Source organism: Pipistrellus kuhlii, unplaced genomic scaffold (genome assembly GCF_014108245.1).
Source record: "Pipistrellus kuhlii isolate mPipKuh1 unplaced genomic scaffold, mPipKuh1.p scaffold_m20_p_1, whole genome shotgun sequence".
Taxonomy (NCBI): domain Eukaryota; kingdom Metazoa; phylum Chordata; class Mammalia; order Chiroptera; family Vespertilionidae; genus Pipistrellus; species Pipistrellus kuhlii.
The window spans coordinates 117,082,246-117,226,424 of NW_023425404.1; the positions used below are offsets into that span (position 1 = coordinate 117,082,246).

Sequence of the window (144,179 nt, forward strand, 5' to 3'; positions counted from 1 at the left end):
TGCTCATCTTTAAGACGTACTGCTGTCCATTCCCAAAGCCACTGCCCTAGTTAAGACTCTCATTACCTCTCATGAGTTTCTTGTGGTGTTTTGCTAATGGATCTCACTGCTTTCACATTCCTGTTCTCTAGTCCCAGTCATCTTCTTAAAGCACAGCCATGCCCACACCACAAAACCCACTCCTCTGCTTATTAATATCTCCTACATTGTACACTCCTCAGATACCATTAAAAAAAAAACAGCCTCAAAGAAATGTTCTAAAGTTTTTTTGTTTTTAGCCTTATCATCACACCACTACACATCCCAACACGCCAGTAAAAACATACTATGCTGTTCCCTGAATGAACACCCTGGGCTTGTGATTATATTCTTCCCTCTGCTGAGACTATTTCCCACATCCCACATTCATAATCTCTGTCTTTCAAAATTTTGCCTAGATGCAAAAACACCCTCCACTAGGAATCATTTGATATCTTCTTATTCAAATGTGGTGTTTCCTCCTTCAACCCTCATATCACTTTGGAATTCTTCTGTGATCCTTTTCTTATTAGTTTTGTGAACTTGGGAAATGCATTTAACCAGAGAGAATAATAACTACCTTACATGGTTGTTGAGAGGATTAGATGAGATTAAAATAACTGAGTAGTTATCCTGAGAAAATGTCCAATTCATAGTAGCTTTTCTGGTGATTATTTTTCATCCCTAATATCATAAACACACACACACACACACACACACACACACACACACACACCTATATATTGTACTTATAAGAATAGTGCCAAGTCCTGTTAATCTTTAAATGCCTTGCAAAACCTCTCATAAAACAAGTAGTAAATCCACAAAAAAATGATTGGAAAAGCCAATATCCCATGCAAAGACACCAATTCTTAATGTCCAGAGGGGGGAAGTTTTGAGAAAAGGAATAACTCACCTACCTATTTGATATACCTAGCCTTTGTAAATAGATTTCTCCTTTTCCTTCTTACATAGTTCGTTGGTGATGACAGAGGTATTGTCTTTTCCTAATAAAAACACCGGCATACACCCAACTGATATAATAATTGCTCAATTTTTATAGCATTTAAAAACCTTAATATATTTCTTGTGGGCTAAATGATATGATTTCTATTTTCTCCATTTGTCTGTGGAGCATGGAGGACAATGGAGTGGTCCTATCATATTTGCTTTGATTCCTAGACCCTAAAACAGACCCTGGTACAAATGTGTGTTCCAGAAAAAATTTTCTGAACATTGCTGGCCCAAATTCTCACTCATGTGTCTTAGTCAGGCTCCTAAGGGAGGGTCAGCCAGCAATGACAGTGTTCCTCCCACCTCAACCTTGTCATTTCCTTATTGCTCTCAGGACAGTTTGCTCAGGTTTATTTCTGCCCAGGCCAATTAGGGCAAAGATTGTTGGACATCCTAATTGTGTCAGGGCTGTATCAAGATTTGTCACTGAGGTTCAACAAAACATATTTAGAGACAGTTATATAAGTCTGGAGTTCACAGAATCCTGCTTTGCAGGTCAATGTATCAGAAACTGATGCTTAGATGGATATTAAATCATTCATCACAGGTATTTGTTTGAGGAGAAACCCAATCATAATTAATGTATTTATTAAAAATGCTTTCTTTGAAGTGAATGATAAAGAAACAAAAAGAAAACAATGACTATTTATGGAAAGATGGAAAATCTTATTTTTGTCTGGGATCTGGATGGGGGGGGGCGAATGATAGTCTCCATGAGCCCATATTAAGTGTATGCTTCAATGTCTAAGAATCTTTCTGTGACCCCCAACAAGGGACTCCTCATGATGTCCTCACAGCTCCCTGGGCTTTCCTCCTTGTAGCAGTCAGTTTGCTTTCTGTCCTGCCACTGACTTTTTATGCATCTTCAGCCCATACCAGCTCACCCAGCAGGTGATTCAAAATCAGTGGATACTAACCCATTTTCTTATATATTGCTGTTAAGTGTATAAGCTGGTACAATCACTACAGAAGGTCAATGGGCAATAATTTTCAAATATTATATCTTTAAAAATGATAGAACTGCAAAGGTCCTTTGATCCAACAGTTATTAGATATCTAGCCTAACACTTAATCTGAGAATTAAAAAATGAATAGGAATTATCCACTCTCAGCAGGAAATGAGTCCACCATTTATTATGAAAAACGCTTCTTTGAGAGATGTTCTGAGAGCAAGAATCATGACTGTCCCACTCCAATTTCAATCTCCAGCAGTCAAGACTGTCCTTCTGACTCATAGGCATTCAATAAATATTTAAATGAGTAAGTGACTTTATAAAAAATTCAGTTTTTCTTCAGGATGCAATGTCTATTTTTTAAAAACCCAGCCTGTTCCTCCTCCAAATGGGACAATCAACCAGTCCTATAATTTTGAAATGACAAAACAGGGTGTCTCTGAAGCACTTCCTTTGTTGAAAACTGAAACATATTTATTGCTGACATTTAAGGTTTTCTTCCACCTACTCACCCTTGCAAATATCTCTGAAGAAAATCTATTTCTGAAGGAATTTATCCTTATTTGCTTCTAATTCTCAGATTATACTCAGTAGAGGAGTGTCAGAAAGGTTAGGGCACTGGAGAAATGTGACAACCAAAGAACCAAGCATATGCAAAGTATTAATTGACTATTAGTCAGAATGGATAAAGAGACAAAGGAACCAGATTGTTCTAACACATGGCAAAGAACTATCCATTATGGCTGATAGTTGCAAAAAATACAGAAAAAATGTCTTCTTATCTGGATTCCAGATCTCTGGGCGCACACCCAGCCAGAAAAGAGTCTTAAGTTAAACCTGAACAGATGAGCACAACAGGATGACACTCATCAAATATGGTCAGAACCAGAGCATTCCCAACTTATCTGGGAAAATACATCTTCCTTTCACTTAGCAATAAAAGCATAATATGCAAATTAGACCAGCCAGCTGAACAAACTTTTGGACTTCCTTCTGGGCAAAGTCTCAGTGGTTAGAGGAGATCAGGCAGGCAGGCAAACAGATAGGGGCGATCAGGCAGGCAGGCAAGCAGTTAGGGGCAATCAGGTAGGTAGGTGAATGATTAGGAGCCAGCATCCTGGATGGCGAGAACGGTGTCCTACTGCTAGTTTAGCTAGCTAGAGGTTTATCAATTGTGTCGATCTTTTAAAAGTACCAGCTTTTGCTTTTATTGATTCTCTCTATTCTCAATTTTATTTACATATGCTCCTATCTTTACTACCTAATTCCTTTTGCTTGCTTTGGGTACTTTAAAGTGGAGAACTCTAGCAAAACTATCTTAACTAAGTCATCAAAATTAAAATGACTAGTAATGGTGGAATAAACTGTTAAATACTTCTTGATGTGATGTAAGAAGGACATAACATTACATATGTGGTAATCCTGCCAAAAATGTTTAACCTGAATCTAAACATGAAGAACCAAAAAAATCCAGAATCTGATGTTTTTTATAAGATACCTGGTCTGGATTCTTCACACACACACACACACACACACACACACACACACACACACACGTCAACAGTTAGTTAACTTAGGTACCAGTAAAAGTACACCAGTGTTCATTATATTCTTATTTCTACTTTTGTGGAGATTAGAAAAGTTTCCAAATAAAAAAGTTGAGGTGAAAAAAAGTGTGCATAGGGAGTTTTTTGGGAAACTTGCTTACTTTACAAAGGGGAAAGTGGAGTTACCTTCAAGATAGAGCCCTGACAAGCCAACCATCTTTTCAATAACAACATTTGGGTGTTTGAAAATAAGCCTGGTGAAGAAGGATCAGCCAGTTGGGAATGAACAATGAATTATTGTTTGGGGAAAATCTCATTTTCACTTTTGAGCTGCAGCAGAATGACTCTAGAGAGCAGTGCTATTCTCATTAGCAGCTCAGGATCAGCCCAGAGTGTTCTTCATTCTATATGTATGGTGTTAACAATATGTTCTGCAAACACTGGGATCTGAGTGCCTGCCTGATAATCAAGATGATTGCTCCAACCTCCCTTTCCCACAGGGGAACTTGAGGAACCCAGTGAGGCTCAGTGAGCCATCCCACAATATACAGAGTGTGAAATGGAAATGGTAAAGTTATTATCCTCATAGGGAAAAACACTTCCACAGTCATTCAGAGTCAGGCACCTTTGCAGAGTTGTGAAAATTTAAATCACTCAAAAACATACTCTTACCTACAATTGAACAAAGCAATGCTCTGTCTTCTGGTTTTAGCTCAAACTGTAAAAGGAGTCCTTTTTGCAGTTATTTTTTTGCCACTTTTTCCGCATTTTTATGGTTTTTGTTGGTAATTTCACTGTTTAAAAGTGGACGCCGGCATAGTACTGAAGTAGTGCCTACTGTTCCTAAGTTTGAGAATTCCGTAATGTGCATTATAGATAAAATATGTGTGTTAGATGAGCTTTGTTCAAGTATGCATTACAGAACTGTCAGCTGTGAGTTCAGTGTTAATTAATCAATAATAGATATTATGTAAGGTGTCTAGACAGAATACACATAAAACAAGGTTCTGCATTGATATATTTTTGCTGATATATTTCCTTGGGCAAGAAAGCAAAGGAAACAATAAACAAATGGACTACACCAAACTAAAAAGCTTTTGCACAACAAAAGAAATCACCAACAAAATTAAAAAGGAACTTATTGAATGGGAAAATATATTTGCCAATAAGACATCTGAGAAGGGGTTAATATCCAAAATATATAAACAACTTATACAACTCAACACCAAGAAGACAATCCAATAAAAATAATGGACAAAGGACCCAAATAGACACTTTTGCAAAGAGGACACACAGATAACCAATAGGCATATCAGAAAATGTTCAACATCCCTAATCTTCAGAGAGATGCAAATTAAAACCACAATGAGATACCACATCATGCCTGTTAGAATAGCTACATCAATAAATCAACAAACAAGTGTTAGTTAGGATGTGTAGAAAAGAAAATCCTGCTGAAACCAGTTTGGCTCAGTGGAGAGAGCGTCAGCTTGGGGGCTGAAAGGTCCCGGGTTTGATTCCAGTCAAGGGCATGTACCTTGGTTGCAGGCACATCCCCAGTAAGGAGTGTGCAAGAGGCAGCTGATCGATGATTCTCTCCCATCGATGTTTTTAGCTCTCTATCCCTCTCTCTTCCTTTCTGTATAAAATCAATAAAATATATTTTTTTAAAAGAAAAAAGAAAATCCTTATGCACTGTTGGTGGGAATGCAGACTGGTACAGCCACTGTAGAAAACAGTATGGAGTTTCCTCAAAAAATCAAAAATGGAACACCTTTTGACCTAACAATCCCATTTCTGGGAATGTATCTGAAGAAAACTTAAACACTAATTTGGAAAGAATATATACACCCCTAGGATCATTGCAGCATTATTCACAATTGCCAAGATCTGGAGACAGCTCGAGTACCCATCTGTGATGAGTAAGGGGAAAAAGCTGTGGTACATTTATATAGTGGAATACTGCACAGTCAAAAGAAAAAGAAAAAGGACATTTTATGGATGGACCTGGAGATCATTAATCTAAGTGAAATAATCTAGTAAGAGTAAGACAAATACCATATGATCTCACTTATATGTAGAATCTAATGAACAAAATAAACAGACAAATAAAATGGAAACAGAGGCATTGATACATGGAACGGACTGACAGCTGTCAGAAAGGAGGGGCTTGGCTGACTGGATGAAAGGAGGTGAAAAGATTAAGCAAAATCATATGTGTAACACATAGACATAGACAACAGGATGGTGATAGTCAGAGGGAAAAGGTGGGGGGATATGTAGTGGTGGGCAAAGGGGGATAAATGGGCACAGAATGAGACTTTGCTTTGGATAATGGGCATGCAAGGCAGTGTGCAGATGATGGTTTGTTGAATTGTACACTTGGAATCTCTATGGTTTTGTGAACAAATTTCATCCCAATAAATTCAATTTAAAAAAATTAATCAATCCAACAGAATACAGGGGGGTGGGGAAACAAGAATAAATAGGAAAAAACTGGGGCAAATAGAAAGCACGATGTAATTCAGCAGAAAATAATGCAAATACATTAGTAATCACTATTAGTATAAATTTATTAAAGGCCTTGTTAAAATGGAGATTGTTGGAGTAGATTTTTTTTTAATGTAAATAAATACCACTCCAGAGAATTTTGACACAAAAATGACTGGTAAAAATGCACCCAGAAAAATGTTAACCAACAAAAACTGAAATAGCTGTTTTAATATCAGGCAAAGCAAACTTTAAGACCACAAAAGATGTTGTTTTGCAGTAAAATGATAAAAAAAAGGGCGGTTTATATGTACCTAGCATATACTGGACAGGTTTTAAAGAAGAAATTTACAAACCCACAACACAGTGGGAGATTAGCACATACTTTTCAACAACTGAGGAGTCAAACTAAAAATAAGTAAGGGAAAATAAGGGAAGAATTGAAAAACAATAATATTCTATGCCCATATAAAATTTTATCAATTTCTTACAAATACCATCTTGACATCACCCTTGTTAGAAAAATAGAGAAGGTACACTAGTCTACCTTTCCTAAAACCAGAAACAGGAGCAAAGAATGTGACAATCCCAATCAAACAAACAAGTTATCAACAAAGGAGGAAGTGCAAACACTCCTTTCTGACACCAAGGCAAAACCTCTTTCCTATAAATCAAGCATTCTATAGCTCCCTAACTGTTTTTTCCTATTTTTGCTTTTACTGCCTAGGTCAAACATTGAGAAAATAAACTATGTTATTATGTATAAGTACTTTAAGCAGTGTAGATAAATGGGTTTTATAAAAATACTAATGGCCTGGAGCATGAAATTCATGCACGGTGGGGGGAGGAGTCCTCAGCTCAGCCTGCACCACCTCCAATCTGGGACCCCTCGAGGGAAGTCACAGGGATCGGGCCTAAACCAGCAGTCAGACATCTCCCTCACAATCTGGGACACCTGCCTGCATGCCTGATCGTCCCTAACCATTCTGCCTGCCAACCTGCTCACCCCCAACTACCCCTCTCACTAGCCTGATCACCCCAACTGCCCCCATGCTTGCCTGCTTGCACCAAACTGCCCCCCCCCCCCAGGGCCTGATCACCTTCAACTTCCCTCCCTTCTGTCCTGATTGCCCCTAACCACTTCTATCTTGGCCTCGCCACCATGGCTTTGTCAGGAGGTATGGCCAGGTCTCCTGGAAGGTCTCCTGGTCTTAATTAGCGTATTACTCTTTTATTAATATAGATAGAGGCCTGGTGCACAGGGCGGGGCAGCTGGTCTGCCCTGAAGGGAGTCCCGGATCAGGGTGGGGGTTCCTTTGGGGGGCGTGGCCAGCCTGGTCAAGGGGCTGATGGCCATTGCAGGCTGGCCAGAACCCCATAACCCCAATGGGGTGAGGATTCCTGCAGGGCGAGGGGCTGAGAGCCATTTTGGAGTGGTTTGCAGGCCAGCCAAGCCACTGGCTTTGTCCGGAAGGTCTCTGGAAGGTCTCTGGAAGGTCTCCTGGTCTAATTAGCATATTACTCTTTTATTAAAATAGTCTAGAGGCCCAGTGCATGAAATTTGTGCAAGGGAAGGGAGGGTGTCCCTCAACCCAGCCTGCACCCTCTATAATCTGGGACCCCTCGAGGGTCATACACACACTTTAGTGAGAATGTTAAGAGAAATCATCATTTACTGGAGATGACACTCTGGTAGTTTTTGTTCACTAATCACTCTCTTTGCAAGACTCTGTCTAATCCTCCATTAGATGGAGCCAGTTTCAAGATACAAAGCAAATAGACTGCTTTTTATGGTTTTAATCCCATGTACATTTAGGATGGCATCCTTAACCACTGGCCAGGTTTGCAAGTGTACCAGGGGGGCACCCTGCCTACTTACATGCATGAGTTCCTGGGAGTATCATCCAATCCCAAGGCCACCCCAAGAGGGTATAGTGGGAACCCATGGGTCTGCCTGTCTGGAAAAGGAGACAGTAGACTCAGAGGACAGCCACCAGCTACCGACACCAAGATATTATTTAGTCTGATGAACAAAATAGATCCAGAGACATAGAAGCATGGAACAGACTGTTGAACTTCGAAGGGAAGGTGTGGATGGGAAGTGATCAACCAAAGACCTTGTATACATATATGCAAAACCCATGAACACAGACAATAGGGTGGTGAAGGCCTGAGGTAGGGGGTATGGTAGGCTAGAAGAGGTCAATGGGGGAAAAGAGCACATATGTAATACTTTCAACAATGAAATTAGGACTAAACTTCAAACTGCCTTCTTTTTTTATTTATTTTTTATTGATTGATTAAGGTATTACATATGTGTCCTTATCCCGCCCCCCCATTGCTCTCACACTCACACTCATTCCCTCACCATTACTTCCCACTGGTGTCTGTATCCATTGGTTACACTTATATGAATGCATACAAGTCCTTTGGTTGATCTCTCCTCCTTACCCCTGCCCTCCCCTACCTTCCCTCTGAGGTTTGATGGTCTGATCATCCTTCTCTGTCTCTGGATCTGTTTTTTTTCATCAGTTTATGTTATTCATTATATTCCACAAATGAGTGAGATCATATTATATTTATCTTTCTCTGACTGGCTTATTTTGCTTAGCATAATGCTCTTCAGGTCCATCTATGCTGTTGCAAATGGTAAGAGTTCCTTCATTTTTACCATAGCATAGTATTCCATTGTATAGATGTACCACAGTTTTTTAATCCACTCATCTGCTGATGGGTACTTAGGCTGTTTCCAAGTCTTAGCTATGGTAAATTGTACTGCTATGAACATGTGGGGGAGGGGCATATATCGTTTTTGATTGGTGTTTATAGTTTCTCATAAGATGGGAAATCATAAAAATATTATATGAATCCACAGGCAGCAAAATCTCAGACATATACCAAAGCAATATCTTCACTGATATCGCTCTTAGGGCAATGGAAACTAAACAAATGGGACTATATCAAAATAAAAGCTTCTGCAGAGCAAAAGAAACCATCAATAAAACAACAAGAAAGCCAACTGCATGGGAGAACATATTTGCCAATGTTATCACCAATAAGGGTTTAATCTCCAACATTTACAAAAAATTCATACAACTTAACAAAAGGAAGATAAATAACCCAATCAAAAATGGCAATGGACCTAGATCGGTACTTTTCAAAAGAAGACAAAAGGAAGGCCAAGAGATAATGGAAACATGCTCAAAGTCACTAATCATCCAAGAGATACAAATCAAAACAACAATGAGGCACCATCTCACAGCTGTCAGAATAGCTATCATCAACAAATCAACAAATGACAAGTGCTGGCCAGGACACAGAGAAAAAGGAACCCTCGTGCCCTACTGGTGGGAATGTAGATCGGTGCAGCCACTGTGGAGAACAGTATAGAGTTTCATCAAAGAACTAAAATGAACTCCCATTTGACCCTGTGATCTCACTTCTACCATAGGAATATATCCCCATGCAACCTTCTTTACTTTCAAAGCAGGTTCTAGTTCTAGATTTCCAAAAGGCAGGTTAGGATGATGGAGATGTAGAAAGCCTGAAATTATTAAGAACTAAGGTTAGTAATAAAACTCTTTTAAGAAACTGCCTCTCAGTTTAACAGTGTTTTGTTTTGTTTTGTTTTGTTCCTTTTTAATCAATGAAGCAAGCTGCTAGGGCAGGATGGGAAGTGAGAGGTGGGGAGGGTGAGAGGAAAGGCAGGTAGGAGGGGTCAAGGATAGAGACTGCCTGCTGTATCCATGATAGCCACTTCTGGTTGTATTTTAAATGAAATCGCATCCCTGTGTAGACACCACGTCTGGAATTAGGACTCACCCTGTGATCTGTCACTTTTAAATACACACAGAGGGAGTGGAGCGTCTCAATAGAGAGGAAACAATTCAAGAAAAGGAGCCGGCAACCCCAGAAGAGACAGAAGTTCAGGGGGATATTCCCTGGGCAGATCTGGTCCTGAAGCTGCACCTGCCTCACTGAGCATCTCCACTCCAGAGGAAAGTCCACTCTCGGGTAAGATTTTGGACAGAGGTTTTTCTATGAAGGATAAATGTATTTGCCCTAAATTAGGCAGGAGGTCCTGGGGACTGGACAAGGGTAAGACATGAAAGTTGAAAGACAGTGAGTGCTGCATGCCACGGTGTTTTAAATATGAGACCATGGGGAAGTTTCTAAGGAGGGTGGAGAGGGACGGGCAAAATGATCCTTTTGTTGATACAGACAGGCATGCTTTGCAAAAGGTAATAGATTGGAGGCACAATGGGTTCATACAAATCTATTTCTTCAGAATGGAACTCAGTCATGAACATGAAAAATGTCCCTCAGTAATAGTTTACCAATGGGGATAGGAAGTCAGAACCACAGAGTATTCCCTATTGTCGGCAGAAGCAGGAGGATGCTTGCAATTATGGTTTATCATGTGCCAGCATATTTAACCTTTGTCACCTTTCATTCTCTCAAAACATCTGTGAGGCAGGTAATGTGGACTAAGAGATTCACCCAAGATAATTAAGAAAGTGAGGGAAGTTTTAAACTCAGGCCCTTTGCCTTCAAAACCTAGAGTCCTTTCCCCCTTGCTACACAGGTGCTTTGGAGGGAAGGGACAGATCTATCCAAGGACTTGGTGCTACCTGTGAAAGGGAGAAACCATAAAGATGGATGTTTGGTGCCTCCACTTGATGCCCAAATTTTCTGAGAAATCCTGTTTGCAATTTTCTCAAGCATAGCAATCTAGCAAACACACACACACACACACACACACACACACAGCTTCCAATAATGAATTAAATAATACGACAGTGTTATAAATTCTGCCAATGACCAGTTATATGTAACATGTCAACTTTCCTCCAGCTTTGGAGGAAGAGCCTTTCACATAGAAACCTTCAGTGCTCACTTTGGGAGTGAACTGCTTAGAGCTCTCTCTCTCTCTCTCTCTCTCTCTCTCTCTCTCTCTCTCTCTCTCTCTCTGTGTCTGTGTGTGTGTGTGTGTGTGTGTGTGTGATCACACAACACTAACACGAGTCTACAAGTAGAAAACAGCTTACTGCTATACTCACTACTATCCCATTTAAAATGATTAAAGCTCTCCCTAGGTTCTGCAGCCACTATTTTCTAAAATGTTTTTAAATTTTTTAAAAAATATTTTATTGATTTTAGAGAGGAAGGGAGAGGGAAACAGAGATAGAAACATCAATGATAATCATTGATTGGCTGCCTCCGGTACACCCCAACTGGGGATCGAGCCCACAATCCAGATATGTGCCCAACCAGAAATTGAACTGTGACCTCCAGTTCATAGATCGACCCTCAATGACCAAGCCACAATAGCTGAGCTAAATTCTTCAGTTTTTTTAACTCAGCTTCTTAACGGTATCTGCATATAAACTGTATAAAATAGGGAAAAACACTGTCATCCTTCCCACCCCCTCCCTGATGGAAAATGGAGCTAGCAGGGGGCACAGTATATAACTGAACTCTTTCCCTTCCAGTACCCTCTCCCTCAGAGATGCTCTGAATTTCAGGCTGGCCCAGGTTCCTAGGACTGAACTCAGATTTCAGAATTATGTGTGTATCTTTAAATAACCCAGAGAATGTACTGTTGTAACAACCTTAAAGAATGGTTGAGTTTCAGATAAACAAACAAGAAAAATATAGATGTAGAGTTTTACCCCTCTACTTTAAATCTAAGTAGATGGGGCTTGCTTATTTTCATAGCAGGTAGCAGTGTTTCACTAGAGATGATGGCAAAAGCACCTGAAGAATGGAAGAGGGGAAACTTGCTTAAGAATTAGTCTTCAGTAGGGAAGCAAAGGATGACGGATGACTTTTCCCTGTGGAGAGTTTGTTTTCCTTTACCCTGCAAACCCTAGACAGAGGTAAATGAGGGGTAGGGAAGAGAGAGAGAAAGACAGAGAGAGAGAGAGAGAGAGAGAGAGAGAGAGAGAGAGAGAGAGAGAGAGAGAGAGAGAGAGAGAGAGAGAGAGAGAAATCTGCAACTCAGTTCCCTGAAACAAATGTCCAGATGTTCTGTGGGTGGCGAGAACCATTGTAGTAAGCAGGCATAGACAAAACCCCAGGTCGTCTGAGCCTTAAGCCCCTCTCATGCCCCTTCCTATTTCCCTCATTTCTACCACAGGGAGAGATGCTTGTGCCAGCCCACTTCCTGCTGCTGCTACTGCTGCTCCAAGGGGCCCCCAGGATGAGTCTGTCCCATAAGTTCTCCAAAGCCGAGTCCATCTTCTGCTGCATCAACATGGCCCTGTCTGAAGCCAAGAAAAGCCAGCTGGAGGAGATACCCCTGCTGAGCAAGAGAGGCTTCCCCTACCTACCCAGGCAGGACCCATCCTCAGATGAGGACAAAGAGAATGAGGAGAAGGGAGAAGACAAGAAGAAAAGGACCTTCTCTGGCCCCAGGAGTAGTGGTGGAGCTGGAAGCTCTCGTTACAAGTACTTATCCAAAGCACAGCTCAAAGGGAAACTACACCAGAACAAGGCCAAGACTAATCGGAGCACCAAGTTCACTCTGTCCCTTGATGTTCCCACTACCATCATGAATGTCCTCTTAAACATTGCCAAGGCCAAGAACTTGAGAGCCAAGGCAGCTGCCAATGCCCATCTGATGGCACAGATTGGACGGAAGTAGGCTCGAGGACAGCAGGGCAGCCTATGAAGGACAAGGATAAAGGTCAGGTGGAGGGTAAGAGTTTGCCCACCCAACTGGTTTTTATTTTGTGGACAATCCAGTTTTACAGGCTGCCTCATTGCTCGACCCCTCTACCCTTTCCTATCTCCAGCCCAGCTTTCTCTGTACAATACACAGGCATGCAGAATTGTCCCAACTTCACAGATATGAATCTATTAAGGCCTCTTCCTATGTTCTGTGTCTCATTTTATCTTTCCCCATACTTCTCCCTGAAGATCCCGTGCCTGGGAAGAGAGCACCTAGGGTTCCTCTCTTCACCCAGCAACCCCAGCCAACACTGGGAGATAAAGAGACGCACTGATTACCATCCTGCCATCAGATCCTACCCTCTTGCTTCCATTAAAACAAGTGACTTCTTGAACCCCTGGTTTGTGTCAGTTCCTCTTTCATCAGCCAGCTGCCTCCAAACTTCTGAACTTGGAGAGAAAAGGCAAATGAGGGAGGATATAGATAAGTCAATTCCCCATCTCTCCCAGGATGGGAATGGTTCTTGGGTGTCATAGGTAGAGTAAAGAAGAGCTTAGGGAAGATCAAACTGACAGGATTGTGTCAGCTGTCATTCAAACTAGAGCCATCTCCATGGCTTGATCCTACCCAAAAGGCACAGCCTGGGCTAGACAGGAGAGGGAGCTTTCAGTATCCCCTATGGGACACCCCACATCCTCATGGCCTTCTGGTGCATAGGCCCTGGAAGCCTTTAATAGGTGCTCACTGAGCCCACAGTAACTGCCCAGCATGGTGCTGAGCACCTGGGAGATGCCAATGTGTGTGAGACAAGGCCACTGCTCTCCATGAGTGAACATCTAAGCAGATAGACAAAATGAAAATGGAAATAAAAGCAAATATCACCAGAGAAGAGGTAAGTGATGAATTGCAAAGTGATAGCAATTGGTGTAAAGAATATATGAGGAATTCAAGATGAGAGGTTTAATATGAGTAAAAGTTCACTAACAACAGACATCAGGAAGAACTCTGATAGCCTCTGGCAGCAGAGCCTAAGGGCCAGTTCCCCAGAGAGGGACTGCGGTCCCACTCACTTCTTCATGGTGATGAATCATAAATATATAAAATGAATTTCTACATAGTAAAGCAGCATTACCACACACCAGCAGTTAATATTTCCACCACCAGCAGCAGCAAAAACAAACCACAAATGAATGACAAATTTGGGAAAATGTTTGCCACCCATATAAAAGACAAATGGCTTATTGATCAAATTTATAAAGAGCTACTAAAAATTGAGAAGAAAAGAGTAAAAAACAGCCAAAACGTGTTTGGCTCAGTGGATAGAGCATCGGCTTGTGGACTGAAAGGTCCCAGGTTCAATTCTGGTCAAGGGCATGTACCTTGGTTGCAAGCACATTCCCAGTAGGGGGTGTGCAAGAGGCAGCTGATTGATGTTTCTCTTTCATCAATGTTCCTAACTCTCTATCCCTCTCCCTTCCTCTCTGTAAAAAAACAATAAAATATATATTTTAAAAAAAGAAAAGAAAAAAAAAACGAAAGAGAAATAAGCAAGGATCTATTGTAAATAGGGCACTTGAGAAAATTTGTCAGACAATTAGTCTTTAAAATAAAAGAAAATATATCAAATTCATAAAAAAAATATAAAATATATAAGAATGTTTATCTAAAAATGCAAAAGGGACCAAAAAGTCATGTCTATTCCCTCTAAAAGTGATTATTTTAGTAGATTTTTAAATTTTTAAGACAATAGAAAAACCTGTAATGGTCTTTTCTGTATATGAGAATGCACACAAACGCATGCACACACATACAAATGTCGACTAGAATATCAACACTCATTTGAGCTTCTGAGCAGTTATTTTAAGCATTTCATCAGTGCCCTCCAGTGTCTGAAGGGAGAAATAATACATATGTATTAAAAAAAATTTAGGTACTTAGTAAGAGCCTAATAAAAGTTCAAAGCAGGATATGCACATGGAAAAAAGTTTCATCACTGAGTACTTACTACAATTCACTGTGTGGCATACTTTCATAGGTTTACAGCTATCCATATGGAAAATAATACAATAATTAATAAATAATAAAATAAACTGTGTACCCATAACCGTACACCTAATTTTGCCTCGCCCTATATAGTGAGATTTTGTAATGTATCCTAACCCTCCCTGAATCTTGAGGTGGAAGTAAGCGGATACTACGGATCAATCCTGTAGCTGGAAGGGGCACAAGGAAGAAGAGTTCCGAGCAGCTACATAGAACAGGTGACATCTGAACTGGATTTGTAATAGGAATTACATTCCATGGTCACAGAGGAAGGAAGAGAGACAGCAAGGAGAAGGAGCAAAGGTATAGGAGAGAGAAAAGAGAATCTGTCCTGAGAAGGAGTGAGAGTCTGGTTTGAATGTATGACAGCAAAGAAGAGGTTGGAATTGTAAATTTTAGCTGAAACTAGTGGTAACAAGCTCTGCATATAACATGCAGGAGTTTACACTTTATGCCTAAAACAATGGGGAATTATCAGAGCTTTGTATAGGGAGCAGAATAATCTATGCTGTGCAGCAGAATAGTCACAGAGTCGTGAGTAAGATGGATTCAGAAGACCAAGTTAGAGGTCGAAAGCATTTCTTTTTTTTAACATATTTTTATTGATTTCATAGAGGGAGAGGGAGAGAGAGATAGAAACATCAATGATGAGAGAGTATCATTGATATGACTCATGCACACAGCACACTGGGGATCAAGCCTGCAACCTAGGCATGTGCCCTGACTGGGAATCAAACTGAGACCTATAGTTTCAATAAATCGATGTTCAACCACTGAGCCATGCCGGCTGGGCTGGAGCAGAAAAGCATGTGCTAGGGACAGGAAGAGGATTTGATGACCTGAGCTAGGATAGCATTAACAGGAAAAAAAGACAAGGGATTCTGAAAACATTATAGAAGCAGAATCGATAGTACTTAATTCTAGTATATGGGAAGGAAGAGGGAGCAGTCAAAAATGACTGCTTACGCTCTGCCTAAGTGGAGAGATGATGACATGAATAAACAATACAGAACACCAAAGGAAGAGCAGATTTCTTTGGAGGAAATTTATGTTTTTCTTGGAAGAAGTTAAATTTAAGTGTAGGCATAATATCTGGGAGGATATGTCCAGCACATCTGGCGAGAATTCTACTCTGAGACTCAAGAGAGGCCCTAGCCTAGCCTATTTTGCTCAGTGGATAGAGTGTTGGTCTGCAGACTGAAGGGTCCTGGGCTCGATTCCGGTCAAGGGCATGGGCCTGGGTTGCAGGCTTAATCACTGGCCCTAATTGGGCTTGTGTTGGAGGCAACCAATCGAAGTATCTCTCTCACATTGATGTTTCTCTCTCTGTCTCTCCCCCTCCCTTTCACTCTCTCTTTAAAAAATTTTTTTAAAAATATCCTCAAGTGAGGATTAGAAAAAAAAAAAATCTCAAGAGAGAATGGAAACATAAAGTTTCACAGTAACCCACATAGACCTGATATGGTTGTGAATAAAATAAAGACCAGAGAAAAGGACCGAGGGTATCTCCATTAGGGACAGACAATGAAAGAAAAGAAATCTGAGGAGGAGAACCAAGTAGTGCCACAGGAAGTGAAAGAAAAAGTTTCAAGGAAAAAAAAAAGTTACCAAATCCTTAAAGTTAAGAAATCTGAAGACTGAGAAAGTCAGAGTTGTTTGGTTGGGTTTGTTTGTTTTTTTTTCTAATTTTTTTATTGATTATGTGTCCATATCCCCCCATTGCTGCTCTATCCCAGAAGATCATGGTTTTGATAAATCTAGTAATATCAATGATCTTCAAGACAATAGTTTTAGTAGAATAATGGGGTTCACCAAATCATAAATGTTGTTAGCCATCAGAGTTGAGACAAGCAACTCCCACTTAAGAAAATACAACTCCATCTTAGAATTAAGTTCCTTCTAGCAGAAGTTATGCGCTGCCCTGCGGGTTTGGCCAGAAGCTAAAGATTAACCTGCTGCTTAGCACATCTTGCTCCAGAGGATCTCTGCAACATCCCCTTCCTGATCCTCCCCCATAGCTAGCCCAGGCCTTGGAATGTTACACCTTGGAATGTTACACCGCCCTGGCAGTCAGCCAATCCTGTGTTGCCAGGTACCTTACCACCTTGTCACTCAGTACATAAACCAATTATACACTGTCAAAGACCCCACTGCGTAGGCAACCCTGCCCCCCTTTGTTCCTGCTGTGTATATACTGCCATTCCAAAAATAAAGTTTGAGGCTTGATCAGAACTTTGTCTTGCCTCCATTTCTCCGTGTCCCTTTCCCTTCTTTTCATCCTCCACAGGTCCTCCCTCTCCCCACGTTGTTGTGCCCCGTGGGCCAGGGCAATAAAGGCTAAGGAGTGAGCAGAATATTAGGTATGGGCATCAAATGTATATTCCTTTGAAAAGTTTGATAGAGGGCAAACATGTGACAGTATATTTTAAAAGTAATAGAATCCAGAAAAAGGTGTTGATTGTTGAAATGAGGAGACCTCCACATATAAGTAGAAAGAAGAAAAAAAGTCAATGGAGAGAGACAGACTATGCAGGGGGTTGAAGAAACAAGGTGTCCTAGAGCAGTCGAGGGGAGGAAGCACACAAATCATAAGTGACCTTGGAAAGAAGTCTTTCCTCTGGGATAGTAGAGGATATGTGAAGATTCAAAATAATATTTAAGGGAGATCAAAGAGGAACATAAAAAAATTCGAATAGATATGACTTATATAAAGTAGGAAATAAAGTGACCTCCTGGTGTTTTTCAACCTAATAATTATTGAGTACCGACTATATGCCGGTCACTGTAGAGAGTTAGATAAATTAAGGCAGAGCCTGCCTCAAGATTACATTTAATTAGTGCTTATACTCCTCAGAGCTATTTCAATCATTAGTTCAGGAGATCTCACTCTCTGAGGAAGAAAGGGAAAATATGCCCTCTCAACCCTAGATACACATTTAAAAAGAGTAAAGGGAGTTATTTTGTCAAAAGGAAAATGATGCCAGGTGGAAGTATGGTTATAACAAGACAGAACAAAGAGTAAGATTGAGGGAAAATTTAAGCAAATATCTACTTTTAAAACAGCAACACTAATAATCAATGACTTGTGGGCTTTAAAATATGTATGGTGGCAGGACAGTAAATGAAGTGGAAGTGTCCTAAGTTCTTATTATTGTCTGGCAATGGTAAAAACACTAATGCATGCCAATAAGTCAAGTATGAATGTTGTAATTTCTAGAGTACACACTAAAATACATAAATAATTTCAGAGAGGGAAGGGATATGGAGAGAGGTAGAAATATCAATGATGAGAGAGAATCTTTGATCAGCCACCTCCTGCATGCCCCCCACTGGTGATCAACCCCTCAACCTGGGCGTGTGCCCTGACTGGGAATTGAATCGTGACCTCATGGTTCATGGGTCAACACTCAACCACTGAGCCATATTGGCTAGGCTACACTAAAATATTTTAATAAATATTTAATAAGCTAATAGAGAGGCAATATGAATAATAAAGAAAAACGTGGCAAATCTAATATTTGCGTATGGCATTGTACAAGTAGCATCACAAGTTAATCAGTTCTTAGACTCACAAAATCTTGGAACTGGAAAGGGTCTTAGAAATAACATTATCCAAGATAAGGATTTTAAAATATGGAGAATTTATGTATATATTTCAAGAATAGATCATTGTAACAATGCCATGAACTGGATTCATCTTTCCTAATATCTAATTAAATAGTTCTTCCATGTTATCTCTTCCCTTTTACAGACAAACTTAATTCAAAAAAACAGCCTTTAAAAAAGTATGTGATTCTTGATGACTAACCTCTAGGATACCTTACCCTACAGCTCACAAGTATGTAAAGTGTCCATAGTACTTAAGTTATCAAACAGCTTTATTTATAACCATAAAAGATAGATATGATTTTAAAAGGCAAACATGAGAGGCATAAGTTAATTGAAAAATAGAACCCCCTATCCCAGTAATTTGGACATTAGCATAGACTCCTTCAAACATTGAAGGTTTTCTTCCACACTTAAAGAGCCAGACAGTCCACTGTTAGTCTATGTTGGATTTGGAGAAAGTGATAGTCAGGTTCACCAAATCACTCCTTTTATTTGGAGGGAAAAAATACTTTTTAACTTTCCTCCAAATGTTTGATTGCAGCAAGTCAGAAGATAAGAATGAGAATCATTTTCATTACTCTGTTACTATAATGGAAGTCCTAGTGAATCTTAGGATTAACTATCCCAAAGAGAACTCTGGGATGACATTGTTTTGCTATCAGCATAAACTGAGGCCTTGGCACAGGGCCTTGGAAGTCAAGGCCAGAGATTTATCCAAATACTCAGAGACCTAAGGACTGAGCAAAAACTCACTAATAGTTGTGTGGACTGGTAAACCATATCTTCACAAGAATTGACAAATATCTATCATTTCCACCAAACTGTGGTCATTGGCCTCCATGGTGACAATGGTTTGAGTTGAAATAGTGGAAATGGTTTGAGGCAAAATAGTCCATTGTTCAAATGGAGCTCTTAAAGTCCACATCTCAGGGCAGTGATTTCTATTAGGAATATGTTAAGGATACAGCAGAAGTCCTGGGATCCAAGTGACACATGTAAAAAGGTGGCAGCATTGCAGTTTGTTAAGTCTCACAATAAGACCCACAACTTTACACCTTCAGCCAAGACTATAGGGCCTACTAGACCAAAATCACCATGAGGCTAAAAGAGAGTACAACCAGAGGACTAAGGATGAAAGGTAAATACTACAGATGAGGAGGCACCTGAAAGCCACCTACCATCAGTTCAAGAGCAACACCAACCAACTAGAACCTTTGCAGTATCTAGTTCACCTTAATTTTAACTATTAAGCTAAACAATATGGCTTCTAAAAATCTAGCTAGTGAATTTAATGCATTTATAGCTATTTTGTTCATTTTAAATTATAACTCATTTGAAAATGGGTTACTACTATACAGTAACACTGTTTAAATACAAAAAAATAAGTCAATTCTATTAAGTGGTTTTTTAACTTCAAATCCTCAAATCACATTCTTTCCAATCCCCAGGACTTTTCATTTAGCAATTCTGTAGTAATGGTCAAGAATCTGTCTTTTCTTTTTTCTTTTCTTTTTTTTTTTTTTTTTTCTAAACCTGTTAAATGGTTCTGATGCAGGGTTCTATGGCTACACTTTGAGAACACCTCCTCAGGGAAGGAAAATGGAAAGGAGATCACTTTCACCCTCTGGCCTATAGGACACAGATTCAAATTTGTGAAAGACCCAAGAATATTCTTGTTTGTTTATTTGTATAAAAAGTAAATTGAGACTTTAAGGCCACATTTGGAAGAAAATGAATTATACTGAAAACACTCATAATTTAATCAAAGTATAAAATATAGATAAGGAGGAAATAACATTAATAATCAAAATTGTGCTGTTTTTCAACTCAAGTAGAGGATAGGGAAAGCATTAATTTTAGTGCTTCATAGTATCATGGTTGAAAAGCAAAGAATATACTAGTATAGCCAGGTTTCCATTCTGACAAAACACACAGACACACACACACACACAGACACACACACAAATGACATGACCCAGAAAGAACTCCAAAGCTTAGAAGGTCCACAGGTAGCAGTGCTGAATTATACTAACAGACAAGAAAAGATGTTCTCATTGTTAATATTGGCTGATTTAATTTAGTGTGGAACTTACGTTCTTGCTTCATTTAATTTCTTCTTCTAATCAAAGGAACTCTACCCACTAACTGTAAAATGTCTTTAAAAAGTAAGCATGGTATTTAACATTATTTTCACTTCAGAAACTTTGCCCCACCTCCTCATAATCCTTCTCCAGAGATGCCAGATCTCTCCTGGCCTCTGAAAATTCTTCTTCTTCCATGCCTTCTCTGATGTACCAATGTAGAAATGCCTTCTTGGCATACATGAGATCAAACTTGTGGTTCAGGCGGGCCCAGGCCTCTACAACTGCTGTGGTGTTGCTCAGCATGCAGACAGCCTGCTGGACCTTGGCCATTTCCCCCCCAGGCATCATCATGGGTGGTTGGCTGTTGATGCCCACCTTGAAACCAGTTGGACACCAATCCACAAACTGAACAGAGTTCCTTGACTTCATGGCTGCAATTGCTGCATTGACATCCTTAGGGACCACATCCCCTCTATAGAGTAGGCAGCAGGCCATGTACTTCCCCAGTTGAGGATCACACTTGACCAGCTGGTTGGAGACCTCAAAGCAAGCAGTGGTGATATCTGACACAGAGAAGTCCTTGTGGTAGGCATTGTCAGCAGAAATGATGGGGGCTAAGGCTGTCATAGGGAAATGTATTCTCGGATAAGGTACCAGGTTGGTCTGGAATTCATTTAGGTCCACATTCAAGGGCCCTTCAAACCGGAGGGAAGCAGTAATGGAAGATACTGCCTGACCTATCAGTCTATTAATGATGGTGTAAGAGGGGCGATCAACACCAAGTTTGTGATGGCATATGTCATAGAGGGCCTCATTGTCCATCATGAAGGTACAGTCCGAGTGCTCTAATGTGTAATGGGTGGTGAGGATGGAGTTGTAGGGTTCTACTACAGCAGTTGAGATCCTGGGAGCTGGATATACAGAAAACTCCAATTTAGTCTTCTTGCCATATTGCATTGAGAGATGCTCCATTAAGAGAGATGTAAATCCCGATCCAGTGCCTCCTCCAAGGCTTCGGAAAATCAAAAATCCCTGTAGTCCACTGCACTGTTCTACCTGGAAAAGAAAGCAAGATGTAGGAACTCAGCCAAATACTGGTAAAGCCAGAAGCAGTGGTGATGGTGGGACACAAGTTCCCAAAACAAACCAAAACTTTCAGAAAGAACTGATTTGCCATTATCAACTCCACAACAAACTTTACTTTGGAACATATTTGAGTGGTTACTTCTGGGATGGCAAAGCACTTTGGAGATTTACTATAGAAAAGCATAAATATTCTACTGTTCTGCATTGCCCTCCATGAATATATCTGTATGTGATCTAAAGCAAGGTCTTTATCAATAACAATAAAAATGATTAGCAAAACATTGAAGCAATATACTTCCCCCCATATTAGATGAAGTGCCTATAATTTCTACCGTGTTTCCCAAAAAATAAGACATCCTCCAAAAATAAGACCTAGCGCATGGAAAGATAAGACATCCTCTGAAAATAAGACCTAGCACAACTTTGGGAGAAAAAATTAATATAAGACACTGTCTTATTTTTGGGGAAACAGGGTATGTCCAGACTACTGGGCTGGTGTAAAGGCACCATTTTACCTAAGGAGTATGGCAAATGCCAAAATATTTCCTCAACCAAGATTCTCCAGACACAGGTCCTTAAATAATTAACTGTCAGTAAATAGAATAACTAATCTTCAGGAAGAATGTGCCTCTGTTAACTTTACAAATAGTGATTACTAAGTTTTGGGATGCTTTGGGAGTCTCTAGTAACAAGATAAACCACGAGTTAGCAAAAGCAAGAGTCGATAGTGACTATTCATTAAAAAGAAGGAAATCCTGGTATTTGCCACATGGATGGACTTTGAGGGCATTATGCTAAAGTAAGATAAGTCAATCAGAGAAACACAAATACTGTATCATCTCACTCATATATGGAATCTAAAAAAGTCAAACTTGTAGAAACAGAGAGTAGAATAGTGGTTGCCAAGCACTAGGAGGTGGGGGAAGTGGGGAGATTTTGATTAAAGGGTAGAAATTTTCAGTTATAAGATAAATTCAAGATCTGGGACTCTAATGTCCAGCATGGTGACAATAGTTATTGTTTACTTGAAAGTTGCTAAGAGAGTAGATCTTAAATGTTGTCATGACAAAATTTTAGCAAAGTTAATTATGTGAGGGGATGGAGGTATTAACCTATTGTGGTAATCATTTTGCAATGTATATGTGTATCGTATCTGTCATATGTGCACCTTAAATTTACACAATGTTATGTGTTATAATATGTCAACCTGGGGCACAGATTCATGCACCGTTGAGGTCCCTTGGGCTGGCCTGAGGATGTGATAGTGCCAAAGTGGCAGGCTGCTGGGGGAAGAGCCCAAGCCCTGGCCCGGTGCCATGCCAGGCCCACTCATCCAGGCCCCACTGCATCTGGCACTGCTGCCACCACTCGGTAGGCCCACTGCCACTCCACTGTGGTCTCCATGCACTGTCCTAGGGCAATACCGGCATCCTATGACCAAGAAGCAGCCTTGGGCTTGCATTCAGTCAGGCCCAATGCCAGTCCCAATCCTGGCCTAGTCTGGTTGCAGGAATGGGGTACAGAGGGGGTGTCCACAGAAGAGATTCACACCATGGCAGCTGCACTCACCAGCCATAAGCCCAGTATCTGGCTCCACTAAGGGAGCACACTGACCACCAGGGGGCAGCTCCTGCATTGAGTGGCTTCCCCCTGGTGGTCAGTGCACATCATAGCTACTGGTCAACCAGTTAACGGGTCACTTAGGCTTTTATATATATAGTAGTGGCCTGGTACACAAAATTCATGAACGGGGGGGAGAGGGAGAAGGTGTTCCTCAGCTCAGCCTGCACTCTCTGCAATCTGGGACCCCTCGGGGGGATGTCTGACTGCCCCTCTGTGGGATTGGGCCTAAACTGGCAGTCGACATCTCTCTCACAATCCAGGACTGCTGGCTCCTAACTGCACACCTGTCTGCCTGCCTGCCTGCCTGATCGCCCCTAACCACTTTGCCTGCTGGCCTACTTGCTCCCAACTGGCCCCCTCCCCCTGCCAGCCTGATCACCCACAACTGCACTCTCCTCCTGGTCTGATCTTCCCTAAGCACCTCTGCCTCAGCCCTGACACTATGGTTTTGTCCAGAAGGACGTCCAGAAGGTCTCCCAGTCTAATTAGTAAATTACCTTTTTATTAGTATAGATAGGTTATATTTCAATAAAGCAGCAAGAAAATAAAATAAAACATTTCCTCAATAAATTTAAACAAAAAAGAAGAAAATGGGGCTGTACAGAAAGTGTGAAGGCATCTGTGGCCTTTCCTACTTAACAAAGTGTAATCAGGAACTTCCCAGCTCTGAGCATGGCAAGAGACTCAGAGGAGAGAGGTTGGGTGGTGATGGTGTTGAGGGTAGAACTGCTGTTGATGCTTGGGAGGTGTTTCACAGAATCCCAGGCACTCGGGCACACTTCCCCCAACCTCACTGAGAAGAGAGCCACTTGCCAGCTTTCGGATTCTCTCTAGCACAAGGTTGATGATCTCTGACCCCAGAGAGTAGTGTCCTCGGGCGTAGTTGTTTGCAGCATCCTCCTTCCCACTAACAAACTGCTCTGGGTGAAAGAGAGAGCGGTGCTTGCCTGTTCGAATCCCATCTGCAGAGGGAAAAGCAGGTCAGTCATTCCACTTATCAACTGCTAGCCCTCTGCTAATTCTCATACAACCCTGGACCATGAACCTCCCTTCTTCCCCAATGTTGTGGTAAAGCAATGACTTTAAACTGCTGACTGGCCTTCCTTAGTCTTGGAAAAGGTATAACTATGTCCATACCAGTTGAAATTTTGCTTTTCCATCATATATTCTCTATTCATTTCTTAGTGCTAACATGACAACTTACTGTGTGGCTTAAACAATAGAAATTTATTCAGGCTGCCAGGAGACTAAAATCAAGGTGTTAGCGAAGTTGATTCATTTGGGAGGTTCTGAGGGAGAATCTGTTCTGCATTGTCTCCTGGTTCTGATGACTGCTAACAATTTCTGGAGTTCCTTGGCTGGCCACTGCATCACTCCACTATCTGCCTCCATGTGCATGCCCTTTTCCCTGGGGGTCCACTCTTCTTATAGGGACATGGGTCATTGGACTTAGGGCCTCTCCTAATCCAGTATGAACTCATCTGAACAAAGTACATCTGCATGGTCCCTATTTCTAAACAAAGTCATATTCTGTGATTCTGAGTGGACATAGACTTTTAGGAGATACTATTCAACCCATCCCATACCCTGTGGCACTTTGGCATTTTAAAACAAGTATTTCTATCCACAGAGAGCCAACAATGTCCTGGAAAAGCATGGAAGAGGATACCAATCTAAGTTTTTATTAGTATACTTTAAAGAGGCTTGAACAAAGAGGTGTGGCATGCTTAAATACCCATATGACTCAAATGCAGTTAATATAAATGCCTGAGTCAGGGAAATCAATGTTAAGATGTTGGCAGTACTCAATAAAACCAGCTGCAACCTTTGCTTGGTTTCATTGCCTTTAAAAACCCTGGGCAGCATGAGAAACACAACATGTTGGAGAGCCATATCCCACACCCCTACCTTACAATTACCCAAATAGTGTTACTCCTAAAGAATTATACAGTAATGTTTGAGGGTTACTTAGGATTTTGGGATGTTTCCCTGGATACAGTTGGGTGCTGCATTCCATAGTAGTAAAGAACATGCGTCAAGAATCAATTTCCTATGTTCCTATCTTGCCTTCCTCCCTTAGCTATAGAGCAGGTACTTTTGTCTCTAGGCCTCAGTTATTATTTCACCTCACAAATAAGGATAATAACAAGACCTACCTACTGAGTTATTATGAGTATTAAATGAGATCATAGAGTATGATGCATGGACCATAAAATAAGAATTATAAATAATAATGATAAAATTGGCTTTATGACATGCATTTATTCAGATTTATCTTATTATACATCATTGGCCTCAGCACCAAATATTACAAAAGCTCACTGCCTACAAAGAAAGGCACTAATTTTCTAAGAGCAAAATTACTCTCTCAAATCATCTTGCTCTCCTATATATGATATGACCATGAATTTTGTACACCCCCAAATGTTCAAATTTACTAATATTGAGTTTAAATGACTTTTAATTAACATACACACACAAAAAAATAAACCTATCCAAGTTTTTTTTTTTAAGTTATATTTATAAATAAGATATAAGCAGGAAACTAATTCTGGATAGACTCATTGCTTCTCATATGAAGCTCTAAGGCTGAGTTCAGTCTAAGGAGGGAGTTTATGGAATTTAGGAAAGCCTGCTTCTTCATGATAATTTCCAGTTGAGATATTGAGAGTATTAGTTCCATAAATTCTTTCAGTGAAGTCAACTTTCTTGTAAATCAGTGATTATAGTAATATTAATACTGTCCACTCAACTTCCTGGAACTTTTCCACATTGATCAGAGCTTTCAGTACCTGGCCCAGAATCCTCAGTGATTTCCATGGTTTTAAAACACAATTATTTGATGATCCCTTGGCTTCCTTACCCCCAATGCCATTCAGCTCCACTCCACTTAAATCACCATCACTCACAACTGCCTCCCCCTAAATCCTCAACTTGAAAAATATTTTCCATGATCATAGCTCCTTACTTCCCCCTACCTGCACCAAAGACCTAGCCCCAGCTATCTTCCTAGTCTTCTCTTCTACCATTTTCCTACTCATACTGGGAGTTCCAGCCACACTGAACTCCTGTTAAACTTGCATGTTCCTCCATGCCTTGGTGAATTTGCAAATGCTATTCCCCGGGAGGAGAGCTTTGATGACTACCCAGTTACTCATTCTGCTTCAGTAATATCACTGTACCTTGCAGAAATTTCTATTATGAGGTTATATCATATTAAACTGACATTTTTTAGGTAAAAAAAATCATCCATTGGCAATTTTGTATGGCTTAATACATTTATTTATTAGTGTTGTGTTTATTATTTATATTTTCTTCTGCACTCAATTATGCTGGTTTTCTTTTAAAGCATAATGGCTTTTATAAGAAGGCAGACCTGGAAACAAAGACAGTTATTCTCAGTGATCTAAGGCAAGTTCTATAACCTTCCCAAGACACAGTTTCCTCATGTATAAATCAAGGATGACAACCGTGTTTCCTAATGGAGTTGTTGAAAGTTTGTTTGAGCCTTCCTGTTCAAATAGACTGTATAATCTACCAGTCCTACCCACTGATACTTGATTTGTTTGCTTTGGTTGTGACCCTGGTTAAGTACACTAGAATGTAAAACCTTACCTATAACAGTTGGCTCTAGGTCAATGAAAAGTGCTCTGGGCACATGCTTTCCAGCTCTTGTCTCCCAAAAGAAGGTATTGAAAGAGGCATCCATATGCTCTGTTTTAGCAATTTCCAACTGATCCTTTCTATTGTCAAGAATAAAACCATCTGGATGAATTCCGTGTTCCAGGCAATACAGTTCCCAGCAAGCATCCCCAATCTGGATGCCAGCTTGGCCCACGTGAATGGAAAGGCATTCCCTCTGAAATAAACCACAATGAGTTAGAACCGAGTAGTCCTCCTTAGATCTCATGATCCATGTCACTCAGCTCTTCTGCTTACAACTGACAGAAACCAAGCTAGCTTGTGTCAATAAGAGAAATCTATTATAAGGCAAAATGAAAATATCCCATGGAAACCAAATGGCAGGATACAGTTAAGTATTAGGAACAACTGAACCAAGGACTCTAGTTTCATTAAGAGATTTCTTTTGACAACATAAATTAAGCACCTATTGTGTAATTGGTTAAGAATGAACTAAGACCATCTATATAATTTCATATATAATATATGTACAAAATCAAAGTTATCTTACCAAGAAAAAAAATTAGCTGGTTTTTGGAAAGGAATAAAACCAAAGTCAATGTATAGCTTTGAAAGCCATGTCAGATAAATTAATATTGTTATTTTTTTATATCTTTTGTTTGTTTGTTTGTTTGTTTTCTTAATCCTCACCCAAGGATATTTTTCCCATTGATTTTTATTTTTTAAATATTTTTTATTGATTTCAGAGAGGAAGGGAGAGGGAGAGAAAGATAGAAACATCAATGATGAGAGAGAATAATTGCTTGGCTGCCTCTTGCACATATCCTACTGGGGATTGAAACCAGGGCATGTGCCCTTGATAAGTATCAAACACAGGACCCTTCAGTCTCCAGGCCAACATTCTATGCACTGAGCCAAACCAGCTAGGGTTTCCCATTGATTTTTAGAGAGAGTGGAAGGGAGAGAGGGAGGGAGGAAAGAGAGGAAAGAAACAGAGAGACAGAGAAAGAAGCATTAATGTGAGAGAGATAGATTGATTAGTTGTCTCCCAGATGTGTCTGGATCTGGGCCAGGAATCAAACCTGTAATGCTCTAACCACTTAACAACACCAACCAGGGTGCCTTTATATAGCTTGAGATTTTACACTTATTATTCTTATGGGTTCTAAATAAGAAAAGGGTGTTCTAAGATTAAAAGTAGTTAAAAACTTACCAAGGGAACATGCAATAGATTTAACAACCCAGCTATACAGTATATATAGCAATTTTTATATACATCAATCCTATATAATAAAGAGGTAGTATGCAAATTGACCATCATGCCCTCGCACAAGATAGCTTCCTCCATGTGATCACAAGATGCCCACCCCATGTGGTCACAGATGGCCACCACAAGATGGTGGAGAGGGCAGTTGTGGGCAATCAGGCCAGCAGGGGAGGGCAGTTGGGGGCAATCAGGCCTGCAGGGGAGGGCAGTTAGGAGTGACCAGGTTGGCAGGGGAGTGCAGTTTGGGGTGACCAGGCTGGCAGGGTAGGACAGTTGAGGGTGACCAGGACTGCAGGGGAGGGCAGGGCAGGGTGACCAGGCTGGCAGGCAAGGACAGTTGGGGGTGATTGGGCCAGCAGGGGAGGGCAGCTAAGCATTGATCAGGCTGGCAGGAGAGTGCTTAGGGCAGTGGTTGGCAAACCGTGGCTCACGAGCCACATGCAACTCTTTGGCCCCTTGAGTGTGGCTCTTCCACAAAATATCACATGTGGGCATGCACGTACAATGTGACTGAAACTTTGTGGCCCATGTGCAGAAGCCAGTTTTCGGCCCGAGCAAGTCTATTTTGAAGAAGTTATGTTAGAACACCAAAGAACCGCATGTGCCTCAAGAGTCATGGTTTGCCAACCACTGGGTTAAGGGGTGATCAGGCTGGCAGGCAGAAGTGGTTAGGGGCAATCAGGCAGGCAGGCGAGCGGTTGGGAGCCAACAGTCCTGGATTGTGAGAGGGATGTCCCAGAATGGAGAGGGTGCAGGCTGGACTGAGGGACACTGCCCCCAACCCCAGTGCACAAGTTTTGTGCACCATGCCTCTAGTTTTTCTATAACACCCTTGAGATATCTACAATATAAATAGGCAAATGGCATCAAAAAATAATTACAAAAGAAAGAAGTAATCTAAAATGTAAAGATTTATGCACAATGGCATTCACAGTATCCTATCTAATGAAGAGGGAATATGCTAATTGAATGTCATGCCCTCACAAGATGGCAGTGCCCACAGCCACAAGATGGCAGTACTCAGTCCCCTCAGCCCCACCTCATTCAGCTGGAGTCCTCCAGTCCCCTCAGTCCTGCTGGAGGGTGGCAGGCACTGTTCACCTCATCCAGCCAGAGTTCCCCAGCCCCCTCAGCCCTGCCTCATCCAGCCTCAGTCCCCCAGTCTCCTCAGCCATGAAGGAAGGCAGTTGGAGGTGATTGGGCCAGCAGGGGAGGGCAATTGGGGATGATTATGCTGGTAGAGGAGCAGTTAGGCATCAATCAGGCCAGCAGGGGAGCGGTTGGGGCCTATCAGGCTGGCAGGCAGAGTGGTTAGGGACAATCAGGCAGGCAGGCAGGCAGGCAGGCAGGCAGGGACAATCAGGCAGGCAGGCAGGCAGGCAGGCAGGCAGGCGAGTAGTTAGGAGCCAGTAGTCCTGGAATATGAAAGGGATCCCAGATTGGAGAGGGTACAGGCTGGGTTGAGGGACACCCCCCCCCCCCATGCATGAATTTTGTACACCAGGCCTCTAGTTAAAATATAAAAAAGTGAAAACTAAGAACCAATCTACTTAAGTATTTACCTATTGTTAGGCATTTCAAGGAAGATACATCATCACAATGGTATGTTATCCAACCCTTAAATATTTATACACAAAAAAGTATGGCATAGGAAATGATATAATTTTTACTTTATATTTTATACTAGAGGCCTGGTGCATGGATTCACCAGTGGGGTCCGTTGGTCTGGCCTGTGGGGATTGGGCCAAAACTGGCTCTCCAACATCCCCCGAAGAGTCCTGGATTGAAAGAGGGTACAGGCCAGGCTGAGGAACCCAACCAATGCACGACTGGGTCTGGGAAGAGACCGCAGGAGGACTCCAGAGCATATTCAGCCCTTCTCGCCCAGTCCTGATCAGCAGAACCCCAGCAGCAAGCTAACCTACTACTCAGAGCATCTGCCTACTGCTGGTCAGTGCATATCATAGCGACTGGTTGAACAGTTGAATAGTCTGACACTTAGCACATTAAGCTTTTATTATATAGAATAAAGTAAAGACATGATATATAATGGCAAGTACATTTAAAAATAAGTTAGAAAAAGTGTTTTTAAAATGTATCAAAATATAACTGTCATTATATCTGGGTAGTGATTTTATTTTCCTGTTTAAATTTTACTGTTTTCTTCATTAGCCTCTAATCTTCTATCCCGCTGTTAAATTACCATTCACATTATTTAAAAAGCCAAACAACCTTTTTATCTGTAATTAAATAGATAAATATCTATTCATCTAAGAGAGGGAAAGAAAAACTTAATCCTAAAAATCTGAAGTGATAGCAATTGCTGATTTTAATATAGTTTAGTTTTGATTGCCAGGGGTCATGGGACAAGTCTAAGCAGTGGGCAGAAGCCTGTCTTTTGTACCAAAGGGGCCCTTCAAGTTGTTTGCCTGGTAGGCTGATAGGCAACCTTCCCCTGTCCAGGGTTGTACTTTCCCAAGGTCTGAGGTTCAACCACAAAAAGACCTCTAGTCGGAGGGCGGGAGGTCACATCCCCTCAATCTAACTTGTACTCTGTTCTCACTCAGCACATCAAACTTTGCCCTTTGTCTCCTTGACTCACAAGACATAACACAGACCTTTTTTGCTTTATGAGGAATTCAAGCTCACCACTTGAGTACTTCCCTCTTGTTTCTTCTCTCAACAAAGGCTGTGAACTCAATTTAGAAAACACTTCACTTAGTATCAAACAATATTCCAATCTCTTGGGCACATAAAAATCAAAACAACACTTTCCACCATAAACAACCTCTTCATACCCATATGTCTCCTCCTGTTCAACTAAAAATGATCTCAGTCCAATAGCTACTGTAATCAGATCAATATTCATCTAAATTCCTATATTTAGGTAAAAATTTAAGGGGGGTGGGGCTCACACTTCTACATCATGAAAACCACTTACATATAGATTTCTCTCATGGCATCCTTCCTCAGCTATTGATCGCCCAGTCCCCATGGGATGCACACCTGATATTTGCTCACAATATTTAGATCCCCAAAAATCACCAATAAAAAAAAAAGAAAAACACAATTGCTGCTCTGTGTCTGGTATGCTAGTGGTTCAGATATAGGAGTGATACAGTCTTTTTTTTTTTTTTAACTTAGCAGGAATATTTGACCCAACAAGGTCCAATCTTGTCTTTACTGGTTGAGAAGCAGCTAAGTCTATAACATAACTGTGTCCCAGGGTACAGAATGCTATTTTCACTTTATTCTTCTCTTGGCCTTCCCCGCCTTTCCAAGCCATCTGTTAAAATATTAACCAAACTATAAAATAATAAAAGATTGCAAAATGCCCACTAAATATCAATATTGGTAAGTCATAGGATATTATTATGTGGTTGTAAGAAATAATACAGAGATCTCCTGTGCTTTATCCATTTCCCCAATGGAAATATTTTTGCAAGATTATGGTAAATATCATACCCAGAATATGAATTGATATAGTCAAGACACAACATTTCCATTACCATGAGAATCCTTCATATAGGAAGGCATAATTTTTAAGAGAAAAACAATCTAAACATCCTAGAAATGTTAGAGTCCCATGGGGTGAGAAGATCAAAGATGAAAAAGCAATTTGAAAGGTTGCTTCCATTTAAGAATTAAAAATACTGAGTTACTAAAAATTACTGAGACTGGCACATAGAGATGAAAGGGAAAGGGAATCTTAAAAGAGTGGTCTTTAAAGAACTAAACTCAAGAGAAAACAAAGATTTCCGTGCACTTTACCTATCAATTTATGAGCTTAACAATGGTTACCTGGGTCTGACTGAGGTCACCAGAAACTCAAAAACCATAATTGAAAGTAAAGCAATTGATTTATATAGAAAAAAAGAATCAGCACACCAGGTATAAAACCAATGCAAAAACTAAAGGAAGGAGAGGTTCTTGCTACAGCACTTCAGTTAAAGGCAATACATACCTGAAAATCAACTATGCTTTTGCTAAAAGCAGCAAAACTAGAGCTTGAATAGAGGAAAGCTTATTCAAATCATCCTCAAACATGGCTGTTAAAAGAAACAATCGTTATTTTAAAATTTCTTCTCTCATTTCAAGAATTTATTAAAAATGTCTTGGAGGTAAAGAGGGCCAAATTCGACGAGTAAAATTTTCTACAACACCAAAGCAACACTGTCACCAATGTACAAGCACTGTAGTCACTTACCATGCTGAGTTGAAGGTGCCCCCTGGTAATGAGTGACAGAGTATGCCCAGGTGAGCTTTATCACAAGGCAGGAAGTGACTCCGCCTGAGAGCTAGGCTGCTGCCTTCACTTAAAGCAGCCCCGCCACTTTTCAGATCTTCCGTCTCAATGTGTCTGTGGTGGCTTGAACACCCTGAGATAATGCTGTGATTACTTGAGATTTGCAAAGGAATTGGAAGAAAATGAGAAAACCTCTTTTGTAATATAATTTTTAAAATGCACCATTTCCTTAGTAATTCCTTTTTTCCTTGAAAAACTAAGTCTTAAAGGGAAAAGTTTTCTCAAGTAATAATAACTGGAACTTGAAGTCCGGAGAAGTTTTCCGATGTGGTAGTTTTATGTGTCAAGGTGGCTAGCCTTTAGTGCTCAGTTATTCAATCAAACACTCATCTAGGTATTGCTGTGAAAGCTTTGTGTAAATGTGGTTTTACACTGACAGTCACTTAAATTTAAGTAAAGATTGCCCTTGATATTGTGGGTGGGCCTCATTTAATCACTTAAAAGGCTTTAAGAAGAGAAGCAGCTTTAGCTTCAGCTCCTAAGCAAGTTGCCTGTCTGCTCCCCCAATTTTAGACGTTGTGTCCATGATAGTATTCCATTAAATATATATATCCACATACATACATATACACACACATAAAGAAGTCTTAAAAGAAAAAGTATGTGTGTATAATATAATGCAAGTATATAAATGTGATCTTTAGTTATGATTTCCTTTTTTTAAAAGTTCCTTTCTTAGATATTTTTAAATATAGACCAGGCAATTCATTGCTAAGTAATGAGAAAAGAAAAATCTTAGCAAGAAATTCTTCTTTAAAAAAATTAGTTCTGAGAAATAATTCTGATGGATGTTCTGACATTTCTGAAGTTATCTTTGCTAATTATCTGTTGGCAGCCCTGGCTGTCCCAATCCAAATAGCTTTCCATTGTCATTCCCACACCCACAATGTCCATATTTCTCCCTTTTGCCTCCCCCACTCTCCTTCCTTGTTACTAACATAATTCAGTATTTTAAAGTTTCAATAGTCTCTTTGTAAGACAGTATAAGCATAAAAAAATTAGTCTCAATCTACTTCTAATTAATAGAGCTTTTTCTAGCTACACATTTTCTTCTAAAGTTTAATTCTCCCTCTTAAACCCTACAGCTAATACTCCAGTTTCTATTTTTTTTCTGTTTTTTATTTACTTCAATATCTGAAAACAATCCTATATAATAAATAGATAACTGATAGATAGAAGCACACACTAGATTTTAAGAAACAAATCTGATTTTAGCCTAAGGGTGGATTCCATGCACAAACAGGCCAATAGAAATCAAGACTTCATAACCCACATAAGGGACATTCCTGGAGCACCCAGTTCTGGTGCTCAAGAAGGTTGCACCACTGGGTCCCACAGGACACCTAGAATATAAGGACACCCTACCGTAATTTACAGAAACAAACACAAAGAGGCAGCCAAAATGGGAAGACAAAGAAAAAATAGGTGAAATCTCCAGAAAAGGAGCTAAAAGAATTGAAGCCAAATAATTTACCAGACATAGTGTTCAAAAAATGGTAATAAGGATGCTCAAGAAACTTAGTGAGAACTTCAACAAAGAGAAGCAAGCATAAAAAAGATCATAGGAACCATAAAAAAGAACCAGTCAGAAATGAAGAATATAATACCTGAAATAAAGTATAGATTAGTAGTAATAAACAGTAGATTGGATGAAGCAGAGGAAGAAAGGCAAGGTAGCAGAAAACACTCAAACTATCCTAAAAAATTAAAGAGGAGGAAAAATTCCCAAATCCATTTTCCTAATTTCAAAACCAGGTAAAATCACTACAAAAAATAATTGTAGGCCAATATCCCTGATGAACATACTTGCTAAAATCCTCAAAAAGTATTACCAAACCAGATCCAACAATACATTAAAAAGGTGATACATGATAATCAAGTGAAATTTATTAAGGAGATACAAGGTTAATATAACATCCACAAATCAATAAATGTGATATACGACATAAATAAAATAAAGGATAAAAATTGCATCATTATATCAATACATTCAAGGAAAGCTTTTAATAAAATCCAACATCCACTTATGATAAAAACTCTCAGAAAATTGGGGATAGAAGGAATATACCTCAACATAATAAAGGCCATATGTGACAAACCCACAGCCAACATCATACTCAATGGGCAAAAACCAAGAGTGTTTCCCTTAAGATTGGGAATAAGACAAAGATATCCACTTTTGCCATTCTTATTCAACATTAGAGGCCTGATGCATGAAATTCATGCAAGAGTAGGATTTTCTTCCCCCAGCTGTTGGCACCGGCTTCCCTCTGGCACCCGGGACCCGGGCTCCCCTGGAGCCCCGGCTTTTTCCGAAAGGTCATCTGGAAGGATATCCAGTCTAATTAGCATATTATGCTTTTATTATTATAGATAGGACTGGAAGTCCTAGTCATAGCAATAACACAAGAAGAAGAAATAAAAGGCATCCAAATTGGAAAGGAAGAAGCAAAACTGTCATTATTTGAAAATAACGTGATAAGGTATATAGAAAATTCTAAAGATTCCACCAAATAACTACTAGAACTGATAAATGAATTCAGTAAAGTAACAAGGTATAAAATAAATATCCAGAAATCAGTTGCATTTTACACAGCAATAATGAACTTACAGAAAGGGAAATTAAGAAATTTATAATTGTATAAAAAATATAAAATAAAATATCTTGGACTAAATTTAACTAAGGATGTAAAAACCTGTAATCAGAAAATTATAAGATACTGAAGAAAGAAGTTAAAGAAGATACAAATAAGTGGAAGTATATAGTATGTTCATGGATAGGAAGAATTAACATCATTAAAATGTCCATACCCGAAAGCAATCTATAGATTCAACACAATTCCTATCAAGATACCAATGGCATATTTCACAGAACTATAACAAATATTCCAAAAATTTATATGGAACCACAAAAGACCTTGCATAGCCACAAAAATCTTGAGGAACAAGAACAAAGTTGGAGGAATAATACTACCTGATATCAAACTACACTACAAGGCCATAGTAATCAAAACAGCACAGCACTGGCATAAAAACAGACATATAGATTAATGCAACAGTATATAGAGAGAAAAAAACAACCATGCCTTTATGGTCACTTAATATTCTACAAAAGAGGCAAGAACATACAATTGGGTAAAAATAGTCAATTCAATAATGATGTTGGGAAAAATGGACAGATAACAGACCAAAAAAAAAGTGAAATTAGACCACCTTCATTACCTTATACAAGACTAAACTCAAAATGAATTAAAGATTTAAATGTAAGACTTATAATCATAAAATCTTAGAAAAAAACATAGGCAGTAAAATGTCAGATATTTCTCATAGCAATATTTTTCTGATGTCTCCTTGGACAAGAGAAACAAAGAAAAAATAAACAAGTGGGATTACAGCAAACTAAAATGTTTTTTCACAGCAAAGAAAACCATCAACAAAATGAAAAGACTGACTGAATGGGAAAAAAAATATTAGCCAATGATGCATCTAATAATGGTAAGTAGGTTAATATCCAAAATTTATAAAGAACTTATAACATTCAACTCCAAAAAAATATCCAATTAACAATGGCCAAAGGACCTCCAAAGAGAACATACAGATGGCCAATAGACATATTAAAATAGGTTCAAATCATTAATCATCAGAAAAATGATGATTTTGCCCCACATATGTCAGATGGCTATCATCAATAGATGACCAAACAAGTGTTGGTAAGGAGGTGGAAAAAGGGAAACCTTGTGCACTGTTTGTGGGAGTACACCTTGATACAGCCACTATGGAAAGCAGTATGGAGTTACCTCAAAAAAGTATAAATGGAACTGCCTTATGACCCACTGATTTCTCTTCTGGGAATATATCTGAAGAAACTGAAACACTAATTCAAGAATATATGCACCCCTATGTTCACTGCAGCATTATTTACAACAGCCAAGATTTGGAAGTAGTCCAAGTGTCCATCAGTAGATGAGTGGATAAAAAAGTTGTGATATATTTACACAAGGGAATACGATGAGACCATACAAAAGAAGGAAATCTTGCCCTGGTTGGGTTGCTCAGTTGGTTGAAGCATTGCTTCACACACTAAAAGGTTGTGGGTCTGATTCTTGGTCAGGGTACATACCTAAGTTTCAAGTTTTATCTCCAGTCAGAGGCATATGGAAGTTTCTCTCTCTCTCTCTCTCTCTCTCTCTCTCTCTCTCTCTCTCTCTCTCTCTCTCTCTCTCTCTCTCTCTCTCTTCTCCTTTCCTCTCTCTCTAAAACCAGTAAACATATGCTTGGGTGCTAGAGGCAAAGACCAACAAGTAGTTAACATACAAATGGAAGAAGTTGATCAGAAGGCTAATGGACTTGGATATTCAGCAAGGGCTGAGAAACAGCATAGTATTACCCTGCTTCTGGCTGATCGGCTAAAGGCAATCCCCTAACCTGATAATCCTTTATTGTTTACCAAACCTTACCATTGATATGTCTGTTTGGTTTGCTAAAGGGCAAATGTATATTCTAGTAAATAAAAAGCTATGGGTCCGGACATTCAGAGATCCACTCCACTAGAGAGCAGGTCTCCGCCTGGCTCTCCCAATAACTTCTAAATTTATATTTCTTGTCTAGCATATCCGTTTGTGCGTGGCCCCTTCTCCAGATCCTGAATCCTTGCTGCAAAAGGTTGCGGCACTTGGGTAAAGATTTTTTTTTAAAGGAAGAAAATCTTATTTTGTTATAGCATGAATGGACCTGGAGAGTATTATACTAAGTGAAGTAAGCTGGTCAGAGAAAGGCAAGTACTATATGATTTCACTTACCGTATATTTCGGACCATAAGACGCACTTTTTTTCCCCCAGAAGTGGGGGGGGGGGGGGGGGAGGGGGAAGTCCCTGCGTCTTATGGTCCAAATATAGCCTACACATATACTTTTAAAAAAAAGTTTTTTTACTTGCCCGGCTCTGTGTGGTCTCTGTGTGCTTGCCCGGCTCTAAAATGGTTCTAAATGCTGCTGTTTACTTTACAGGGTTGATTACATGTGTTTATGACTGTGATGTTGGATTTTAATGCACATAAAATATTTTAGGACACTATTTGTTTCAGAATCTTTTTTTCTTCATTTCCCTTCTCTAAAAACTGGTGCGTCTTATGGTCCGGAGCGTCTTATGGTCCGAAAAATACGGTATATGTAGAATCTAATGAACAAAATAGAAATAGGCTCATAGATACAGAGAACAGACTGACAGAGAGAAAAGGGGGTAGGAGGAGGTAGAAAAGGGTAAATGTGGGATAAATGGTAATAGAAGGAGACTTGACTTGGGGTGGTGAGCACACAATACAGTATACAGATGACGTCTCATAGAATTGTACACCTGAAGCCAATATAATTTTATTAACCAATGTCAGCCACAATAAATTCAATTAAAAATTTTTTAAAAAGAAAGTTTTCATTCTGGTTAGTATGCTCAGTGGTTAGTGTGTCAGCCCTTGAATACAAGGGTCTCATGTTCAATTCACGGTCAAGGGCAGGTACCTGGATTGTGGGTTCCTCCCCACCCCCAGTTGGGACTCATATGGAAGGCAACCAGTTGATGTGTCTCTCTCATATGGATGTTTTTCTCTCTCTCCTCTTCCTTCTTCTCCATCCCTCCTCCCCTTCCTCTCTTCCACTCTCTCTGAAAAGCAATGGGAAAAAAAAGTATCCTCAGATGAGAATTTTTTAAAAAGGAAGTTTTCTTCTTAAAATAAATTTACCATAAGAAAAATCTTCTCTTTGACAGCTTAAGAAATCTTAGCTACCATATCTTTAAGTCATTTTTCCAATTCTGGTTTTTCTGCAAAACATTAATCTGAGGGTTTGATGAAAGAACTGAAATGTCTGTGATGCAGAGTGGTAAATCAGATTGTTGGAAGTGGCAGGGGAAAAAAAAAGAAAGAAAGAAAAAAGAACATGAAGCTGGCAAGAACTACCCATCCCCAGCATTTTTCCTCTATAACCTAAGTTATATACAGCTGGTACATACCATGTGACTTTACTGGTTGCTGAAACCAGCTTATGTATCACTTAGTAAGCAGTTTTACAAACATAGAGTTTAATTTATTTAGATAGTGTAAGAAAATAGATTTTAGGATTATTGGTTTACATATTAATTGATATTAGTATACAAGTTGTTGAATATCAACCTACTTGATGAGTGGTGTCATTGCATACAGTCAAAGGTTTTAAAAATAATCTTTGAGGAAGTCCCCCAAGAGAACATTTGCAAATCTATGGCTGTAAATCTGTGGATGAAAAACTTGGAACATATTTAGGTCTAACTAAAATAATGAGAATATCTTCTTAGGAAGGGAAATTTATACTCTAAATATCTATATCTATATATCTATATATCTATATATCTATATATCTATATATCTATATATCTATATCTATATCTATATCTATCTATCTATCTATCTATCTATCTATCTATCTATCTATCTATCTATATAAAAGCCTAAGTGACCAGTCCACTAGCCCACTGGCTGGTAGCTATGACACACACCACCAGGGGGCAGATGCTCAACACAGGAGTGGAAACCACAGGCATGGAAACATGGAACAGACTCATGAATCTCAGAGGGTACAGGGGACGGAGGAGGGTGGGAAAAGATAAACCAAAGATCTTATTTCATACTAGAGGCCCAGTGCATGGTGGGTCCCTCATTCTGGCCTGCAGGGATCAGGCCAAAATTGGCTCTCTGACATCACCGAAGGGGTCCCGGATTGCTAGAGGGTGCAAGTCAGACCGAGGGACCCCACCAGTGCATGAATCCATGTACCAGGCCTCTAGTATACAATAAAAGCTGAAGTTTAATCAGTTCACTCAAGCTCTGCTCTGAAGAATTTGTTAATGGAGATGGCAGTTTACAAAGAGCTGAGAAAAAGAGAATTCAGGGAACATTTCTCATGTATTCAACACTGTTCTAAGGCAGAGTAAGGCATTGCCTTTGGGGGTAGGGGCATTCAGACACCAGAAAGTTTATATCTTATAAGATCAAGACTATTCACATGGCTTTTTTTCATGTCTTGAATGACCAACCCTCAGAATAGTCCACTTTCTTTCACTCTCTTTCTAGGGTACCCAGCTATTTTGTTATTAAAATTTATCTTCTACTCATTGTTTCCCTAGTGTATCTAGTACAGGGCCTGGCATAATATGTAAAAATTCAATAAATATTGTAAATAATTACAATAAACAAAATAGTAAGTTCCCAAGTATCTGAAAATTGAAAGAAGTGCTCTGCATAAAACAATAGTATTCTGACCATTGGAAAGAAATCTCTCCCCTCTGAGAATCCCCACATCAACATCCATTCTACTTTGCAAACTGATTATTATAGACTGCCTATCTCCAATTACACTATCAAAACCAGTTTAAGAATTGCAGAACTGACAGACTTTAACTTCTGAAGATCTTGCCAAAGTACTGGGTTGGAATGATGAAACTGCTGTTTTAAAAGGTCAAATTTCAGCAATTTCACATGGTATGATCTAAATGTGAGCATCCTATGAAGCTCTGTCTGGGAGGAGATGAACTCCCTAGACTCTATGTCTGTGTTGTTTTACTCTAGCTGTTAAAAAGCAATACTTTCTTCTTTAATTTTGGGGGTGAAGGTAGGATTAGGTAGAACAGAGGTGTTTTTAACTATAGGCATCTTACTCTCTTAACTTCTTAACCTTTTTTTAAAGCTAAAAATGTTTTCCCTTGTGTTATCAATGTAATATAAGTTCAGTGCCACATGATTAAAAATAATTATAAATACAAGAAGAAAATTGTAATACCAGTTACAGACATTTTAACATTGATTTCATTATTTCCTGGTACTTCATAACTTAAATTCCTGGTACTTCATAACTCTGAATATATTAATATGCCTTTATATACCAAGTTTTTATCTAAAAATTACAATATGCTATTCTGTTACACAATTCACAGTTAATTTTTATTGTTCAAAAATATTCTTTCCAATGGATCAACCATAATTAACAATTTCCCTATCATTGTTTATTTAGATAATCTTTACTTTTTCCGATGCCATTAAATAACAGTGCCATTAACATCATATTGTAGGGGAAACAAAACTTTACTTCTGTCCCACTAGAATATTTGGTTCAGTATTTTAGTTAAAATGACAGAGGACAGATTAATAGGAGAAAAGCAAACAGATTTTCACATGTACATGGGAGCCCCCATAAGAAAATGGAAACCCAAAGAAGAGGCAAAATCTTAGTGCTTATATGCTAGGTCAAAGAAAAAGAGGCAACTGGGGAAAAGTAACCAAATATTTAGAAAAAGAATATATATATATATATATATATATATATATATATATATATATATATATATTATAGAAAGAGAGAGAGAGAGAGAGAGAGAGAGAGAGAGAGAGAGAGACTAAAGAACAAGATAAGAGTTATTTTATTGAGATAATAAAGTCTGTACAGAATTCACTGTATCACATCTCTGGTGACAATGTTTCTCTCCTCCTAGTATAGGGAAGGCAGCTTTCACCTGGAAGTTTTATCTCCCACTTTCAGGAAGAAAGGGGAAGGAGAGAGTACTCTTCTTGCTTGTACTTGGTGTTCTTCAAGTGCCTGTAGCTCAAAATTAATCCTAATGTCCAAGTAGCATATTTTGGATGACATATTTGGCCACCCTTCAATGTATATGTAGTTTTATTTCCTAGGATAGATTCCCCAGAAACCGAATCAAAGGAGAGGTTAATTTAAAGCATTGGACAATTAAAAAAACAATATTTAAAATAGGAAACAATGTGCTACTTAACAATTGTCTTTTTTATTTGAAAAAAGGTCCTTATTTTGATGTTCTGCCTTTTGCTGCCTCCTTCACTCTCTTGCTGAACAGAGATTGTCTCTTCCACACTGGGAGACAGGAGGGTTCATAATTTGATTTTAATGATTTCCTAGAGACAGCCCTAAGAATACTTCCCATTATCTTTGGTTAATTGGGGTGTTATTTTATCATACATGAATAATTTAGCGTACCTGACCCCCCCCCCCCCCAAAAAAAAAAAAAAATCAACTTAGGTCACTATTTTCAACCTTTCTTGTGCCTTAGCCTTCGGTGAAAGTCCTAAGAAACACTGAAATAGGTATTGGGCCTTGGAATTCAGGAATAGAATATAATCCAAGACCACCCAACTAGTCTGCAGGGCTGTTCCTTCCAACCATCTTCCCTTTCCCGCTTCTAAGGCGCCCGGAAGGGAGCGAAAGGGAGCGGGCGAGGGGCGGGATTCACGTTTCCTAGCAACGGCCAGCTGTCCCACGATTGGCTGGCGCCGGGCGGTCACCATTTTCAAACCCCGGAACATGGCGGCGGCGGCGGCTGCGGCTCATTCCTGACGGAAACTTCTCTCAGGACCGAAGCGGTTGGGCACGGCGCCCGTCCCGGCGGACTTCCCGGGCACCCGGCCACTGCCCCATCCCCCTGCGCGCCATGGAGCCCGCGCTGGCGGCCCAGAAGCCACCCCAGCCGCGGAGACGAAGCCGCCGGACTTCCGAGCTCTGCGCGGGCGGCGCCGCGGGGCCTTCGCCTGACACCCCCAGGCCGGAGCCGGACCGCAGGTGAGCGCGGGGGCCGGGCAGCTGGTCGGAGGCCCGGGAGGGTGGTAGGTGGTAGGTGGCCGGCATGGTATTCCATGCTATAAATGTACCACAGCTTTTTTCTAATCCACTCTGATGGGTTATTTCCAGATCTTAAGCTATTGTAAATGGTGCTGCTACAAGCATAGGGCTACATACATTTTTTTCTGATTGGTGTTTCGAGATTCTTAGAATATATTCCTAGAAGTGGGATCACTGGGTCAAATGGCAGATCCATATTTAATTTTTTGAGGAAATGCCATACTGTTTTCCATAATGGCTGTACCAGTCTGCATTCCCACCAGCAGTGAGTGTACGAGGGTTCCCTTTTCTCCACATCCTTGCCAGCCCTTGTCATTTATTGATTTGTTGCTGGTAGCCACTCTGTCAGGTGTGAGGTGATATCTCATTGTTAATTTGCATCTCTCTGATAATCAGTGACTTTGAGCATGTTTTCTTTCTTCATTTTTTAAAATATATTTTATTGATTTTTTACAGAGAGGAAGAGAGAGGAATAGAGAGTCAGAAACATCGATGAGAGAGAGACAGACATCGATCAGCCTCTTGCACACCCCCAACTCAGCACTGGGGATGCACCTTGCAGTCCTCCATCAAGCCCCACTGGGTGGGGGTCATGGCCTGAGGTCCCTGTCAAGCCCTGGGGTGGGGGTGCACAGCCTCATGTCCCCTGGCCCAGCACCGGGAAGGGGGCACAGCCTCAGGTTCCCTGTCAAGCCCCACTGGCAGGAGGGCACAGCCTCAGGTCTCCCATTAAGCCCCCGTAGGTGGGGAATGTGGCCTGAGTTCCCCCAACCCAGCACTGGGGGTGCGCCTGGAGATCCCCCATCAAGCCCTTCTGGGTGGAGAGCACGACCTGAGGTCTCTGGGCCTGGTGCCGGGGTTGGGGGTGTGGCCTGAAATTCCCTGTCTAGTCCCATCTGGTGAGTGGCACAGCCTGAGGTCCCTGTCAAGTCCCGCAGGATAGGGACCATGGCCTGAGGTCCCCTGGCCTGGTGCCAAGACAGGAGGTGCAGCCTGAAGGCCCCCAGCCTGACCCAGGGCGGGGGGGACATGCCTGCGGTCCCCTGTCAATTCCCACAAGGGTGAGAGAAGGAATAGCCTCTGGTCCCTGCTGATTGCTTGTTAAGGCTCCTTGAGGAAACTTGGCCTCAGCTGTGGGTGCAGCCATCTTTGTGATGGAGTGATGGTCAATTAGCATATTCCCTCTTTATTAGATAGGATATGTGTAACTCCGTCTATTTAAAAAAAATCCGCATAATTAACTGGTACACCTAGTAAATGGACAACAGCTTTTTTTGTCCACTCATCTACTGATGGGCACTTGCTGCTGATTCCAGATCTTAGCTATCCTAAATAATAATAAATTAATATGCAAATTAACTATCACTTCATGACGAAATGGCAGCCCCCATAGCCATAAGATGGTGGCGCACAGTCCCCCTAGCTCGTTGCTGGAGTGTCTGGCCTGTCCACTGCTGCTTCAGTGTCTGGGCTGTCAGCCCCACTGGGGTTTGTAGGGACCAAGCAGCGAGCTGGATCTGCCCCCAGACATGGCAGACAGAGCCCCAACAGCAGGGCTTGGGGGCTTCCTTAGCGAGGTGGCAGTGGGGAAGACACAGGCCTGGCAAACAGAACCCGGACATCAGGGAATGGGGGCTTCCTTAGCATGGCAGTGGCGGAAGCACCCCCAGGCCCAGCAGGCAGAGAGCGGTGGGGTGTGCTTGAGGTCCCCCGTCAAGCTCCACAGCGGATAGCAGGGCATAGGGACTTCATCTCCATGGCTTCAGCAAAATCCCCAGGCCCTACAGAGAGCAGAGAACCACAGGGACTGGGCCTAAGCCATCAGTAGGCCATCCCCTGAGATTTCTTGGATTGTAGAGGGTACAGGTTGGGCTGAGGGATCCCCGTGCACAAATTTCGTGCACCAGGCCTCTAATCCTATATAATAAAAGCCTGATATGCAAATCGACTTGCAGAATGATCGGCGGAACAACCGGTCACTATGATGCTCACTGACTAATGGGCAGACGCTCAATGCAGAAGTTGCCCCAAGTCTGCAGGCCTCAGGCCAACCAAGGCAGGTGCCAGTGGGGGGCCCCTCCGTTTGCCCCACCAGTCACCCCGCAGAGGGAGGTGACCTGGGGGGTGGGGCCAAGAGTGAGCAATGTCAGACTGGTCAAAGAGAGTGTGAGCAGGGGGCCCCGATCACCCCACCAGTCACCCCTCAGATTGGCCCTGATGGCCAGGCAGGCCTAGGGACCCTAAATGTGCACAAATTTCATGTACGAGGCCTCTAGTTGTAAATAACGCTGCTATGAACAAAGGAATGCATATACGGTATTATTTCTGATTGATATTTTGGGATTCTTAGGATATATTTCTAAGAATATATCTTTCTAAATGAAGTGTAATCACTGGGTCAAATGGCAATTTCATTTTTAATTTTTTGAGGAAACTCCATAATTTTCCATAATGGCTACACCAGTTTGCATTTCTAACAGCAGTGTACTAGGGTTCCTTTTTCTCCATATCTTCTCCAGCACTTGCTGTTTGTTGATTTATTGATGATAGTCATTTTAGCAAGTGTGAGGTGATAAAAGGCTACTAGATTTTTAATGATTTGCGCTTTTAGGTATTTTTCTCTTCCCTCACTGTTAACTTGCTGCTGTCCTAATTCCCTGTACCCTCGCTCCTGAATTTGATGCAAGGCAATTTGGGCAAGGCAATCTGATCAGTATGTTAAAATTGTGTAATACAAAAACACTAATGTTGTTTGGAATGTGTGTGTCCTGGTGTCTACCGGTAGATGCTCAGCTGTGTTCTGGACTAGAGATTTTCTAAGATGTATCTGTTATTTGGAACTCTCAGATGAGAAACCCATGTGATTGGATATATAGTGTCCGTGATTATCAGCTCCTCCAAAATCTTTATGAAGTGGGAAAAGAGACAGTTCCTTAATAGCAAAGGTGAGAAGAGTCAAAAGAGTAGTATCAAATACATCAGATATTCTATTTAAACAAATGAGCTGTTTCGTGATAATTGTCTTTTCTCTTTCGTCTAATTTGCAAAGAAATTGAGAACTGAATAGTTCAGTGTGCCCCCTCCTTCAAGTCAACAAGTGTTAACTATAGAGCATAGTTTACATAATTATTTGTACATTAATGGTACCTGAGCATTTATAGGTTGTTTTTAACTTTAGCTATTTTCAAGTTACAAGTGATAGTTTGTAATTTAGCTGAGGCATTTATTTGAGTTGTACTTGCTGGTGTATGGGAGCAACTTTTTTAGCTGAGCAGCTGCATTTCTTATTTTCACATAGGAAGTAATTTTTCTTAACAGATCTGGATGTGTCCCAAACAATTTTCAATTACACTTTGTCATATTTTAGGTGTCCCTGTGCCTCAAGTCTTTCTTCTTGCTAATTTCAATTGCCTGCTATGCTATATTCCCATCATTAGTCCTTCTACTTTGCTTGCTGTTTAAAAACTACTTCTCTAAATCATTTTGGTTGTTTTTCATTGCAAACCACTAAATATTTACCTTATTTTAAGCCAGTAACTTTATGTTTTTGTAGTTTGTTTTCCTTTTAAATTGGAAGAGTTTCCTCACTTATATTGTCTGGTATATTTTATGAAAATCATTTGTTGAGCTACCTTTCTGCCATTTATAATTCCAATTCAATTAATTATCTTCCACCACAGGGAGTACAGTGACACAAATCATAATATCTGAAAATATAATTTGGTTTAAGGATGAAATAACAGAATGATTCTCTTTTTGAACATCAACTTTATCATTGTAATTATGCTTTGTTGAAACTAAAGCTATCGTAATGCAAAAATAATATACATTGTTCAAAACACACCATATAATGAAAGGAAGTAGATTAGAGGCAAAGAAATAATCACAATGGACTTAATAGGAAACCTAACTTCATATACCAAGCCAGTTCCTTAATGTATTATTTATTTTATGCCTTAATGTTATTACTTGGACGTATAAAAAAGGGGATGGGACAAAAATTATTGATAAGATGAAACATCGTCACTTACTTTATCTTTGAAACTTCCCTCTAAATGGGTTATATTGGGTGTCTTCTTAAAAAGGACAGTTTCAATCTTTTGGCTTAGTGGGGGGAAAAATTTTCCCACAAGGATTTAAAATAGCTATTACATTTTGAGTCTGATTCCTGTGAAAAATGACTATATCTTCCAATGATTTTTCAAAGTTGGCACTGTCTCCCATGCTTTCTGGGCAAAATTTGTGTTTTGGGTTACTTTTTTCCATGGGTATTCAAAATAAATAGATACTTATTATTGAAATGGGGGAAAAATAGCATTACCATAAAGCTGATTATAGCTAGTGCTGGGAAAAAAATGCCATCCAGTTGGAAATATTTTTCCAGTTTGTTAACCTATTTAAAACTCTAAGAGGTATTTTTCTTTTCAGCCTTCAGACATCAAATTTATTCTGAGGTCAGTACATTTGATTCTAGTGAATAAAGAAAAAATAGCTTTGGTTTTGTGTTCTCCTTAACACTTGTCTTATATCTCAATGGCAGTGTTTATTGAATATTTTAAGTGCCACTATGATTACTACTTTGGAATAAATATTTGTATTAGATTAAAAATAATCTGAGAAGTCATAATTGCTGCTTCTCAATCCGATTCCCACTGAAGGCTGTTTTCAGTCATGTGGTATATAATACCCTGTTTCCCTGAAAATAAGACAGTGTCTTATATTAATTTTTGCTCCCAAAGATGCGCTAGGTCTTATTTTCAGGGGATGTCTTATTTTTCCATGAAGAATAATACGGTACACATTTAATGTTAAATGAAAATAAAGGAAATTTATTACCTGTATACGGTACGGTAGTACGGTAGTTGTCAACACAAACCAGACAAACTGTGAATCCTACAGTATCAAGAATTTACTCATTCAATGATAATCATGTCATCTTCTGGAACATCATCATAACAATCCAATTCCTAAATTTCCTGGTGAATTTCTTGTGACTCCATTTCTTTCAAAATCAGTGGACCAAATCTCTCATGTTTAGCCTAGGGGGGCCTTATTTTCAGGGGATGCATTATATTTCACTCAGAAGGAAACCTGTAAGTAGGTCTTGTTTTCGGAGGATGTCTTATTTTGGGGGAAACACGGTAGCACTTACCTATCGCATTGTTTTTAACCTAGTGTGATATATGGTAAGTCATAGTATGAAGGTTCTGTTTTTCTTATAATCTTGTAGCATCCTATATAATAAAGAGATAATTTGCAAACTTACCATCGCTCCAACACACAAGATGGCCACCTCCATGTGGTTAAAGATGGCCGGCAGGGGAGGGCAGTTAGGGGCAATCAGGTCAGCAGGGGAGCAGTTAGGCGTCGATCAGGCTGGCAGGGCAGTGGTTAGGGGCTGATCAGGCTGGCAGACAGAAACAGTTAGGGGCACTCAGGAAGGCAGGCAGGCAAGCAGTTGGGAGCCAGCAGTCCTGGATTGTGAGAGGGATGTCCCAGATTGGAGAGGGTGTCAACTGGGCTAAGGGAAACCCCCCACAATGTACCCCGAAATCTGTGCATGGGGCCTCTAGTTTGTTTGTAATATTATACCTATAGTAGAGGCCCAGTGCACAAAATTTGTGCACTTGGAGTGCAACTCTCAGCCTGGCCTGCACCCTCTTGCAGTCTGGAAGCTCTTGGGGGATGTCTGACTGACAGCTTAGCGGGCCTAAGCCATCAGTTAGACATCTTTAGCATTGCCAAGGCTCCCACCACTGCCGCTGTACTCACCATTTGTGAACCCAGCTTCTGGCTGAGTGGCACTCCCCCTGTGGGAGCACACTGACCACCAGGGGACAGCTCCTGCATTGAGTGTCTGCCTCCTGGTGGTCAGTGTGCATCATGGTGATTGGTCATTCCACCATTTGGTCATTTACATATTAGCCTTTCATTATATAGGATAGCGTTTAGTCATAAGGCTTATAATGTACTCAGAGTGGCCAGATTATTATGATCTCTGAACGCATAAAAATCTGGCCACTCAGTGTATATCCTATATAATAAAAGGTTAATATGCAAATTGTCTTCTCTACCAGGAGTTCAACCAGCAGGCAGGCCAGTGAACCGCCCATGTCCCCTCCCCCTGGCCAGGCTGGCCGGACCCCACTCACACACGAATTCATGCACTGGGCCTCTAATTCACACACACACACACACACACACACACACACACACTGAATGGCCAAATTATTATGTGTTCAGAGATGATAATCTGGCTACTCAGTATTTCATATGTCTTTTTTTGTTAAACACCTTTTTTATAAAAAAATCAGACTGTTTTCTTCACTGTGGCTTTGCTTCTCTGCAGTGACAAAATCATTTTCTTAAGTTACCTTGTTCTCCTTAAAGAAATAATAATAATAATAATAATAAGAAGAAGAAGAAGAAGAAGAAGAAGAAGAAGAAGCTCCAAGAGTATTAGAAGACTTGCCCAATGTGGTTTAGTTGGTTGAGTGATATTCCATGGACCAGGAGGTCACCAGTTCCATTCCTGGTCAGGGCGCGTGCCAAGGTTGCAGGCTTGATCCCCAATAGGAAGTGTGTAGGAGGCAGCCAATTACTGTTTCTCTCTCATTGACGTTTCTGTCTCTTTTCATATCTCTGAAATAAAAACATATTTTAAAAGAGTATTAAAAACCTTACTGTGTCTTAATCTGTTAAAGAGAAACAGACCCAAAATGGAGTCACTTGTGCCAAGCCCCACCTCAGCAGACCAAGATTTCCTACTTAACCTAATTGTAGTTTCACTTCCCAGGAATGTATCCTTAACCAGTCCACATGGAATTACCTGATCAGTACTAATGAGATAATCGGCCTATAGGTCCCTTCCATTCCCTTCAGAAGAAAAGCCTTGCCTGAAACAATGTATTCTTTATTAATAGTGTTCTTTTCAAAACCCCTTTCTGCCTTTAAAAACTTGTATTGTATTTTGTACAGCCCTTTAGAGCTCCTTTCTGTTTGCTAGGTGAGATGCTGCCTGATACATGAATAGTTCAATAAAGACCTTTTGATATTTTAAATTTACCTGGTTGATTTTTTTTATTATTATTATTTAATAAGCCTTCCCCAAATAACTATTTAGGAAATGTTTGCTTTAAATACTTTAAGATCTTTCTGCATCTATTTCTAATTATTAGTAGCATCATATTTACTATGCCAGAAACCTTGGTAGTAACAACAGGCATAACTAGGCAAATGAAAAATCTATCCATTTTGTCATTGACCCTTTCTAATTTGCTATCTATTGTAAGCAGTATTGGAGTTCCCTCCTAACCGGTCTTTCTGACCAAGACTTCTTCTAATCCATGCTTCTCTTACTTAGAATTCAATAGCTAGTAGCTGCCATACCTGTTTAAGATCAAGTTTATACTCTTTAAGGAGTGTATGTAAGGCCTTTTATTATGATCTACCCCTTCCTTATTTCTTTTGATTCTCAAACATAAGGAACTAATTGTAGAGTCCTGAATATAATTTATTTCAATCCTTCTTAACATGTGCTACTCCATTTGCCCAAAGAGCTTTCCTGCCGGGACCAGTTTGGCTCAATGGATAGAGCGTCGGCTTGGGGACTGAAGGGCCCCGGGTTCGATTCCAGCCAAGGGCATGTACCTTGGTTGCAGGCGTATCCCCAGTAGGGGGTGTGCAAGAGGCAGCTGATCGATGACTTTCTCTCATTGATGTTTCTAACTCTCTATCTCTCTCCCTTCCTCTCTGTACAAAAATCAATAAAATATATATATATATATTTTTTTTAAAGAGCTTTCCTGGTTCTTGTATGCTGTGTTAATTGCTGTTTCTCTTTGATGCAGCTTTTATATTACTTAAGTATTAATTCTTCGGCAAAGCTGTTTTGACATCCTCTTTCTCTTGTCACTTTCCCTTGTGTTCTTTGTCAAAATATATACAAACTTCTTTATATTTAGCTTCAAAAATACAAGAGCCTGTATTTTATTTAAACATAAATTATTGTAGGAAAAAATAGCCATCTGTTGTGTTTCTGTAACTTACAGTGAACAAAGAACTTGAGGATCAAGGATGAGATTTGAAATATAAAATTGGAGAATGGACTGGTTGGTAATCCAGGAAGCCAAACAGGAACTTTAATAACATTTGGCCCCAAGTGACCAGGATTTGACCAATACCTGCCAGCTTCCCTAATTTTTGTACTCCCTTCTAATTTAGAAACAACCAGATAAAACAAACCCAATTACACCCCAATAAATCATATAGGATGCCTACTCCTAGTTAGCCTGCCAGTAGCCTCCAATCAGGGCAGATCTAAAGCTGTCTTTTTGTTTCTACTCTAAAACTTTCCCTCCTCAGCCTGCTTTTGAGTCTGCCAAATATAAGTGATAACCTTTACTTTTCTCATTTGGTTCATCTTTATTTCCACAAAGGAGAAAAAAAAAAAAACTATTTACATCTGAAATGATGGATAACAACTATAGTTTATTAACTATTTTTATTTCTTGTTCTAGTTTAGTGATTTTTCTCCATGTTTTATAAATATTGAGGTTTATCCTATATTATAAAGTGGTAATATGCAAATTAACCCTCACAAGATGGCGGCCTATGACAGGCTGACAGGGGGTTAGTGAGGGATGACCAAATGACTGAACAAGCAGGCTGCACTGGGCTACCAGGCCGGCAGGGGGGTTAGTGAGGGACAACCAAATGATTGAACAGCAGTCTGAACGGGGTGACCAGGCCAGCAGGGGGGCTGTGAGGGTCAACTAGGCTGGCAAATGGGAGCAGTTAGGAGCAACCAGGCCAGCAGGGGGCATGCAGTTGGGGGGAACCAAGCTGGCAGGGGGAGCAGTTGGGGGTGGCGATTAGGCTGGCCCCGGGGGTGGGGGGAGCAGTGAAGGGTGACCAGGCTGGCAGGGTGGCAGTTAGGAGCGATCAAGCTGGCACACAGAGGCAGTGAGGGGCAATCAGGCCAGTGAGGGCGGGGCAGGGGGGGCATTTAAGGGTGACCAGGCAGGTGAGCAATTAAGAGCCAGCAATCCAGTATTGTGAGATGTCTGATTGCCAGGTTAGGCCCATCACCCTGAGGGGCTCCCAGATTGGAGAGGGTACAGGCTGGGCTGAGGGACCCTCTATGTCCTCCCCCCCCCCCCCCCCGCATGAATTTTGTGCACTGGGCCTCTAGTATTAAGGAGGTCAGTGCACATTATAGCGACTGGTCATTCCACCTCAGCCATCACTTAGGCTTTTATTATACAGATGTTAAGAATACCCTTTCAGCCCAGGCCATGTGGCTCAGTGGATAAGCATCACTCCTGGTTGATTGTCAAACCATGAACCAGGAGGTCATAGTTCAATTCCAAGTCAGAGCACAGGCCTGGATTATGGGCTCCATCTCCAGTAGGGGATATGCAGGCAGCCCACCCCAATCATTGAGTCTCATCATTGATGGTTCTCTCTCCCTCTTCTTTTCTTTTACTGAAATAAATAAAAATGTACATATAAAATAAAAACATTTTTAGAAAAAAATACTTTTTTATTCTTGTTTTTAAAATACTAAACATGAGCCGGGACCGGTTTGGCTCAATGAATAGAGCGTCGGCTTGGGGACTGAAAGGTCCCAGGTTCGATTCCGGTCAAGAGCATGTACCTTGGTTGCGGGCATATCCCCAGTAGGGGTGTGCAAGAGGCAGCTGATCGATGACTCTCTCTCTTCGATGTTTCTAACTCTCTCTCCCCCTTCCTCTCTGTATAAAGTCAATAAAATATATTTTTAAAATAATAATAAATAAATAAATAAATAAATAAATAAAATAAAATACTAAACATGAGTTAAATTTTATCAAACATTTTCCGATCATTTAGTTTTTATTTAACCTATTAATGTAACATATAAAGAGATTCCATATAATTGGATCTGGTATATGTTCCTAAAATAAACTCGGTTTGGTAATTTTTTTTTTAAATAATCTATTCACTAATGTTACAAAAGCTCTGTCAATTTTGTAATGATTCTAAAAGTAACTAAAACCTCCATCCTGATTTTTTTCTTATGATTGAATGACTAATAGGCTACATTAAACTGTTTTGAAACTGAAAAGAATTAGTTTTTTATATGTCTAGTGCTTTATTTTGCTTACATTACTCTCAATTTACATATTGTTTTCATTTCTGTTAACAGGTATTCCCTTAGGAGAGGTAGCTCCTTCACATTTTTAACACCTGGATCCCACTGGGATTTCACTTTGGTGAGTAGACGCTTAGGTTCTTATTTCAAGACATTAGATAGAATTATTTCCTGGATTGTCTTTCAGTCTGATGTACAGCTCAGTTGTCTGTATTTTTCTCTACATCTTTAGTAGCCTAATTTAATTCCTTCCTGCTAACAAACTAAAATAAAATTTTATTTCCATTAAATATAAAACATGTTTTGGAAAGAAACATTCATCTTTAACTCTATGTAATCCTTTCTCTTATTCCCACCAGTGTTAAAGTTAAGAGAATGTTATGAAACATGAAGTTATTTTTGTTACATATTCTAGCAGCTTTTCTCTTGGTTGAAAAATATAAAAATGTAGAATATGAGGAATGAATTGCTTTCTATTATTAATCACCTGATATAGAGGTTCTTTTTCATTATCTATAGAATGAGACTTTATAGAGACATCTAACTTTGTGCAGAGTGACACCAGAAAATTAATTCTTTTTGTAAATAAAAATGCATTACGTCTTAGTACTCACCTAAATACAGTATGTACAAATAGAGCATAATTTTTATGCTTTTCTTATTTATTTGAAATAGCAAAAGTGATTTTATTTCTAGCATGCAAAACTTTACTTGTGTGCTCAGTTATATGCTGATGGATATAGCAGTATATATTTAATTTGTATTTTATTCCTTTGTCTTTAATTTTTATTTCTGTTGGGGATTCCTGTTCAAGACTTCTGCACTCTTATACTAATTATATACATTAATTGGCCAGATAAGCATTCACAGAAAGTATCTTTTGATTTTCATGCAATTTTGTATTTCCTTTCATCTTGATCATTTTCCCTTTCTATCTGATGAGTATACACTTAAACAGAAAAAGTTTAGAAGTGTTTCTAAACTTGATTTGCAAACCTATCAGAAAAAAATGTTTGAGCATATGTCCCTGATATGTTTATTTATAATTTTTGTATATACCACCATTATTAGCTAATTATCTCAAAGCACAATACACATTAAGGGTGAAGTTAATGATACTAGATATAAAATATATTTCAGGTAGCCATGATAATTTCAGTTCTTATTGGTTCTGATTAGATCACCATTATTCTTAACCATATAATGTGAGTAATGATTAACTCATCATGTGTATATTAAATATTTTTAAGGATTAAGAAATACATAAAAATAAAGGTTCTAACATTTCCCTCCTACCCACCCAGGAAAGATATCTTGCATATCCTCCAGAATGGGTGCATCCCCCTATGGAAACACTTTTGCACAGGTCTGCCATGACAGAAGAAATATCTTATTGTTTATATATTAAAACTTGTGGAATGTCATTAAGGAATTATAAGAGGCATATTTATAATTTTTAAATACATAGCTTAAGAAAAGAAAAAAAAAATGGTAAATTAAAAAGGGCAGCAGAGTAGGAGAATGCTGCTCAGACTTTATCCCAAGAACAAGCTGGAATTACAACTGAAACACAGAAAGGCTTTCTGAATAATCAATGGAAAACTCACAGGAGAGAACCCTGATACCCAAGGACTGAAGATGGAGACCGATAGGAGGGGTGGAGGTGCAAAAGGGCTGGCTAGGCACCCACAGACAGCAAATTAAGTTCTGGAGAGATATCTCAGCTGTGTGTAAGGGGGCGGGGGGGGGGGGGGGGTGCCACTGAGAATTCTGGGATCTAATCAGGCCATTGGGCTCCCCAGCAGAGAGCACCAAACTGAGGAGGGTCCTGACATAACATCTAGCTGAGAAAAACAGTGGGGTGCTGTCTGCCAGGGAGTGGGCAGCTGAAAGTTTGGGCACCCTCTTTAAGAGCCAACACACAAAAATTCCCTGTGGAGCCACTCTCCTTGTGCTCTGGCAGAGGGAGGGGGAAGTGGACTGGCGCCATGAGAACAGAATAATCCAGGACTGGGGACTCGGGATCGAGCTCAGAAGGCAGACACCCCAAGTTTTCTAAGCTGAGTCATTCACTGACACAGTGAAGGACATTTTCCTCAGAGACATTTGCCTTGCCTTGAGGGGGAAGACATTTGACACACACTATTGGGAAACACCTTTCCCTGAGGCCACTTAAGAGATTAAAAGTAACAATTAGCTTGCAGGCAGAAGCAACTGCCCCACCCTGTTGAAAAAAAAAACTCACCACATCTAAAAACAATTGCCTAGAGGCAATTCAAATCGGAATCTTATTCTGTAAACGGAGGTTTTGAGTTTGCCTAATCCATTTAGTCAGAAACAGCTTTTAACACTGCCTGCACTAGAAATTGAGAGGTTTGGAGGATCTACATAAAACATAGTCACAAACTCAAACAGACAAACAAAATGAGGAAAAAAGAAACAACCCCCTAATGAAAGAACTCGTGAATTCTCCAGAAGAGATAAATGAGGCAGAGGTAAGAAATTTATCTGAAACAGAGTTCAGAGTAAGATGTTGAAAATGCTCAACAATATGAAAAAAGATATAGTAACTATGAAAGAAAGAACAATCTAAGATTAAGAATGGCATAACACGAATAAAGAACACATTGGAAGAAATACACAGCAGATTAGGAGAAGCTGTAGAATTGGAAATATCACTAAGAGAACCAAAAAGAAAAAAACAATTGAAAAACAAGAAGACAGCTTAAGGGAGCTGTGGGAAGATGTGAAATGTAACAATGTTAGAATAGTAGGTGTGCCACCAATCAGAAAGGATATATGCACCCTTATGTTCATAGCAGCACAATCTACAATAGCCAGAATTTGGAAACAGCCTAGGTGCCCGTCAGCAGATGATTGGATCAAAAAACTATGGTACATCTACACAATGGAATACTATGCTGCCATAAAAAAGAAGGAATTCTCATCATTTGCAGCAACCTGGATGGAATTGGAGAATATCATGCTGAGTGAAATAAGTCAATCAATGAAAGAGAAACACCACATGACCTCACTCATTTATGAATAATAAAGAACATTATAAACTGATGAACCAAAAGATAGATATAGAAATAGTAAAGCAGGGGTCCTCAAACTTTTTAAAGTGGGGGCCAGATCACGGTCCCTCAGAGAGCTGGAGGGCCGGACTGTATGAACTACTAATTCCTACTGTAACACCTCGGCTGCGCTCACTGCCCAAAAAACCTGGCGGGCCGGATCAGACTCCTCTGCGGGCCGCATGTGGCCCGCGGGCGGTAGTTTGAAGACACCTGCAGTAAAGCAACAAGCAGACTGTCAAATTACAGTGGGGAGGAGAGGGAGATCTGGGGGAGATAATAGATCAACCGAAGGACTTGTATACATGCATATATCGGGTATAGTAATAATTAATGTCGTTTTTTAACATTCGTTTAAAATCTTGCTTGGCGTTGACTTGTATTGACATGACCTTCAAACACGTGGTATCTATAGAACGTGTGAAGTGCAATTAACAAGTTTTGCTTGAAAAAGTTTGTGTTTGGTTTGGTTTTTGTTGCAAAACTAGGGCTAAGAAGATGGCGGATGAAGAGCATATTCGGCACTGCATGCTTTACGAGTTCCAATTAGAAAGAAAAGCAAGTGAGGCTGCAAAAAACATCTGTAGTGCTCTTGGTCAAGATGCAGTTAGCGCCAGAAAATGCCAGCGTTGGTTTGAGAAATTTCGCGAGGGAAATTTTTCGTTAGATGACAAGAGTGGTCGAGGCCGTTTGTCCGATTTTGATCAAGAAGCTCTTCAAGCTCTTTTGGTGCAAAATCCTCAAATTACCCAACAAGAGCTTGCAACAACTTTAAATTGTTCACAAAAAACAATTTCCAATCAATTGCGTGCACTTGGCAAAGTCCAAAAGTTTGGAAAATGGGTTCCTCATGAGTTGACCGACAACAACCGTAATCAAAGAGTCACAATTTGCAGTTCGCTCCTCTCTCGTCAAAACCGTTTGCCGTTTTTAGAGCAAATTGTTACTGGAGATAAAGAATGGTGCTGTATGTTAATTTGAAAAGGCGGCCTCAATGGTTGGACAAAAATGAGGCTCCGCAGCCCAAGCCAAAAACTGACTTGCATGCGAAAAAAGTGATGTTGTGTGTTTGGTGGAATTTTAAAGGAATTCTTCATTATGAACTTTTACCATCTAACCAAACCATTCCAAGTGCAGTGTATAGTGCCCAATTGGAAAGGTTAGCCCAAGCTTTAAGAGAAAAAGAACCCGCGCTGATTAATCGGAAGGGCGTAATTCTTCACCACGATAACGCACGACCGCATACTGCAAGAATCACTGCTGAAAAACTGCGCCAGTTGGAATGGGAAGTTCTCCCTCAACCTGCATATTCTCCTGATATTGCCCCTTCCGATTACCCTTTGTTTCGTTCTTTGCAAAACTTCTTGGAAAAAAATTTAATAATGAAGAATGCCTCAAAAATGCATTGACCGAATTTTTTGCATCAAAATCACAAGAATTTTACAACAGAGGGATTAAAATGCTTCCTGAGCGTTGGGCACAAGTAGTAGAAAACAATGGCAACTATATTGTTGTTGATTAAATTTTGTTGTATTGTTTAAATAAATTCGATTTAAAGTATTAGAAAACGACATTAATTATTACTAGACCTAATAAGTACAACCAATGGACATAAAACTCTGGGGAGGGAGGGTATGTATGGGAGGGAGGGAGGGAGGGGGGCAAAAAAAAATCAATAAAATATATTTTTAAAAAAATAAAAATAAAGTATCAACTGGAAGGAAAAAAAAAGAATAGTAGGTGTTCCAGAAGAGACAGGGAGAAAGGATTAGAGAATGTGTTTAAATAGAAAACTTTTCTAACCTAGTAAAGGAAAAAGTCACACAATTTAGGAGGCACAGAAAACCCCAAACAAGAAGAACCCAAACAGACTCATGCCCAGACACATCATAATTAAAATGCCAAAAAATTAAAGACAAAGAGAGAATCTTAAGGCAGAGAGAGAAAAGAAAACTGTTACCTACAAAGGAGTTCCCATAAGTCTGACCCCTGATTTCTCTTCTAAAACTCTACAGGCCAGAAGAGAATGGCATGAAGGTATTCAAAGTAATGGAAAGCTAGGATCTGAGACCAAGGTTACTATATGCAGCAATGCTATCATTCAAAATAGATGGCTAAGTAAAGGCTTCCTTGCCAGATAAAGGCTAAAGAAATTCATCACCAACAAGCCAACATTACAAGAAATGCTAAAGGGATTACTGAGAAGAAAAACAGAGAAACCTGTCAATACAGAATTAAAATGGCTGTAAATAAGTTCCTCTCATTAGTAACCCTAAATGTAAATGGATTAAATGCTCCAATCAAAAAGTGAAGGTAGCTGAATGGACACAAAAACATGACCGAACTATATGCTGTCTATAAGAGACCCACCTCAAGACAAAACACACATAGGATGAAACTGAAGGGATGGAAAAAATTTTTTCCATGAAAATGAAAAAAAAAGTGGCAGTACTCATATCCAACAAAATATATTTTAAAAGCAAGATGCTAAGGGAAATAAACCAGTTGGAGAAAGATAAGTATCATATGATCTCATTCATTTGAGGAATATAATGAACAACAAAAACTGATGAACAAAAATAGAGGTGGGGGGAATATAATAGAAGTAATCCTGTTACAGATTTTTAATATTTCTTACAACTTTGTGATATCATACTATGTTTTGGTAATATACTTAAAATTATTTTATTCTTGAAATATTAATGTTTATTGCATGTAATATTACTATATGTAAGATCATTTATTTGAGCAATTGGTGTTTATTGTGTGTCACATATTTAAAATTGTTTTTCTTGAGATATTAATGTTTTAAAAAGAATAAAAATTAAGCACCTACCTCAAGAGGTTAGAAAAATAACAATGAAATATATCAAAGGAAATACCAGAAGGAAAAGTAATAGTGAAAAAAAAATAAAATTACCCATAAAATGCCTGGCAAACCAATTATAGAACAGAAAACTTCCTTAGTCTGAGACTTTCCACAAACAACATACATAATGGTAATGGTAAATGTTTAAATACATCTTTCAAATTTAGGGAAAAAAGTGTACTATAACTGTATCTATTTAACATTATACGAGTACTCATAGCACAGTAAGATAGGAAAACAAGTGATATACAAATTAGAAAAGAAAGGACAGTATATTTCATTACTTAGAGAAAACATAATTGTCTACATAGAATATCCAAGAGATTATTAATAGCAGCTGTTAGAACTAATAAGAGTTCAAGCAAGGTTACTGGCTATAAACATTATCAAAATATATCAGGCCCTAGCTGATTTTAGTTCCTGGGTTTTATTCTAGTTGGGTAGATGCCTGGGTTGCGTGCTTGATCCCCAGTAGGGGGCATGCAGGAGACAGCCAATCAATGATTCTCATCATTGATGTTTCTACTCTCCTTCTCCCTTTCTCTTTGAAATTAATAAAAATATATTTAAAAAAAAGATATCAGTATCCTCTAAGAATACATACAAATGGCCAACAGATAAATGAAAAGATGTTCAACTTCCCTAGCTATTAGGGAAATCAAAACTACAACGAGATAACACCTCAAACCTGTTAGAATGGCTATTATCAACAAGAGTCTATCCTATATAATAAGAGGCTAATATGCAAATTGTCCCCTCGGGAGTTCGGCCACCTGCTATGATGTGCACTGACCAACAGGGGGCGGCATGGAACGAAGGAAGGCCCAGGCCAGCAGCCAGGGGAAGGAAGGCCCCAATCGGCCCTGATTGCCCACCAGGTCTAGGGACCCCACCCGTGCGTGAGCTTTGTGCACTGTGCCTGTAATAGGTAATAAGTATTATGGAGAGGTAGTGAAAAGGGAACCCTTGTTCACTGTTGGTAGGAGTGTAGACTGGTACAGCCACAGTATGGAAGTTCCTCAAAAAATTAAAATAGGATTACCATAGGACCCAGCAATCCCTCTCCTGGGTATCTACCTGAAAAATTTGAAAATATGTATCCACTACGATATGTACACCCCTATGTACATTGCACCATTATTCACATTGGCTAATATATGAAGATAACCAAACTCCCTTTTGATAGAGGATTGGATAAAGAAGATGTAAATATATATAACTAGAGACCCAATGCATGAAATTCATGCAAGAGGCTCGGCTCTCCCAGTCACGGCTGTCTTGGCATCCCCTCTCAGCCTCAGCTGGCCCTCACACACACACCCACCCCCCCCAGCCTCGGTCAATCCTTGAAGCCGCTCACAGCCTCGGTCAGCCCTCTCAGTCCCTTGCAGCCTCGGCTGGCTCTCACAGCCCCTCACATCCTCAGCTAACCCTTACAGCCCTGGCTTTGTCTGGAAGATTGTCCAAAAAGACATCTGGAAGGTCGTTTGGCTATTCAATCTAATTATAATATTAGCTCTCTATTATAAGGATGGAACACTACTCAGCCATAATATAAGACAGAATACTGCCATTTGCAACATGTGGATGTATTTGAAGATATTATGCTAAGTGAAATAAGTCAGTCAGAAAAACTGAGAACCACGTGATTTCACTCATATGTAGAATATAAAACTGAAATTCATGGACATAGACAGGAGTGTGGTGGTTACCAGAGAGAAGGGGGTGGTGGGATGATTCATGGGCTTGGAATTAGCCTAATACACGGTGACAGGAGAGGGTTTGACTTTGAGTGGTGTGCACACAGTGCAATATACAGATCTCATGTCTTAGAAATGTACATTTGTAACGTATATGATCCTATTAACCAATGTCATCCCAATAAACTTAATATTAAAAAATCAATACAGCCAAAACCGGTTTAGCTCAGTGGATAGAGCGTCGGCCTGCGGACTGAAAGGTTCCAGGTTCAATTCCGGTCAAGGGCATGTACCTTGGTTGCGGGCACATCCCCAGTAGGGACTGTGCAAGAGGCAGCTGATTGATGATTCTCTCTCATCGATGTTTCTAACTCTCTATCCCTCTCTCTTCCTCTCTGTAAAAAATCAATAATATATATATATATATATATTTATTTTTTAAATCAATAGAGTGTTTATATAGTAGCAGTAAACAGTTAAATGTAATTTTAAAGGTGCATTTATTATAATAAAAACAATTTTAAATCTAGGAAATCTATGAAAGATCTTTAAGACTTTTTTTAGATGCCCGGTGCACAAAATTCATGCACTGGAAGGGTTCCTAGACCTGGCAGGCGATCTGGGCCGATCAGGGCCTTTTGCCTGCTGGCCAGGGCCTTCCTTCCATGGCTGCTGGTCAGGGCCTTCCTTCATTCTTCACCGCCTTCTGGTGGTCAGCGCATGTCATAGCGAGCAATCGAACTCCTGAGGGGACACTTTGTATATTAACCTTTTATATATGTAGATTGGAAAGCTTTAGTGAAGAACATAGGATGCTTAATTACAGGATGATATACCACATTCAAACAAGGAAATATTCAATAGCATAAAGATGTCAATTCTTCCCCAAATTAATAAAATCAGAGTGCAGTTCTAATAGAAATCCCATTAGAGTATAATTTCATTGTACAATTCACATGGAAAAATAGAAGACACAGAACAGTGAATGTAGTGTACGAGTTGAGGAGCATATGAATTATTGTATTAGTTATCAAGAATTACTCCCAAAGTACTATAATTACTCAGCATAATATGGGTGCAGGTATGGATAAATAATCAGATGGAACAAAACAGAGAACCCAGAAACTGACCTCTGTATATTTGAGAACTTAACTGTATCATAAGCATTATGAAGAAATGGTGCTACCAGCAAATGGTATCAGGGGTGGTCTGACATGTTAGTTATATTATCTTGTACCACATACAAATATAAAATTCTAGATGGATTCAATATATAAATATGATGACATTATTTTACCTTTAAAATAATGAAAAGAAAATATAGTAGAATGTTTTAAAATTTGTTAAATTTGTTTATATTCATACATATTTATATGTACATCTTTGTTTTTACATATACTAGTGGCCCAGTGCACAAAATTTGTGCACATTAAAAGAGGATTGATTAAAGGAAATATTTTAATATTGCTGTGCCCTTTCTCTATAATAGAAGTGTCAGAGTTGAAAGAAAATTAGTAAAATGTATATGAAAATCTTCCTCCTTTCAGAGTCTGGGGTGCACCGTGGGACCCAGAGTCAAGTCTCTGCCCACCCGCGGCACCTTAAAATCATGTGCGACCCAGACCCAGTTGGCACCCCCACCCCCCACTTGGGTGAGATCCAGACCTGGCCCCACCTTTGTCAAACCCTGACAATTGGGGGACGCAGCCTCAGGTCCCCTGCCTCGGTGCCAGATGGGGCGCAGCCTCTGGTCCCCCATCAAGCCCCATGGGCAGGGGGTGGGGGGAGCAGTGCAGCCTCAGGTCCCCCATCAGGTCCCACTGGGTGGGGGGCGCAGCCTCAGGTCCCCCAGTGCAGCCTCAGGTCCCCTGGCCCAGAGCTGGGGCGGGGGAGGTGGCTTGAGGACCCTGGCCCAGTGTGGGGGTGGGAGATGCAGCCTGAGGTCCCCTGGCGCAGTGCTGGGGCGGGGGGTATGGCCTGAGGTCTACTGGCCTAGCGCCAGGGTGGAGGGTGTGGTCGGAGGGCTCTCCAGCCTGGGCCAGGGCAGGGGGTGCACCTAGAGATCCCCCGTCAAGCCCTGCCAAGTGGGTGCCATGGCCTGAGATCCCCTAGCCCAGGGGGAGCAGCCTGAGGTTCTACAGCCCAGTACCGGGTTGGGGTGCAACCTTGAGGTCCCCTGTCAAGCCCCACCGCATGGGGGCATGGCCTCAGGTCCCCCAGCCCGGCACCAGAGGAAGGGTGTGGCCTCAGATCCCCTAACCTGGTGCCTGGGTGGGGGATGCAGCCTGAAGTCCCCCAGGTGGGCAAGGAGTGCAGCCTCAGGTCCCTGCTGATTACTCGTTAAGGCTCATTACAGGAATTTGGCCTCCACTGTGGGTGCAGCCATCTTGTGTTATGGAAACCCCACCTCTGCGTTGGGTGCCGCCATCTTTGTGATGGCATGACGGGCCATTTGCATATTCCCTCTTCATTAGATAGGATGCCTATATACATGTACAATCCTATACATTAAAACCCTAATATGCTAAGTCTCTAGTCCAGTCGTCAGGTCAACCAATCAAAGTGTAATATGCTAATGATATGCTAAGGCTGCTCAACTGCTTGCTATGATGTGCAGACAGTTAAGTCTCTATGACATGGGAACAGATGCTCTGACAGGTAGGTTAGCTTGCTGTTGGGGTCCAGCCGATCGAGACTGAGTGAGATGGGTTGGACACACCCTGAAGCCCTACCCTGGTCCCTCCCAGTCTGGCCAACCTCCCACATCCCCAGCTCCAATTGTGCACCTGTGGGGTCTCTCAGCCCGACCTGGGCCCTCGCAATACAGACTGAGGGCTCCTCCCTCCCCCTCCCCAGTGCACGAATTTCACTGGGCCTCTAGTTTTTTAGTTTCATATAAGTGCATAAGTTAGGTTGTGTACTAGTATATGCTTTTTCCCCCTCAGTACAATCCTTTTGCAGTATTTTTCGCCCCTGTTCTCTCTGTATTCATCCTTTCATTGCCAAACTTCCACTCTAATGCATGTCAACAAAACCGTTATATATCCCTCTATATTTTTTTCATATGCTTATTTACAAATGCTCAGCCTCACAAGATACACATGTGCAGGATTTTTGCTTAGTTTGCTTTTCAAAGTTAGGTTCTTATTATTCACATTTTTCTGCGTCTTCTGGATATAATTTTAGGATCAATTAAGATTTCTTAAATTCTGTCACCTCATTTTGCATTTTTTTTCTAATTTTAATTTATATTGTTCCTTCATGTCTTTTTTCATTTTCTTCATGTCTTTTAGCTTAATTTGAAGTAGTACATTATAGTTTTTCTCTGATTCTTTAAATATACCCTTCTAAGGTTCCTTCATTCCTTGTAGAATTATTAATCTGTCCCTTAGTCTCTTTCTTTTTAGAGTTATTTTGTGTAGAATTTGACTTGGAGGATTTTCTGTTCATTTTAATGTGAACGTAGCTTTCCTGAACTTTTAACAAAGAGGCTTAGTTCAGATAGTTTTTCTAACTTCAGGGAGCCCCCTCTTATTTTCATAATGGCTTGCTTCTGAGACTTCTTGGCCCTAGATATTTTCCCCACTTCTGTCTGGACTTTTTCTTTTTCCCTATTGTCCCTGTCCTGCTCAATTGTGATTCTTCTCACACCATTTTCTCCTCAAAGTGGGTGATTACTTGGGACCATGAGAAAAGCCTATTTTTTTCTAGTGAAGACTTCCTCTCTCCCATAGAATAAATGTGTTCATTTTTTAAAAGAAACTTAACTGCCTTTATGTATAAAATATATTTACTTTTTCTCTAATGAGTACAAACAGCCCTTGACTTACATAAGAGTACTGTTCTCAAAAATTTTACATAAGTTTTTTAATAGAGTAGAATCACTTCACAAGAGATAATTTAGTCTGGAGTACTATTTAAACAGTACATATGATAGAGATAATTTATTAGCGTCCCTCATAAAAATATTCTTCTGAATACAGCCAAAGGCTTCATTTTAAAGTAATTTTTCTAGTTGTGTGGAGTCTTTGTTTAACGGAGTAACATGCATTTTTTTATATAAGAATGTAATTTGCTTTGTCTTACAGAAAAGAAAACGAAGAGCAAAAGATGATGATGTCGTAAGCCTTAGTAGCCTTGATCTGAAGGTAAGCCTTACTGCTCTGTCAAAAAAACATTTAATGGTATGCAAGTAGCATTTATTTCTTTGCTATAATAACAATAAGTACTTTTTTTCATTTTTTAAGTGTAAAACTAAATGATATTGGCTCTAATAGCTACTAGCCTCTTTTTTCTGTTTTACTTTATTAAGAATGAGAAGACCTCCCTCAGAACAATGTTGGTGGTAACAAATTCAAATGTCTAAGGAGACTAGCCTATAATATATGCAGAGAAAGGAAGTAGGATAGGGACCGCTGAAAAGGAGAGTGTCATACCCTTCCTGAAAGAGGAAGCGCTACTGCGCTCTAACTGCATGTAGGACTATCAAGTTCTGGATTTTATGTGAAATCTGAATTTTAAAAATTGGGTCAAATTTTTTTTTAAAATATGTAAGTCAAATAACTCATGTACAAGTCAGATGCGATCCATGAGCTCTCAGTGTTTGACTTATGAAAAACTAAAGCTCAGTGCATACTTAAAAATAATGATGTCCTTTAGTGTAAAATTATAGTTAAGTCCAAAAGCTTGATATCTTTGGAATTACTTAATACGTTTTTATCATTTGGCAAATTTTATGGAACCATATTGGTTTTAAGGAACCTTTTTTATTTTTTATTTTTTATTTTTTTGTTAATCCTCACCTGCGGGTATTTTTTCCATTGATTTTTAGAGAGAGTGGGAAGGGGGGAGAGAGAGGAACATTGCTGTGAAAGAGACACATCTATTGGTAGCCTCCTGCATGCTCTTTGACCAGAGCCAGGCATCCAGCCTGCAACTGAGGTTTGTGCCTTTGACCAGAATCCAGCCCTCAATTTTCAGTCCATGGGCCAGTGTTCTAACCGCTGAATGCACCAGCTAGGGCTAAGGAAACTTTTTTAAAGATCATTATGAAAAAGGTATATATTTTTAGTGAGATTTTGAAAAATAGTTTGTCATTATGTTCAATGATGGCAGTTGCTTTTTAAAGACAAGGTATTTTCTAAAACTTAAATTTGTTTAGGTCTGCCCATCAACATTTCAGCAAATCCAGCAAGTCAGTGTATGAGTGTGTGTGCGCTCACTTGCACTCATGCACACATACACATAATGTTGTTATAGAAGAATTATATGTTTTTAAGTGCCAGGCTTTTTGCAAAACAGCTTCAATAACATTTTTAAATCTTGTTCTCAAAGAAATGGAAATATTGGGTATTTTTAGGTATGCTTCAAATCAAATCATGTACAGAAATAAGACAATTATTTATAGTGTTGTTTTTAAAAATCATTTATTTATGTATTCATTTATATATTCATTGGTTGATTCTTACATGTGCTCTGTATGGGGCAACACTGGTGTATTGGGACAATGCTCTAACCAACTAAGCTACCTGGTGAGGGATTGCCATTGTAGGGTTTTTAAAAGCAGCTGAGGCAAGCTGTTGTCCTGGAGCTGGTAGCTGCTGGAGGAGCAACTGACTGAAGTAAAAGTGGGCTAAGAAAATAAGAGGTTGAGCAATGACCTTAGCTTAGTTTTAAGGAGAAATCCCACTCAACACTCTATTACATAAACATACGTGATTTTACATTCTACTGGAAATTATTGTTACCCTGTGTACTTGGGATAAAAAGCCATCACTAAAAGCCAGCACCACTGCCTCATTTTCTTTGCTGTTTGTATTATCATTGTAAAAAGACCGTGTTTTCAATAATATCAGACTTCTTAGTCTGTCATCTATTCTTTTTAGTCTTTTTTAGTATTTAATTTATCTGAATTATCGTTTCCCAAACAAAATCCTTAGTAAAGCCTGGAAACAATCAGATTTTTATTCAAAATGATTTCTAAAAACTCAAATCCATGTATAACTTTATCACAGCTTCTTTGTTGTTATTGTTTTAATTCATTAGTAGATAGTTTGGAACACTGGTTTCTTGCAAGTTCTATTTTGTTGATATTTCATTCAATGCTCCTTTTTTTAAGTAAGATTTGAAATTCTATTTTTAACTAACCAATTTTTAGTGAGATACATAGTAGTTATTTGTATCTTTAACTCTAGTATTTCAAAGTGGAACATCGTTTTTTTATATTTAGAAAAAGTCCTTAAAGTGTTTATTGTGAACCTGTGGGATCTTTTTAAAAAACTACACAAGGGCTTAAAATACAAATTTTACTGTCATCTATATTTCTCTATAGACTAAAAGATTGTTTATGTATTCCTTTATATAAGATCCTTAAAAACAATTAAAGTTGAAAAAAAGCAGGTTTTCAGTTGCATTTCACATTGTCACTTGTAGAGGGCAGCAGAGAGCTTAGATTTAGTTTTCTCTACCTATTTTGGCTTTCCTAGCTTAATTTATAATTACTTGTTCCAGACTAAAGTAAATGGAAACAAGTAATAATACTTAGACTTAAAAAAAAGCAAAGGTTACTCTTCAGTTCTCATTTGTTTCTAAATTCCAGAATTCTAATTTTACATTAAAGGGAGAAAAAAGTTAAATATAGCCTAACTAACCTTTTTCTTTGAGAAGGGAAACAATGTTATCTTTCTCCTTTCCTTATTCATTTTTAAGGAAAGAAAGCATCAATAGCCCTATAAAGCAGAACAGGCTATAATTAAACCTGGTCTTTGGAAACCGGTAATTTTACCAAAAACTTGATCATTTTTACAAAGCTGCATTATTTTTAGATAACTCAGTTTTCAGTTTATAAATTCTAGATTTTCTACATACATAGAAGATACGTAACCAGTCTTCTTTAAGTATGTCATTTGTAGAAAGTTATATAAATAATTGCTATTAATAATATGATCATTAAATAAATCATCAATTAAAATAGGATCTTTTCTATAACTTAAGCAGCTGAAACTATTTTATCTTTTTACTTACCTGCCTTGATATACAAAGGATAGAGGGTAGATAATCTCTCAACTTTTGAGGGGATTCTTTCTAAAATGCCAGTAGTTATTCAGCAAACATTGGCCTGAGCCTAGGAGACCAAGGTTTTAAACCCAGCTCTGCCCCTGATTCACAGCATGGCAGTGAGCACAGAGCATGCACCCAACATGTTCTAAAGGTGTTACATTTAGTGACTTCTCTGGAAGCTATATTCTAATGAGTTGAACAGGCCAGATTTGGACCTAGTTAGCCATTGATTAATCATGCAACTTAGAGTCAACCATTCTTAAGGCCAACCACATCACGTATAGCCCAGGTGTGACTGGGTAATAAACAATAGATGATGAAATATAATCAGTCGCCATTACTTTTTTTAAAAAAGTCTCAATACACCCTAGCCTATTTGGCTCAGTGGATGGTGTCGGCTTGTGAACTGAAGGGTCCCAGGTTCTATTCCAGTCAAGGGCACGTACCTTGGTTGCAGGCTCCTGCAGTTTGAGCCCTGGTTGGGGCTCTTGTAGGAGGTAACCAATCAATGTGCTTCTCTCACATTGATGTTTCTTTCTGTCTTTCCTTCTCTCTTCCACTCTCTAAAAGTCAAAGGAAAAATATCCTTGGGTAAGGATTAAAAAAAAAAGTCTCTACAGAAAGATGAATTATTAGCATCATCTTGAATATAAAACACATTGGTGTTTACAGAAGGGCAGTGTTGGCTCTTCCTTCAAGAAGTTACATTGTCCTGCAAACCTTAGTAAATTGTTTTGTATAGATTATTTCTTATCATAAATAGTCTATTCCCACTTTATTGTTTTGTTTTGTTTTGTTTTGTTTTGTTAATCCCCACCTCAGGATATTTTTCCATTGATCTTCTAGAGAGTGTAAGAGAGAGGGAAAGACAGAGAGAAACATTAATGTGAGAGAAACACATCGATTGACAAGGGCCCGGGCTGGGGAGGAGCCTGCAACTAAGGTCCGGCACTTTGACCAGAGTCCAACCGAGGACCCTTTGGTCCATAAGCTAATGTATTATCATCCACTGAGCCAAACCGGCTAGCGCTATGCCCACTATTTGCTCTACTCACTCTTCAACCTCTGTAATCTTCTGTCTTTATTTCAATGAACTAGCAAACTTGAGGTCCTCATTAAACTTAACCATTAAACTAAATCCATGAATCTTTTCTTACTCTTCTTCACCTTTTTGCTGTAATTAATACTTTTTCTCCCCTTGGCATCTTGCTTTGTTTCTTTCTGGCTGTTCCTTTTGCAAAATTCTTCTTCCCTTAGCATTTCTCCAAAGTTAGATCTTTGGATCCCTGTTCTTTTTGCCCATATTTTCTCTCCCAGGTGTTTCATTCACTCCCAAAACTTGATCTCTTGTGTCTGACTCTCCAAGCTAATCTGTCCTCTGGCTTCTTCCAAGTCCTTGCCAAGCATTTCCAAGTACTAGGTCAGTATTTTCAATTGCATTTTCTTCCACCACCTCAGACTCATCTAAAATGAAACTCACAATTTTCTTTCAAAGCTCATTCCTCCATATTCCTTTATTTATATTAGCAGTTACCCCTCTGAACTTGCCATATGCAAGTCAATAGGCATCTTTGACTTCTCGCATATGTTGTCTCTTGCAAATAGTTTTCTACCCTTACACAGAGTTCTTGATGCCTGATTGTGACTTTTGCATTTTTCAGTCATCCTTAAAACCAACTTCAACACCACTTTACAACATAATTTTTATTTCTCTCTCACATCTGCTCAGTAAAACCCTCTGCTCCTTTGTCTTTACCCACAGCCCGTGACCTCGCACTGAATTCATTTTGTTCTTTTGAGAAAACCATGCACTTTTCCCTTGCTCAGACCTATGAAAATCATAGCATGGCCTTCAAGGCATGAAATAACATCTTAAAGCCTATTCCCTAGCGTCTTTTCTCATCTCAGCTCAGAAAACTACCAGAAGTGGTTTCTCCTTCTGAACTTCTGTAGCACTTACTAGCTATATAGGTTATTTTGGAATTTTCAAAAGCTGTCTTATATATCTCTTCATGTGTCCTTCCTTTACACAATGGTCTATTAGCACTTTAGGGTTAGAATGAAACCTTTTTTTATACGTACCATCCACATTATTTAGAATAATGCCTTTTACACAGTAGATTTTTCAGATTTCTTTGCTCCTAATAAATCCTAAGAATGGAAATATTTTTGCAGGTTACCAGCAGTATGCCTTTCATAGTTAGGATAAAAATCCTGTGTTTCAAAATAGAATACAGTAGTTTATGTTAAAGAAGAAAATCAGTTTTGTAGCAGGACTACCAAACCAACAGAAGCAGTGTTTTCCCAGAGAAGAAAGGAGTAAGCTAGAAATGGAAAAGACTGTCACTAGTATGTGACCTCACTTCACCTCTGTGAACTTCATTTCTTCAGCTGTAAAATGCAAAACTTTTTATGTAGATTTTTGACCTTGTTAGGACTATATCAAGGTTAATTCAGAATAGAGAAGGACCCTGTTACACATTTTTAGAACAGAAATCACCTTTTGTGTATTTATTATGATGTTTTATAATAATAGATATAAAAATTTTAAAACAGAGGAAAAGTAACTGCCTTTAAGTCTTAAGAAATACTGAACTTTAAACTGTGAGGTAGCCCAATTATACTTCACATTTATTTCAAGAACAGATGACCTGAGGTGTGCCTACTGCACTTACTCTGTTAATCTCAAGAAAACATTGTGGGAACCAGTTTCTAAAGACTTAGATAATTTTACAATTGTGAATATACTTATACTCATGTAAAATAAAGGCAAGAGCCCAGGATAATTAAGCTTTTCTTTAGCTATATACACTTATTTAATTCTGAATTATTATTTTCTTAAACTTGTCAAGTTGCCCGTATTAAATTTCTTTCTAGACAATAGGGTTTTATAGAAAAAGGATTCCTGTCTGTGACTAAGTAGTAGAGTAAGTAACCTAAATAAGCAATTAGTTTCCTTCTGGGATTGCTTTTAAATCAGAAAAAGCTTTACATTAACCCAGTTTCCGTTTCCCTTCTGTCCTTAATGTAGACATTCCAAACCTCTTGATAAAGAGCTTTCTCTTGCACAGTGAAAAATGAGAAGCCTAGGTGTGCCCCAGCTGTCAGTTAGCTGTAGTTACGTGTCTGTTGGGTGCCCGCCCACTGGATCCTGGTCGGAAGCTAGCCCCTCCCATACAGCCTTGAGGTCTGTGTGCTTTTTCACTGCTGCTCCCAGAGGCAGTTAGCTCCACCACAAGGAAGAGGCATGGGCAAATGGCTGCCAAGGGTGGCTGAGCACTCAGAAGAAAAGCCTGCATATCTGTATAGTGCTTAGCTATAGGACACTTGGATGTGGATTAATTCTAAAGATTTTAAGGGAAACTTGGTGAAGCATGGTGGCTCATGATGAGATTGGAGGTCTCCTACCTATTAAAAGGACTATACGAGTCCTGGATGTGAATAATCAGTCCTTCAGAGAACCAGAGGTAAGACTTTTAGAGAAGAATTAAACCAAAAGGATGTCTTCTAATTCCACAGAACTTTAATTCTAATTTTAACTTAACTTTTCATCTTGCTGAGTGTTAAAATGTATAACTAATTTATATTCAAGTTTGAAGTGTGTTCAGGAACTTTGGTAAAGTTTAGGAACTATGATATAGTTAGGTTTATACTTAGCATATAGTATGAATGTACACAAACTTGAAGCAGAAAAAGGTTTTAAATGTTATGCCGCTCAATTTGGTTAAATTGGTCACATTTCTAATGCCTATTAAATAGTTAATTATTTATTTAACTTGCATTTATGTTAACTAGTCTTAGAAACTGTTTTGTGGAATAAATAAGATTCCCCTACCAGCTAGTGAACAAATTTCAATTAAAATGCTGTCCCATCTAGTGCTTGTTTTTATTTATTTTTTCCACATCTAATAATTGTATGCAACTTTTTTCTTCAGAAAGAAAAATATGTTAAAATATTTAAACCAGTGAATTATTATTTAGCTACAGCCACCTCCTTGCTTTAATTGTTTGAAGTCAGTGTGGTTTTTAGAAATCTGTATGAACATTTATCAAAATAAGTTGTGATTTTTATGCTATTTTATTTAATTTTTGATAGTTGATTTACTATTATAGGAGTATTCCATTTATACTACATGATACAGTATATTTAATGTTTCTGTACTTTATTAACTGTATACACTTGATTGTGGTGATGGTTTTGTGGCTATATACAAATATCAAAACTTATGAATTATTTATTTTAAATATGTGCAGTTCTTAAGGTTCAGTAAAGCTGTGAATCATATACATACACCTTTTGGTTGTAAAAATAGCTGCCATCTTTAGAAGGTATGCTTTCTTTTGGTGTGGTTTAACTTTGGTTTTTGTTTCTCTGTTTGTTTGGGTTTTGCTTATATGTTTCAGTTTTCTCAAAATAATCTAAGCATTTTCATTGATTAGAGCAAGTCATACATGGTGACCAGTATAAATACTGAAACTAACCTTTTTTGTTTGGTATTAGACACTAGCCATGTTTTTGATTTACCTTTATTCCAAAGATTAAAAACAACAGGAATATTGTCGGGGTTTTGGTGTTGGCAACACAGCCTTAAATAACTACATTTGGCTATTTCAATTACTAAGTAGAAAGGGAAGAAATCCTACGTGCTCTTAACTCATTTTTATCTTTTTATAAATAACATTTTCATCATTCGTATTTAAAGTTCTTACCAGGTAAAAAAAAATTATTTATCCAGTAATCCAAACTAATGAACCCAAACCCATACTGTTTTTATTTAAAGTGTCTTGATTTGGTTGACTGTAGAAGAGACCCTCCTGAAATACACCATTAGTAGAAGAAACCATTTTACAAAAACAAACAAAAAAAACACAACAAACAACTCAGTTCACAATAGAAGTTTTCCATGTTGTTGCTTTTATATGCAAGGTACATCCCAGTAAACCTTTTTTCTGTTTATAGATAAATATCCAGAAAATATTTTAAGGCATAAAATCTGACTACAGGTGGATTAGTAAAATAAATAGATTGATTAAAAGCTCAGTCTCAAGGCAGATTCCCCTAGCTAAACTAGTTAGTTTGATTAAAAGCTAACCTAAATAAACAACATGAGTTTATGGTAAAGGTTGAATGTTTTTCCCCATCTAAGTGAACTTCGCCCTGGTTAAAGGTTGCCTGTGATAGAAAGTTCCTTGAGCATGCAAAACTTCTTGGTATTCTTTCTTTGTTCGAGTAGATTTTCAGATTGTCTTTTGTAGAGCTGTATAGTTTCAATATCTGGTACCCCTTTTGTAAGCTTCTTGTAGTCACCATAATGTTGTTAACAGCACTCCAAATAAAAATAAGCAATAGCAGCAACAAATCCATTATGTAAGCCTTAATTTGTGTGATGATAAGATAGGTAGACTCCTGCCCCCTCTCTTCCTTCATCACCTCCAAACACTGTACCTGCACCCTTAGGGTAGGTTTATACCTATGCAAAGCGTAGGTTTGATACCAATTCTCGAAAAACTTTGTCTTCAAAATATGTTTTGCGACAGTGTGAATGTTTAGGTTCTTATTAACCAAACTACGAGAATTAAAATGGTTCATCTGAATTTCTAAAGAAAACTATTTCTGGTTGTAGCTCACATGAGCCAAACCAAACTTGTATTTTAAAAGACAAATTTTCATCCCATTCCTCTGGGTGACTCATGAATGCCTAATCCGTATCACTTTTCCACAGAAGTTTTCTGTATTATATTTTTTTTCAAATAGTGTATATATCCTGAAATTAGTAGTGAACCATAATTCAGTATTACATCTTTACATTTCATTCACACTTTTCAAGTTTATTAAAATTTTTTATACTTTTGAAATACATGTGCTAAATGTTTGTGTTGTGTCTGTCAAACTCAATATATGTCCTTTAAGTAAGGCAGGAAAGTTACTATTGGATCCCCAAAGTATGTGTGAAAAGTACAAAGGTGTCCTCCCACTTCCCCTACCGCCAGCACCCACATTTCCTGATTTAGTACCATACTTCTTTACAAGACATTTTAAGTCTCATGCTCTACTGACTGAGCTAGCTAGGCACTCTACCAGGACATCTTAGATTAGATTAAACTCTTAAGACTAATATATCCTTTATGAAAAAGTGACATTATAAATGGGTTTCTAAAAGACTGTGGAACATATTTAACCGCCAGATACTGCTTTAGCATAATATCCTGCCACCCTAAAGAGACTGCATAAACAAAATCCACAGTAGTTTCAGAAAGATGCCTTTGATATATTTACATTTAATTATCTAAATCTAAATTCTGTAGTTTTAGTTTTAAATATCATATAATTTTGAATTACCAGGAAAATATTAGTTGTACAGTAAACTGACCCTCAAGAATTATCATTAATTTTATCTTATGTGATAAAATAAATGTCAAAATATTATCTCCCAGCTAAAATAATCTTTCCTTTCAAATTTACTGGGGATAGTACCTTTCCATAGATTTTTAAATTGAAATTAAATATTTTGTGATTTATTAGGAAGTCAAATTTATTATGTTTTAAACAAGGAAGAGGAATTAACCTTTTTTCAAAAAGTGGAACAGAATTTCTGACAACTGCTTTGTTTCTAGTTAATGTTGGCATATCTTACTTTGTGAGGTAATTGTATCTCTATTCAAACAGAAGATTCTTTGTTCTGTCTTTACTAAATAGAAAGGAATGCCTTATGTTAGACCTTCTGCCCATGCATGTGTCACTTCAGTCTTGCACAGATGTATATTGTAAAGGCATTCACACATGTCCTCAGCCACACAGTGTGTCATTTTACAACATATCTTAAAGGTTTCTTTTTCAGTTCATTTAACATTTGCACATTAGTGGCTTTATAGTCAAAGTTTTACTTTGGATTAATTATTTTGGTGGGATAGGGTTGGTCTGTAGCTCCTCTTATGGTCTTCAAAGGCCTGAATTGATTATCTACAGAGTCTCCTTACTTTAGTAGGTATTGTTCATATATATATATATATATATATATATATATATATATATATATATATACATACACATATATATATGGAAAAAGGTTAAATACATATGTGTGTGTATGTATATGTATTAGATTTAATAACTAATTGCTTCTTTGACTATTTGAATAATTTAAGTTTTCAGAGAATTTTAACTCTTTCTGCCACTTTATTCTTAAATTACTTTAGGGGATTATTTTTACTCATTTTCCACAGCCCTTACTTTTTTTTTATGACTTTAGTCATCTCAAAGAATTTTTAGGGGAAAAAACATTTCGTCTATTATTTTTAAATTGTAGTTTTTATTTTTTAAGTGCTAATTTTAATTATAGATCCTTCTATATTATTTTGTCAAGATGCCACAATTGTCAAAGGCATCAAATACAAACAAATAATTATACTCCATAGACATAAAGGATAGGCCTGTTTTATGATCTGTCCTTCTTTATTTCAATAGCTGAATGAGTCACCTAATGGTATGCCTCCATTTTCCTAGCAGTAAAATTAGAATAATGAATTTTGTAAACTTTTGAGATCCTTGAGTAAGTGATGTGTTTGCTATATACTGTTATTTTTAAAACAATACATGTAGAAAAATAAGTATTTCTACTGCATGTCTCTATATTTTTCCTTTAAGTTAATAAATTAAGAAAAGATCATTATTTCTAAATCTCAACATATACATAGTAAGTGGAAATATTTCTAAGAAAAAAATATTAGTGATAGTTGAAACTTAGTATGTTTCAAGCACTATTCTGAACCCCTTAAACATATTTTATTTAACCTTCATAACAACTTTATAAGAGAAGTTCTAATACTACATTTTACAGATAAGAAAACTGAGGCCCAGGATGTTGCCTAAAAAGTGCTAGAACCAGGATTTAGGCACAGTCATATTTCAGAGCCTGAATGCTCTTAACTGCTGACCCCTGCCTCTGCTTGAACACCTCCCATGGCCTATTCCAGTGTCCTACATGTTCATTTAAAAGCTAGTCTCCAAATGAAGTATTTAAGAATGAAATGATACAGAGTCTTGGATTTGCTTTAAAATATTCCAGTAGGGGCAGACACGAAACAAATTATTCCACCAAAAAAACTATCGAAGCTGAATGATAAGCACATGAGATCTATTATGCTATTCTCCATTCTTATGTATGTTTGAAAATTTTCATAATACTGTAGGCTTTTTTTAAAGTTAACCTCTGTATTAAACTAAAAAGTTCTATAGGGTTTTAGAATCTAATTTCTTTGTTTTAATTTTAGTTTTTCTTCTGTTTAATGATATTTGTTATGTGCCCAGTGATAATTCAAATATTTGACTGGCTTTTTATACTATTTATTTTTTAATAAGAGTTCTTAGCATTTTAACATAATCTGTATTTGTTTTTTCTTAGGAGCCAAGCAATAAAAGAGTTCGTCCTCTAGCTCGAGTCACATCCTTGGCAAATTTAATCTCTCCTGTAAGAAATGGAGCAGTCAGACGTTTTGGTCAAACAATACAGGTCAGTGAGAGAGAGGATGGGGAGCCAAGTAATGTAGTGAAGGGGACATTTTATAGAAGCCTCAGATTTGCATTTTTCTTTGAGTTATACAAACAGGTTTATATTCTTATACTTAAACAAAAATTTTTTTTAATACTTTAAAATGATAGATTAAAGCTTGGATAAATGGTTGTTTTATTCATAGAGAAATTCTCAGAACTTTGGTGTTAATTTGTCTTATTTTTTATTTTTATTTTTTTAGAAAAAGGAATAATTAGTGTATCTTTCAAATCTTTTCTCTTTTACTCACCTCTGTGTTTGTTTGTTTTCTTTTAAGTCATTTACCCTTCGTGGTGACAATAGATCCCCAGCTTCAGCCCAGAAGTCGTGGAGCAGATCAACAGTCCCAACACCTGCTAAAAGGAGAAGTAGTGCATTGTGGTCAGAGATGTTAGACGTCGGCATGAAGGAGTCTTTAACTACCAAAGAAATTAAACGTCAGGAGGTATGCTGGCATACAATAGACCATATTTATTGACTTATATTTTTAAAAATAGTCCCTATTTTTTAAACGTGTTTTGCAAGAAGAATAGCAAATTAATGCCTGTGACAAAATCAACTTGCAATTTTGAGCAGCAGTCTATAACACATGCTGAGTAGTACTTTTTGATGGGTGGTGATCATCAAACTTAACTATAAGGAGAGGGTAAAATTATGAAACATGGCAGCCTCTTATTTCAGATTCCATTCTGAATTACAGATTTCAGACTGAGTCACTTCAAAAAGCATCATTCAAAATATCAGTAAATATCAATTGTGTATAATATTCTTTTCTCAAAGAAAGGAATACCTATCATGTTTACTGGATTTTTTTTAGGCAATATATGAAATGTCTCGAGGTGAACAGGATTTAATTGAGGATCTCAAGCTTGCAAGAAAGGTCAGTAAATAACTTTTTATTATATGCCCTAGTTTTTAAAAATATTTCACAAATTCCAAAGGATAATTCTCTTAACCTTTAAAAATGAAAAGTAGAAAATATCTACTGATGAATACTTCTTTTACAAACAGTAAAGGTGAGATTTATTAAACACATCTCTTCAAGTATGAATATCAGTAAGAGCGTCTACTTGGGGATTAATATCTACCTTAATGTCTTTTAGTAGAACGAATAGAATTCCTCTCTAGTTTTTAAGAAAAAGGGAATAATTTCATTCAAATACAGAGCCTCTCGTTGTGTTTTATTTACTCAGTATCTTTGTGTGGCACATTTCTTCCCATCATTAGGCCTACCATGACCCCATGTTAAAGTTATCTATTATGTCAGAAGAGGAGCTAACACAAATATTTGGTGATCTGGATGCTTACATACCTCTGCATGAAGGTAAAATATGCTCCTTAATTTTCATTAGTATCTGAAGAGTAGTAACACAGATCATTTTAAATTTAATGCTGCATTACTTTAAAATAAGCCTACTATTGATATGTCTGCTTTTCTATACTTCAGATTTGTTGGCAAGATTAGGAGAAGCAACCAAACCTTCTGGAACAATAGAGCAGATTGGTGACATTCTTGTGAACTGGGTATGTATGGAGTTGTTTGCTTCAGATAGTTTTTTACATATTTTCTATACTAGTCATTTTTTATGAATATCAGATGATTTGATACAGTAACTGGATTCTAAAAATAGGTAAGACATTAAAACTGAACAAAATTAGTAGCTGTAAGAAGTTACTAGTATAGTCTCTATTTCAAAAAAAATACTTCATGAATGATAGTTTAAATATATATATATATATATATATATATATATATATATATATATATATAGTCTCCCCTCTTTGGACAGAATCCCCACAGTATATGTCATTAATTATTTGTTTCATTCTTTTGGTTAACATTTGTGCCTGCCAGATACTAGGCACTGTTCTAGAAGGGATCACAGGAGATTAGGTGATGAAAGACAGTTTCCACATTTAAAATTTAGTGAAAGAATATCTGTCAAGTATATAAACAGTCTCGGGGTTGGTGATGAATGTGCCAGAGGAACACTCAGGTGTCCTGGGAATACAGAAGAAGAGCATCTAACTGAGGTTGGGGGAAGTCATGAGTCTTTGGTTGAATTTAGTTAAATTATTGGAATAGGGCGTTCTGATGTCAGCCCAAAACACTATCCTTCCCCCATAGTCACCTGCAGGAAAATTTTCACAGCTTGTTAAAACTTTTAGGAATAGCTGTAATTTTTGTGTTTCATATTCACAGGCTTACTAATGGACTAAATCATAACAGAAACTTACCATATTTTGTTTTCTTTAATTACTCTGTAGTTGCCAGGCTTGAATGCCTACAAAGGCTATTGTAGTAACCAGCTGGCAGCCAAAGCTCTTCTTGATCAAAAGAAACAAGATCCAAGAGTCCAGGACTTTCTCCAGCGATGTCTTGAGTCTCCCTTCAGTCGAAAACTAGATCTTTGGAGCTTCCTAGATATTCCTCGAAGTCGCCTAGTCAAATACCCTTTACTGTTAAAAGAAATTCTAAGACACACTCCAAAAGACCACCCTGATGTTCAGCTTCTGGAAGAAGCTGTAAGTAGTCAAATACTCATGTTTTGCAAATTTATATATTAGCTAGCCTTAAAAAAATTTACAGTGATACTCTCAAATTTTATGCATGTCACATCAGCATAGCGAAGTGTTCTGTTGTTTTTAGTACCCAATATGGTAGTGCACTGCTATGCAGTGCACTACCATATTGGGTACTAAAAACAATATAGTTTATATAGTTTATATTTAGTTTATATTTTAATCACAAAACTAGATTCTAATCTGAACTCTTTCACTAGCTAGCTATGTGACTTTGGGCAAATTACCCAATTTGGCTGACGCTGTTGTTTTATATGTAGAATGAAGGGACTGATTGAATTTACTTGATTTCTAGAGTCCCTTTAAACTTTAAAATTTTATCATTTTGAAAAGATGTTTTAGCCTTATAGGGGAGCAGGATAAATTAGTAAGCTGAAAATGTTCCATCAATGTTTTGGTAATTTTTAGGTACTGATAATACAAGGCGTTCTCTCTGATATCAACTTGAAGAAAGGCGAATCAGAATGCCAATATTACATTGACAAACTGGAGTATCTGGATGAAAAGCAGAAGGATCCTAGAATTGAGGCAAGCAAAGCATTGCTTTGCCACGGGGAACTGAAGAACAAAAATGGACATGTAAGTGCATTTGAATGCTAATGTGAAGTGAGCTATTATTTTTTTTCCAACTCTGTTTAAATTTATCACATAATGAAAGGTTACTGGGTTTTATTTCATGTTATTTGATAAAGCAAACATGATTTCTCATGAATTACTTACATGCCTTAGTGGAGAATCAACATTTTGTTTTGAAGCATAAGTCATCAACTTGTTTGGCTAGGAGATTCCTTTCTAAATAGTTTCATAATATATAATAAAGAATACTCATTCAAAAAATGTAGAATTTATTTTATAGTAATGGAAGTCATTCTTAGTACGACTGAACACATTTCTGCAGCAGATTGAATGTAAGCAAACTTATTTTTTAAATCATTACAAAAGCACCAGCTAGAACTAAGTATAAGCTTAGATAGATAGTATTTTTGTTTCATAAAGTACTTTTCAAAAGCTCAATTTATAAGTGGAGGTTCTTTTTTGGAAAAAGTTGAAATGTGATATCTCTGATTTCTATCATGAGGCCTAATTGTTTTAAAACAATTAGGCTTAAATTTGTGACAAAGTAGAACCATTAATTAACATTTTTACCAGCTTTCATTTTTTAATCCTTTGTTAGAAAACTATGGAATACAGTACTGGTGTTTCTAGTCATGTTACTGCTGATAATCAGGTCTTTGTGGGAAGTAGCATTTACTCAGCTGCTGCTTAATCTAATGTTACACACCAACTTTAAAAGTTTTATACAGTCTGAGATTAGAAAAGCTGTCTGTGTAGAATATGCACAGCCTTGATCTTTATGGGGTCATTTGTAAAAGTATCATAGTAAGTTCATGTGATGAAATTAATGTCAAATCAAGTTATTTTAATGGATTTCAATCACCTACAGTCACAAAGTGCCATACTTAAGAAGGGTTTGTTTCCCCTTCCTCCAGAAACTTTACATTTTCCTATTTCAAGACATCTTGGTTTTGACCCGGCCTGTTACACGAAATGACCGACACTCTTACCAGGTTTACCGGCAGCCTATCCCAGTCCAAGAGCTGGTGTTAGAAGATCTACAGGATGGAGATGTGAGAATGGGAGGGTCCTTTCGAGGGGCTTTCAGCAACTCAGATAAAGGTAAAAATACTAGCTTTAAAACAGCTTCACTAAACAAACTCAGAACCTAAATATATTTTGTTTTAATCTTTAAAAGTTCTGTTCCTACACAAAAAATTAGAAACGAAATAAGTTCCATTGTCCTATATATATTATTATACTCATTAAGTAGAGGACCGATGCACAAAATTCTTACACGATAGGGAGATGTCCCTCAGCCCAGCCTGCATCCTCTCCAATCTTGGGACCCCTTGAGGGATGTCCAACTGTCTATTTAGGCTCTATCCTAAATGGGTAGTCGGATATCCCTCTCATAATCCAGGACTGCTGGCTCCCAGCTGCTCACCTGCCTACCTTCCTGATTGCCCCTAACTGCTTCTGCCTGCCAGCCTGATCACCCCCTAACTAACTACTCCCCTGCCAGCCTGATTGATGCCTAACTGCTCCCCTGCCAGCCTGTTTGCCCCTGTCTGTCCTCCCCTGCAGGCCTGGTCTCTCCTAACTGCCCTCCCCTGCAGGCCTGGTCACCCCTAACTTCCCTCCTCTGCTGGCCTAGTCACTCCTAACTGCCCTCCCTGAAGGTTTGATCACTCCTAACTGCCTCCTTTGCAGGTCTCTCCCAATTGCCCTCCACTGCTGGCCATCTTGTGGTGGTCATCTTGTGCCCACATGGGGGCAGCCATCTTTGACCATATGGGGGAAACCATCTTCTGTGTTGGAGTGATGTTCAATTTGCATATTATTCTTTTATTAGATAGGATAGAGGCCTGGTACATGAGAGGGGGGCCAACTGGTTTGCCCTGAAGGGTGTCCCGGATCAGGGTGGGGGTTCCCTTGGGGCATGGGGCGGCCTGGGCAAGGGGCCTGTAGTGGTTTGCAAGCCGGCCACGCCCCCAGCAACTCAAGCGGAGGCCCTAGGATCTGGGATTTATTTATCTTCTGTAATGGAAACTGTAGCCTTGGGTGGAGCCACACCTCTTGCTTGCTCCATGGCCACAGCCATTTTTGTTGGGATTTATTTATCTTCTATAATTGAAACTTTATAGATTTAAGCAGAGGCCAAAGCAGGCCAAGGCTGCGAAAGCTTGGCTTCCTCCATTGCCAGGGACAACTCAAGCCTCCTGCTCTCTCCAGCTTTGTGGTTGTGCCATTTTTGTTGGGATTTATTATCTTCTATAATTGAAACTTTGTAGCCTTGAGTGGAGGCCTGGACTGGCCAGGGTGTGTGGAAAGCTTGTCTTTCTCCATTGCCAAGGCTGCTCGCTCCATGACCACAGCCATCTTGGTTGGGTTAATTTGCATGCTCAATCTTGATTTGCTGGTGGGTATAGCAAAGTGATGGTTAATTTGCATATCACTCTTAGATAGGATATGCAAAGTGCTTTGCTGCTCTAACTTCAGCATAAGTCATGTATGAACTTTATATTATGTATCTACCTAACTGATTTGCATATTATATAAACTAGAGGGCCAGGACAGCCTGGGGGGAGAAGGAGGGGACACAGGAGGTTGGCTGGATGGCCCCTGGTCAAACTCCCGGTCAAGGGGACAATTTCCATATTAGCCTTTTATTATATAGAATAACTCGCACCCTTATTAAGATAGTATGACCATGTCATCTAGAATTATCTTTTTAAGTCTGCTGTTTTACTTATTTATTTTTATTTTTATTTCTCTAGCTAAAAATATCTTTAGAGTTCGCTTCCAAGATCCCTCACCAGGCCAGTCACACACTCTACAAGCAAATGATGTGTTCCACAAACAGCAGTGGTTCAATTGTATTCGCACTGCTATTGCCCCTTTCCAGCAGGCTACTAGTTCACCTGAGCTGGAAGGTTTGCCAGAGCTCCATGAGGAGTGTGAAGAGAACAACCCCGCTGCCGCCAGGAACATCAGGGCCCAGAGAAGGGCATCCACGGTGTCGAGTGTGACTCAGGTCGAAGTTGATGGAGATACTTCAGAATGTGGCTCCCCAGTGCATGCCGCAGACAACATGAAGAATGTCAAAGCACACCGAACACAATCTGGCTTCCGAAAAGCAAGGGACAAAACCCACTTCAGTGGCAAACGGAAAGAGACTTTGGTATAAAGATGTTAACTAGTGGAGAAACTATTTATAAATGTGTACAGTTTGTTTTATCTTGTAATGTGAGCATGGGAGCATTGTAGGGTTACTTAATACCAGTCTTAACATTTTCTATGTTTTTGGTTGGTTTTGGTGGTTGTTCCCTTTTTTTTTTAAGGCAGCTAAAGATTATATATAAACTGCAATCCTCCCACCCCCACCCCCCCAGATATTTTCTCAATATGACTTAGAACATTCAAGCCTGGTATTTTCAATCAAATGAAATATTTATGAAATGGGTCTTCTCTTCATTCTGCATTCATCATGACTTTTCAATACTAACCAATTGTGGTATTTACGGTATTTGCCAAAACTTAAAATTTTGCAAATACTAGGATTTTACCAGTGTTATTTTGATAAACTTTGTGTGCAGAATTTGAAATTTTAACTTTGGCATCTAAAGTTTACATGGAATACATGTAATATTTCAGAATTTACATTGAAACATAAGTTCCATGGAAAACAAACCATAAAACGTAATAGGTTTTCCATTTTATCAACTGGAATGTTTTATGTTAGTTTGTTTTTTTTCCACTACACATTCCTCATTTTCATTCATTTAATCTGCCAATTATTTAATTTTTTTATTGTAGTTTTTAGGATTTGCTTTTATTTTTTTTACTTTGATGCCTTTCAAATTGGCATGTCTTTAAAGTATTTTGTTTCTTTGATTTAAAAATGTGTTTGTGTGCATATGTGTGTATATATATAAATATATATATATTTTAAATCATATTAACTTTACCAAATGAAACCAAGCCATATTGTTTTTTGAGCCAATTAAGAAAATTGCCATTTTTAAAGTGTAGCATTTTGGGGCGATAAACACACATGAACTGACAGTATATTTAGATTACTGAAAGGAAAACCACCTTAAGAATTTGGTTGAAAGTTTTAGTGTTGTCTGAGAAGTAAGAGGGAAGGCAGTTGACTGGTAATAAGTATAAAAAAAAAGGAGGGAAAAAGAGAGTAGTTTTGTCTTAAAGGAAAACTATCTGGTTGTGCCAGAATGTGAAAGGAGATAGTAAAAGCTAAACTTGAGAGTATGTAGTAAGTTGTAGAAGGCTTGGGGAAAGTGGACTTTATTTGCCTTGGTTTATAATGCCTGCGAATATTGGGTTTGAAAAGACAATGGAATATGTTGAAATTTTGACCGCTTTAGGTCAATTTTGGTGGATTTATTCATAAAAGGGGGGGAAAGGCATTAATCTTTTATTATAAAGTGTTCCTGTTGAAATGAGATCCTAGTCTTTAAGTGGGGACTAAAAGTTCTGTGTCATGGCAGATTTATAATGGTGATCAATTCAAGTAAATATTGATTGGTATGTGAACTATAATTGGCCAGGGGAAGTAAAAATTAAGAAAAACTGTATATAGATCAATCCAAATGATTTCTCTGTATAAATGAATTATACAATTAAAAAAAGCACACAAACAATCACCCTTAAAGGTTTCTTGGCTGGTGGATGTTTGGGGTACATTTGTCAGAATATATTGTTATGATAAAGGAAGTAGTGGCAAACCTCACAAAAGTTTTTAAAAAGTATACATAAACTTTTGCAATTAATTGATGAATAAGGGAAAGATTTATAGGTCATGTAGTGCATCTTTTTTAAAAAATGTATTTTTATTAATATCAGAGAGGAAGGAGGAGAGAGAGAGAGATAGAAACATCAATGAAGAGAGAGAACCATTGATTGGTTGCCTGATTGGCTGTGGGCATAGCAGAGATACACACCCCACTGGGGATGAAGTCCACAACCCGGGCATGCACCCTTGACCAGAACTGAACCCAGGACCCTTGAGTCCACAGGCCAACACTTCATCCACTGAGCCAAACCAGCAAGGGCCATTTTGTGCATCTTATTAAGCCATTTAGGAGGCAGTATAATCACGAACAGCAATTGAGTTAAAGACAGCTGAATATCTGGCTGCTTAGTGGATGTGATTGTAAAGCTAATAGCAAAGCATTCTGATGAATTTGATTAATTTCAAATTCTAATTTAGGAGTCAGGTTTCTAACTATGACTTGAGACATATCAAACAATTGGAGTGTATGGACTTAATTGTATCCTAAATCAAACAAACTTTTAATAAGAAAATCGGAAATATCCACTATTGACTGGATATTTGAAGTTCAGTAGTTTTGTTTTTCTGTTTAACAGTTTTCTGATTACCCTTAGAGACAAATTCTGAAGTATTTATTGATAAAATTGTATTATATTGAGGATTTCCTTCAAAATTACGGGCAGGAAAATGGAGCTAAAAATTAAACAAGACTGATCACAAGTTGAGAATTTCTGAAGCTAGATGAGAGATTGAGAATTTATTATAGTCTTTGCATATATTTTTGTATATGTTTGGAACTTTTCACTAAAAAAGGAAAAGAACTTAAGGAATTGCAGGTATAAGTTTTTAACTTCTCAACCTCTTAACCCCTTCTAAGCCCCCAGCCTTCACTTTCCAAAGTAAGGTCAGAATGTTTATCAAACACAGCTGCCTGTGCTGTGCTGTTTACCATCTCACAGAAACTCAAACCTTTTGCCTTCAACCCTCAACATCCTCTTCAGTACAGCTTGGCAGTATTATTAGACTAATCTCGACTCTGGTTTAATTCACACAGCCTTTTTTTTTCCCACTGTGTCCCTCCCTCTACCACTACTTGTTTTCTTTGCCTACCCTTTTTCCTCTGACACAAACATGGATCCACAACTGTATTAAAACTAGTGGCCCGTTGCATGAAGAGATTCATGCAATAAGCCTTCCTTCCCTTGGCTCCCAGCACTGGTTTTCCTCCAGCACCCAGGGCCCAGGCCTTTGCTCAAGCCAGAGTCTGCCTTCTTTGTCTTCGCTGCAGACTCCTGAGTCTGCAGTCTTGTCTTCACTGCAGCACTACACTCCTATAGATCCCTTCGTCCTTCGCCCTCCCTCTCATAGCAGGCGTCCTGCCCTGCCACTTGGTGCCTGGAGCAGCTTACTGGTCACCATCTCTGGCCCTCTAATTTGCATACTCACTCTGTTTGGCTGTGGGCATAGCAGAGGTACAGTCAATTTACATGTTTGTCTATTAGGTAAGATGAAGCAGTAAGAAAGGTATGTTTCCACTTCACCCAATGAAACAATTCCATGAAACCCAACCCTGAGAATTTCCTGCAAGGACCATTTTGTTAACTACATTCCTGCCTCTTAAGAAAGGAACTAGCATTAAAATATCTGATAATGTTTGTGTTGTTGATTAAATCAGAAAGTAAGGCAAAACTAGCTACATTTAAAGAATTTTGATAATCTACCATGGAATTCTGATTTCTCCAGAGCTGCTGCTAGGGGCAGGTGAAAATATTTTCATTTCTTTCCTTCACTGAGCAGGGCAAGCAGAGACAGATTAATCAAGTTAGACCTGAGCATTTAGTCTGATTCCCTCCTTACCAACAGAGGCATCTGAAATCTGAAAACATCAAGTGACTTACCCAAGATCATACAGCTGGTATGTGGCAAAGCTGAGATGAAAGGCAGCTATGTATCAACCCTGCATTATAGCTCTTGAACCAAACATGCTTGTCACCCCAGGACTTTCTCTTTCCCCCTTCCCCCCCCATCCCAATTTCAGGCTACTACCACTCAGGGATCCACCTCTGGTGGAAGACCTTGTCTGTCCTTCACTTTGGACCCAACCATCTTGAGTTTATGCTACTGCCCAGCAGTCCCAGCTCATTCTGCATCATAACTCTAAGGAAAGTTGACTAAGTCCACCATACCTTCCTTTTGAAAATTTACTTCCTCCAACTCCTATGCCCTCATGTTTCTCCTTGTTCTATCTTCCTACCATCTTATCTCCTTTGGCCCCTTCTCTTCCAGATCTAAATGCTGGAAAGCCACAAGCCTCATTCTCCAGACTTCTTTTTTATGCTCCTGGGACATCTGACCCATTCCTATGACTTGAACATCACCAACACCCAGTAACTCCCAAATTTATATCTTTAGTTCTCACCTCCCTGAGCTCCAGACTCACTACCCAGCAGCCTATCTGTCATGCCCACTGGGAAGTCTATCTCTCACACTTGACCCAAGAGAACTTGCTGCCCATTCCTAATCCTTTCCTCCTTTAATCCTCCCAGTAAATGTTATGAGCATTCATCCAATCTGATTCCTCTAACTCTCACCCCATGACTACTCCATCTGTAAACCATGTTACCCCGCTTCCACAATTTAGAATCCTAGCATTGCCCACCACTTTGATTGTTTCAAATTAGTATTAGCTGCAGTAGGTCTGGTCTTAAAAACAGCAACAGCCTCCCAACTGGCCTGCCTCACTTCACTCTCACCACCATATCACAGCCAGATGATCTTTCCAATGCAAAAGTCAGGCCATAATAAAATATCAAAGTAAAACGTTAGCGCTTTAAAAATTGCATTTTCTGATGCTAAAATTTATACATTTGTAAAATTCAGAAAATTATTAAAAATAAATTGCCTGAAGAGAATGAGAAGGCATTCAAATCCCAGCTACCAAAGACTAGGAAAAAAAAATATTTGTAAGTAAACAAACCAATTTTTAAATGGGCAAAGACCTGGACATCTCACCAAAGAAGATACACAGATGGCGAATTAAGCACATGGGAAGATGCTCCACACCATGTCACTAGGGAATTGCAACTTAAAGCATCAATGAGCTATCACTATGCACCTATCAGAATGTTGAAATCCAAAACACTGACAATACCAAATGCTGGTGAGGATGTGGAGCAATAAAAATTCTCATTCACTGCTGGTGAGAATGCAAAATGGCACAGCCACTTGACAGTTTGTCAGTTTCTTACCAAACTACAAAACCTACCATATGATCTCGGCCTCACGTTCTTTGATACTTACTCAAAGGAGTTGAAAACATGTCCACACAAAAACCTGCAGCTTTACGCATAATTACTCAAGCTTAGAAGCAACCAAGATGTCCTTGGTGAATGGATACAATGTGGTTCATCCCGACAATGGAATATTATTCAGTGCTAAAAAGAAATGAACCAGCAAGCCATGAAAAGACATGAAGGAAATTTAAATGCACTTACTAAGTGAAAACAGCCAATCTGAAAAGGCTATGTACTGTATGATTCCAACTATAAGACATTCTGGAAAAGGCAAAACTGCAGAAACAGTAAAAACATCAGTGGCTGTCAGGAATTGAGGGGGCAGGAGTAGTGATGAATAGGGGGAACACAGGACTTTTAGGACAGTGAAACTGCTCTATATGACACTAGTAAATACATGTCATTATACATTTATCCAAACCCACAGAATGCACACCACCGAGAATGAGCCCTAATGCCAACTATGGACTTTGGGTGAATCAATTGTAACAAATAGACTAGTTAAACCTTGTTTCTAGAACTCTTCCATTTCAAACAATTCAGTTCTCTACTAAGTTGTTCAAAGAAAAAAATGACTTTGTTGTCAACCAAAACTTCAGTTCTCAACCTGACCACCCTTTCATGCTGATACCTCAGCATGACAAAAAGCATCTCTCAGGCAACAAAGGAGAGAATGCTTTTGTTGCTGGCTAAATCAATGATTAGCACAATTTTAAAACCAAAGAGTGCCAATGTATCTAAGAGTGTGAAAATGCTAAAAAAAAAAAAAAAAAAAAAAAAAAAAAAAAATCATAGGCAATTGACTAGATAGAAAAATTGTTGATTGGATATAAGAAAAGCAGTTAGCCAGTGGTAGTATTTTGGAGGCAGTGATATATAAAAAATTTGTTTAAGGTTAAATTTGTTTAAGGGGATGGTTCCATAAAATTTTTTTTAAAAGTATTTATAGATTAAACTAGTGGCCCAGTGCATGGATTTATGCACATTAAAAGGAAATTAATTAGAAGAAATATTTTAATATTTGCCCTTTCTCTATAATAGAAGTGTCAACCAAATTCACTATCAACAATGACAGATTAAAACACACATGAGTGCAAGTGAGCGCCAGTGAGCTTTATATGTATCATGCATACGCTAGTCAATGTTTATTTTTAAACTAGAGGCCTGGTGCACAAAATTCGTGCACTGGGAAGGGGGAGGGGTCCCTCAGCCTGGCCTGCACTCTCTCACAGTCCAGGATCCCTAAGGGGATGTCTGACTGCCAGCTTAGGCCCATTCCCAAGCCAATAGTTAGAAATCCCTCTCACAGTCCAGGACTCCTCTCTACTTACCGCCCACCTGCTCACTGCTCCTTACCACTCAGCTCACTGCTTCTTAGCACGGCCATGGAGGCAGGAGAGGCTCCCACCACCGCCGCTGCACTTGCCAGCTGTGAGCCCTGGCTTTCTGTATAGCTGTCTGTGGGCCAACTGCTCTCTTCCTTTTCGCTTAGGGTGAGCAGCATGTGAGGCCAGAGTGCACTGTCATGGAATGCAGAAGGCTGCCTGGAGCTGAGGGAAGTGGCTGGGCCCATGGGGTGAGGGTGGACACAGAGGCGCTATCTCACCCCTCCCAGGGAGGGACTGAGCAGCGTGTCCGCCTCTCCATTCTCAATCCTTCCATCCGTAACACCTGTTACCCTTGCCAGGCCTCCCCCAAAGTGAGTTCAGCTCAATCCCTGAATGTAAAAGGACACAGTGGGGGAGGAGGAAGTGGCCGCCACTCCAGTGCCCTCTGATTCCCAGCGACAGGACCTGATCTCAGGATGGTGGCCACAGAACATAGATCTGTTTCAAGAAAAGTTGGGAATGCAGACTTTTGCACATCATATGTACTGGTCCATGGGTTGATCAGATGGTTGGATGGACTGATGGTCAGTTACTTAGCCATACACACACACACACACACACACACACACACACACACACACTAGAGGCCTGGTTCATGCTAATTCATGCACTGGAGCGGGGGTCCTTCAACCCGGCCTGGCCCCTCTCACAGTCCGGGTCCCTCAGAGGCAAGAGGTGACCTGGTGATCAGGGGAAGGTGACATCCCATCACACCTCTGCTGCTGCCACTGCTGGCAATGCAAGTCTCAGCGGGCCCTGGGTACCTGAGTCTCAGATGGTCCTGGGCGGCTGGGCAGCTGCCATCCGAGGCTTGCCTACACCTCAGGCTGGCCCTGTGCGGCTGGGCAGCCGCCATCCAAGACTTGCCTGCATCTTAGGCTGGTCCTGGCTGGCTGGGAGGCTGAAGGACTGTGGAGGCAGATGCACAGTAAGGCTGAGCCCACCTAGGGTCTGGCCCGGCCTTGCAGCACACCTGCCACTCCGGCAGTGCTGAGGGGACTAGGCTCCACTATCTTGTGGCTTTGGGCGCCTCCATCTTTGAGGGCAGGGCAGTTTATTAGCATATTCCCTCCTTATTGGCTGAGGGTACCACCATCTTTGAAGGCAGGAAAGTCAATTAATTAGCATATTCCCTCTTTATTAGATAGGATATAGATGGTACATTAGACATGTACAGTATATAAGAAAGGTTAAAACAGGGAATCATTCGGGGTTCTGGGCCAGATTAATTCAGTTTGCATTATTTCTAATGGGGAAAAATTATTTAGTTTTTAAACAAATCGCTTCTCAAGCAGCCATCCTAAACAAATTGAGTTTGAGAAATTAAGTTCCACTGTATCTGGTCTGGGATGTTGATAATAGGTGAAGTTATGAGGGGAGTAGAGAGAGGGGAAGATATAAGAATTCTATACTGTCTATCTGATTTAGCTGTGAACCTAAAGATGCTCTAAAAGATAAAGGCTGTATTTCAAAGAAGAAAGAAAGATGTGTGTCATTAGGAGTGCACATCCTTAAAGTCATATCTACAGAGACCAAAACTGAAACAATACTGTACATTCTATGGACAAATGTTGAATGCAGATGCTTAACAATATGACCAGAGCTTCTGTCTGGATGCCTGGGCCACCGGCCCTCGTTCTCAGATTGTATGATAGCTGCTTAAGGGAAATTGTGCACACAGAGGTCAGAATCTGGCTCTAACCCCAGGCCCAGCTGGCCAGAGCAGCCTGCACCTCCAACTCTTGAAGACTCAGAATCTAGGCATAAATGTGACTGTAGCGCCAGTTCTTAACAAGTACAGACAAAGCAAGTGGAGGCTAGGGTATGAAGGCGACAGTGTCACCCATGTCACAGTGTCAGCAGCAACACCCCTGTCTGGGTGGGGAGGGGAGCTCCTAACTTCTTGTCCATCCCAGTTGAATCAGGAGCTGAACTGGACTCTGTTTTCAGGTAACCTGGAGTCACCAACCCAGATGGAGGCCCACTGCCTTTCCATCTCCCTTCTCTCCTCTGTGGAAGCCTGGTGGGAGTCGGAGGCCGGGCCCTCCCGCCTACCATGAAATCTGCCAGGGCTGCAGCTCCAGTCCTCCCAGAGGGGCTGAGTGATGAAATCACGAAGGATCAGGCTACACCACTTTGGTTGGATTATTTCTCTCCCATCCAGGCCCACTCTCTGCAGTTCAATCTACAACTGTCTGTTGAACATGACTTGAAAGGTTGGCATCAGGCCTCCTTCCACGCCTGGAAACTGCTCCAGGGCTAGAAAAGAGTCTGTTATCTGACATCACTTACCTTTGCCAACCATCAAGCACGGGCCTTGTCTGTCTTCTCCTGGAAGACTCCACTCCAGCCCCCAACATATGCCCTCCTGATGGGCCCACATAGGTTCTCTCCATCTTGGATGATTTCCAGGAATGAGCTAAGCCCTCAGCTCCCCACCCAGCTGTCCAGAGGGACACATGGAATCTGTGGAAACAGGGGAGGGGAGGGAACAAGTCTTGAGGGACTGTGGAGAAGGAGAAGAGGGAAAGGCAAAGCGCAGGAGGTACCCCAGGGTCTTCTCCCTCCAGCCACACTTTCTTCCCTGGTTTCTATCATGGGCAGTGTCTATGCACGGGACAGGAGGGAAGGATTAGCACAGTCTCTACCCCAAAGGAACATGTCATCAAAAGACAGTAAAGCTGAACACAGGACAAACCTCACAAACTACACAGATAAATACCTAGCATATTCCTTTTCCAGAGCATCGAAGGAATAGCGCATTTTTCAAGGTGGCAGATGTTGCTGAAAACTCAACACAGCCTTTCCACTCACTGGTGCGGGCAGGCCTGTGAGTCACATGTTCTCTCAGGCCTATGTATGCCTGCTGATCCTGTAGGGAGCGTACTGTTCCAAAACAAAGGAAAATGACACACAGACATACTAGCATACACACTCCTGTGCACCCCATCTGAAAGCAACTGGGGAGGGGCTCCTGAAACCATGAAACTGTTTGCCTACAGGGATGAAGCATGAAACAATCTTTTCCACAAATGGAAACTATTTCTATCTTTCTCTGCTGTTCTAACTTACAGCGGGTCCTCCGGGGCTGACAGCCCTAAGAACTTTCCATGAGTTGCTTTGCTGCAGTAGCTGGCAAACAAGCACAGCAGTTGGCATCTGCCTGTTTAATGGCATGTGTTCAAAGCATACAAAACTTTCCACTGGTTCTGGAGGTTCTGAAACCAGAGCACCTGAGAGAAATGGCCTCCTGACCCAGCAATGTCCAGCACCCTAAATACCCCTGATGAGCCAGGCTGACATTGGTCTGTGTTTTGCCCACATGGTCCCCAACCTGGAATGCTATTCCTCCCTCCTTTTTTCACTTCCTCAGCGTCATGAACTCCTATTCATCCTTCAAAGCCCAGCTAGGCCTCACTTGTTCTAGGGAGCCTTCCCTGACTCCCCTATTTGACCAATTCCTTCTGCTGGGTCCTCACCCATCCCCATCCCACTCAGCTGTCTATTCGTGCCCATGGCTCAACACTTTCCAGTTTGAATGTCATCTTCTCTACTCGTCTGTGATTTTAAAGAATTGGTCTTTGTGTCCCCAGGATTATCACTTCTCCTGGCTCAGAGAATGTACTCAAAGGTGTTTGCCAAATGAGGCAGGAAGGCTAAATTATTTCAGCTTTGTGGTAGCAAGAGTCAATGGCACAAGGAACTGGCTGGCCAAAGTCGCACAGACTTTTTTCAGGCCTGTGGGCTCCTGTGGTAGCCAGCCACCCAGTGGGCTCCAGTGATCCCCCTCCTGGAATTCACACCTTCTCCGGTCCCCTCCCACGATGTATCAGGGCTGGTCAGCAGAACCAATAGAGTGAGATGGATGCGACAACCTGTGACTTCCTTCTGCCTTGCTCTGCCTTTAGTACTCACTCTAGAGGAAGCCAGACACCGTGTAAGTAAGGACACTCAAGCTGGCCTGTGGAGAGGTGCAGGGTAGGGGCTGAGCCTCTTGCCACACCCAACACCAGCTTGCCCACCTCTAAGGAAGCCCCTGGGGGGAGCAGATATACCTGCCCCAGGAGGAGCCTTCCAATGGTGAAGTTTCTCCAACTGGCTTCTTCACTGCAACCTCACCGAAGATGCTGACCCAGGACCACTAGCTAAGCTGCTCCCAGAGAAATGGTGACATAATGCATGTTTATTATTCTTTTAAGCCACAATGTTTTTATATCATTTTTATGCAGTCATAGATAACTAATGCAAGTCCTAAAAACTCAGCGGGGTTGTAGCTATTGTGGGGAGAGTCATGGGAGAGCTAGGCCAGCAGGAGCTCAGTGCCCTGGGATTTGGACCAAACCAGAGGGAACAAATACGAAGTAAATTTCAGGAAGAGAAACCACGGCTCTCCAGGGGCCTGAAGCAGAGCAGTAGGTCACACAAACATTGTCCATTGTTCAGGCATGGCTGTGGTCTGATGCTCTTGGTACAAAGCAAATAAGCTGATTTTTTTTTTTAAGATTCTCGGATGATTTTTTTTCCTTTCTTTAAATTTCTTTATTGATTAAGGTATTGCATACGTGTCCTTATCCCCCCCCATTGCCCCTCTACCCCCCCATCTCATGCCCTCACCCCACTGTTGTCTGTATCCATTGGTTAGGCTTACATTCATGCATACAAGTCCTTTGGTTGATCTCTCCCCTTTACCCCTCCCTTCCCTGCCTTCCCTCTGAGGTTTGATGGTCTGATTGATGCTTCTCTGTCTCTGGATTGATTTTTGTTCATCAGTTTATGTTGTTCATTATATTCAATAAATGAGTGAGATCATGTGATATTTATCTTCCTCTGACTGACTTATTTCACTTAGCATAATAGTCTCCAGTTCCATCCATCAAAGAAGCTAATCTTGAATGCCTTGGTCTTTCTCAACCTCTCTTGGTCAAACAGGAAATTTAGGGGACATAGTCAGTCTTAGGAATTTTTAGAATTGGGTTCCATGGAAAAAACACAGGGCTACAGATTGGGAGAAGATATATTTCCATAATACAAGGAAGCCAGGTACAGTTACATTTACATAAGACAAGGAAGAAGTAACAGGTATATTCCCATAAGACAAGGGAACTTGAAATAGCCAAAAAAGGTCTATATCTACACTAATAAAAGAGAAACATGCAAATTAACCATCACTCCATTACACTCACCAGCCAATCAGGAGCAAGTATGCAAACTAACTCAACAAATATGGCAGCAGCCACAGAGCTGAAGCGAGCAACAGGCTTGTGTTGCCCCCAGTGATGAAGGAAGCCAAGCTTCCCACCTGCCCTGGCCAGCCCTGGCCTCCACTCAAAGCTACAAAGTTTTAATTATAGAGGATAAATAAATCCCAGATACCTTCTTTTAGCTGGCCCTGGCCTCTGCTCAAGGAGGCTCTGGGGAAAAAAAAAAAAAAAAAAAAAAAAAAAAAAAAAAAAAAAAAAGAAAGAAAGAAAAGAAAAAAGGAGGGGCTGGGAGCTTGGGTCACTGGGGGGCATGGCCAACCTGAAAAATGGCCATCAGCCCCTCACCCAGGCAGGCCACACCACCATAGGGGGCTTGACCAGTCTGCAAACAGCCCTCAGCTCTCACCCAGGCTGGCCAGGCACCCCAGCGGGACCTCCACCCTGATCTGGGACACCCTTCAGGGCAAACCAGCTAGCCCCCACCCATGCACCAGGCCTCTATCTATACTAATAAAAGGGTAATATGCTAATTAGACTTGGAGACCTTCCAGGAGACATTCTTCTGGACAAAGCTATGGTGGTGGGGCCAAGGTAGAGGTTGTTAGAGGCCAAGAGGGGAGGGAAATTGTGGGTAAACAGGCCAGGATGGGACATCAATTGTGGGTGATCAGGCTGGTGGGGGGTGGGGCCATTGGGGGTGAGCAGACTAGCAGGGGGGCCAGTTTGGGGTGAGCAGGCCAGCAGGGGTCATTTGGGAGTGAGTAGGCCAGTGGGGAAGGAAAATGGGGGTGAGTAGACCAGCAAGGGGGTCAGTTGGGGATGAGCACACTGGCACGTGGGGTATTTGGGGGTGAGCAGGCGGCAGAAAGAGTGGTTAGGGGCAATCAAACAGGCAAGCAGGCAGGTGACCTATTAGGAGCCAGCAGTCCTGGATTGTGAGAGGGATGTCCGACTGCTGGTTTAGGCCCGATCCCTGTAAATTGGCAGTCGGACATCCTTGGAGGGGTCCCAGATTGGAGAGGGTACAGGCCAGGTTGAGGGACACTCCCTCTCCCCTAATGCATGAATTTTGTGCACTGGGACTCTAGTTTACAAAATAAAGAAGAAGGAAGAAAGCACAGAAGGAATAGGAGGACAATGAGGGGCGGGGCTTAGGAGTCACTAAAGTAACCAATTTGAAAGGGGAATATTGACCAATCAGAGGGGATATCAGGGGATAACTGCAGCCTTTATAAACTATGGAAACAGAAAGTCTGTAGGACCTTTTCCCCATCCCCACGTGAGAGTCCATTCTGTGGGACTCTTTCCCTCTCCCTTCAATAAATTTCCACCTTTGCTATACTACCCTCTGTCTGTGGATTCATTCTTCAACTCTGGGGGACAAAGTATCTGGGTTCCAGTCCAAAAATTTTGTATCTTTGGTTTCACTGGGTTGGGATGGGAGTGGGGTAGGGGTGAGGGACAGAGACTGACTTGATGATGGCCATATGGTTGCTGCATGAGAGTGGAGCTGAGAACTGGCTCCAGCTCTTCTGCTCTGCTGCAGTGCCCCAGGCAAATGAAGGAACAAGGTGCTCTCTCATTTTATCCTCCCACCAGCTTTCTCACTCCCTTCTACTCCTCTCCCTCTCTCTTCTTTTCTGCCCTCCATCAACCCTCTCACTCCCTCCTCCTCCTCTCCATCTCTCTTCATTCCCACTCTCTTCTTCTCTCCTTTCCCTTGCCTATCCCACACAAAACATCCCAGATCTTCTTAATCCTGGACGTATAACAACCATGCAAAATTTGTCGAGCAGGTATACATCATGGTCCAGTAACATAAGCAATAAGCACTACTATTTATTAAGTATCCACCATTTGCATGCAACCTTACTCCTACTATCTGGGGGGGAAACTACAAGCTGAGGCTGTAGTCCTGTCAGTCCTGGAAGGTGTCCAGCCCACATATCCATGTTCTGCCCACTTCCCCGCCCACCCCACCCCCACCCCCCGCATACACACACACCACCTATCCCCCAAACCCCCACCAGAAAGATAGTCCCTGGGCTGAGGTGTGCAAATGGCTTCAGGGATCCCAAAGGGGGACCTTCACCAGCTAACACATCCCCTCTCCCATAGTCAAGGGGTGTGGGAGCCAGGTCACAATGGGAAGGCCACTGTGACTGGGTGGCTGTGAAGTGGGCTCTGCCAGCCTGTGTTTTGGAAGACCATAGCTGTTTCTCAATCATTAGCGATTTTAATTCTGTGCATCCCCAAAATGCCCCATTGCTCCTGCTAATTAACTTTACTAGTGCATGAAATTCATGCACATTAAAAGGGAATTAATTAGAGGGAATATTTTAATATTGCTATTTGCCCTTTCTCTATAGTAGAAATGTCGAGATGAAAGAAAATTAGTAAAATGTATATGAAAATCTCCCTCATGTCAGAGTCTGGGGTGCACCATGGGGCCTAGAGTCAAGTCCCTGCCCACCACACGCACATGCCGAGAAAATGCAGGAGACCCAGACATGGCCGGCCCACCCCCATCAAGCCCCTCCTGGTGGGGGGGTTGCAGCCTCAGGTGCCCCAGCCCAGCACTGGGCAGGGGGTACATTCTCAGATCCCTTGTCAAGACCTGCTGGACAGGGGGCATGGCCTGAGGTCCCCTGTCAAGCTCCACCAGACAGGGGTGCAGCCTGAGGTCTTCCAGCCTGGGTGGGGAGATGTGGTCTGAGGTCCCCCATCAAGTTCTGCTGGGCAAGGGGTATGGCCTGAAGTCCCCAAGCCCAGTGCTGGGGTGGGAGGCACAGCCTGAGGTCTCCCAGCCCAGCGCCGGGGCGAGGGGTGCAGCTTGAAGTCCCTCACCTCAGGCAGGCACCATGCAGCCTTAGGTCCCTGTTGTTCAATGGTGATGCTATGGCATCCTGGCTAATTTGCATATTCCTCAATTATTAGATAGATTTTCATATTGTAATTAAGCTGTTTCTGTTACTGCATCACAAGAAAATGGCCAGAGAGTTATTTTCACTGACTCTCAGAGTAGGGGTTGGATTGGCTTGGCCTAAAGTCATAGGCTATGCATTCTTGAAATTTACTTTGGAGAATGGGGCAGGCATGCAACAGACATCTCAGGGAGACTGACAGTGACCCTCAGCAGTGCCACACCCCCACAAAGGCACTGTCATCGGGACACATGTGCTGTACACGTCAAGATGTCATGGACTGAGATAACAAATGAGGGCTTCAAATATTAGCTACAAATCAAAAGTCATGCTCTGGATGCTCTTCTCAGAGTATAATAGATCCAATGGCTTCAGGAAACTCTCTTCTGCAGGGAACGGGCCTGTCATTCCTGTCCTTTTGTAGTGCTTGCATTTCATTGGGAGCCAACTCAATGTCCAGTCTGCGTAGCATTGCCCCAAACAGCCTGGGCAGCTGTATAATCTCCCCCAGGTTTTACCTGGTGGTCCCCAGGAGGCCACTAACTTCAACTACATAACTTCCCACCTCATCCCCTGGGGACCTGAGCAGGATTTCCACCACCCAGTCTTTGGAGATGTCCCTTTCTCCTGCTCCAGTCTCCAGAGACACAGCTTCATCAGAGCCAGTGATGTCTGCCAGCCTCTGACAATGATGCTTCCATGTGTGCTAGGGGTCCGGCGAGAGAATAACATGAAGAGAATCTTAGGGAAAGCTCTCTCCTCCATACTTCCACACTAGTCTTCTATCTAGACTTCTGCATATACTAGAAACTTCCAGAAGCCCAGGCTCCTGGCTTTAGAGCCTATGCAGGTTTACCAGATGACCTGTCTATGCTTTTATATATATATGATTGATTTTTTACAGAGAGGAAGGGAGAGGGATAGAGAGTTAGAAACATCAATGAGAGAGAAACATCGATCAGCTGCCTCCTACACACCCACCACTGAGGATGTGCCCGCAACCAAAGTACCAGAATCAAACCTGGGACCCTTCAGTCCACAAGCCGACACTCTATCCACTGAGCCAAACTGGTTTCGGCATCACGATGTTTTTCTTGATGTGCAAAAAACGAAGAAGTTTTGAGGCCTCCAGGAATTTTTAAAAACCTTTGGAGAAACAAATTAGATTAGGAAGCTGTATTTTTAAAAGGTTCCCTCTGTGACTGCAGCCAAATTTTGGTCCTGGGCTCCCACTGGGCTTGAGAAAGGAAGAGGAGGTGACCAGTGCTGTGGCCTCTCCTGTGGTGCAAGAGCCCTAGGAGGGAAGGCCACTGCGGGTCCAGAATGGCAGCGCTCCTCATCCTCCAGCTGCAGGCTCCTTCCTGGGAGAGTCTCCACGGGTTACTTTCTGTTCTGTTCTCTGTCTCTCCCATTCTCCAGCTCTCTCACACCCGTCCCCATCACACCCTGTTTTCTCTCCTGGAACTTTGGACAAGCCATCCCTCTATCGCCGTGAGCCCTTCCTAAGGATAATGGAAAACTGAGTCCCATCCGTGTTTCCAAAAGCCCAGTCACTTGAGAGTCACCATCACATTTTTTGTATTACTCTGTATTTTTTTTTTTTAATCTACACATTCTGCATTTAGTAAATGTGTTTGAAATGACACTTTATGTCATTATTGTGAGTGGAAAACAAGCTTCCCTTTCTATGAATAAAAGGAATCAATAACAATGTCCTGAAAACAAAGCCATCTTAGACAATCCAGCCTGGATATGTTAGCCTCAGAAAGGAAGGCCTGTTCTCTTCATTGCCATGGCTGGTTTAAAAGCACCTCTAGTACTATCACTGGTTCAGATCCCAAACTTCAGCCAACAATGGAGTCGAAGGCCTCTGGGGTCCCTTTCAGAGCTACCAGGTTAATTATTTATTGTTCTCTATTTCTTTGCCCCTCTCCTTCCCAGATCCTGGTTATGTCCACCTGCAATAATGATAACACAGGAGTAGAATCCTCTGGTCTAAAAGTGAATGCTCAAAAGATAATTTGTTTTCCAGAGCCAGCTCACCGGACAAGGGAGCAGCATTGTTTTGGGAGAGATAACGAGCTGTCCCCCCCCCCCCCCCCCCCCCACACACACACACCCTGACAGATACCATGGGGGGTTCCTGACTGGAATTTCCCTCTGCCTCATGGAAAAAAAAAAAAAAAAAAAAAAAAAAACAAAAACCTCACAGGAAGCAGAGCAGCTCCCCAGACCAATCAGGCTCCACCCTGAGCTGTGAAAGCAAAACTGTCCAGCATCAATAGCCCAGTTTGAAGCCCCTGGGCTCTGAGGACACTTGTAGGGACACAGAAGTCTGTGGAAAGACAACACACCATGGGTCTGCACCTGATTTCATCGGGTCCCAAGCGGTTTTAGCTCTCACACCATGTTGATAAAGCCTGCAGAAAAAGGGGTGTTTCTAATGAGAATCCCACAGCCAAGAATCTCTACCCAAACCCTTACTCAAGGTCAGCAACAAGGTCAGCTTTCATCCCCATCCCCCCTCCCGTTGCTCCTTTCTTTCCTTTCCCACCTATGGTTGGCAGGCACAAGACCTCACCAAATTTATTGCATGGTTTCTTCTAGAACTCACAGAGCTAGGCCCTCCAAGACCACTAGTGAAGCTGGCCTGAGCAGTGGGAGTGGGAAAGAGAACCTTGGTGGTCAAAGGCTGGTCCATTTCAGTCTGGTGCTTCCAGGCAGTTCTCCCTCTCTGCAGCGGCTTCCTCATGGAGGGTGGTGCACCCTGTCCTGCTTTTTCTATCTTCAAGGAACATGAGCACACACATCTCATTCCTCCTCTCTCCCCTCCTTCCTCCCTAGGGCTCAGGGAAGTGTAGTCAGCCCCAGCCACCAGCAATGGCCTTCCCTCAGCCTTGCCCTGTCCTACCTATCTCTCCTTTATCAGTTCAGGTCATCAGATCAACCTCCCGCAGGGTCTGTTTCCCAGCCCTCACTGGTCCTGCACAGCACTGCTGAGACAGGCTTCCTACATCACAAGTCTGACCATATCCCTCCTCTGATTAAACCCTTCAGTGAGTCTCCATCTCATTTCCTAATAATGCATAGAATTATATTACTTGCTTAAAACAAGCTGTTCTGGGCATTACTCTTAGCGTTTATCCATATCCCTCACTTAGGTTTCCCAGCAGCATTGAAGGAGATATCATTTTTTCCCACTCAAGAAATGAGGAAACTGAGGCACAGAAAGTGTAACCGACTTGCCCAGCAGTGCAGATGTCACCCCCACCCCCAAAGGCAGTGCATGTCCCCACTCCCATGCTTTTACTCTCATGGTTCCCTCTGCCAAGAGCATCTCAGTGTTTCCCAAAGTGTGGTACGCGTACCCCCAGGGGTACAAGAAGAGTTTGGTGGGGGTATGCATTGCACCAGAGTTTTGTGGGGATATGCACTGCACCATGCTTAGCTGCGCCTAATTCTATGTTCTCATGAGTACGAGAGGTACTCAGCGTTACGAAAATTATAGAAGGGGTACACATATGTCAAAAGTTTGGGAAACACTGCTAGCTTATTGATAGTCTCACTCACTTTCAATACAAAGCCCAGAACCACCACTTCAGCATCTCTGTTCTTGCTGTGCACATTGGTGACACTAGAATCCATTGATGAGTCACCTACCACCCATTGTCTCTGTTCATGATCATTTATTCATATATTTCGTCTCCCTTAGGGGGCAGAGGCTGGTGTGACATCTCACTCCATGTCTCAATAGATCCATAATAAGATGGGTGGCTCAAGAAAATACTTATGGAATGAGTGAATGGTGGATGAATGAATGAATGCATCACCACAATTAGCACCTCCACCATGCTTTTGTGGCCACCAGACTCTGGATTGGGGAAAATGCAGTTCCTTGACAGTATTGCCATCCCCTTCCCCATTATTTTAACTTCGATTTGGGTTACAAGTCTATCAGGCAGAAAGGTTCCCAGGTTGGTAAAGCTCCTGGCACCTAGTGTCTCTTGGTAGCAGAGTGAGTATTGGGGCTGGCAGGTCAGCAAGCAAAGTGCTATCTGTTCCCAGCATGATTCAGACTTGACTTGTGTACCCAGTGGCTTCCCACCATAGACATCTATAAAGTCGAGTGCTTATTCTCTAGATCCTTCCTGAGCTCTGCCCACCTGCCCACCTGCCCAGAGCACCTAGTAGCTATGGTTTCCAGGGATAGGTCAGAATACTGCTTCTATTCTTGGCTTCTCAGCCTTGCCCAAAAGCACCTGAGAGCTTAAAGAAAATAACGAAAACTCTGGCCCATGTGGTTCAGTTGGTTGGGCTTTGTCCGATGTACCAAAAGATTAGTAGTTCAATTCCCAATCAGAGCACGTGCCCGGGTTGCAGGCTCGATTCCTGGTAGAAGACATACAGGAGGCAGTTGATCAATGTTTCTCTCTCTCTCCCCCTCCCTTTCTCTCTAAAAATCAATTAAAAGAAAGAAAAAATAAGAAGGGGGAAAAAATGAAGGAAGGAAGAAGAGAGAGAGAGAGAGAGAGAGAGAGAGAGAGAGAGAGAGAGAGAGAGAGAGAGGGAGAGAGAGAGAAGAAGAAGAAGAAGAAAAAGAGAAAGAAGAAGAAGAAGAAGAAGAAGAGGAGGAGGAGGAGGAGGAGGAGGAGGAGGAGGAGGAGGAGGAGAAGGAGGAGGAGGAGGAGGAGGAGAAGAGAGAAGAAGAAGAAGAAGAAGAAGAAGAAGAAGAAGAAGAAGAAGAAGAAGAAGAAGAAGAAGAAGAAAAGGAAGGAAGGAAGGAAGGAAGGAAGGAAGGAAGGAAGGAAATAACCAAGCCTGGGCTCCCCACCAACCAGGAGTTAGAAAACCATATTAACATGGTCTTTTTCAATAGCATTCTGGGTATTCTAATTGTGAAGACAGGATGGGAATTGCTGGGGCAGGCACAGGCTGGAAAGGCAGAGGTGATATTGTAAATGGGTGCCAGTGCTATGGGGGTGAGGACCATCTGCAGTGGGGAGAGATGATAGTACCCTAAGATAAGAAACAGCTGCAGATAAGCAAGAAAGAGCTTGCAGGATGAGATGTTTGGGTTCTGTCCCAGATTACAGTAGAGCCAGAGAGAAGCACAGGGAGGGGCCGGTGAGGTCATCTTTGGGCTGGGCAGCAGGAGGTAAAGGCAAGCCCTAACTTCTTAGGTGGGAGGCTGGGAAAGGCCGCCTCTGCTCCCTCTAGAGGGTAACCGAGCACAGTTCCAGTGAACAAGGTGTATGGTGGCCAAAATGTAATGTGCTAATTAGACTAGGAGACCTTCCAGACATCCTTCCAGACAAAGCCATGGTGGTGGGGCCGAGGCAAAGGCAGTTAGGGGTGATCAGGCTGGCAGGGGAGGGAAGTTGGGAGCAAGCTGGTAAGCAGAGAGGGGCAAGAAAGGACAGGGGTGTCGAGAAGGGTGGTGGTGGGGCAGTTGGGGACAAACAGGCTGGCAGGCAGAGTGGTTAGGGGTGATCAGGCAGGCAGGCAGGTGAGTGGGCTGGAGCCAGTGGTCCTGGATTGTGAGAGGGATGTCCAAGATTGGAGAGGGTGCAGGCTGGGCTAAGGGGCAATGACTCTGCCTCCCCTCCTCCCCCCCATGCATGAATTTTGTGCACTGGGCCATTAGTATTTAATAACCCAAAACTCAGAACCTGAACTAGTTTTCAAAGAAGAGGGGACAGGATAATGTATCTAGGTTATTCCTGAGCATGGTACATACAGTTCCTATATCTACTGAGAACCTGCTCTTGATGACATTTCTGGGTAGAAAAGGAGATGTTGATTTTTTTTATTGATTTCAGAGAGAGGAAAGGAGAGGGAGAGAGAGATAGAAATATCAATGATGAGAGAATAATTGATCAGCTGTCTCCAGCACACCCCACACTAGGAATCCAGCCTGAATATTGGCATGTGCCCTTGACCAGAATCAAACCTGGGACCCTTTAGTTCTATTTACTGGGCAAAACTGGCCAGGGTGAGAGATGTTGATTTTGATCTTGTTGTGAAATCTTATAAACTGAAATCTGTAACCGGTCCAAGTAATCTGACAACTAAATCTGTCTGTCCTGTGAGTTACATGCCCTAGGATCTGTATATTTCTAGACCAAGAAGAAATGGACTTGCGATGGTTAATTTTATGTGTCAACCTGACTGGGCTAAGGGACCCCCAGGTAGCTGGTGAACATGATTTGTGGGGGTATCTGTGCAGGTGTTTCCAGATGAAACTAACATTTGAACTGGGACTCCCATCTTCCTCTGGCCTTGATGTCAGAGATGCTGGGTCTCGGGCCTTCATACTCAATGAAGCAAAGGTATTATTTAATATATAAAATTTGAAACATCTGATTTGACCAAAAGTAGAGTAATTTCTCTAAAATCAATATTCCGGTTAATATCTGGAAGCATTTGGTGGAAATTTTTTTGGTGAACTGAGCAAAGTACATCACACTCTCCCCAGCACTGTGAGCATCACCAACCCACTGAGCTCCAGGACAGAACAAAAGGGCGGATTCGCTCTCTGCTTGAACTGGGACTCCCATCTTCCTCTGGCCTTGATGTCAGAGATGCTTGGGCCTTCATACTCAGATCAGGACTTGAACATCAGCTCTCAATTCTCAGCCTTCAGACTTGAACTGAACCATCCCACTGGGTCTCCAGCTTGCAGATGGAAGACTTGGGGCTTCTCAGCTGATCCCGTTTGTATAATAAATCTCCTCTTACATATATCTGTATATCCTATTGGTTCTGTCTCTCTGGAGAACCCTGACTATTACAGAACTGTTGGAATCTTATGGCCACATGTGGGCTGTTTTCATAAAAACAGGGTCTGAGAGAGTCACCGTCCCTCTTCAGTCACAGTTGGGGTCTTCCCTCTCCTCAATGAGTATGACATTGTGGAGATGTCTTTTAACCCTGTGACACTCGAAGCTGCCATCTCTGCAGGTGGGGGTAATAGCTCATGGGGGAGGGAACCTGATATCTGGTTCAGATGGTAGGAGCGTAAGTTAGTGCTAAATCAAGCACAGGTCAGGAATGTCCATGCTATGCATTCAGTGTTCCCAATTTAGTGTAATGTTGATGGGCTTTACTTTATTGTTTGGAATTCTGAAGATGGAAGCTAGGCCTTGTCCACAAGGAGCTTCAATACGAGGTGCACTTTGATGCAGATTATACAAAGAAGGGGGAGATCTAGTCATTCCCAGAGCCTGTATTGAGGATCTATGATATGCCTGACCCTGCTCTGGAAAGCTTACTGGAGGAGGAGGCATTTGATAAGGACCTTAAACAAGGGAGGGGTTCATCAGGCCTGTCAGGAATGGGTATACATCAAGATATAAAGATACAGGGAAACTCAATGAAGCAAAGGTATTATTTAATATATAAAATTTGAAACATCTGATTTGACCAAAAGTAATTTCTTTAAAATCAATATTCCGGTTAATATCTGGAAGCATTTGGTGGAAAATTTTTTTTTAGTTTAAAACAGTTGTGTTTTCACCCAACCAATTCTAATAGATTTATCAGTCCAGTTCTGCTCACCTGAATGTGTATAATTCAGATTTCAGATACAAAGCATTTACAAATACTCAACACACACAGATATCCATTGATTGCGCCACTTAATAACTCTGTGAATTAAAGGAAGGACTAGCCCAGCCGGTGTGCTCAGGGCACATGCCAGGGTTACAGGCTTGTTCCCCCGTGGGAGCATGCAGGAGGCAGCCAATCAATGATTCTCTCTCATTGATGTTTCTCACTATCTCTCCATTTGTCTTCCTCTCTGAAATCAATAAAAAAAAAATTTAGAGAAACCATAGGCAGCAAAATATCAGACATAAGTTGTAGTAATATCTTTACCAATATAGCTCCTGGGACAATGGAGACTAAGGAGAAAATAAACAAATGGGAATACATCAAAATAAAAAGCTTCTGCACAGCAAAAGAAACCATCAACAAAACAAGAGAGTCCATCGCATGGGAAAACATATTTGCCAATGTTATCTCCGACAAGAGTTTAATCTCCAAAATTTACAGAGAACGCATACAACTTAACATAAGGAAGATAAATAATACAATTTTTTAAAAAATGGGCAAAGGACCTAAATAGACATTTTTTGAAAGTGGACATACTTATTAAAACATGCTCAAAGTCACTAATCATCCAATAGATGCAAGTCAAAATGACATTCAGGTACCATCTCACACCTGTCAGAATGGCTATTATCAACAAATCAATGAAGAACAAATGCTGGTAAGGATGCAGAGAAAAAGGAACCCTAGTGCATTGCTAGTGGGAATGCAGACTGGTGCAGCCACTGTGGAGAACAGTATGGTGTTTCCTCAAAAAATTAAAAATGGAACTCCCATTTGACCCAGTAATCCCACTTCTAAGTATGCATGTATATTCTAAGAAAACAGAAACACCAGTCTGAAAGGATATATGCACCCCTATGTTCTTAGCACCACAATTTACCATAGTTAAGATTTGGAAACAGCCTAGGTGCCCATCAGCAGGTAAATGGATTTAAAACAACTGTAGCACATCTACACAATGGAATACTACACTAGTGTAAAAAAGGAAGAACTCTTACCATTGCAATAACATGTTTGGACCTGGAGAGCATTATGCTAAGAAAAATAAGCCAGCCAGAGAAAGATAAATATCACATGATCTCACTCATTTATGGAATCTAATGAACAACATAACCTGATGAACAAAAGTATATCCAAAGACATGGAAGCAACGAACAAACCATCAAACCTCAGAAGGAAGGCAGGGAGAGGTTTGGAGGGGGTAGCGGTGGGGGTGAGAGATCAACCAAAGGACTGTCATGCATGCATATAAGCATAATCAGTGGACACAGACAGTAGGGGGGTGAGGGCATGTGCTGGGAGTGGAAGTGGATGGGGAGAGGTCAATAGGGGAAAAGGAGAAATATGTAATACTTTAAACAATAAAAAATTAATAAAATAAAAAAGGACTAAAGCAACAGTCTATATTGACAACCTGTTAGAAGAGAGACGCCTCCCCTATCTACAATTCATAAAATCCTTGACATCAGAGACATGCACAACTAGTCAATCGAAATGAATCAGTTCTCCTTCCCCCAAATCAAAAACACACGTACAAGGGTGGGTGGGGGGGGGAATCAAACAGGGAATTTTAATCTTTGTCAGGTTTCAGTGAACTGACTACAACTAAAATAATTATCAAACCACAAGTAAAACTAAATGAAACTATAATGTTAAATGGACCAAAACACTTTAGAGAAATCTTCAAAATCTGTAAACCCATCTTACCTGACATGAATCTCTGTAATTCTTATTGGGTGTTTTGAAAAAAAAAAATTTTTTTTTTAATAAATTGGGAAATACCAGAAAATGGTCCATTTGCACAACTAGTCTTAGCAAATTGATTTTCAGAGAAGTGGCTTTCAGAGAATTAAGTTTCCCTGCAATGCCCGAAAGCCAGTTTGGCCACCCAGAGGCTTCTTGCACACTTTCTAATTCCTCCTCGTGTCCTAGTCGGGGGTAGGGCTGCTGTGTGGACCATGTGAGGGAGTAGAACCCAGCTCAGCCCTCACAGTCTTCAAGGAAGTTTGGATTCAACTTTGAAACCCGTTCTGTATATCTCCTGCAGAATTAGGTGTGACAAGAGTCACTGAAACTCAGAATATTCTGCCCTGTGGGTCCCCAGCAACCTCCTTCCCCCAACACCTCCCCCCAGGGCCACTTCCTCCAGGGGCAGGGCCACTAGGTGACGGAGGGGCACTGGAGGGAACAGCCTCCAGCCCTCATTCCATCCAGGTCCTTATCTCAATCAGGACCTCAGTGAGTCACTTCCTCTCCCAAGCCCTCAGAGGCTCTTCCTGTTCTCCTGGGCAATCAATAAAGAGAAGTGTCTGCTGCTATCTTCTTCTTCTTCATCTCTTCTTCTTCTTCTTCTTCTTCTTCTTCTTCTTCTTCTTCTTTTTTAATATATTTTATTGATTTTTTACAGAGAGGAAGAGAGAGGAATAGAGAGTTAGAAACATCGATGAGAGAGAATCATCGATCAGCTGCCTCTTGCACACCCCCTACCGGGGATGCACCCCCTACCGGGGATGTGCCCGCAACCAAGGTACATGCCCTTGACTGGAATCAAACCTAGGACCTTTCAGTCTGCAGACCGAGGCTCTATCCACTGAGCCGAACCGGTTCCGGCGCTGCTGCTTTCTTCTTGCCTTGAGGCCCCTTCAAGCCCTTTTCAGGAAGAGCTCATCCGTGTCAAACATCCAGTCTCTCATACCAACCAAGTCTCCTACATCCTGGACTGCCGATGGCTTCATTTCTCTACTTCCCTCTAAGTTCTCATCTCCCATGTACTGTGTGCATTATTTTTAGTGTAACATATGTTAGACATACAACAACATGGAGAATAAAACAGCTAGTTTCCATGTAGCGGTCAGGCAGCCTAAGAAACAGAACCTGAAGGCATCAATTGAGGACCCCTGTCCTCCCACTCCCAGGAAACATCAGTCCTTAACTTGGAGTTCACTGTTCTCATGTATGAGCCACATATTTCTTCCAAGTCAGAAAAAAAAAGCTTTTTTTCTTTTCTTTTCTTTTCTTTTTTTTATTTTTTTCCAGAAAAGAAAATCCATTTTATACTCCCCAGACTTGAGCAGTTACTTGTTCTCAGATATTTGGATCTCACAGACCAGTAAAATGTCTAAATTTATTTTGGGCACTTGTAGGACTCTCAGAATAAGAGCATGAAAAAGAACCTCACAAAACTACCATCTGCTATTACAGTAGCTTTATGAAGGAAAGAACATTTAACATGGAAAATATAGAAAGAACATAGCCTTGGATTTTAAAAACTGAATGCATTTAGATTAGTTTAAAAACTGAATAGATTTAGGTTTTTTCTTCTCTCGTTTTCACGTGGAGCCTGAAAAACTTCATCTTAGACGTGCTTGGCATTTAGGAATCACTAATTCAGAAACTCGCTGTGACCTATGTCCCTCAGAGGTTGGGGACTTTCTGGAGGAAACCACCCACCCCTCCTCCGATCATCAAGGTAGGCCTGGGTCTGCCTCTACACCTTTTCCTTATCTCTCAGTCTTTGTCTACAAGTCTTTGTCTCCAGATAAGATCCCACACCTTCCTCCCACCCTCAGAGCCCTTAGGGACCTCTGAATTCCCTCCCTTCTTTCACAGTTCCCCAGCCCACAATCCTCAAGCCTTCCCTCACTGTGTCCAACCGCAGGCGGAACTCTGGGAGGCACATGGCCAAATCTAAGGACAGGGAGACCGGAGTGGCCCACTGGAAATGTCAAATGGGGGAGAATAAAAATGTCGATGATGCTCCCATCCCCACCACAAGTGTTCAAATGATGGGGTGGGTGGTGCAGGGCCTGGTGTCAGTGTTTTGCAATAACCCCCAAGGAGCCAAAACCGGTTTTGCTCAGTGGTAGAGCTTTGGTCTGCAGACTGAAAGGTCCCGGGTTCGATTCTGGTCAAGGGCATGTACCTTGGTTGCAGGCACATCCCCGGTAGGGGGTGTGCAAGAGACAGCTGGTTGGTGTGTCTCTCTCATTGACGTTTCTAGCTTTTTATCTCTCTCCCTTCCACTCTGTAAAAAATCAATAAAATATATTTTAAAAAATAACCCCCAAGGAAAGCTGGCTCTGCCTCTCCCCACCCTGAGCTGGAACCACCAGCACTAGGACAAGATAAAGTCAATACCTCAGACAGTTTGGACTAAAATTTTATTCAAAAACTAAAGAAAAACTCATTTCATGAAGTGGCTACCAGAAGCCCATCATTAAATGGTACCCACAGCTGGTTGCAGAAAATGCTGACTGCTCCCTTTAACCCCCTGGACCTCAGTTTCCTCATGTGCAAGATGAGTTCAGATTAGACTGGCTCTGAGAACCAGGACAAGGGAGCCTCAGAAATTCAGAGCTGTGACAAGCAGCCTCAAAATGGGTCTAATTTTGGAAAACTACACAATAATACTATAAACCCAAGTTCAAATGGTGGCTCTCTTGACATCAGGATGGGTCATGTAGCTGCCATCAGGCCCTCATCTCCTATCTCTCTGACTCTTCCCAGCTCCACAGCCTGGAGGCAATCTCAGAGACCCCAACTCAAAAGGGGCTGTGAAGAAACAAGAGTGAGGAGCTGGGTCCTGGGCTGGGGGGTGGGGGTCGGGGAAGTAAACTTCCCATAGATGGTTGGCTCTCAGCTTGGAAACACCCTAGGCCCTGGGACCTAGGACAAGCAGCCCCATCTCAAGTTGCACAATTCCTTTGCCCATCGCAGCACCTCTGTCCCTCCTTCCCCACGCTCCTGCCTTCATTCCAGTGAGGCCACCTCCACGTTGTGGTTTTCAAATCTCCACAACTCTGCATCTCAAATAAGGACACACACACATCTTAAAAAATAATTTGAATCTAAACAACAGTTGGCTGTATTCAAAGCATGGTCAACTTTATTGTTTGTGCTGGAAGCAATGTCCCAGTTCTGGGGTCTATGCTCTGACCTTCACCCAGAAGCTCAGGCCTCTTCCACCCCTTACCACACCCAGACCATGAAAGAGAGGAACTGGCAGCCATCTGGCCTGTTCAGGTTGGTTCTCCGACTGGGAACCAGTGAAAGGGGTGGAGGTTCAAAAGAATCCCACATGCCACCCTTTGGGACCCTTCAAACATTCAAGCACCAGTGCACCACCCTTGGAGCTCACATTCCTTTTATTTGGATCACCACTTGGCTTTGGGATTCCTCACAACAGCCCTGTGAGGTAGGGAACATCCCTATTCACAGGAGAAGCCCTAACACCCCCCCCCCCCCCCCAGGCACAGAGGGTATCCCAACAGCGCAGAACCCAAGCCCAGAGAGGCAAGTGCCCCACCACCCAGACCCCCTCTGTGTCCCCAGGGCACAAGCAGGGGCCGCAGAACCAGAGTCAAGCAGAGGAGACACTGAATGGGGCCTCACTTCTGGTTGAGCATTCGTGAGAACTCCTCATAGTTCACCCGGCCATCCTTGTCCACATCCGCCTCCTGGATCATGGCCTCCAGGTCCTTCTGGGAGAGCTCCTGCCCCACCTGGGCCATGGCCTGCTTGAGCTCATCTATGGTGATGTGGCCATCGCCGTTCAGGTCGAAGGCTCGGAAGATCATCTTTAGGTCCTGCTCGCCACCCCAGGACTTCATCCTCTTCACCATCTCGTTCAGGAACTCCTCGAAGCTGATGGCACCGTCGCCATCAGTGTCCACCCGGGCGATGAGCTCCTTCAGCTCGGCCTCCGACGGGTTCTGGCCCAGGGATTTCATGACGGCACCCAGCTCCTCCACGTTGATTTTGCCATCCCCGTCCGTGTCGAACCTGGTGAAGGCTGCCTTGAACTCAGCCACCTGCTCTTTAGACAGATCCTCCGCCATGTTGCTTGCTGCCAACCAGTTCAATGGGCTCCTGTCAAAACGGGGGACCAGTGGCTGGGATGAGCTGTGTCTGTGTGAAGGCAGAGCTCAGGCGGCAGCCTTGCCATGGGGTGGGAACCCCTCCTTTTCTGCTGTCGGAGCAAAGGGAGGAGGCAGGCTCCCCACCCACCCCACATCCTCAGGCAAAATCCTCCTCCCAAGAGGGACAGATGAGCTACAGACAAGAAATGCAGGAATTGGAGCGGCAGGGCCCGCCCTGGAGAGGCTGGGGGAGCTACCTGAGGCCATGGGCCTGCCAGCTTCTCCTGACCCAGAAGCTTTTTGTCAGGCGACTCTCACAGAGACCCCTCACCAAGCTGAGGGGTCAGGACAGCCTTCCCAGTTTATAGAGCCTGAGGCAGTCAAGGGCAAGGGAGCCTTGTCAGTGGGTACAGCTGCCCTGAAGGAGTGGATCCCTGTGGCCAGGATTCCTGTTGCCCTCTCTTGGGGCTGTTGTCCCTCTCTTGTCCCCTAAGTCTTGTCCTGTGGGGGCAGGTGGAGCTAGGATTGAGTGGAATTTTACTAGGGTGGAACCATGGTATCCTCAAATGTCCAAGGCTGTCAACAATCCATAGGTGGAGGAGGTGGCCAACTGCCTGTAGCTTTGAGAAAGCGAGGAGCTGGGTGGCATTTGGAACCTGGCATGCAGGGGATGCTGAGAATCGTTTATTAAAGGAATGTTTCCAGTGTGACTTCAGAGGTGAGGAAAGGCTTCCTGTCCCTGTAGAATCTTTCTCTGACTTGATTCATTCTATCATTAAGTCTAAGTAAGAATTGGTTGCTTGTTTACATTCACAGGGGAATCTTGCCTGAGAGCCATGGGGAGACCAGAGAGCAGTGGGTGGCCAAGCAGGCCAGCCCCTGAAGATGCTCAGGGATAGACGAACGTACAAGGGATGACGGAAATGCAAACATGGCCAAGCTTGCAGGTTTACTAAGAGTCAGCCCTAAGCTCAGAACCCCAGTCTGGGAATCTCCCCAGCCCACAGTCTGGTCTGTTCTTTGGAAGGAAATCCCACCGCTCTGAGTAGCAGAGTTTAGACCAAGAGCTTGGCCCTTGGGGATCGTCCCTAAATTTTTAGGTAGTGAGACCCGAGGCTATAAAGGGACATTTGCCTTGGAGTCTCAAGCAAAACTACACTTGACCCCTATAAATTCCCGTGACCCTCCCCACCCCTGCCTGTGTGTAAGGAATAAACTCCTTCCTCCTCCAACTGAGACATGTGATCAATTCCATCTCTCTCTCTGGTTCAGCCCATAAAACACACTGAGGATTCTCTCCTTCCCTATGGGGCAGCCAGCCGAGCACCTTCCACCCCTCAGCGCTGCACACCCACCCCAGCCCACACCAAGTCCAGGGGACCCAGATGGAGAGAGACACCAGGGAAATGTTCTAGTTGCATAGCTCCTTTTATAAAGACATCTAGAAGAAGCATTGCTCTTTCATTTGTGCTGAAGTCATAATACTGATGCCTTAATCCTTATTGAGCAACTAATCTCTCATTGAAACTGACAATCAGTATCGGTTGGAGCATGTGGGTCCACCTAAGACACCAGGACAGGGAAGCTCCTGTTCCGCAGGCAACAAGGGAAGGGTGGAGCTCCTAATAACTGGAGCAGCCCAGCTCCTTTATTTATTTTTCTAAGACTATTTGAAGATACACATCTATACTTTAAATGTCCTTTTCTTTCATCTTATTGGCAGGACTTTTGATAATTATTTCCTTGTTTTCCCTTGGTATAAAATAACACGTGGTAAGGCAAGAGAGAGACTTAGGTTCTTGGTTCAAGCTCCATATCTGATTTGGGGACTTAACTTGGGTCTTTGGGTATCTTCACCTATAAAATAGGATAATAAGTCTACCATATCTGATCAGGGCACTTAGGATCAAAGGTCAAAGTACTTTGATCATCAGAAGGTGTTATTATTCTGCAACAAATCTCACGTGTAGTCATATGCTGGCTCGTGTTTGATGTAAACCAACACTCCAGAAAATATCCACTTAAAAGGGACCTCACTCTCAATTTTGTTATTGTACCTTTCTTGGTTGAACAGATATATTAAACTTGTCTGCCTGGAGTATCAAGCAGCCCATGGCTCTGAACTCTGGTCAGCTTTTGGAAGTCAGCCCTAACAGATGCAGAGGCTTCTGTTTAGAAAACTCAGCTAGCCCCGGCCAATGTGGCTCAGTGGTTGAGCATTGATCTATGAGCCAGGAGGTCACAGTTGGATTCCCAGTCAGTATACATGCCTGGGTTGTGGGCTCCATCCCCAGTATGGATTGTGCAGTAGGCAGCCGATCAATGATTCTCTCTTTATCATTGGTGTTTCTATCTCTTTCTCTGTCTCCCCTCCTCTCTGAAATCAATAAAAACATATTAAAAAAAAAAAAAAAAGAAGAAGAGAAAGATCATATATCTAAGAGGACAATGACCATTATTCATGTTACACCTCATTCCCTCCACATAGAGACGGAAGCTTCAGGAGATAAAGTGCTATGCCCAAGGCCACCCAGAATTTGGAGAGAGAGCCAGACTTCTGGCTGAGTATGTCTTCATCCTCAGTCTGTCATTTTGGGGCCTACTTCCTCTCTAAGGCACTCTCTTCTCTTTTCAGAGAAGGAATCAACACTGAAATCATTTCTTCACCCCTTTCCACTTGCTCAGCCTCCTGACTGACCAATAGCACAGGGCATCTGACAGCCAACCCCAATTAAACTTGATGGAGCCCCTTTCTTCCTCTGCTGGTTTAATTCACAGTGGCCTGGGTGCAGAGCCCAGCTCCTTGGAGGGAGTGGGAGAGAAATGCCTCATATTGATGGCACCTTCACAGCCAAAGTGCATCCATAGGCCTGCGAGGCTCCCTGCATGTGATGGGAGTGAGGGTGTACCTGTCGCAGGAGCCTGAGGCTGGGGAGATTGCCCTTTGCTTGGCCCACAGCTGAGCCCCCTAGGGCCATATAAGAAGCATGAACTGTCTCAATGGGCACAGAATAACCACACTTGATGGGAGTCAGTTTTGCTAAAGGAAACCAATGAAGATGTGGTTTGTCAGAGAGGAGAGAAGTGGGAAAGCTCTGAGCCTTTTCAGTGTCCCTGTTGGAGGTCAAGTTTCATGCCCAGGACTCATTCCCTCTCCTGCCCCCTCTCAGTGTGTCTCCTTGTTGTCAAGAAAACCCCGACTCTTCCTAGTGGGAACAGCCATGGTCCTGGAGGAGAAATAGGTCACCTTCATTGAGGAGAGTTGAAACCTCTGAGGATGTTACAGGAAGGAGCAAGGGGTGTTGTCACTGTCAGACTGTGCGGGGTGCAGTAGCCACATGCTCGTGTGTGTGTGTGTGTGTGTGTGTGTGTGTGTGTTGGGAGGGGGAGTAGAGGGTGGTTGTCCTTTCTTTCAGATGTTTAGAACCAATGCTGAAGCCTGCTCCAGCTTTCACAGGAGCCTGGCCCCAGGAACAAAACACTCCAGCACTCGCATTACTCTTTGGCTTTGTAGACAAACTACTTGTGAGAAACCAATAAGACAGGTCTTGGAGACTCCTCTGGCTCCCCTGACTTGCTGGAACCTGCTTGTCCCTCAATCCTGAGCCAGTCTCTGGTGTTGACACCGCCCTGACCTTGCCCAGGGAGATCCCACCGCCTGGAAACAAGGAAGGAGCCCATGTGGGAATCATGTTGTGCTCTGTCATGTCTTTCTTAAGGAGTGAGCAGCAGATGGTGGGCTTCAACCCCCCATTGTGCCCGTTCCCCTAAACCTAACTCACACTCCTCCCCACAGAGGCAATACCCTGTTTGGTTTTGGGACTGGGTGGCTGTGGGGTGTGTTCCTGGCTTCCTGTGACACAGGCTATGTAGCCTGGGGCAGGTGACTTCACCTCCCCAGCATCCGAGGCCTGCATTCTAAAGGAGATAATAGTAGTGCCAGCTTTGTAAGGTGTTAAGTAGGTTAACTGAGCTTCAGAGAAAGCATTAGCTCAGTGTCCAACATCAGGTCAATACCAGTAAATAGGACCATTACTATCACTCATTTATCCATTCTCCCAAGTCTTGTTTCCTCCAAGCATCTTCCGCCTGGCCACAGGCCTAGCATTCTCGAAGCAGACCCAAATGGCTACCGAGTTCTCAGAAAGTCTACAGCCAACTTAAGCACCCAATCTCACTGATGCCAGGGACAGAGTCTGTCCTGCTCACCGAGTCATTCCTGGGCCTGCCTCAGAGCAGGAGCTCCTGGCTGTGGAGTGAATTCGCCGATGAACTTCGTTCTGCAGGAAGGATCACATCTTGAGGACTCGGAAGTTAGAGTCCACCTTTCCATTTGAGATCCCTGTGCAATCGCTGGTGTAGTTCTTGGGCTCCCAGGGGGTCACCTGGGAAAGCACAGAAGCCTGACTCCCATGGAGATTGTGTTCAAAGAGACACATCACGTGTCTGTGTTCCGGGGATCATGTGTTTGATTGCTCTGCCCTCAGAATGGGTTGCTGGCGCGGGCTGCTGTGTATTCAGTGCCCACAATTTGCCCAGACTTGTTGGGGTGGTTGGCAAGAACACTCCTTCCCCCTCTTGTTTGGTCAATGACACACCTGGGAACTTGGCAGGACACGCACTACTCTCTGTCCCAGACCCAGGGCCTACTCACAGTTCACACACATGCCTGGTCCCAGGGACAATGCGCTGGTTATCCTGCTCTTGCTCTTCTGTAAGAAGTGCTTTGAGCCAAGTGTTTTTCCAGATAACTGAAACTGACCCCTTTAACTACCAAGCATGTTAAGTTTAACCACCTTCACTTGCAATCTCTCTAAGAGTGTGCTTTATGTTTTATTCCTCGCCATTTTAAACAAGATGGGTGGGAATATAATCCCCGTGGTTAGAAATTCGCAATATGGCAGCAGTCTTGTCGTTATGTAGCACTGCCCATGCAGGTATGCCTGCCAGGCACGGACAGCCCCAGCTTGCTGCTAATTTTCAAGTTGATCCTTCCCGCCAGTGTCTCCTGGTCAGCTGCTGAGCTTCCATTAAAAGGAAGCTTCATTGCACAGCTATTACTGACATAAGTGGAGGCAGAACCCAAAGTTGTAAATCAGCAACTTTAGTCTACAAACAGTAATAAATCAGTTGCTCTGAGGGTGGTGCTTGACGCTGTTAATCTCTTTCTGGATTCAGGACCAGATCTTAAAGCTCCAAGACTGCCATAGGTCTGCCCGAGTGTGGGTCAGAGTAGGATTCCCGCAGACACTCCTGTACCGGCTTCTCTCCCTCTCATCTCTGCTCCCACTATTGCTAGTTCCAGCCACCTGGTAAGAAATACATAAAGGAAGGGAGCAAACCCCAGATACTGGTGCCAATGAAAGGAGGGCCTGTGACACACCCACGTGCCCAGAGCCCTGCTCAGAAAGAGTGCACTACGGCACAACGCTCACATAGCTGGGCCCCAGGGCCTCTCTTCCTACTGCCTGAGGTTTGCTTGGAGAACCTTAAATGCCTTTTCTACCATCCATCCCATCACCCTTCTCCCCAAAAAGCTACCCTCCCTTTTTCCCTAAGGAGAGCCAGGCACGAGGGTCATGGGGTCTCTCTCCAAAATGCCCTCCTCACTGTGTAAATGGCCACACAAGGCAGGTCAGGTGTCCTATCGGTGAGCAGCATGTTTCCCAAGTGTCCAAAGGATCAAAGGTTTGATTCCCAGTCAAGAGCATGTACCTGGGTTGCAGGTTTGATCCACAGCCCCAGTCAATTGTCTTCCCCAATTGCTTATGGGAAGACAACCAATTGATAAGTCTCTCTCACATCAGTGTTTCTCTTTTTCTCTCTCCTTCTCCCTCTCTTCCACTCTCAATCTCTAAAAAGAGAGAGAGAGAGAGAGAGAGAGAGAGAGAGAGAGAGAGAGAGAGAGAGAGAGAGAGAGAAAGAAAGAAAGAAAGAAAGAAAGAAAGAAAGAAGAAAGAAAGAAAGAAAGAAAGAAAGAAAGATTTAATAAGTCTGATATGGTCAGTGTGTATGTGTGTGTGCACGCTCAAGAAAGTGAATGTGGGTGACATCTTTTAAAAAACCCTTTACCGTATTTTCTGGCGTATAAGACGATCCCCTAATTTTACAGTTAAAACATAGGTTTAGGCCTATATTCGCTGTATAAGACTACCCCCCACTTCCGAGGCAACACCAGTTCTTTTTTTAATAGACCGCCTCTCTGACTCTGGCCAATCTGAGCAGGCTTTTTACTAGAACACAGTGTACATGTTCTGTACCCGAAGCTACACTGTGTTCTAGTAAAAAGCCTGCTCAGATTGGCCAGAGTCAGAGAGGCGGTCTATTAAAAAAGAACTGGTGTTGCCTCGGAAGTGGGGGGTAGTCTTATACAGCGAATATAGGCCTAAACCTATGTTTTAACTGTAAAATTATGGGGTCGTCTTATACACCGGAAAATATGGTATTTTGTTCAATACCTCTTATTTTGATAAGGACTCATTTCTATTCTTCACAATCCCAGTCCTCAGAGAACTTGCATCTTTAAAAGAAGGGAGTCCAGATAAGCACACGTAGCTGAAGAAAGTTTAAAACACTGGGTTTCCATTCCAGAGCTCTTGCCCAGAGAAGCGCTGTCTTCGGGAAAATTAAACCCCTCGACTGCCTTCTCAGGGATGTGGTGAGACCTTGCTGTGGAGGGTCTGGGGATCAAGTGGCCCTGGGTCTCTGGGGCTCCCAGACCAGGAGGCGTTCAGTGGGTTCATTTCCCCCTTCATTTTAGATCTACCTGAGGGACTGTCTTCTCAGCTCCTCAGTCTTACCAGGGTGAGATAAGCTCTTTAAGTTGCAAATTTGGTGTCTTTGGTATCCTTGTTAAAGAAGCAGGTATGCTCGCTTTGAGGGAAACTGCTGGCCCGTTCCCAGACTGTCGGGGCCTGAGCTTTTATTAGTGATACAGTTGAACTGTCATATTGTGTGTTACATTCCCTATGACCAGGCCCGACGTGCATGGCCTACGAAAATACAAGTGTTTCTATATCTGACGCTTGTCGACAGTGGCAAGGACAAACTTCCTGGCATGAAGCCACACTATGATGGTCTTTTGGGCGGTTGGCATGACATAGTTGAGGCCTCTTTAGAACGAGGCCCTGTGTTTGGGGAAATAGGTGAAATTCTGGGAATGAGGAGCAGGCCTCAGAGATAAAGCAGTTTTCAAAAGAGCGCAAATCGAAAAACAACCCAGGGAAACTGAGAGTTTATTTTCTTCACAAAATTCCTTTGCTCATCACCGTGGACCCTGGGGGAAGAATCTTTTACATCTTCAACTGCTCAAATGGTCCCTGGCCCCAGGGGAGAGAGTAAGGGGTTGGGAAGGAAGATTGGGAGGTGGCCAAGGGCACAGGAGACCAAGAAGGGAGCTACTCTGGCCTTGAGAGAACTTGGTCCCTAGAAAGAGCAGGTCATTGCAGCCAGGATGGGAGGACCTAGGTGTAAGCAGGGACGGCCCTTACTAGCTTTGGTGCTTTGAAGAATCCACAGTTAGCTTTGGATTCATCACCCATAAGAGAGGAGAATAATACCTCACCCTCGTGACTTGCAGGACTGTGTGGGAAGTAAGTGGAAAACCATTGGTGGGGGTGCTTTGTAGCCTATGATGCAACAAGGCCAGGGGTCGATTTCCCCACTCTCACCATCCCTTTAACCCTCTTGGGTTTGCCTTCCTGCCCACAGGAGCGAATGAACCCTTAACCAGCTGACATCAGGCTCTTCTTAACACAGCTGGAGCAAGGAAGAAGGTCATGACCCTTGGATCTGACATAGGGCCAAGGAGAAAAGACAGTAACTAACAAAACCAGGGGCCTAACAAAGCTGAGAGGGGGACTGGCACTCGGTCCTGCCTGTGCTTGTCCTTGGGAACACGGGCTGCTGGAGCCAGGCCTCTGGCTTAAATCAGGTCAGAACCTCAACCTGGGTGAGCAGGACCGGCTCCGCTCCAGCCTCACAAGCTCATTGCCTAACCTGGGCAGGGCCACAGTGATGCACTGCTGCCCCATTTCCTGAGGAAGGAGTGGCTCCTGGTGATCCCCAGAAAGCCTCAGTTACCCTTGAGGAGAGGGTCCTCAATGTACCAGATCCAGGTGGAGTGCTGGGCCAGCACAGTCAGCCCCTGCTGCCTCCGCTGGAGCTGTTTCCCCAGAGACAGCTGCCCCTGTGGAGGAGTCCCACACAGCAGAGGGACTGCTGGGCACTCACTCCTTGGGGAGCTTATGCCTGTCCCTCTAGGAACCTAGGCTGGAGCCTCGGGTGTGTGTGTGTGTGTGTGTGTGTGTGTGTGTGTGTGTGTGTGAGTGCTGTGCTCAGGGGAGAGGCAAGGAGAGAAGAAGGGGTCTCCTTGTTCTCACTACAATCCCTTGACTTGGTAATCCTTTGTGTTGCCACTCCCCATGTCACAGATGAAGCTTGGAGGGGGTCAAGGAAACTGACTAGGTCACACAACTAGGTTGACAACAGAGTCAAGACCAACCCTCTGCTGTGTAATTCCAGGCCCACGTCTCACGCGGTGGCCAGGATGCCTCCACATCAGTGCACATGAACTCAATCAGCTGAGCACAGTGCTCCTGACTCAGGAGCAGGACCAGTGTGTCCACATGCCGCATGCCAGGCGCCCTTGCTTCCAGGATGGGGAGCCTGGGTCCAGCACCTTCACAGGATTACTGACTGCCCAGAGCTGCTGTTCCTCTCCGTTGGCTTGAGGCAGCATGCCAGTGGTATGTGAGGCCCCCAGCCCTTTCTTTGGTCCTTAGGTCTTCTGACTGCCAAATGATTAGCTTGAAGAGAAGAAATGTGCTTTCCTGCTAAGTACTCCCTCATCTCTTGTGAACACTGCTTGACACTTATTTATTAACTAGAGGCCCAATGCACAACATTTGTGTAAGGGTAAGCCTTCCTTCACCCAGCCGCCGACAGACACCCGGGATCCAGGCTTCCTTCGCAATCCCAGCTTCCTCCAGAAGGACTTCTGGTCTAATTAGCATATTATGCTTTTATTATTATAGATTACCCTTTCCTCCAATTTCTGTGGCCAGCTGCAGTGACAGAAAGCACAGTTAACTCATTTCAGAGACCAGGAAACTGAGGAGGGGAGAGAAGGAACTGGCTCCCAAGAAGGAAAGGTGGAAGATAAAATATGTGACTGTGTGACTTTGCATTTACCATAGACTGACAGTTCTATGAATTAATTATTTTCCTGCTCCTAACCAGATGTTTGAAGTTCTTGTAACCAACTCACCCCTATTGTTACCCAGGGTTTGAACACCAATGCCCTGGATCTCTTTAACATCTTACTGCCAAAGACTATAAGCCACAAATAGTTCTTCAGGTCTCTTCTTGGATGCCCCTGCTGTTAGATAGATGTTTAGCTGTAAAAAGGCATGTGCATATTTGCAATTTTTATCTACCAGTGAAATTTCCCCAACCACTGGCTATATACCACTTTCTTACAAATCCATCTGGCCTGTACTATTCACCTCCTAACTCTAATTTCTGCCCTTTTTAAAAAATTGATGAGAGAGAGGAAGGAAGAGGGAGAATGAGATAGAAATATCCATGAGGAGAGAGAATCATTGATCAGCTACCTCCTGCATGCCCACATTGGGAATGGATCCCACAACCCAGGCAGATGCCTTGACCAGAAATCAAACAGTGACTTCCTGGTTCATAAGTCAATGCTCAACTACCGAGCCAAGCCAGCCCTGCTAATTTCTGCCTTTTTTCCACAATAGGCTCTTCCTATACCCACTTCTTCTCTTAACTCTTCTACACTCTAAGAAGCGCGCCTGCATCTGCTGGCCCAGAGATTTTAAGTCCCATTGACATGATTTGCTGTGTCTCCTCTTTCATTCTCCCTTATTTTAAGGCCCTAAGAGTCCCTTCTGTGCCATGACAGTGGGCCTTCTCTCTCTTGTCCACAATCTCATCCAGCCAACTGAGTTTCTTAGCAGCTGAACTGGCTTTTCACCCTGTTTCCTTCCTTTGGGAAGGCTCTCTTTCCTGTTCTGGATCCTCATAACTGGTTCATGGTGAACAAGTGAGGTGGTGTGTTCCTATTATTTCAGAAGTCCCCAGGTCAGAGCACAGCTCTGTGCCTGATACAACATGGCCCCTGGGATTCCTGCTGCCCTTAGTCATGAGATTTCAGAAACCCTCTTGCATCAGGGTTGCAATAACATCGGTCACCACCAGCCTTCTTTGATTGGGCTTTCCATTCCAGACTGACATCACTTCATTGCCTAACCTGGGTGAGCCAGGCCCATGCCTCTGCTGCCCCATTTACCTAAGGGAGAGGGCTGATATAAATAAATGAGCTGCTTCTTGAGGCATGATCTCATCTTGTCTTCACTGTTTACTCCTATGTTACAGATGAAGCAACTGAGGCTTAGAGATATCTCAAAACTGGTTCACAGAAGAGCCAGGAATTTGCATCTTGGTTCACCTGGCTACAGAGCCCCACCCCTCTGCACTGCGCTGCAGCGCCTCTCAGTGTCTGACATTCAACTGTGCTTCTTACACCACTGAAGACAGTCCAAGCACAGTTCAAGCCACCCTTGGAGACCTCTGAGAGCTGGCAGCAAGGCTTCCACCACAAGATCACAGCCTCACTGTGCACACCCGGTGACAAAGCAGTCAAAGCATCCTTCGCTGCCTTGACACGGGGCAGAGACCTGTCTGATTTGGCAAAAGGGCAAGGGGCTCTGGGTCGATGGTGAGCCCACCCATGTGCCAGAGGAGGTGGCATTTCAAACACTGCCCTGTCTCTCTCCAATCACATAGCTTTGGCAGGGCACATAACTGATTGGAATCAGTTTTGAATTTTAAATTAGATAGCTCGGTAAATGTACTTGGTACATAGATGGTTCTTAATACATTTCTATAAAATCCTTGGAAATAGTTTTATCCTTTCAGCATCATCTTCATCAGAAAGGGGGGATAAGGACACATATGTAATAACTTAATCAATAAAGAAATTATATATATATGAATTATATATACTATGATATTGATATATATACACATCGTCAGTCTGTATTTACTTTCATTTACCATGATATGATGGAATATTTTGTGACAAGCTGCCCTCTGCTTCTCTCTTGCCCTTTTTTCTCTTTTGATAACCTCATCTTGGTCTACACAGATCTCTATTTGTTTCCCCCCTCCCCCCCTCTATTTTATTTTTTAGTTGGACCAACAGCTTAATGAAAGGTGAGGACAAAGAAAGACAATAAATAAATAAATAAATAAATAAATAAATAAATAAATAAATCTATAATAATAAAAGTGTAATATGCTAATTAGACCAGACATCCTTCCAGACAAAGCCAGGGCTGCCCTGGTCCCAAGTGCCTGCCAGTGGCTGGAGGGAAGCCTGGGTTCCGGGTGCCAGAGGGAAGCCGGTGCCAGGGGAAGGAAGGCCTACTCTTGAACGAATTTTGTGCATCAGGCCTCTAGTATTAAATAAATGAAGATGAGGACAGCAGAACTCCCTACGCCCATGATCTTTGTGGCATTGACCTCAAGTTTGGGGCATCTAGGCATCCTATAGCCCAAGTTTTTTTTTTTTCTTTCACATTTTTATTCAAATTTTTTTCACCAGTGTTTTATTTTTTATTTTTTATCAGTGTTTTAATGTCTGTGCTCACCACTAAACATAGAGACAATGTTTTTGAAGATGTCTTTAAAAGATCTCTAACCCTTATGTATTCTTTAAGAAGAGCTTTCTTCACATTTTTAAAGCATCTCTAACCATTTTCTGGCATCTTGAAAAGAAAGCAGAGCTTTTTCTCCTTTGATCCTCCTTTTTATCATAGTTTTAATATCTTTCTATTCAGTTCTAGTGGGAATTCTCCTCAACCACCCAGTCCCTCCTCCCAATACATGAGCTTGTCTTTACACCTTGATCCTGTTTGTATGCACAATTAGAAAGGGCAGATATCTTCTTTTACACATGACTGTCTTTTGTCTTACACATAAATCCTGTCATGTGTGCTGGCCCATTACCCTTTCTTGCGGATATTATAAGCTGGTATCATTTAGAGTGAAATGACTTTCTTTTAGAACCAAAGTCTTCTAAACCAATTCTAAATATTTGGATTTTCTCAAGCTATAATATAACATTTTCTCTAAGATCCATTTGAAATTTCTTCCTCCAGGTACACTTCATATATGTATGTAGCTCAGTGAAATGCTGGACCTCTCTGACTCCATCTTGTTCAAGTCTGTCTGTTCACATGGCCACTAAGCTAATAGCTTCTGCTAATCATTAGAGGAATTCTGCTTGGGACTTAAGGGTTTGGTGTGTGTGTGTGTGTGTGTGTGTGTGTGTGTGTATGTGTGTTAAATATATTTTTATTTATTTCAGCAAGGAAGAGAGAGGGAGAGAGAAATATCGATAGAAAGATAGAAACATCATTGAAACATCAATGACAGAAAATCATTTATCACTGCCTCCTGCATGCCCCCCACTGGGGATCAAGCTTACAACACAGGCATGTGCACTTGACTGGAATGGAACCTGGGACCTTTCAGTCCTCAGGCTGGTGCTCTATCCACTGAGCCAAACTAGCTAGGGCTTTGTGTGTGTTTAAATATATTTTTATGGATTTCACAAAGGAAGAAGAGGGAGAAAGAGATAGAAACATGAATGATGAGAGAGAATCATTGACCGGCTGCCTCCTGCACTCCCCATACTGGGGATGGAGTCTGCAACCCAGACATATGCCCTGACCAGGAATCAAACCATGTGAGAAGGAAACATCATGGTTGATTCCCAGTCACAACCACTGAGCCATGCCGGCCGGGCTTGTGTGTCTTTTTCTTTTTTTTTAATGTTCACTATCTTTTTTAAAAAATATGTTTTTATTGACTTGAGAGAGGGAGGGAGAGAGAGAAAAAGAGAGAGAGAGAGAGAGAGAGAGAGAGAGAGAGAGAGAGAGAGAGAGAGAGAAACTGATTGGCTGCCTCCTAGCCTCCTGCATGCCCCCTAGTAGAGATGGAGCTCACAACACTGGCATGTGCCCTGACTGGGAATCAAACTGGCCACCTCTCCATGCATGGGACAATGCTCAACAGACTGAGCCACACTGGCAACATTACCCTATTGAATATGTGTTTCTCAATTTTTTTTCAAAGCATCAAATATCAAATTTGAAAGGTGGATGGGCCATACCAGCACTTGCTCCTTCCTGCTTTGCCCTCCTCCGTCCTGCCCTCCCTGTTCCTCATGCCCAAGTCCCTTCACCTGCCCACAGTACAGGGAACGCAGAGAGTGAGAAAAGGCAAGCTACCTGGGAAGTTGCCAGCCCCAACATGTATCAGAAAAAAAAAAAACTTCCCTTTCACCAAGAAAGCAGTAAGTCTGAGAAGAGAGTTATGCTTGTTTGGCTGCTTTTATTGTGACATTTATTACTAATTTGGTTTTGTTTGGCTAGTCATTTAATCCTAATTGAATCAAAGAAGCTCTCAGGAATTGCAGACAGGTCACTTTTATGTCCCTTAGGCCTCTTCTAAATACACTGATGTGGGGAGGGGAGCTCAAAGACACTGCAGATGCTGAGCCACTAAGGAACATGGGCCCAGGTGGGGTACCCTGGAGGCTGACCTCACAAACCAGCTGCCTGGTGAGAACAGTGGAAATTGAAGTGAGGGACACAACCAACCGAGAAGAGCCAGGAAATTCTCAAACTACCCGGTTGTTCAGCTCCCACCACACGTGGTGGACTTCATTCTGCATTAATCATAAAAGGGAACCACTCCTGTACTTTATGACTAAGAGAGGCACATGACAAGTGCCCTCCCCCAAGGGGAAAGTTGGAGGCCCCACCACAGATCCTTTGGCCATCCTCCATTCCTCCCAGGACCCTCTCCTGTTATGAATTTGCCCATCATTCCTCCACCTGGTCCCTCTGCTGGTTGGACTATCTGCCTAACTTTCACATTTGGCTTTGAGGAGAAAAGTCCCACCCCACCCCTCGATCGGCTATGCTCTGACCTCTCTTTAAGAAGCCGGGGCCAGAGTCCCAGGGTGGTGACCATAATAAACAGCAGGTCAGATGAAAGTGCTACATGACTAGATGGTTTGCCTATGTCCACATTCCTGAGGCCCAGGCAGCACAGAGAGTGTGCATCAGTAAGGAGATGAGAAACAGGGGACATGCCCCAGGGAGATGCCCAGAGGTGGAGCATCAGCAGCTGAAATGAGATCTCTAAGAAGAGGGGCCTCCAGTAGTGCCCCAGGCCCACTGAGAGAGTTGTACTCTGTCCATGTTCTCAGCGGTAGACAGAAACAGGAAAGGGGTAGAAGTGGGGAGGGCTTCCATGACGAGCAGGGAGAAAGAGCAGAAACACCTCCCCAGACCTGAGCTTCACCCTGGCCAGAGAACACCTGATGGCCTTGCAGCTGCCAGGCATGGGGATGGCTGGCATTTCTCAGTAGCCACACTGGAAAGAAATGAAAGTCAACTGTCCCAGAGATCTTCAGAAGGCTCTGGGGGTTTGACTGGTTTTTATGGTCCTGGATATCTGGATAATTTGCTAACACATGCTTGCTGTAGAGTAAGTGCTCAATGAATAGGAAGTTAATTCATACATATTACATAATAAAGGTATACTGTAACCTGAATGTTTGTGTTTCTCCAGAATTCAGATGTAGTATCCTAAATCCCAGAGATGATGGTATTAATGACAGTGAAACCCTCATGACTGACAACGATGTACAAGAGAAACCTAACTCCACCTGGAATTGAACCTGAGACCCAGGTATGTGCCTTGACCTAGAATCTAATCAGCAACCTTTTGGTGCACAGAACAACACTCAACCAACTGAGCCACTCCACCTCTGTTCCAAATCCCAGGAAGATCCCTAGTCCTTTCTGCTCCTGTGTTAAGCATATGAACTCAGTGGTCAGTGTGCATGATAGCAACCGGTCAATGGGTGGAGAAACACATAGCAAATTAGCCTTTTATACACACACACACACACACACACACACACACACACACACACAAAGTCTGCAACCCAAAAGAGATCCCTCACTCAACCATGCTGGTCCTCTGATCTCAGACTTCTAGCCTCCAAAACTATGAGAAAGAAATTTCTGTTGTTAAGCCACCCAAGTTCCTGGTATTTTGTTGTAGCAGCCTGAACACAATAATACAAAGTGTTTATATTTACACTAGTGACCTGGTGCAAAAATTCATTCACATCAAAAGGAAATTAATTAGAAGAAATATTTTAATATTCCTATTTGTCCTTTCTTTATAATGTGTCAACCAAATTCACAATCGACAATGACAGATGTAAATATACATGTGCAGTTGGCACCAGTGAGAGCTTTATATGTATCACACATGCATGAGTCAACCTAGCCTTTTATGTATATAGAATAAACTTGCTTAGCCAGGACCAGTTTGGCTCAATGGATAGAGCGTCGGCTTGGGGACTGAAGGGTCCTGGGCTTGATTCCGGTCAAGGGCATGTACCTTGATTGCGGGCATATCCCAGTAGGGAGTGTGCAAGAGGCAGCTGACCGATGACTCTCTCTCATCGATGTTTCTAACTCTATCTCTCTCCCTTCCTCTCTGTATAAAAAAAATAAAAAAAATTAAAAAAAGAATAAACTTGCTTAATTAGACCTGTTTTCTGATTTAGCTAAACTTTTTCAGCCTAGTGAAGTACCCCAAATTCTCTTTCAGGTAATTGTGAGCAACACATCAGTAAATATCAACATGAAGCAGATTATTACTGTAGATCACACAGGGAGAACAAAGGGCAAAATAATTAACTGCAGCAGTGTTTAAAACCTGAAGTCATTTTCAAGGACTACAATTTCTTACTTCTTTTCAATCATGTCAAGTTTCTAAACTTTCTAAATCTCAGTTTTCCAGCTAATGAAAAGAAAATAGGATTTTATCAAGGCTCCTATCTACCTACTCCAGGACTTTGTGAGGATCAACTGAGATGAGACATGGGAAAACCCTTCACAACCATTTGGTTGAAGTGTAAAATACTTGTACCTGGCAATAAAGCAAGTCATGTTCCTGGGCTGAAGAAACTCCAAGAAGGCTAGTCACTAGGGAGAGGAAGCTGGGTGTTGCTATGTGACATCATTACCTGGCACCTACAGCTACCATTTCCAGGCTGGGCTGGGCTGTGAGTCACACTGTGTGCCATAGCAGCATCAGCTGTGATTTGGTGGGGTGTTACTCCATGAGGGTGGTGGGGCCTGTGTCCCACTTGGGGGAAGCCAAGTGTTGCTTTGCTGGCACCAGGTCCATAGTGCCATTTCTCTGTAAGTGGCCAGTGCGTATTATGGCAGCTCCTGTGTTGAGCATATGAACCCAGTGGTCAATGTGCATGATAGTAACCGGTTGGATGGGTGGATAAACACATAGCAAATTAGCCTTTTATATATATACTAGAAGCCCAGTGCACAAAATTTGTGCACAGGGGAGGGAAGGGGTGGTGGTGTCCCTCAGCCCAGCCTGCACCCTCTCCAATCTGGGACTCCTCGAGGGATGTCCGACTGCCCTGGTGGGATCGGGCCTAAACGGGCAGTCAGACATCCCTCTCACAACCCAGGACTGCTGGCTCCCAACTGCTCACCTGCCTGCCTTTCTGATTGTCCCTAATCACTTCTGCCTGCCAGCCTGATCACCCCTAACCACTCCTCTGCCAGCCTGATTGATATCTAACTGCTCCCCTGCCAGCCTGTTTGCCCCCAACTGCCCTCCCCTGCTGGCCTGATCACCCCCAACTGCCCTCTTCTGTAGGCCTGGTTCCTCTCAACTGCCCTCCCCTGCTGGCCTGATCATCCACAACTGCCCTCCCCTGGCAGCCATCTTGTGTCCACATGGGAATGGCCATCTTTGACCACATAGGGACAGCCATCTTGTGTGTTGGAGTAATGGTCAATTTGCATATTACCTTTTTATTATATAGGAATTGGGGAAAAGGAAAGTAGTAAGCAAATGTTGGTGCTGGTAGATGCCTTAATCAAGAGAGAAAGCTAGTCCCATGGTTACTCTCGGCCACACCCAATCTAGCAATGCACAGGAGTGGAACTGGTTGAAAAGATTGGAAAATCCTAATCTATAACTTTTTCTATGGCACCCAGCATAAGAGGTACATTCACAAGTGTGCTGAACAAATTCTTTTTAACAAAAGCTATTATAGCACCAATTCAGAGAAGGCAATATTTTGGGTCATCTGGTCTTCAAAGGAATTGGCTGCAGCAGGTGGGTCCCCCCAATACGTCTCTATTGGGGTCTTCATTAATACTATACTCCGTAAGGCCAATACCATCCCTGCCAAGATTCCAGCATCGTCAGCACCTCCCACCTCCAGCCCAAGGAATTCTACACCCAATTCAGACTGCTCGTTCCCAACACTCCACAGATATAGTACTCCAAGTATGTTCCATGGGTCTAGTTGGGGGGATTGTGTCCACAATACCTTTTCAGTGGTTCTGGGAGGTCAAAACTATTCTCATAATAGTACCAAGACATCGTTACCTTTTTCACTATGATGGCATCTTGCACTGAGGTCAAAAGCAATGGTGAATAAAATTACTAACCCTTTGGCATGAATCCAGTCTCCTGTACTAGTTAGTAGTCATTATAGTCTTTACCACCACATAGTCTCTTAAAAAAAAAAAAAAAAAAAAAAAGCCAGTTTCACCTAAGAATATTTTGCAGAAATAATAAAATTGTTATTTTATTAAATTCAACCCTGGATTGCCTATTCTTAGTATGCTACTAAGTACAATGGGCATTCAAGAGTTGAATTTAAGCTATAAAAGAGTCATCTGCATGTTCTCTCCTTGCCAGGCTGGAGTGGCTCAGTTGGTTGAGTGTCATCCTATGCACCAAAAGGTTGCCAGTTTGATTCCAGGTCAAGACACATACCTGTGTTTTAGGTTCAATTTCCACTGGGGGTATATTTCTCTCACACATCAATGTCCTCAGATGAGGAAAATAAAAGATTAAATGTTCTCTCTTTTTCCAAGTGCATATCTGTGTAAAGTTGGATTATCACATATTTCAGATCAAAACAACGTGTTCCCACAGGTGGAGTACAGAAATGCTTCTATAAAGCCAGATAGAGATTTGCAAAATTATTTTTTTAATATATTTTATTGAATTTTTACAGAGAGGAAGAGAGAGGGATAGAGGGTTAGAAACATTGATGAGAGAGAATCATCGATCAGTTGCCTCTTGCACACCCCCTAATAGGGATGTGCCCGCAACCAAGGTACATGCCCTTGACTGGAATCGAACCTGGGACCTTTCAATCTGCAGGCCAACGCTCCATCCACTGAGCCAAACCAGTTTCGGCCTGCAAAATTATTTTTTAGGTGTCACTCTTCTTCCTTTTTGTTTTAGAAATATAGTTATTTTTCATGAAATTGTTATTTATGTTAACATATAATGGTTTTTTTATTTCTATTTTTTAAGTTATAAATAAATATGTAAAATATATTTAAATATTTAAAATTCTTCTCAGTTTTAATTTCAAGCCTGGAAAATCTGATAGATAGATCCTATTATAGATAAACAAAAGCTCTCAGAGTTCTCTATAATTTTTACATATTTAAATGGTCCTACGACCACAAGTGTAATCTGTAGGGAAGGAAATCAGTCCTCTGAGAGACTATAGGGAGAGAATTGCAGAAGCCCATGAAATAAACAATCCCTCTGTCACAGTTTCCTAACTAGCAATTTGCGACATTTTAGCCCATCCCAGCACTAGTCTTTGTGAGTCATGAGTAATCCTGTTTAAAATCCTTACTGAGTTCTCTCTCTCTCTCTCTCTCTCTCTCTCTCTCTCTCTCTCTCTCTCTCTCTCTCTCTCTCTCTCTCTCTTTAGTTCTATTTCAATGTTCCTTGTTGGAGAATACACTTAGGCAAAGGCTGGGTGTTTGAGCCACAACACCTGATCCAGAAACCTGCAGATGCCCATTGGCCACTTAACCTTTTGTAGGCGAAGTAGGCAGGAAGCAAGAACATGTTCCTGCCTGGCCTCAAAGTCTTCGTCCATTAGCAGGCCTGTCTCAGGCACAAGTTTTCCCACAATGCTTGGTTCTCCAGGACACTGTGTCAGTTACATCCCCATGTCCACCCATTTTCCTTCTGCTTCCTGCTACTGCCCTTGTATTATTTCATGAATGTCCCTTTGCTGGTGAGGATATTCACTTTGAAGGGACACATTTAGACCACATAATGCAGTTTATCAATTCTTTCCTCATGGGTTTTGCCTTTGATGTCATATTTAAACCCAATCCAGATCCAAACTGGAGGCCTTGGTTTTGGGTATCATTGCCAAACTTAAAGTCACCCAGATATTCTCTTCTGTTATCTTCCAAGAGTTTTATAGTTTTGCATTTTACATTTGCATCTTTGACCCGTTTTGAGTTACTTCTTGTGAAGGGTATAAGGTCTGCGTCTAGATTCATATTTTTAAATTAAATATTTATTGTTCAGATTATTACAGTTGTTTTTCTCCATATCTATCAACAAGTGAATCTAAAAATCAAGTGAATAAAAATCTGATGAACAGAGTAATCTGGTGAATATAACAGAATCAGGAGCATAGAAAGGGAGTGGACTGACAATCCTTGGGGAGGGTGGGGAGTGAGTGTTGGAAGAGACTGGACAGAAATCATACACCTATGGATGAGGAGAGTGGGGGGAGGGTAAGGGCATGGGGTGGGGTGGGAACTCGATTGAGGGGAGCTTTTGGTGGGGGACAGGGCAGGTCCCCAGTCAAGCCCCACGGGGTGGGGGAGGGCATAGCCTCAGGTCCCTGCTGATTGCTCATTAAGGCTCCTTATGGGAACTTGGCCTCAGCTGTGGGTATAGCCATTTTTATGACAGAGTGATGGTCAATTAGCATATTCCCTCTTTATTAGATAGGATACCTTTCAGCATTTCATGTAATACTGGTTTGGCAGTGGATCTGAATGCACCATTTGTTGAAAAGACTATCTTTGTTTCACTGTATTGCCTTTGCTCATTTGTCAAAGATCAGTTGACTATATTTATGAGGTTCTATTTCTGGGCTCTCTATTCTGTTCCACTGATTGATCTGCCTTTTCTTTGGCCAATACCACACTGTGTTGACTATTGTCAGTTTAGAGTAAGTCTTAAAGTCAAGTAGCATCCGTCCTTGACTTTAAGACTTACTTAAAGTCTTATGGTGACTCTCCCTCAGTATCATTCTGGCTCTCTGGGCTGCTCCCAGTTCAGATTTCCATGGCTTCCTACAGGCAAAGCATCCTTGTCTCACTCTGTGGATTGTCATTTCTCCAGGCTTCCTGGGACTTGGGGAGGAACTTGTATGCTTAGTGAACATCCCTTCTTAAGTCCCTTATTATGAATATCTCCTCTTAAAAATACCTCTTATTTCAGTGCTGGCTCTTTCCTCAAACCAGGGGCCCAGACTTTCAGACATGCCTTCTTATAATATCCAGGGACTTCCAAGGATCAGAGAATGAGTTCCTCTCTGTATCCTACAACACCTCGCTTGTGTGTCTTTCTTCTCCTTCTCTCCCCTTCACCCACTAGGTTGCAGCCACTTTGGTCGCCGTTATGTCTCTTGGCCAAGCACTCTCTCACCCTGACTTTGAGCCCACTCAGCCTCCCTGGTGGGGAAGCCCCTTTTGCCCCCTCAGGTCACCCTCACATGCCACCTCTGCAGAGAAACCTTTTTCCTTCACTTCTATCACTATAGGAGTAACTTCCCCATGTTCTCTCCATCATGACCCCCTTTATTTCCTTCTGGGCATGTATCAATAGTATGCAAGTATCCAGGAGCATTTGAGGTCTTTCTTCCTGGCAATTGTCAGATTGGGCTCAACTAAACTCATAAAAAATATCCAAGTATCTTGCTTGTTAGTTTACTTGCTAACTAGCTATCTCTCGGATGGAATATAAGCTTTCAAGGACTGGGAGTTGCCTACCTTATTCTTTACATAGTACGCCCTCAATAAATATTTATAAATGAAGGAGTGAATGAATGAGCTGGAGGAAATCTTCCAACCATGTTTGTTTGTTTGTTTGTTTGTTTGTTTGTTTGTTGTTTTCTGAAGTAAAAAAGGCATTCTGCTCTCCACCCATAGGAAATATATTTTCCTTCTCTGAATACCCTCTTGGGAACCCTAAGGCTTTCTTTTAGGCTTTGGAAACCGAAAACAAGGAAAGAAAGTTCCTTTCAGGCAAAGACAACTTCTGCTTTTCATACTGCCAAAAACCTCCGCGTGAAGGGGAGAAAGAGTGCAGGGTGGGTGACTTTATTGAGTGCGGGGTGTGAAGATTGGAGAGGAGGGAAGGGAAAAGAAAAATTCAAGAAGGAAAAACCCCAAATGAATCCCTTTGCCCAGCACGCCTCACTGAAGGTGTCCTGGGGTATGGTGGGGCAGAGAGCCACTGCCTTTCACACAGAGGCGCTGGCATCAGCTCCATTCGCCAACCAGCCTCCTTCCCGGCCCTGCTGGGCTCTTGTTCCAACAGGACCCGACCTTCAGGCAACGCAAGGCGGGGGAGTCTGAATGGAGAGGGAGAGCCCTGATCCTTCTTAAGTGCCTGTGAGTCAAGCCAGGGCTGGAACACCCGCCCGCCCAGCCCCGCCGCCGTCCCTGAGAGCCAGGAGAGCCAGGAGAGGAGCCAGGAGAGCAGCCCCAGCCGCACCTGCACCTACAACTCCGCGCCATGGCCGACCAGCTGACAGAGGAGCAGCTGGCCGAGTTCCGGGAGGCCTTCTCCCTGTTCGACAAGGACGGGGATGGCACCATCACCACCCAGGAGCTGGGCACCGTCATGCGCGCCCTGGGCCAGAACCCCACGCAGGCCGAGCTGGAAGGCATGGTGAGCGAGATCGACCGCGACGGCAACGGCACGGTGGACTTCGCCGAGTTCCTGGGCATGATGGCCCGGCGCATGAAGGACCGGGACAGCGAGGAAGAGATCCGCGAGGCCTTCCGCGTGTTCGACAAGGACGACGACGGCCTGGTGAGCGCGGCCGAGCTGCGCCACGTGATGACCAGGCTCGGGGAGAAGCTGAGCGACCAGGAGGTGGACGAGATGATCCAGGCGGCGGACGTGGATGGGGACGGGCAGGTCAACTACGAGGAGTTCGTCCGCATGCTGGTCTCCAAGTGAGGAGCTGGCAGGTGCAGCAGCCCCGGGCTGTCTCTCCCCGACCCCCTCCGCTCTGCGGGGGACCTGCCTGCCCGCTTCTGGCTGCAGCAAGAGCCTCAGGCCCTGCACCGCTTCCTCTACCCGCCAGCATCCCAGGCCCTGCTTCTTCCCCGCCCAGGTGAGCTCAGGCCCGCTTTCTGCCTCTCACTTTGTCTCCTGTTTCCTGCCAACCGCCTGCCTCCCACCCTCTTCGCACCCAGAATGACACAGAGGCCGCTGGCTGGCAAGCCCAGCACAGCCTGAGTGCCCCGGTCCCTCAGGAGCAGAAGGAAAAGTGACATCTCTCAACAGGACAAGGAGCAGAAGAATGAGTGAAAGTGGCTCTGACCGGGCCATCGGTGGGGAGGGTGCGATGTGACCTCACAGAGTCCTTGGCCCGGTCCCTCAAAGACACTTGGCACTTGGACCGGGACGGTAGCCCTCACACTTCATCTGCTGCTGGACCCGGGCAAGTGCTATCACCTGCCCTGGAGCGAGGTGGCCGCAGAGTCTCTGCCCGACAGACACCAGGCTTCCTGGGAAACAGCGCTGGCTGCCACGGAGCGCCTGCCCCTTCCTCTCTGTCTTCACCAAACCCCCGTGATGGTGACTCATCTTTGGAAGGTGGGAGTAAAACCAGGTCTGTTGTAACATGTCTGTATTCATCTTCTTGGAGGGAAATTTTAATGAAAGGGAGAAGGAAACCATAGGGGAAATAAATAAAGCATTTGTGTTCCTGTGGTCTTTCTTGCTTTTCTTCCTTTTTCTTTCTTTTTTCTTTTTTTCTTTTTTCTTTTCTGAAATGTTCTTTGTTAAGTGCACGGTTTAAACAATGTTGGCATCTTCATTTCTGTGCCTTTTTAAAATGCAGTGAAAGCTTATATGGTGGGCATGTAAAAAGTCTGCCTAAGGTGACTCTTGAATTTTTATTTCAGATTAAATGGGTCAGTCGGCAGCAGAGAGTGGTTAAAACTCCACGCAGTCTCCCCAGGAGCTATAGTTATAGCTGGGAAGGTGCTCTGATCACTTCCCCTTTCTCCTGTGTGCCGGCTGTGTGGTTAGAGGAAGGTGAGGGGTAGAAGGTGTTAACTGCATGTCCGGCATGTGTGGGGCCAGAGCTGGTTACTTGCATTCTACCAGAGTTCTCGCCAGATAACCAGGGGCTGACGGGGCCTTGTTAGACATTGTTTTAGTTCCAAAGGAGGCAGTGTGTTGGGAGACAGACATTACACTGGGGCTTGTCAGAGATGGCCACCAGCCCTGGGACAGTCTCCCAGCAGCTGGCTGACCTTGGGTAAGTCCTTCTCCCCTGACACCCCCTCCCCACCATGCATGTTTCTACGAAGAACATGAGGCCAGTCAGCCTTGTGATTCTTGCTGCTGACTGTGCTCCTTTAGCCTCCCTGTGATGAGAGCTGACATCACACAGCCCCTCCTGGGGGCTCGGCTGGGCTGGGCTGGGTTGTCAGCTCACTGCCACCCTATGCAGGAGCTACTGTTAGGGGCTTCCTGTCTCACCAATAAGGAAGCTGAGCCATGAAGAACTTGAGAAACCAGGTGAATGTCCCACAGCTGGTAATAACAGAGCTGGGCTTGAATGCAAGGCGGTACCTTTGACCACTCACTGCCTCCCCATGCCCCTTTGCCTCCACTGCGGAGTGGCCTGATGACTGTTATGGTGCCTCTCTTGGGCTTGGTGGGGATTAGAAACAGTCTTAAAGCACCTGGCATGCTTACGCACTTAAAACACAGCAACTACTATTGCTATCACCTGTAGGAATCCCTTCCGCCTCTAACACTGTGAGGCTTGGCAACATAGTTCCACCCCGAGGAGTAGTCCATGGGAAACGACGAGGCTAGAAGCGGGCAGGAGCTGAAATGCTTCAGGGGCAGGTGTCAGGTGGAACTGGCCCCAGCTCGGTGCAGCCGTGAAGCCAGTGGTGGAAGAGGAGAGTGGTGCTCTGTGGCCTGGCCTTGCAGGCTGGACCTAAGCCGATCCTCCCCACAGCCCTCGGCAGTCAGGCCTGTGTGTGAAGACAGAACAAGCGTGTGAGCGTGGACAGAGCATCCAGATGTCACTGAATGCAGCTCCCTTGGGGCACCTGTGAGCAGAGAGCCAAGCCAGCCATCACCTCAGAGGTTCAGACATGCATTACGGCCCCACCTGCCAAAGGGAACATTGCCATCACTCCCAGGGACAAATATGAATCTGATCTCCGTGTCTTTCCTGGAACGTCTCCTAAATGCTGTAGGAAGGAAAGAAACAGGCAAGGAACAGGGTGGGGTCAGGGTCTCCCTCACAACCAGTGTCAGCTGGCCTGTAGTGGCCAGCCTGGACCTGGCTGGCAGTTGGCATTGTGCCCCTTCTTTCCCGGTGTCGGCCACATGGGCCCTGGCCTCTATGCCTCTCGCCTTCAGCAGGAATGGGATGAGGTGTTTTCTGGGCTTGCACCTAGGCCCCTGGTGCTTTAGCAAAGTAATTCTTCTCTGATTGCTTTGTGTCAGGCTTGAGAGCCTTTCGTGGAGAATCCGGTGGGCCAGCGCAGGGGCTGGGAGGAAAGACCTCCCGACAAGCCCTGTCGCTCCCGTAAGGAACCAGGCTACAGATGGGGGTCGGGACAGGCTTGACAGAGGTGACCATTTCTCCCCTGTCCCAGACACAGCAGAGGCCTCAGACCACCTGCCCTGTCATCGGCAGTGTGGCTCTCGTGACTCTGAGCATCAGCTAGGAATCACAAACAAAGGAGAGTGACAAGTGGCCTTCTCTCCTGTCCACGTGGGAAATCTGAGGTGACATGGTCAAGGTGGCCCCACAGAGTTGAATGTTTCCTTCCCTCCCCTTGGGTTTACATTTCTGAATACAAGTTTATAGAAGTCGCTTTCTGCCATCCTTTCTCATTGGAGCAGGGTCATCGGCCTGCTCGGCTACAGCATTTGGCCCTTCTCCTTACCTGCTGGGCTGCCAGGCCCAAGGGGGATGCCGTTGGGTAGGCACTCTCTGATTTTAGGGGAGTCCTCTGACCTCCATGCCACTTGCCTGCACCAGCCAAGCTGACTCAGTGCGCCTTGTCACACATCAGCCTCCGACTCAGGGCCCAAGACCACGCCTCCTCTGTCTGCAGCCTCCTCCCTGTCTCGCTTCATCTTCTTTTCCTTCTTCTTCCCCTGCTGCCAGGACCTGCCCTGTCCTCAGACACCCAGCTAGACGTCTTGTTGGTAAAATGTGGTCACCATAATTGCCAGGTGGAGTCCCTGCCCTTGTGGAGAAAGGCAGGGGAGGCGCGGAGCTGGAGCACCAGAGAGGAGCTACCAAACCCTCCTTAACTAGGGGAGGCACCAAGGATGGAAGGGAGGAGCCAGGCCACAGATCCGTGCCCCTCACCCTCTGTTTTTCTGGGACAAACTTCGAGGAAGTTGTCACCCACGTTTCTTTCACTCACTGAATAATGGGACTTAAACAGCTAACTCCCTATGTCCCCCAGAAAGGTGCTGACTGCCGCTCAGAACATTCCACCCACCCCTGGGGAAGGAATTTATAAATATTACCTCGGCTTCCATGTGCTTACCCCAAGATCCTCATAAATCAGAGCCGAGGCTCCCGGACCTCCCAGACTATATAAAGCCACCCTCTGCCTCCTGGGTTCCAATTTTAAATCAAACACAGCCCAGCCCTGCCGCTCCTGTTGATCCTCGCGGATTCCAGGGGCTGCTCAAAGGCTCCTGAACCAGCCAGCTAAAAAGGACTCTGTTGTTCCCACTGGAATGTAAAATTAAAACTCTGGAGTGGAGTTTTTAACCCGTGATGAATGAATGTAAGCAAAAACAACAAGAACAAAACCATTTCTAAGACAGGCCTCAGTGCAACCCACCTGCCACTCTCCCCACTATTCTGTTTTTGTTTTTTTCTGATGGTTGTTTCTACAGCAACCAGGTTGTTTCTCAGATAGGAGCCTGGACCTTCCCTGCCTCCTCCCCCTCCATCCCCCCAGAGAAGGGATGGGAACTGGGCCTGGAGCAACTGATTAGTAAAAGGCCTGCACTACCCTCCTACCAGATGCTGGGTGCTGGGTGCTGGGTACCAGGGGAATGGGACACCTTCCTCTGAGTGTGGGGAAAGTCTGGGGATGGTCATGGGAGACAGGCTTGAAAAGTCTGGAGAGAATGGCCGTGTTTCCATACTCAGAGAAGAAAGCACCAATGGGGGCAGTCAAAGAAGGAATCTCTTAGTATCCTAACCATCCCCCTCAGGTCTTCCGTTTCTTCCTAGTGTGCCTCAGAGTTACCAGGGAGAAAGGAGCCAGGCTCTGAGTCCAGAGGAGGGGCAGCATCTGAAGGCAGAATATTGCAGGGACCCAGGCTGTCTTGGTTGCACTGGATCCGTCTCCATGGGGGACAACCATAGAGTGAACCTCATGGAAACAGACCTGGTGCAACCTTGCCGGCCATGGAAAAAGCTCATCTCTTTGTCACCAGCTGAGATGGTCTAATTTATAGCCCATTGTTTTCCCCAAGGACCCTGGTTTCAATGCTCCCAGGAAATACAGTTTGCATTGAGGGCACGTCTACTGCAGGACCAAACTGTGTGAGATGCTTACCGTGCACTGCATTCACTCATTGAATCCTCAAAACACAGGGGGGGGGGGGGGGGGGGGGGAGGCTTCCACTGTCATTAGCTAGTTTTATATTGTAATTTATTTTATTGATTTTTTTACAGAGAAGAAAGTAGAAGGATAGAGAGCTAGAAACATCGATGAGAGAGATACACCGACCAGCTGCCTCCTGCACACCCCCCACCAATGTACATGCCCTTGACTGGAATCGAACCCGGGACCCTTGAGTCCACACACCGATGCTCTATCCAATGAGCCAAACCAGTTTCGGCTCATTAGCTAGTTTTAGAGAGGAAAAGATTGAGACTTCAATAGTTTAACTCCCCAAGGTCACACATCTGGTAAGTTAGAATTTGAATCCAAAGTCAGTGTCCTTCCCGTCACCAAAGACAAGCGCCTTAAAACAAACAGCCTGAAATTGAAAGTAGCTGGTCTAAGAGAAGTTGAGAGAGCCGCAGGAGAGCTGCAAAAGGCACCACATCTGAGAGACATAGGTAGCAAGGCTGGAAGTGAAAACAGCTTCTGGGCCGATAGGATATGGAGAAAAGACAAGATATAGAACAGTGCTGGGGGGCCCAGCCACCGTAGCTTAGTAGCTGAGTGTCCACCTATAACAAGGAGGTCAGGGTTCAATTCCTGGTCAGGGCTTGTGAGCTTGATCCCCAGTGTGGGGTGTGCAGGAGGCAGCTGATCAGTGATTTTCCCTCATTGTCTATGTTTCTATCTCTCTCTTACTTCCTCTCTAAAAATCAATTAAGATATTCTTTAAAATCCTTTTTTTTTTTTTTTTAAGTGCTAGGGGATCAGAACTGTGTCAGTGTTGGTAAGGGTGGCTACAGAGCTAATGCTGTCAAACCACCCCACAACCTGGGCCCTACACGGGGCACCTCATTTCATAGCCTCCTTGCCCTGGCACTGGAGATGATTGCAGGTGTGGGGGCACAGCTGTCCCAAGGAACAGCCACCATCACCAGGACAAAATTCTGCCCTGGCCCACATCTTTGTGACAGTAGATGTGATCAATTCACAGTCCTGGGCAGGCATCTGTCTGGCCAAAGCTGAACACAGGCCTTTGTCATTGGTGCAGATGAGCTGGGGAATGGCGTGGCCTCTCAGCTTCTATCATGAAAGAACTCCACCTCCCACCCAACCTCACCTTGTAAGGTCCAGATGATGGGCAATCAGAAAAGACACATGTCCCCTGTTGTGGGTTGAATTGTGTCCTTTCCAAATTCATGTGTTGAAGTCCTGACCCCTAGAACCTCAGAATAAAACCTTAGTTGGAGATAGGGTCTTTACAGACGAATCAAGAGAAAATGAGGCCATTAGGGTGAGCCCTCACCCAATATGACTAGTTTCCTAATAAGAAGGGAACACAATGAGTGAAGGGAAGATCATAAACAAATGGTTATGAGACTGTGTACGTGGGAATTTACATTTTCAGTGCTTGCACCCAGACTCTTTGTGGCCCTATGTAACCCCCCAATTCTGCACAGTCACAACTTCAAAAAATAATGCCATGTCCCCAAAGACAACTCTCCAAGGATGGAGCAAGACTCTATTTGTAACCCAAAACCTGTGAAGAAACTTTAGTTCTGTTGCCAGATAGAGATTTCCACTGCAAGGGAACAAACACAGGCAAAGAGGTTTTGTAACAAGCAAGCCTTCTGTTAAAAGAGCTTCTGGGACATCAGGAAACTGCCAAGAACGGCCAAAAACAGATTCTTTAACCCAGAACATAGGAACTTCAAGAAGGCGAAGGAAATTAGATGTTGGAATCTGGTGATTCCAACCTTCTCAGTGCTCACCTTCATCAACCTGGTGGAAGGGAGGGCAGGAGGTAGGAAAAGAGACCATTCGCATAAACAGGACGATATCTTTCCTGTGATAGCTTCTTTTGCTGCAGTGAAGACAGGCTCTTTGGATAGCATCTGGAGACTAAATGTTTTATTCATTCATTCATTCATTCATAAATCTTACTAGAGGCCCAGTGCATAGATTCGTGCACCGCTGGGGTCCCTCAGCCTGGCCTGTGCCCTCTCACAACCCAGGACCCCTCAGGAGATGTAGTAGTGCACAAAGCAGCAATTCACCAGAGATGAGGCTGAGCCCGATCAGGCACCTCACAGCTCCCACTCTTCCCAGCCCTGCTGTGCCTTCTGCCAGTAGCGTGGCTGCGGGGGACAGGAGAGGCTCAGACCACCACAGCTGCGCTTGCCAGCCTTGAGCCCGGCATCTGTTGGTCAGCTGAGTGGCACTCCCGCTGTGGGAGCACACTGACCACCAGGAGACAGCTCCTGCATTGAGCATCTTCCCCCTGGTGGTCAGTGCATGTCATAGCAACCGGTCCTTTGGTCATTCGGTTGCTTAGGTGTATACATGTAGATAACTATTTGTTGACTGTTTGCTACATGCCAGGTATTACTAGAACTGAAAAGCTGTTCGCTAGAGCTTGAGAAACATCTGCCTTCAGGGAACTAATGTTTAATGAACAGCACAAACGGGTGTCTCCTATATCTCCAGGACTGGTGGTGTGATTTGAAAGCGAAAAAACGAGATGTATGGTGCACCCTGACCTCTCCAACAGAGCATCACATGTAATCCTGATACATGATAGACACTAAATCCTCTACTTACTATTTTGCATCTGATAATTGCAAGGATTTTCCCCAGCTCACCTTCTGCCTCTATATACTTCCTGCCTGGTTTCTCTTCCATGCCCCACCCTTGTTCTTTGGGGTCCCAGCAGCACAGGGTGTGTTCGCATGGCAGTAAGACCACAGGCTGTGTACCTGCATGTGATTGTGCCAGTGGTGGTGGAAGTCATCCTGAAGCCATCTCTCTGCTAGGATTTCTGTGGATAATGTAACTGTACACAGAGTGACTCCAAACTGCTTAAGTTAGAGAGGAAGGGACTGCAGTCTTGGCTGCATTTACACAGATGACCTCAGCAAATTGTACAAAAACATATGACCAAGGGAACACCTTGTAGGGCCCTCTTAGGGTTTGGAAAAAGTCCCACAAGAGAGGGCCCTGAAGCAGAAGCATGCTGTACTTTGCACCACAGTAAATACCCATCTGGGAGAAGTTTCAATCCTTTGAATATCTTTGATTCTTGTTTTTCCCTGCAGAGCACAAGGAGACCATGTCTCAATTGCCAAGAATCTCAGTCCTGGAGGTTTATATCAGGTCTATGCTCGTCACAAACACAGACTTAAATCAGGCCAATAAAAGATTGTGACGCTAAACCCTCTCCTTCTCCCTCTCCATGGCCCTCCCCCACTTCCTTGACGGGTGGACTTCTCTCTGCTGGACCTTTCCATGCTGTCCACTTTGTTTTTCTAATTCTCACTGTTCTTCATCCCCTTCATGCTCATTGTTTTCTTTCCACTCTACATTTTTTTACGGCCAGTATTGCTCCATCTTCCCTCCTCTCTTTCCTTTTCTGCTTTTTCTTCCTTCTCTCTCTCTCACTTCTCTCCCTTGCTTCCACTGTCATCTCTCTGTTTTGCCATCTCTGCCCCTGTCTCTTAGTCTCTCCTTCCTTGTTATCCTAATCTTTCTCTCTATCACTACTGTCCCCGTGTCTTCATTTCTTTCACTCTGACTCTCTCCCCCATCTTTTCCTGGTCCTTCAGCTTTCCAAGTTAAACCCACCCTCCACTCCATCCTAACATTTTTTTCCTACTTATTCATTATTTGTTTAATGATTTGACATAGCCTTATTGCAGTGTTTGAGCAGCCTCTCCCTTCAAGACCAGAAACATAGGAGCTTGTCCAGGCCTCTTGCCTTGGTTTCCTGGCACTGCCCTGAAGGGAATGGTTTCTTGGTTCATCCTGGATTTCAGACACAATGGAGAAGCCAAGAAGAGAAGCATGTGTCAGCTGTTTGGGAATCCCTCTTGGCTCTTCATTTTTTTTCTCCAATTCCATTTGTTTTCATCTGACTTTCTACAGAAAGGTGTACCTGTATGTTTATTACTCAGTGAGCAAGTTCTACTAGAATGCCCTCTATGAGCTACAAAGAGCAAAACAAAGCCCCTGTCTTCAAAAAACTTATTCTCCAGGGTCTATAGACACAAAACTATCACCTGTAAACTGTCAGAGGACATGAAAATAATAAATGTATAATGCCAACTATAAATGTGCCCTCTCAGAGGAGGGAGAACCCAGCATGAGCCTGAAGAATCAAAGAAGACTTGGTGTAAGGGCAGGACTGGCGCTGCCCTTGAAGTCTGCAGAGGGGGAAAACGGCATCTTCTGGGAGGAACAGCAGCATGGGCAAAGCCAGAGCTTCGGGAGGTAGCCTGGGCCGAAGGAGGGGGTGGTGGGTGGAAGATGAGGGATGTCCGCACTATGGAGACAAAGTCTCAGGCAGGTGGGCTGCCACAGTGAAATACCACAGGCTGCGTGGCCTAAACAACAGAAGTTTATTTCGCACGGTTCTGGAGTCTGGAAGTCCAGGATTAAAATCTGCCAAGATTTGGCTTCTGGTAAGAGCTTGTTTCCTGGCTTGTAGACGGCAACCTTCTCACTGTGCCCTCACAGGGCAGAGAACTTTTCTCTGGGCCCCTGACCATCATCACAATCACAACTTCAAAGACAAGAGCTGCACATACATAATACATGGAAGGACATGTCTATCCCCCCCAACAGCAGGTTAGGGACAAGTTGAGGGAAGGGGTCTCATTGCTTTAGTTTTTGTTCCATTCACGTGGCACAGTCCAGGGCCTTGTAGGCATAATCTAAATATTAACCACATGCAACTGACTGAACAGAATCAGTGCCATGAACCATAGGATTTGGAGGTCCGTGGAAGAAAGGTCCTCTCCCTAGGGTGAAAATCAACGTTTTTCTGGAGAATAGCTTAGCTCAAGAGCCAAGAATTTAAATTTATGTCCATAACACCAAGTTCTCCAGTTGGTTCAACTTTTAGGAACATTTAAGTTCCCACAATGTGTCAGGATGTGGGTAGGAGCACTGCCTTGCACAACTTCAAGGGCACCTTCATGTTGTGTCCTCTGTAAATTGATCTCTCTGGAAACCTGCAAGGCAGTGGCACTCACATATGAAAGAGAATATATACAAATAAAGGGTGTTATTGTTGAATGGGTATGAAACAAATGAAAAGTCCTGAAAATGGAGAGTGGTGATGGCTGCACGACATTGTAAATACTTCACGTCACTGAATTGTACACTTAAAACAGTTAAAATGGTAAACTTTATGTTATCTATATTTTACCACAATAAAAATAAACAAACAGAAACAAATGGTAAGTCCCTGAACCCAAGGAGCTCACAGCTGAGGGTGGGGAAAGGGCACGTAATAAAACAGGCACAATGTGCAAATGTGCATCAACCACTAAGATCAGAGGAGGGGATGACTGGTTGGCACAGGGAGGGCAAGTATATCTGTCAATACATGCTGCCTGCCAAATGAATGGGGAGTTTGGAGGGGCTGCATTGCTCCAGTCTTGAGAGTGGCTGAGGGGTCATTGAACAGATCCAGGGATACTCTGGAACATTTTTAGAAAAGCTTGCATCACGCCTCTCCTGGTCAAGAAATCACTATCCTCAGAGGAGAGTGTGGATTCTGAGAACACCATCCATATGGAGAGACAGGGCCCTCCCTAAAACCAGTAGACTGGTTGATGGCCAAGGAAGGCAGGGGATCCTTAGGCGGGACCAGAGGTTACCAGTGACAGAGTGAGAGCTACTGCAGCTGTTCCCCTGGGAACCATGGAAAAACAAGGACAAGAGCTTTCAATTAAGTAATCCTGGAGGGAGCCCAGTCACCACCAGACCTCTCTTCCCCTCCCTGACACACCCTGCAGATCCCACTCCCTTCCTGCCTTTGGGAAATCCAGGTCGGTTGTATAAGCAACTGATATCCATCTTCTTTGGTTACCAGGACATGATTTGGGGAACAACTGCAGGCCCAAAAGGTGTATGATTAATGCCCAAGAATTTTTCTTCCCCTTTCAGGTGAATCTTTGAACCCAATATCCATATTTTTCTAACCAGAAATGAAATTATGCAGTGTGGTAAGCACTCTTACACTAGGAGAGCAACAGTTCAGAATATTCAAAATTGTTATTTTCCTGAAAAATCCAAATTAGTTCTATCCCAATTACACACAAAGGCTTCCAGAAATACCTGAAGAACAGCAATTTATGATAAGTTCTACCCACAGGCATAATATATTTCAGTCTCCTTTTAATTCCATTGTCCTTCTATTTGCTCTTCAGTGAAGGAATCATGAGAACTTAAAAACAAATAGTTGGAAGGAACCCGAGTGATGTAAAAGTCCAGCTTCCTCACAATAACTAAAACACCACTGTAATGTGGACACAGTGCTTTAGCATTGCAAGTGCTTTAACAAATGTTGGCTCTGGCTTCTGTAATGCAACAACTCTGTGAGGTGAATATTATTTTATAGATACTAACAGTGAGACTCAGTGAGGTTAACTGAGATGCCTGGGTCACAGAATTAAGTAAATGACTACTGGGTTTTTAACCCATATTTTTTTTATAGTAATGTATTTTTTAATTACAGTTGACATACAATATTATATTAGTTTCATGTGTATTTCTCTTTTTTTTAAGTCTTTGATTTTTAACTTTAGATAATTCAAAAAATGATAAGGAAGAAAATAAGGAGAAGTTAACATTTGGTGTACACCCTTTTAGAACTGTTCTCATATATATATATATATATATATATATATATATATATATATATATATATTAGTATATTTAAAATAAAGTATAGCCCAGCCAATGTGGCTCAGTGGTTGAGAATCAACCTATGAACCAGGAGGTCATGGTTCAATTCCCAGTCAGGGCACATGCCTGGGCTGAGGACTCCATCCTCATTGTAGGGGGTGCTTATCGAAGATTCTCTCTCATCACTGATGTTTTTCTCTCTCTCTCCCTCTCCCTTACTCTCTGAAATCAATAAAAATATATTTAAAATAAAGTAATTAATTAAAATAAAAAATAAAACATAGATCATACTCTATACATAGGAGTATTTATATTTTCATATAACACTATATCAGGAGCATTTTCTCATAGTCCAAGATCCACATGCTGAGATAGACTATGTTCTGGGTCACAAAACAAACGTCAACATATTAAAAAAAAATTGAAATCTTAAAGGAATGTGTTATTCAACCACATAATAAGAAAATCTCAAATCATTTGGCAACTAAATAGCATGCTTCTAAATAATCCATGGGTCAAACAACATGTCTCAAAATAAATTTTAAAGGGACATATTAACTGGATGAAAATGTTAACACAACATGCTGAAACTTGTGGAACACAGCTGAAAGAAAAATTCACAGAGCTAAATAAATATGTTAGAAAATGAGAGAAATCTAAATCAACAAGCTAAGTTCCCACCTCAAAAACCTAGGAAGAGTAAGATACATTTTTAAAAATCAGAAATAAAGAAGTTAAAAAAGATAAAAGCCAAAAGTAATTATAATAAAAACAGAAAAGAGAAACACCAATGAAACAGAACTAATTTTTCATTATTGTTTTTATTTTTAATATAGTTGTATTGATTTCAGAGAGAAAGGAAGAGGGGAAGAGAGATAGAAACATCAATGATGAAAGAGATCGGCTGCCTCCTGCCCACCCCCTACTGGGGATCGAGCCCGCAACCCAGGCCTGGGCCCTTAACTGGAATCAAACCTGGGACTCTTCAGTCCCAGGCCTGTGCTGTATCCACTGAAC

At 42.2% G+C, this 144,179-nt stretch overlaps 5 protein-coding genes and 1 long non-coding RNA gene across 7 annotated transcripts; 4 read left to right on the plus strand and 2 right to left on the minus strand.

Annotated features, from left to right (window-relative positions):
• The first annotated feature begins 11,208 nt into the window (after positions 1–11,208).
• Positions 11,209–14,044, plus strand: UCN3 (urocortin 3). The gene has a single exon (XM_045578804.1). It carries the CDS (start codon positions 12,168–12,170, stop codon positions 12,666–12,668), a length of 501 nt encoding a protein of 166 aa, XP_045434760.1. The 5' UTR covers positions 11,209–12,167; the 3' UTR covers positions 12,669–14,044.
• Positions 14,045–16,201: 2,157 nt separating this feature from the next.
• LOC123653223 lies at positions 16,202–17,195 on the plus strand. Its single transcript, XR_006742899.1, has 3 exons — positions 16,202–16,383; positions 16,478–16,562; positions 17,075–17,195. It is a non-coding gene; the product is annotated as an uncharacterized LOC123653223 (long non-coding RNA).
• A 2,894-nt stretch (positions 17,196–20,089) lies between these two features.
• On the minus strand, positions 20,090–31,059 carry TUBAL3 (tubulin alpha like 3). Its single transcript, XM_045588362.1, has 4 exons — positions 30,991–31,059; positions 26,756–26,999; positions 23,950–24,102; positions 20,090–21,483 (listed from the first exon to the last, which is right to left on the minus strand). The coding sequence occupies exons 1-4, from the start codon at positions 31,042–31,044 to the stop codon at positions 20,543–20,545; spliced, it is 1,392 nt and encodes a 463-aa protein (XP_045444318.1). The 5' UTR covers positions 31,045–31,059; the 3' UTR covers positions 20,090–20,542.
• A 10,661-nt stretch (positions 31,060–41,720) lies between these two features.
• Positions 41,721–83,214, plus strand: NET1 (neuroepithelial cell transforming 1). Of its 2 annotated transcripts, XM_036460635.2 has the most exons (12): positions 41,721–41,963; positions 52,213–52,279; positions 63,893–63,952; positions 75,266–75,373; positions 75,690–75,857; positions 76,230–76,292; positions 76,640–76,736; positions 76,860–76,936; positions 77,681–77,938; positions 78,404–78,574; positions 79,486–79,672; positions 81,331–83,214. In XM_036460635.2, exons 1-12 carry the CDS (start codon positions 41,836–41,838, stop codon positions 81,738–81,740), a joined length of 1,794 nt encoding a protein of 597 aa, XP_036316528.1. In that variant the 5' UTR covers positions 41,721–41,835; the 3' UTR covers positions 81,741–83,214. The 2 variants fall into 2 exon arrangements, with proteins under 2 accessions (XP_036316528.1, XP_045444330.1); XM_045588374.1 differs by lacking the exons at positions 41,721–41,963; positions 52,213–52,279; positions 63,893–63,952 and adding an exon at positions 70,062–70,330.
• A 25,674-nt stretch (positions 83,215–108,888) lies between these two features.
• Positions 108,889–109,720, minus strand: CALML5 (calmodulin like 5). Its single transcript, XM_036460774.2, has one exon. It carries the CDS (start codon positions 109,597–109,599, stop codon positions 109,150–109,152), a length of 450 nt encoding a protein of 149 aa, XP_036316667.1. The 5' UTR covers positions 109,600–109,720; the 3' UTR covers positions 108,889–109,149.
• A 21,544-nt stretch (positions 109,721–131,264) lies between these two features.
• Positions 131,265–132,569, plus strand: LOC118731877 (calmodulin-like protein 3). The gene has a single exon (XM_036460766.2). It carries the CDS (start codon positions 131,359–131,361, stop codon positions 131,806–131,808), a length of 450 nt encoding a protein of 149 aa, XP_036316659.1. The 5' UTR covers positions 131,265–131,358; the 3' UTR covers positions 131,809–132,569.
• The last annotated feature ends 11,610 nt before the right edge of the window (positions 132,570–144,179 follow it).

What these genes read in the sequence shown, in the direction of transcription:
- UCN3 (XM_045578804.1), top strand. Translation starts at nt 12,168, where the DNA reads ATGCTTGTGCCAGCCCACTTCCTGCTGCTGCTACTGCTGCTCCAAGGG.
- TUBAL3 (XM_045588362.1), bottom strand. Translation starts at nt 31,044, where the DNA reads ATGGGGACTGGGCGATCAATAGCTGAGGAAGGATGCCATGAGAGAAAT. An exon ending in CCTAGAGCCAACTGTTATAG is followed by an intron (nt 24,103 to 26,755) that starts GTAAGGTTTTAC and finishes TTCCCTCTGCAG; the next exon opens with ATGGGATTCGAACAGGCAAG. An exon ending in GAGAATCCGAAAGCTGGCAA is followed by an intron (nt 21,484 to 23,949) that starts GTGGCTCTCTTC and finishes TTTTCCAGGTAG; the next exon opens with AACAGTGCAGTGGACTACAG.
- NET1 (XM_036460635.2), top strand. Translation starts at nt 41,836, where the DNA reads ATGGAGCCCGCGCTGGCGGCCCAGAAGCCACCCCAGCCGCGGAGACGA. An exon ending in TTAGTAGCCTTGATCTGAAG is followed by an intron (nt 63,953 to 75,265) that starts GTAAGCCTTACT and finishes GTTTTTTCTTAG; the next exon opens with GAGCCAAGCAATAAAAGAGT. An exon ending in TTCAGCTTCTGGAAGAAGCT is followed by an intron (nt 77,939 to 78,403) that starts GTAAGTAGTCAA and finishes GGTAATTTTTAG; the next exon opens with GTACTGATAATACAAGGCGT.
- CALML5 (XM_036460774.2), bottom strand. Translation starts at nt 109,599, where the DNA reads ATGGCGGAGGATCTGTCTAAAGAGCAGGTGGCTGAGTTCAAGGCAGCC.
- LOC118731877 (XM_036460766.2), top strand. Translation starts at nt 131,359, where the DNA reads ATGGCCGACCAGCTGACAGAGGAGCAGCTGGCCGAGTTCCGGGAGGCC.